The sequence below is a fragment of the Pan paniscus genome, chromosome 11 (assembly GCF_029289425.2).
Source record: "Pan paniscus chromosome 11, NHGRI_mPanPan1-v2.0_pri, whole genome shotgun sequence".
NCBI classification, from domain to species: Eukaryota; Metazoa; Chordata; class Mammalia; order Primates; family Hominidae; genus Pan; species Pan paniscus.
The window spans coordinates 102,407,821-102,551,999 of NC_073260.2; the positions used below are offsets into that span (position 1 = coordinate 102,407,821).

Sequence of the window (144,179 nt, forward strand, 5' to 3'; positions counted from 1 at the left end):
TGCAAACCTGATAAAGAAGATAGCATCTTACTTCTAAGCAGTTAAAAAGGCACTCAGCCAAGAAAACCAGAAAGTAAACTGAGGTAAAAAGAAAAATAATGAGTAAAAAGAGAAGAAACTGCAGCAGGACATTTGGGAAGGTGGTTTGAAATGTACTTTCTCATGATTATGTGAGCTCAAACTCTTTTTCATTAGCTTTCTTAGTGTGAGGACTACCTGAAAATATGAGATACTTCACTGATAATCAACCTGTTTGTTGGCTGGAGTTCTGCAGAGCACTTTATCTGACTGACTTATCATAAGGTGTTTGAGAGATCACCTGTTTTTTGATATTTGCATTACCTGACTTTTGAAACCAAGTTCCACACATATCTTTATATTATAATATAGCATTTGTTCCCAAGTACAAGCAGTAGACATGGCAGAAAATTAATTGTACAGAGTTGAACTTATTTTACTGAGAACAGGTAAGGAGTGAATATAAAAGGAGAGAAATATTTTATTATAATGCCCACAACTTTTATGGAACCTTACTTCTTTACATATTTTGATGGGACTAATTCTACATAAGTGTTTTATGCCATTTGTTATCTACAATGCAATATCAGTTTTTCTGCCTGTTCAAGGCTTTATTTTAAATATATGCACATACATATATATTTTATGACCTCAAGGAATTTGAAAGCCTCTCACGTATACCACCTGTTTCCTTTATTACCACTTTAGTTTCAGGACTGACAACCAGGAAAAATAAATAAATCTGGATTAAAATGCAGTGAAATAAGAGTTAAAAATCAGGAGAGGAACCTAAATAACTTTGGAAACAAGTGGAATCTCTAAGATTAAAAGTAAAAGGAACTCTACATAAGCATTGTACTCTAGTTAACAAAGTTATTTCTTGGTTAAAATAACTAGAGTACAAGTTAAAAATTCTGATATTCCAATACCTGTATACTGGAATTGACAGATGGCAGGAGCCAGGATTATCACTGTTGGGATGGGAGTGTACAGATAAACAAGGGGATAAGGCTAAAATGATACATGTGATACTGGATTAGAGGTGGAGACACCAGTATGAACACTCATGTTTAGCTCAAAATTGATACAGATGGCTATGTATAGAAATATATGTGTGTGCATATATATATATTTTTTTCTGTGTGTGTATACACAGCTTAGCATACACACACATAGCATAGTATGGTTCCTTGCTCTGTAAGCTGAGAGGGCCCAGAAGTAACTACATGCTTGTACCAATAAGCATAACCAGTGTCCAGATATTGGTTCCTAATAAAAGGAAACTGACTAAAGGAATCAGGGCACATTGTAGAAATGACTAATCCTAGGACTGGCACAGGAAATAAACAAGATGAGCCTGGAGGATCTTGTAGTGCCAGAAATGAAAAATGTGCTAATAAACACACACACACACACACACACACAAATCCTACATTTGCCAAGGTATGTCAAAGAAATACAGAAGTCAACTGAAAGAGCTCCCAGTGGCCAAATCTGGAACTATGTAAGCAACAAAATAATAAAAAAGTATTAGATTATAACCCAAAGTATAAAATTAATATCTATGAGCTCATACTAAATGACTGAATAAATAAATAAAAAGAGAAGTAGAAAAAATCTCCCATGCAGAAGAATCCCCAAAAGTTTATGCAACAACTTCACCCTCAAGATGGGGAAATAAAACTTCCTATTCCTAAAATGTGGACTGCTCACAGTGACCAATTCTAATAGAAAGGAGTTTTACAAAATGCCTAGTCAATACTCCTTAAAATTGTCAAGGTCATCAAAAACCAAAAAACTATGAGAAAATATAACAAGCCAAGAAAAACGTAAGGAGACATAACAACTAAATGAATGGTTGAATGGTGGTATCTAGGACAAGATACCAGAACAAAAAGTATATTAGGTAAAAACTTAAACAATTCTAATAAAATATGGACTTTAGGTAATGACAATGCATCAATCTTAGTTAATTGATTGTAACGAACATACAATACTAATGAAAGATACTAATGATAAAATGCTAATGAATGATGTTAATGACAGGGAAAAATCACTGTGGAGTTTATGAGAACCCTTTGTACTATCTTCTCAATTTTTCTGTAAGTCCAAAACTATTCTAAGAACAAAGTATGTTTTTAAAAATAGACACTCAAGAGGACTTTCATAAAATATTAATCCTTATAAATTTTTTAAAAATTAAAAATGATAAGATACTTCCTCAGCATGATATATTGGAGAAATTTCTAAACTTAGAAGCTTGGAAAGGAATCACAGAGGAAATTTTACACTGATTAAACAACTTTCAAGTTTCAAAAAAATCTCTCAAATTAAAGGATTAAAAAACTGAGAAAATATAGTCAAAGTAAAAACAATAAGAGTTGGTATTCTGCATCTATATAGAGCCCTTACAAATTTATTTTTTAAAAAAACCCTCTATTTAAAAAGGGGCAAACGTCATAAGAAGGCAGTTGAAGATACAGAAAATTAAAGAACTAAAAAAATGGAAAATCATTTTGTCTAACTGCTACTCAAAGAAATAAATATTAAAGCAAAAAAGAGATACACTAACATTCTATGTCTATTAAAATCCAAAACTGTATACATATAAAATTATACATATATATAGCTGGCTATTACATATATATGGTTATATATGTATAACCATATATATTTAACCATATATATTGTTATAGGAAATAAGACAGTTTCATCAGACAATGCTAGTTAAAGTATCAATGGCTGTATAAACTTTTGGTATATTTTTGTAAAATTCTATTGTGTTCATATGACTCTAATAATCTATCTCACAAACTGGAAAACTGTTTCTATAAAGGGCCAGAGAGCAAATATTTTAGGCTTTGTGAGTCACATAAGCTCTGTAGCCACCCTCAATTCTATTATGGTACAGAGACAGCAGTCATACACAATATGTAAATGAATGCATGTGGCTGTGTTCCACGTGTAGCAGTAGTCCAGATTTGGCCTATAAACCATAGTTTTCCAATCACTGAATAAGGAACAACAAAAGTGAAAGAAAATGAATGGAACAAGATTACATATACCATATGATCTCAACTACATAGAAAGTATTTGTAGAGAAAAATGCCAGCAGAAACAGCATTAAAATGTTGACCAGCTTTTTGTCTGGATAATAGAATAAAGACTTTTTCCCCATTATTCCGGCACTTGCAACTTTTTAATGTTTCAAAAATAAGAAAAAGAAGTCCTAAAGGTAGTTTCTTTGATTTGTTTTTATCAGCAAGCTGGAGATCCCCGGGCCAATTTAAGACTTGAAAGTATTCTTATATGTAATATTTATACACATTCAAGAAAATATCTAAGTTAATCCTCATCCAATTCTCTATAAAAATGGGCTCCTTTCAACATTCAAAAATTACATTTTCAATATTACTTTTTTTTCGTCAATTCAGATTTTGATTCTGTGTCTATTGTTAGTTATTAATGAGATGCTTTACTTCTTCCGGAGCTTCTGATACTTTCCAAAGATCCCCTAAAGCCACTGTATTGGAAAATGTTGCCTGCTTTTCTAAAGCTCTTTTTAATGACTCATATTCTTAATAACCTCTGTTTAAGTGACAAAAGAACCACTGTTGTTAGGAGTGGTGTACAGTGCATTACACAAGTTTACCCTGGCAAGCCGCAGGGGCTAATCTGCAATCCTGTGTCAGCACTTTTCTGCCCCACCAGTATGGACACAGATGGGTGTGCAAACTGCTCGAGGCTTCTCACTGGGCCAATCAAAACATGGAAAACAAAGGTCTTTATCAGCTCAATGCTGGCCACAGTTCCCTACTGGATTGCTAAAAAAAAAAAAAAAAAAAAAAAAAAAAATTGCATTTTTTCCCTTAGCTTTCCATATACAAAATACCTCTCACCTGAGAGAAATCAGATTTCATTCACAGCCTAGGACTTAAGTTTATTATTCCAGTGACAGTATATAATTGCTCCCTTTGGAAAAAGGGAAAATGAAGCCTTTTTCAGTCTTTCTTTAAGAACTTACAAAACAATCCAATAGCTTTCTGAATACACGGGATGCAAACCAAGGACAACTAGTTAGCCTGGAGCTAAAGTACACTGTTGGCCTGACACTACATAAATAAAGGAATATGGAAAACTGAAACCATTATCTGAGACCACTGAGACCATTCCAGGGAGAGAAAGGTGTACTTCTTTTTCTTGAAGCATCTTCTCTGCTTTGCGGTCTCTCAGAGCTCTACCCCTGCCACCTTAAAGGTATTCATCTCCTTTCCTTCCCCTCACCCATTATTCTCTCTCAAAAGACATTTGTGCTATAGAGTTTGCCATTTTCTATAGTTTAGATTTATGAATTTTTATCTATTTCCCTCACTAGAAACATATTCTCCTTGGGGGCAGAGACCACAGTCTGTCTGTTTAATGATGTGCTGTTTTCTACAGTAAATATATGATTAAATACTTGTTGAATGTGCAGATGAATAACAGAATAATTTATTAAAAAGACACTATATTGCTAATCAGATAACGTGTATTCTAGTTCTGCCTTTATTATCAACCATCTAGGTGTATTAGTGAGGTTTCAACTATGCTAATGCTGGGTAACCACCACCCCAAATCTTGGTAACTGACATCAGCAAGCATTCACTTCAGGTTTGCTGTGATCCTGCTATGCTAGTTGGCATTCAGCCTTCAAGTTGGGTTCAGGTTGGCTCCATCTGTCTCTTCATTCTGGGACCAACAGCTACTCAGGGAATGTTTTCATGGTGAATGTCAGAAGCACAAAGAAGAAAGCAGAAATATGTGAACTTCTTATAGCCTCAGTTTGGAACTGACACGTTGTCACTTCCACCTGCATTCCACTGGCCTAAGCAAACCACACGGCCAAGCCCAACATCAGGAGGGCAAGGAAGTAAACTTCACCAACAGTGACAAACAATAATCGACCACATTAAACACGTAAAATTCATAAAGTTGCCATTTCTGGAATAAAGAATGACAATTCTAGTCCTGACTCTTAGGGATCTTTTGAAGGTCAAATTGTTCGATGTAAACACTATTATATTAAAATTCAGTTTAACCCAGAGTTAGATATTGCATAGGCACTAGATGATTAAAAATGACCAAGTCATTTTTTTCTTATAAAGTGACTACAATTAAAATACAATATGGTCATTCCTATAATATAATTTGTGTATAAAATATTGTGGGAATAGGTGATAGAGTTAAGTAAATCTGAGTGATAATGGGAAGGCTTTACTAACAAAGTGATGCCACTTTAAAAATAAATAAGAATTGGAGTGGGGCATGGTGGCATGTACCTGTAGTCCCAGCTACTCAGGAGGCTGAGACATGAGGATTGCTTGAGCCAAGGTGTTTGAGGCTGCAGTGAGCTATGATTGTGCCACTGCACTCTAGCCTGGACAATAAAAAGAGACCCTGTCTCTAAAAAAAAAATTAAAAATAAATAAATAAAAATTAAGGATGCGAACAGTGAAGTGAAAGAAAGTATGAAGAGAGGAGACTTTCTCTCTCTCAGTAATATTTTCTTTTTAGGGTGAAAAGGAGGGATTTGAAGCAAATATGGCAAAAAGTTGTAATCTGATGAATGTAGATTTTAGAAGAATACATGTCATATTATTTTCTGCGTTTGCTTGAAATATTTCATAATCAATCAAAAAAGTTATGGGGAAGGGGTGGGTGTGGGTGAAGATCAAAAAACTATCAGGTACTATGTTTAAAAACTTTTTTCTTATTTTAAAAGAGGTCCCTGGAGACCAAAAAAAAAAGAGGAGGCTATTCTGGGTTGAAAGAGTACAAGTGGTAGAAAAAGCATTTTGGTTTTCATCGATTGTAGTGTGTGAGACAAAACGGTGGAAAAGAATACGACAAGAGGAATGGGAAGGGGTAGTTTTCATTTTCTACGGCTGCCCTAATGAGTACCACACACTGGGTGGCTTTAAACAGAAATTTATTATATCACAGTTCTGGAGGCTAAAATTCTGAGGTCAAGGTGTGGCAGTGGTGGTTCCTTTGGAAGGCCCTAAGGAAGAATCTGTTCCATGCCATCTCCCAGCTTGTGATGACAGGCATCATGCCCTAGCATTTCCTAGATAATAGATACATCACTTCAATCTTTGTCTCCATCGTCACATAATATTCTCCTTCTGCAGCTCTGTATCTGTCTTTTTTCTTTTTGTTTTCTTTTTCTCTTTCTTTCTTTCTCCTTTCTTTCTTTTTTTGACAGGGTCTTGCTCTTTTGCCCAGGCTGGATTGCAGTGGTGACATCACTGGTCACTGCAACCTTGACCTGCTGGGCTTAGGCAATCCTCCCACCTCAGCCACCTCAGTAGCTGGGACTACAGGCATGCACCACAACACCTGGCTAGTTTTATTTTTTGTGAAGATGGGGTCTTGCTATGTTGCCCATGCTTGTCTCAAACTCCTAAGCTCAAGTGATCCTCCAACTTTAACCTCCCAAAGTGCTAGGGTTACAGGCATGAACCACTATGCCTAGCTTTTTTTTCTTTTTCTTTTCCTTTGAGACAAATTCTCACTCTGTCGTCCAGTCTGGAGTGCAGTAGCATGACCATGACTCACTGCAGCCATCTTTGCGTCTTTATACAGCCATCTTCCCACTGTGTTCAAATTTCCTCTTCTTGTAAAGACACCAGTCGTGTTAGATAAATGGCCCATGCTATTCCAGTATGACCTCATCTTCATTTAACTAATGTCATCTGCAATGACTCTGTTTCCAAATAAGACCACATTCTGAGCTACTGGGGATTAGGACTCAACTGATGTTTTGGTTTGGTGGGGGACATCATTCAATCCAAAGAGTGGTAAGGATATCATTACTATTGTTTGGCTATTAACAAATTTTCAAACTAAAAATTCAAAGGAAGAGCATAATATACTGTTAACCATTTGAAAGACCTCCTCAGGGCACCTGTAACTTAGCTCACTCTGTGGAAGAAAGGAAATCCTAAGAAGGATGATGCTTTATGTTTCTTCCATCTTGTCATTCATATGCATCCCAGGTTCACTCACATTATGCTCTGTTTCAAACCAGCCCACCCTCGGTGACTCACTACCCTGCTCCACTGTCATTTGCCAACCAGTTTCTTCATCCAAAGGCAAAACTCTCTGGCTATTACCACCACTCTCTTGAACTGCAATGCTTTGCCCTGAAGCTACATTTTTTAACCCTGGACTCCCCAGAACTAATATCACCACCATGATCTAGCACTAATGGTCTGCCTCATGTTTCCATCTCTAAGAAGATTTCATTAGTAAACCCTTCACAATGCACGGAGTACTTAAGCAGAATTTTAAGTCCCTGTAATCTATTTTCCAGTTTACAGCTATAAAAACGCTGAATAATTTCATATCTGTTCTACAGAGTACTTGGTCCATCCCTTACTCTAGCTAAGTGGCTTTTCCCCTCCCATTGCTTGATCTGGCTCTTACCAATTTCTCTATGCCCCAAGTCACACCCTCTCTTTTCTGCTTGCTAGCATCTAAATCCACTTCCTTCCGAGCCTTGAACATACAAGGCCTTTCTCCCCTCCAAGCCTTTCCACTTGGCCTAGACTTTGGAGTGTCCTCCTTCCAGCTCCTCACGTATCTGCTCATTCTCAAACTTAATTCTCATTCTCAAACATCACTTCTTTGGATAGGCTTTCCCTGATCATTCTATCTAAAACACCCTCCCCTAGATTATCTGATTTATTGCCCTTTTTATTTCCTTCTAGTGCTATTTGTTCACTTCTTTATTTACTGGTCCACGATACATCTCCTTTATAAAAACAGATAATATGTCCATTGAGTTCACCAATAGTTCATGCTCCTAATACAGTGCCTGGCACATATAGGTGCCTAATAAATATGAATTGATGAAAAAATAAATCTGTGGGCTCAGGCCTTCTAAAAATTTTCACAAGTTTGGACTCAAAGCAGGAAATGTAGAAGTACTTGCCTTGGCCACCAGTTAGTGCTAGTGCCCTAGGAGATCCCTGGTTCTGTTACCCAGATTCTTGGCCTGGGTTAGACTTTGTTCTAAAGCCTCTTACCTTGGGCTCTTGAAACAGATCCAAAGTTCTGGTTTCCAAACTTTGCTTACAAGAAACATGGACCTAGAATATCAACTGGTCTCCTCCTTGGCTCTTCCTGAACTTGACCACTTGTATATTGAGTTTTATAATATCTGCTGCTCCTACTTAATTAACAACCACAGAATTAATCACAGACTTTCCAGAATCTTTGTTTGACTCAATTCCTGTCCTCCCTATCTCTTGTCTCTATCTTCTCACTCTAAATTTTCCTTCTGCTTCTACCCCTATCTTGGCATAACTGTAAGTATTAGGTTGGTGCACAAGTAATTGTGGCTTTTGCCGTTGAAAGCACAATTACTTGTGCACCAACTTAATATAAAAGGGTGGTTAACATGTATACATCTTTAAAAGCTAATCATTCCAATTCACAATAGACTCTTATTGGTGGTTTGTGGAAAACTCCAAGTATATCTGTCTCATTGAATACAATAAACCTCCATGTCAATGATTAAGATTTATGCATTTATCAACTTCAATACAGATAGGAGCTAAATCTACACTGTTTCAGCCATGGGTACTTTTGAACAATGTTCAACATACAATTGAGGCCATTTACGACACTGACAATGGGTATGCCTTAAAGACTCTCTTCTTGTTCACCTAGTTCTATCACTTTCCTTACATTCCAGTGTCCATAATGCATTTAAGAAAAGCTATTGTGGGTTGCCTGGATATTTTCCAAGCTCTGGATACCATGGTTAGTCACATGGAATGCGGAATGGGCTAGACATCTTGGAACTGCTCTTGTTAAATTAGTGTAAGAGACTGACCCAATTGCTTTAATAATCATTATTTATTTAACAAGTTCCTGTGAAGAAAGCTATGCAGTTGTCTTGTAAAGTAGCTTCTTAAAAGGTTTTTATTTTTGTCTGGATATGATAAAGATCATTACATGGTATGTCTAACTGATGACTTAGTGCTCTTCTAGTACATAGACACTTCTATGGGAAAAAGAACTAGACAATAAGTAGTAATGACTTAATACATGCTATGTTTCCAATTCAATTTGCTTTGATAATAATCAGATAATCCCCAGGAACACAAATATTTATCTACAGTGATTGGACAATCTGTTAAAATTGGCATTCTCAGTCCATCCAAACATTCATTTGTCCTTTATACGACCCACATATTGTCAAGAGGTTAAAAATGTTGAAAAATTCCTGTGGCGTCCTTAGTTTTTGTCCTATCTGGCAGAGAAACATCAGGATCCTTAATTTTCTTTTCAACATAGCATGCTATTTATTCACAAGCAATGCTTCTCTGTCTTAATCAACAAAATAGGAAACAGATTTTTAAATTCTAAAAGCATTATAAATTCATAACATTTTTCCTTTGAAGTAAAATGTTTTATATAATTTCAATGAATTATGAAAAGAATTCATATGATCAGAAGGCTTAAAAATTAAAAATATAATAACTTGTCCTCTGTGGGAAAGACCAAGATTTTAAAGGTAAACAGGTATTATTAGAGAGTTTGGTAAAGTAATTTTAAAATATAGTAGTTTTTATATTCTAGAATATATTTCAAAATATGAATCAACCCTAAATATAATTATATATGACAGTTCCTATTTAGGCATTTTTTAAAGTATTACATTTTACCTTGGTCTCAAGTTTCCTGGTACCAAGGTAAAATATACTTTAAGAAAAGATAAGTTATCTATTCCAATAAAACCATAGTAGGCAAAGCCTTTATCAAATGTGTCAAGTACCTGTTAAATTTTAAATTATCATAGGACTAACTATAGAGGACACCTTCATACTTTCAAGTAGTATGCTGCTGCTCCTACTTAATTAACAACCATAAATAAAACCATAGTAGACAAAGCCTTTATCAAATGCGTCAAGCACATGTTAAATTTTAAATTATCATAGGACTAATTATAGAAAACAGCTTCATACTTTCAAGGTTAATATCTTTATATACACACCTAATGTGCTTTCCAACAAGACTTTAAAAATGCAGATTCACTATTAGTAATACATGACAATTAATATTAGTCACCAAAATCAAAAGCATAGGTGGGTTTCACTTCTTTCCATCAGTGTCAAGTCTTCAGAAAAAAAAGTGCAACATGAAGGAAATTTCTCAGATCATTATCATTGGAAAAGGAAGTTAGAACTCAGCTCTAATCCGGGAGATGGGAGCCCTTAAAACAGTGTATTGGATAGAATCTTATTAAATTGTATAATAAACATGTTGCTACTAAAGGGCAAAGCAACAGACCACCACTTCTCCTAAAGTGATTTGAAGCCTAAAGTGGATGTCTGAATTACCACCTTTATTTACCTAGTCCACTACCTTTATCTACCTAGTCCACCCTTCTTCTCTTCACACAATTTTCCATCTCCTTTGCCCCCCACAACCTGGTCTTGCCCAGTGAGCCCATCCTGATTAACCCAAACCAGCACTACAGCTTCACTCTCACACTGTTCCTCTACTCAAGGATATTTTGCCTTGGGTCTATGTTCAGCAGTTGTCTCTCTCTCTTTGCGTGTGTGTGAGTGTGTGTGTGTGTGTGTGGGTGGGTGTGTGTGTGTAAGTTCTGCAGTCATTCATGCTGTGCTCAAATCCAAGCTCTGCTTTTACTACCATGAAGCAGGTTAACTAACCTCATCAAGCCTCAATGCCCCCATCTGTAAAATGGGAATTATAACTGAATTTACCTAATAGGGATATTGTGAGGAGAAAATGAAGCAAGGCAGGTAAAGCACTCAATACAGTGCTAGTAGATAGTGAACACACAATAAGTATCACTAATTATTATTTTTGTTTATATGTATTATTTCACCAACAGAGAGGCACTTCTGTTTAGTACAAAGGCAATATATTTTATATTATTTTTTATCATTCTGCAAGTATGATGACTGCACTGTTTGAACTAAAATCAGGACAAATGACCTGGCAAATCACAGGCATTTACATGGCAAAGAAACAGAAGCACTGAAATAAAAAACAGTGCCAGGTAATCAGGATGGGAAAATCACTGTGCTTTGCTTTTCTAATAGAGTGAGTTTTCAGATAAGAGTATGCCAGAAACCTGGCATACAAGTTAAGGGGCAGGATTCTGAATTTATGGACAAGTTCAGACAAGTATTTTCTCTTCCTGTGTGGGATGCATGAATACAGGCACCTGTGCAGTATACTAGGTTAGTGCTCTTAAGGAAAACCTCATCTTTTTTTTTTTTTTTTTTTTTTTTTTTTTTTTTTTTTTGAGATGGAGCTTCACTCTTGTTGCCCAGGCTAGAATGCAGTGGCGCAATCTCAGTTCACTTCAACCTCCAGCTCCCAGATTCAAGCAATTCTCTTGCCTCAGCCTCCCGAGTAGCTGGATTTACAGGTGCCGCCACCACGCCCAACTAATTTTTGTAGAGATGGGGTTTCACCTTATTGGCCAAGCTGGTCTCAAACTCCTGACCTCAGATGATCCACCCACCTTGGTTTCCCAAAGTGCTGGGATCATAGGCGTGAGCCACCGCACCCGGCTGGAAAACCTTATATTTACTTCCCAAAATTTGTTCTGAGAATATCAATAAAGTCAAAAACCTTCCCCATCCTGGGTAGGAGGAGCCAGAAGACAGATCAGGCGGGTAACAGACTTACTGTCATGGGAAAACTAAAGCTGGAGGTGAGCTGTTGACAGGGCAAGAACGCTTATTGACAAAGAAAATGGGCCGGAAAGGTTATGGTGTTCTAATGTCTTCATTAGACAGAACTGATGAGTGCTTTCAAGTCTGTTAACAGGATTATTTTGGAAAATTCCAGCTTAACTCTTAGAATTTCATCTGCTTAACTGCAACTTTGTCAATATTGTACATTTTTGTTTATATTAAGTAAGGACTAAAACCTTTTGAAACCCTGCCAATAAGTAATATGAAAGACAGAGAGGTGGCTGAAGGTTGGTAGAACAAGAAAACAGCTCCAACAGGATCTGTTCACGATAGAATGGCTCCTTTAAAGAGAATAGCCAGAATAGACACACCTCTAGACAAATGTAAGTACAATACATTCCAAAGTCAAATACAAATGCTTTTTATTATCTTACATCTTTTATAATCCATGCCCCTGTTCCAAAGAATTTATGTGGATAATTGAAAAATAACAAATTTCTTTCCTTGAACCTCTGTTTCTCACAGAGCTGTAATACCTAGGCCAGATGCTCCATGTGGCAAAGGACAACTGTGGCTCTCAGGTAATCCAGTGGTCTTATCCTTATGGTTATTCCCTTTTACTGCCCTTCCCTACATTGAATGGAACCAATACACATTCACTCATGGGAATAGAATGGCTCCCAATAGTTGTTTATTTTCATGCTCCTAATCTTCACAGTCTTCACACTCTTCCACTGACTTTGCTTTATTTCCAAGGTGAAATATTTATATACCTACTTTATCTTATTTTAATAACTGATTTATTGTTGTGTCTCATATTGTGTTTTTAAAAATGTCACTGCTGACAACCCTTTAGATTTTGTATTGGAAGAAAAAAACAACCATCTTATACTGATGTAGAACTACAGCCTAAAAGGTAAAAATCATGTGGCCCATTATGTACTCACCACCAAATACATACAAACTATACTTTATGTCAACATTAGACAGAACATAAAATCAGAAATTATTGAAGCCAGATTTAATTATTCAGTTGTTCATTATACTATTTTCTCTACTTAATGTATGCTTGAAATTTTCCATCATAAAAAATTAAGAAAAAAAAGTGCTCTGGCCGGGCGTGGTGGCTCACGCCTGTAATCCCAGCACTTCAGGAGGCCAAGGTGGGCGGATCACGAGGTCAGGAGTTCGAGACCAGCCTGACCAACATGGTGAAACCCCATCTCTACTAAAAATACAAAAATTAGCCGGCCATGGTGGCATGCACCTGTAATCCCAGAGGCTGAGGCAGGAGAATGGCTTGAACCTGGGAGGCGGAGGTTGCAGTGAGCCGAGATCATGCCATTGCACTCCAGCCTGGGTGATAGAGCTAGACTCCATCTCAAAAATAAATAAATAAATAAATAAATAAATAAATAAGTGCTCTAGGTGATATATTTTGATTTTAGATAACACCAGAGAGCATCTTAGGCATATTAGAGCTTCAGGGTTCCTCTCTTCAACCTTGGGAAGCTCATGGGAGGAAGAAGGTGTTTGTTTTTAGTATGAGTTACATCAGAGAGAAAGTGCCCAATTTTCTCATACGGGTGGTCCAGACATGAAATGCAATACATTCGATTTTTCTTTTATTTTCTCTCTCTCTTTTTTTTTTTTTTTTTATTGAGATGGGGTCTGTCTATCACCCAGGCTGGAGTGCAGTTGTGTGCTCATAACTCACTGCAGCCTTGAACTTCTGGGCTCAAGTGATCCTCTGGCCTCAACCTCCCAAGCAGCTGGGATTGCAGGTGCAAGCCACTATGCCTAGTACATTTATTTTTTAAACTAGATGGATGCAGGGTAATGAAAAGTATGGAGGCTTTGGTGTTGGACAGACTAAATTCAAATCCTGCTGTCTGCACCACTGGAGGTAAATTACTAATTCATCCATCTTTTTATCCATTGTAAAGTTAATATCAGCTTCACAAAGTTATTATAAGTAATGTGCATAATGATAAATCTTGAAACTAGTAGATGCTCAATTCATGCGGACTTCCTTCCTGTCACAGTTTTAGTTGCTAATCACATAACATTAAGAAACCCCAAAGACTTTCTAGATATAACTCTGGAAGCTTTTTTAGTTCCCCGCCAGTAACAGCTTGGCATATCTAAAGCTACTTTACATTATTAATAGGACTATTAATAGATAAGAAACATGTCTTTAGACAGATTAGCTACTAGATAGTACAGTATACTAGGAAAGACAATAAACTCTTTGTTATGAATGTGAATTCTCATCTCTACTCTCTCATTAAGAAACTGTTGCCTTGGCCGGGCGCGGTGGCTCACGCCTGTTATCCCAGCACTTTGGGAGGCCAAGGCGGGCGGATCACGAGGTCAGGAGATCCAGACCATCCTGGCTAACACGGTGAAACCCCGTCTCTACTAAAAATACAAAAAATTAGCCAGGCGTAGTGGCGGGCGCCTGCAGTCCCAGCTACTCGGGAGGCTGAGGCAGGAGAATGGCTTAAACCCGGGAGGCGGAGCTTGCAGTGAGCCGAGATGGCGCCACTGCACTCCAGCCTGGGCGGCAGAGCCAGACTCCGTCTCAAAAAAAAAAAAAAAAAGAAAAGAAAAAAGAAAAAGAAGAAGCTGTTGCCTTTAAAAGGGACATCTAATCATTTTATGTTTATGAAGAAGAAATCTTTCTGAAGTAATTTTAAATTCTTTACTTTCTAAAACAGAGAATGATAAACATAGAGGTTGACTAAGATATATGAAAGTAACAATATGATATGTCACTATATCAAATGGAGACGGATCAGTTTGGTTTACGTCAGATATGAAAACTATCCTTATTAGATTTTGACAATATAAAATACTATACAAATAGAAGGTTTTGATTCTGAATCAAATGGCCTTAGCCAGAGCTCACTGAAAATAGTTGTGTTGTATGATTATTATTGTTTTTATTATGATGAAAGCAAGGATTGTGAATTTAATGCAACAAGTAGCTGCAAATTAATTGAAGCCCAGCATACAGTGTGTGATCTCAGGTGTCAGAGACACTAGACACGTGGCTGGCCCTGCCCTTAACCATAGCCTTTGCAAGTTATTTCACATTTCAGAACCCCAGTTGCCTCATCTATAAAATAAGACATCTCTATCTCTCAAACTTGTTTAAAAATTAAATGACAATATGCTGGTAAAATATTCCTGGCATTTAGTAAGTGCTTAAGAATCAATTTTCTGCATGAATTTCCACTTTTAGAATATCTTACCAGCTTTTTATGAATAATGCTGATTTTTCTTCAGTTAAAATTCAAATTTTTACTTCTCATGTTTATGAGTTACACATCATTGTCTGTGTATGTGTATGTGATCACACATTTATATTCAAAAAACAACAACAACAGCAGTCAAATCTTAACAAAATAGCAAGAGGATGGTGTTGAATATGGCTAAATAGTCTGTATGGATGCAACATGAGACGCAGGAATAGCCTAAAAGGCTTCAAGGACTGTATAAGTCTTAGGAGGACACTGATTGTTGTTGTTTTTTTTTTCCATCAAAAGCCACAAATGTGGCTCTAAAGCATTTCCCATTATACCCTGAGTTACAAACAACTTGTGCAGGCACATTGGCTGAGGCAATTTGGAAATCACTCTTGAATAACAGAGGAATCACACCTCTGGAATATTTCTAGAGAATTCAAAGCTAAGAAGATAGATAGCCTGCACAATACATATACATACAGTTTAGAGTCTGCACTTGAGATGCTAGACTTTGAACAATTGCAGAAGGAGACAGAATTCTCTTTAAGTGGAAAATCAGCTTTAATTTAAGAAAGGGACCAATAAAACCTGGACAATGCAGGATGTGACCCAGTGCTCTGACACTGACACAGACAAACAGGTGACTCAACACCCGAATGATAGAAAGAAACAAAAACACAAAGTGAACAACCTAGATCGAGCACTTCCCCAGACCACATTTATCATAATACTAATGGGTTGGAGTAAAGTACAGGCTGCTGTTACTATCTAAAGCATCCTTTGGCTTTGTTACATGCAAATTACATGTGCAGCTACACATTTTTTTCATTGTTTATACTGAGTTTTTCTCAAAGATGACCTGCAGTTTTGTCTAACGTTATACCAAACAATATTTACAGAGAAACAACACCAATAACAGAAGATGCCGAGAGTAGGCCTTAATCCTATTTGAGACACCACCTCTTATGCATATACTCCAAGTATTGACTCTAGCTATTGCAATTTTCAGGACTCTCACTACGAGATGGAATTTAGAACACTTGTGGATGTTGACTTTCTTTATTTAGAGGCTCAATATAATTGGTGCTCCCAGAGCAGAAGAAATACATGGGCTTTATTTGTTTAGTAAGAAAAAAATTGTTACTGTCCCCATGCCAAATTGAAAGAACAAATTACCTGCCTTTATACTTTATCTGTCTCATAATTCTTCCTCAATGTTCAACCCCTTATTTTTCTTCTTCCCTTGTATTCTCACAGTTACTTTTCCCAAAAGTTATTCTTCTTTTCCTCACCTTATGTCAACAAGGAAATCATTTAACTGATGAGACTACTTGCCCAGTTTACATTTCTTTTCTAAAGACAGACTTTCCCCCACAATGAAATCCCTGCCAGGAAGACAACTCCACAACTACCACCACCACTCCATCACCCCCACCTTCTTATCCTTGGAGTGAGAAAACCCAGACATTTATCTGGAGTTAAAAGTGTCCTTGCCTGAGAAAGTATGAACCTCCGAGACAAGAGAGGAAATGCTGTAGACAATAGCAGAAGCTGCAAAATCCACAAATGCTAAACTTCACACCACACCCATTGGTGGAATCTGTTACCAGCAACACTCATTGCTGTAAGCACCATTATTTATTAGGGATAAAAAAGAAAAATTATCCGTTTTTAAAGTCAGCTCAGCTCCAATTATGATACATATGAAAGTAGAATATCTTTGCTTTTCTGAGCTAGAAACTAGACAGGGAAGCCCTTCGCTTTCTAAACTTTCTCTTCTCATGTACCCTAAGCACAATTTCTCTCCTGAAACCCCAAGATTAACTGGAGTAATTCCAGACCAAACTGTGAACTAATAACAGCAGGGAACACGATGATAAACAGAAGGAACACTGCTTGGAAATTTTATCAAAATTCTCTAATAATTATATCTACAAATGAAATCTTAGTGTTTAGTCTTATAATTAGAAAAGGAAGCCTGACTAAACAACAGGAAGTGTTCAACATCTAACCTAGGTAAAATAATGAAAAGAATAAAGAAGAATAAGGAAAAAGAACAATGAAAGTACCAGGCATACTCCACATCCTCTGGAGATCCCTGCTTCCCTACTTGTCTCCCCATAAGTGAAGCTTATCTCCCCATTAGTGAAGTGAAGCTTATCTCCACATAAGCTTCTCTCCCCATGAGTGAAGCTGCTCTCTCAGGCTCTTCTTCCTCCTTTCCATGGCATCTCTCAACTCAGTCCAGTAACCATACATCTGCCTCTCTCCACCTCATGTCTAACGATGCCGTAGCCATATGGTCTGCCACTTTCCCAAACATAATTCACCACTGGAATATATAGGGCTCTGTGGTCACAGGCTCTGCAGCCTATGGGCCAAACTAATGTCCCTCCCTGTCACTTTGGAACCTGGTCCATTGCTTTATGCTTCTAGTTGTTTGGAAGACAAAGTCAAATCTCAACTTTACTCATTATTCGTAACATAACATTACTCAACTCTCTTGGCTTCAGTCTTCATCTATAAAATGGGCTAGACTGAGCCATCTTAGATAGTTTTCAGGTTTAGAAATACTTCATATACAACACCTAGAGCAAGGCTTAGAGCATATTAGGTACTTCATAAGGAGTTAGTAGCAACAGCAGTAGCAGTATAACAGCAACAGTAATAATGACAATACTAGTAAATTAGAAGTAAACAATCTCATGTTATGAAATAAGTACTAACTTCATTAATAAAAAGTTGATCATTTATTGCAAATATATATTGATCCAATATAATGCATAGGTATCAGAGATGTTTTAATATTATATCTAGTCTGTACACACATCTCATAAGTTAGTATGATCAGCATTTTCCAGATGAGGGGAATGAGACATGGAAGGATTAAATAATTCTCACAGGGCTTACCAGTTGTAGCATCCTTACCCTTTTTATGCACCCAGTTGTCTGACCCTGGAACCCACACTCTTATTTCACCACTCTACTTTTCTTACATTGAGAAATTTGCATTCACTTCAATACTAGAGAAGTAGACAAAGGGCTTCTGCTACTGAAAGCCAACTCAATTCAGTCTGAAGTGAGTTCTACAATTAGAGTTTTCATGGTTCAACATCTCATCAATGAATCCACAATCTTTCCCTTCTAGTAATCACCCTCGTTAAGTCAAAGTTCGTATTTGGGACCCTCCTGTCTCCCTTCCTCACTCTCATCCCTGTCTTCCTTTTATCCTGCCCAGAGATCCTCAGTGGACACAGGTACAACACTGATTGCCCTCAAAGTTCCCCTCCAAAAACACAAAAATGCTCACCCAAACCATCCTTCTCTGTTAAACAATGACCATCTTTTCCTCGTTAAAGCTCTTGTAAGCTCACTATCGTTCTAATTCACCAGCTGTGAGAAAGGGAAGCAATTTAATGAATAATCCATCCTCAAAAATTACTAAGAGGCAGTGCATCTAGGCATACTTACCTTGCTTTTAAAGAAAACATTTAGGCCGGGCACAGTGGCTCATGCCTGTAATACCAGCACTTTGGGAGGCGAAGGCAGGTGGATCACAAGGTCAGGAGTTTAAGACCAGCCTGGCCAAAATGGTGAAACACCATCTCTACCAAAACTACAAAAATTAGCTGGGCGTGGTGGCAGGTGCCTGCAATCCCAGCTACTTGGGAGGCTGAGGCAGGAGAATCGCTTGAACCTGGGTAGCAGAGGTTGCAGTGAGCCGAGATCACGCCACTGCACTCCAGCCTGGGCGACAGAGTGACACTACATCTAAAAAAAGAAAAGAAAGAGAAAAAAGAAAACATTTAGCTCCAACTGGCTGCTAATTGGTCATATGTCAAACAACAAAAAAGTATCTTGTTATGTTTTTAAGTAAAAGAGATCAAACAATGTAAAAGATTTGATGCATCATGTCATTCTTCTAGTCTTAATACTTCACCTACAGATAAGCTTATGACACCTCCCCACCTTCTGTTTTAATCACTGTTCTCGATACTCCTTAGAATTCACTCACTTCTCACACTTGTAATCCCAGCACTTTGGGACGCCGAGGCGGGCTGATCACGAGGTCAGGAGATCCAGACCATCCTGGCTAACACGGTGAAACCCCGTCTCTACTAAAAATACAAAAAATTAGCCGGGTGCAGTGGCGGGCGCCTGTAGTCCCAGCTACTCGGGAGGCTGAGGCAGGAGAATGGCGTGAACTCGGGAGGCGGAGCTTGCAGTGAGCCGAGATAGCGCCACTGCAGTCGGCCTGGGCGAGCGAGACTCCGTCTCAAAAAGAAAAAAAAAAGAATTCACTTACTCCATCCCCATTCAAGTATACCCAAAGAGAAAAAGAAAAAGCTTAGTTCACCTCTTTCGAAAGATAAGCAAACTTTGCTCTCAACTAAACCTTGGCCAATGCATTCCCCCTTGTATATTTTAATCGTTTTTATTGTTTTTATTATTTTGAAAAGAATACATATACATGACAAAAAATAAACCTACAAAAGAATATATAATAAAAAATTATTTTCTCACCTATAATAGACCTCTCATTTTATTCTCCAGAGGAAACGACTATCACATTTTCTTATGTACCCTTTCACATATTCATCATGAATATGCACATAGATGTATGGTTGCCCTGGAAAAACAGAGGTTGGAACTTCAAGGGTTCACTTATAGGTGGCTTTTCTTCCGCCTTTGCCACCCTTGAGACAGTAAGACCAACCCCTCCTTTTCCAGTGTTAATCAACTGTTTATGTTGTTGATAAGGCTTCCAGTCAACAGTAGGCTATTAGTAAAGTTTTGGGGGAGTCAAAAGTTATATGCAATTCTTGACTGCGCAGGAAGCTGGTGCCCCTACCTGCTGCATTATTCAAGGATCAACTGTAAGTAGTTTTTTCTGAATTTTCTTTGGCTATAGTATGAAAGAGAACTATAAACAATTTTATATCTAGATTTTTCATTTAACAATATGTCTGGCAGATCTTGGAATATCTGCTTATATCAACTATTTTATTTTTTCAGTTGTTATATATTATTCTTTTTTTAGATATACTGTAATTTGTTGAACAATTTCCCTATTGATGAACATTTGGTTTGTTTTTAGTATTTTTATAGCACAATACCACAGTGAACATAATTGTGCATACATGTTTGTATATATTTGTGAACATAGCTGTAAAACAAAGGGCTCATAATTGCTGAATAAAACAGAAAGTGTGTTTTGATTTTTGACATTCTCAACTTATCTTCCAAAAAGTTTGTCCAATTTACATTTCCCTCACTACTGTATAAATGTGACTGCTTCTGCATACTTTCGTCAACACAGTATTTACCATATATCTTGCTTACCTCTGCGAGTGGCTGCTTTTGAACTGTTGATCATATGGTTAGTATGAGGAATGACAGTAGGGTAGTGACCATAAATTTGGAATGAAATGATAGCCTAAGAAGTGTCATACACAAGTTGGAATATGAAGCAGAGTTAGTTTATTTGTATTTTATAAATATTTCAATAATTCGACATTTAAACATCTCCTCAAAATAGCATGAAGGTCATTCTTTATTGGATATTACCAATATTCCAAATATCTTTGCAGCTCTACTTCGGGTATGATCTTCAGTCAGCAGCCCATTCTTTTTTTACTTCTTCAGTAGTAACAGTGTCTTTTAATGATAGATTTGATTTTCCTGATAGCCAAAGGCATTTATAGCCAAGTCGTCTAACAAATAAAATTGGTTATCAAGCAAGATAAAATGGTTTTGGTTAAAAATGAGACGTATCTTAAAATGATGTGAGCATATGTGTGTGTGCACGCGTGTACATGCATACACGTACATGTGAGAGAGAAACAGAGAGAGAGACTGAGAGAGAAACTAGGTCTGAATAATATTTTCCGTGAAGAGTTTAAATATGTTTTATGCTAGTGTGTGTGAAGAGTTTCCCAAGGTCACAGCCCTGAAGGACAATTCTCATTTGCATGTAGACATTGTGGTGTGTTTGCTTTAAAAGATTGATTGTTTTATAGCTATAACTCATAAAGCCTGTGGTCATAAAACACCTCACCCTATCTTGAAGGCAGGCCACACTTGTGTAAATAATGGTATCACATTCTAACTTAGCTGAGACCACTTCTGGCCCTGACATGGCTAGACTCCACTCTGTTCCCAAGTAGCCAGGACTACCTCTAGTTCCACATAATAAATATGAATGATAGCTCAACTAGAAAAACAAGAGAAAAGTTAGTTTTTTAAAAAATAGAGGTTAAGTGATGAGAAATTACTAAAAAAAATTTAAAGACATAAATAAGCTTAATATTTGTTTGTTATAAAAGGCGTTACAATTAAAGAGAGAGAGAGAAGGAGAAACAACTCTGTCTTGATTCTGCATCGCTGCTTACCAGAATGACCACACCCTGACTTGTCCCACAGCCCTGTCTGGCCTCAGTTCAGTTCCAACTAACTTAACTGTCCTCTTTGTCACTTTCCAGTGACACTCCACAAATTGGCTGTTGTTAGTTTAGAAGCTTCTAATCTCTTGAAACTTTGTATTCTGTACCTACTACCTCTACATTTTGTCTACCCATCCCTTTCTTAATGCCCTTAAAATGTGGGATTGTGGTTTGCTGAAAAAAGACCAGACTTTACATCAAATAGAAATGGATTAAAATCTTGGCTTTTAGTTGTGACTTCAGAAAGTGTAATGAATCTTCCTAACCTTTTACAAATTAAAAAAATATATATTGCCGATTGTTCTAAATTGTTTGAGTAATATATGTTCATAAATAAACTGAAAAAAGATTATACAAGGCAAATGTTCATCAGTTTGGTGTATTTGTCTATGCATATGATACCTGTATAAGTTTCACAAAATGAGAACTAATACAATATTTATTGCCTGCAATTTGCTTTGTTTTTATTTATATTTTCAGTAAATGGTTATTCAGCATCTGCTTACACATCTATCTATAGAGAACAAGAGCTACATAATTGCAAAAATAGTCCTTTCCCTTGTCATTGTTTACGCTCATTGTAGTTGATTTTAGAATGTCTTCTCCATTTGTTTTAAATCTTCCTCACTCTATTTGCATCCATTTGTCCTATTTCTGTCCCCTGGAACAACACAGATAAATCTAATCCCTTTACCACATAACAGCCTTTAAACAAGAAAAGTAAGCCCTCACTTCTCTCTGACTGTCTTCTTCTTCAAGTTAAACAATGTCAGGGTTTTTTTAATCCATCTTCTCATTCATCATTACTTCTGGATCACTGGCCATTCTAATAGCAGCACCTGCCAGCTCTTTGGCCTCTCTTACCCCTTGAGACCTCCCTCAGTTCCATCCCTCACCTCTTTTGGTGCAAACTCATTTCTCCCCAACTTCTACTGAAGTTTTTATTCTGTTTTCATTTCTCTCCTCAGCTACACTAGCATTTCCTCTAAGACCTGAAACAAGACAAGGATGCCCACTCTTAACATTCTTATTCAACACAGTATTGGAAGTCCTAGCCCAAGCAACTAGGCAAGACAAAGAAATAAAGGACATCCAAATTGGAAAGGAGGAAGTCAAATTGTTCCTGTTTGCAGATGACATGATTTTATATACAGAAATATCTAATGACTCTACCAAAAAACTCAGAGCTAATAACAAATTCTGTAAAGTTGCAGAATACAATATCAATATACAAAAATCAGTAGTATTTCTATACATGAACAATGAACTAGCTGAAAAAGCAATCAAGAAGGCAATCCCATTTACAATAGCTACGAAAACAATAAAATACCAAGGAATAAATGTAACCAAGGAGGTGAAAGACCTCTGCAACTAAAACTACAAAATACTGATGAAAGAAATGGAAAAGGACATAAACAAATGGAAAGATATCTGCTGCCCAAAGCAACCTATAGATTCAGTGCAATCCCTATCAAAATACTAATGACGTTCTTCAAAGAAATAGAAAAAAAAATTCTAAAATTTATATGGAACCACAAAAGACCCCAAACAGCCAAAGCAATCCTAAGCAAAAAGAACAAAGCTGGAGTTATCACACTACCAGACATCAAAGTATACTACAAAGCTATAGTAAACAAAATAGCATGGTACTGGTGTAAAAACAGACACATAGATCAATAGAACAGAATAGAGAACTCAGAAATTAATCCACATATCTACAACCACCTGATTTTTAACAAAGATATCAAGAACACTCAGTGGGTAAAGGACAGTCTCCTCAATGAATGGTGCTGGGAAAACTGGATATCTATATGCAGAAGAATTAAACTAGATTCCCATTTCTCACCCTATATAAATATCATTGCAAAATGGATCAAAAACATAAATGTAAGACATGAAAAATAGAATTACTAGAAGAAAACATAGAAGAAATGCTTCAGGACCTCGGTCTGGGCAAAAATTTTCTGAATAATACCTTAAAAACATAGGCAACACAAACAAAATACACAAATGGGATTATATCAATCCAAAAAGCTTTTGTACAGCAAAGGAAGTAATCAACAGAGTGAATATACAAACTACAGAATGGAAGAAAATATTTGCAAACTACTCATCTGACAAGAGATTAATATCTAGAATATATAACGTACTCAAACATCTCAACAGTAAAAACAATCTAATTAAAGAGTAGGAAAATGATCTGAACAGACATTTCTCAAAAGAACACATACAAATGGCCAATAAATATATGAAAAAATGCTCAACATCCCTAATCATCAGGGAGATGTGAATTGAAGCCGCAATGAGGTATCATCTCACCCTAGTTAGGATGACTATTGTCAAAAAGACAAAAAAAAAAAATAACAAATGCTGGCAGGGATTTGGAGAAAAGGGAATTCTTATACACTGTTGGTGGGAACGTAAACTAGTACAACCACTATGGAGGACAGAATGGAGGTTCCTCAAAAAACTACGAATAGAACTATGGTATGATCGAGCAATCCCATTACTAGCAATTTATCCAAAGGAAAGAAAATCATTATATCAAAGAGACATCTACAGACCATGTTTATTGCAGTACTATTCACAATAGCCAAGTTATAGAATCAACCCAGGCATCCAAAAACAAAGGAATGGACAAAGAAAATATGGTGTATATACACAATGAAATACTATTAAGCCATAAAAAGCAATAAAATCCTGGATGGATGCTCTTGGAGGACATTGTGTTAAGTGAAATAAGCCAGGAACAGAAATTTCCTACTAAACACCGCATGTTCTCCCTCATATACAGAAGCTGAAAAAGTTGATTTCATAGAAGTAAAAAGTAGAACAGAGGATACTAGAAGCTAAGAAAAGTAGGGGGAAGGGAGGGATAGGGAGAGAATTGTTAAAGGATACAAAATTATAGCTACATAGAAAGAATAAGTTCTGGTGTTCTATACCCACTATAGGATGACTGGGTATGCGAATTACCCTGATCTGATCACTATACATTATATATATCAAAGCGCCACTATGTACCCTATGAATTTTGTACAGTTTTTTTTTTTTAGTTTTAAAAGAATAAAAATAACTTTGAGCAAAGCATCAGGATCCTTAAAAGAGGATATATCTTGTGTTTCTTTTTGAGCAACCTCTACCCATCTACCCATCACCCTTGCCATTATCAAGCTAATCTATCTCCAAGTTAGTTTGGTTGAGGTAAGTGGCTATTTCCTCTTTTTTTAAAACCAGTACATTTTATGTGCATTGTTTTGATCTTTAAAACATTAGTGATTATGTGTTATGAGGTGAAAAAGTATTATAACATGAAAAGAGCTGTTTTTATTGTCTGAGCCCAGTTTTATTTTGTAAATTTGTATGTATATAGCATAGTTGTTAAAATCATTACTCTAAGGTTAGACTGCTTAAGTTCAAATCCCAGCCAATTACCAGCTGTACAACTTCTTTATGCTTCTGTCTCTTCATATGTAACATGGGGATAATAGCAACCACCTTAAAAGTTTGTTATGAGGATTACATGAGTTACCAGTAACACATGTAAAATGCCTAGACAGCATCTGGCACTAAGTAAGCATTATGTGTTCGCTATGGTGATGATAATGATGATGATGATGGTGATGATGATGACGATGATGATAATGATGGATATAATGATGATGGAGATGATAATGATGACAACACAGGAAAATATACCAGAAAGACATATGCCAATATGTTATTACTGGATAATTTTTATTTTCTTCATTTTGTTTATCCACATGTTTACCTTTCTTGTGACTTTTTAATATTTTTGAAACAAGGTTTTTTTTTAAAAAAAAACCATTAGTAGAGAGATATAGGTTCCAGTCCTGGTTCTGCCACAGTTTTGATCTATATGCTTGGGCAAATCACTTTTCATCTTTCTGTATTTCAATTTCCTAACCTGTAAAAGGAGAAAAAAAAAGGTAGAAGTGCTTACAATAGTGACAGTAATACCATATAATCCTGGAGCCCCTGACATTTTACAAAGCACTTACTTATGCAGTAGCTCACAAGGAAACACACATTAGTATCTCCCATGCTCTCAGCCTCATTTAAAAATTATTTAATCTGATTTGCAAAAACAGCTGACCAGTGTGCTGCAAAGCATAAATGTTGACTCTGGCCGTAGCCTCCATGTAGCAGAAAGCTGCAAAGGCCTCAATAGCTTATGCATCCCACAATGTTCAACTTGCTGTCTGTAAGATACTGGGAAAGAATAAAATGAAGGCAATCATATTTATGAAACATCTATAATATAGATCATTATAGTGTATACAATCGTTACAACTCATTGAATCTTCACAACAACCTAAGTGGAAGGTTTATTTCCCATATTTCAGACATAACTTTCTCATAAAGGTTTAATATCAGTGCCCAAGATCACACAGCTACTAACTTCAAACAAGGATTTATATGAAAGTCTAGCTGAACCCAAGCTCAAGTTCATGCTAAAGTTCTATGCCACCTCACTGAAATTTGACAGCCACTGGGTTTGGGATGTTGGTTATTGTTTTAACTTGACTGCTAAGCCTCAAGCCCACTGAAGAACTCTGCTAGATAAATGGTACCAAGAACCTAATGCAGTGAGGGAAAGTATTTTACTACAAACAACTAGCCTATAGATGGCGACAGCTTTCAACCCTTTTGGACCCAGACTGGCACTCATCATGAAAGCTTTAATCCAAAAATGTCACTGTATGTCAAATGCGCCCTGAAATAGCCAGACCTCCCAAGTCTATCAGGTAGTGACTGAGACAGCTATTGAGCAATGATAATTCTTCCACACCTACAGTACAATAGAGAACAAACACTTCTGAAGGATGGTCATTGTTCCATACAATAAATATTGGCAGTGAATAAGCTCATGACCCTTTTTTTCTTCCTTGTTCTTCCTCATTTCTCTTTCACCAACACACTTCTTTGCTCGCCTAACTTGATGAATTATAGCCCCGAGAGCACGTAAGAGTGAAGTCAGCATAATATACATTGCTAAAAAGTTCCGAATCAGTCAAATGGAACTTGACTGCCTCTTCAAAGGAAGTAGCATAAAAAGGAAAGAGCAATGAATTTACTGTGTTTGCCTAACTCCATTAAATTGGAATGCTTGGCCTTGAATAAGCAAAATCATAATTACATGTTAAGATATATCTGTGTTATCTTCATGTCATCTTAATGAATGCTTACTAGATGCCAGGCACAGTGTACTATATATTATTGCACTTGGGCCTCACAATAATCCTACAAGACAGGCACAGTTATTATACCCATATTGAATGAGGAAACTGAGGCACAAAATTCTACATAACTTTCCTAATGTCACAGAGCAAAAACAAATGAAAAATGATAGCATAGTGATTCATACTCCAGCAGCCTGACTCCAATGCCTACCTTTTCTTAAAGCAAGATCCCGATTGCCTAAGGACAATGGTCAGATAGGCAGGTATGCACCCCTAAATAAGAACTTTCTTCTTTAATCATTTTCATGATAACTCCCCATCCATTCAACAATCCTATATTCAGCAGTTCGTGTGATGAAAATGGACAAAAGGATTAGAGCATGCTACAAAGCAAAGGCCACTGTGAAATTCACATACATGTGAATTTCAGCAGCAGAGTCACTCACCTATTGGATCACAGACCATACTTGCACTGGAATTGCTCTGAGCTAACTTATGGTGAATCTACTTGAGGGATTAAGTTTTATTCTTCTTATTACTTGTACTCCAAGTCTGGACTGTGAGACACATAGCTGTTAAAAAAAGAAAGGTAAAGGGAAAACCATCAGCCTGTGGAACAGCTGTCACTGATTTGTTGCAGGGAAAAAAGTTCATAAACCTTTTAACTCCACAGAAGTTCTTCTCTCTCCATAGTTACCCTTCCCAAAGCCAAGGACTGAGAAGGAATGATGACAGGAAAACAGGTTCCTTGTTGTCTCGAGTGGCTTATTGACATCTTTGAGATTTTTCAGACTAAGTGACACCCATTTAGCTGGCTATGCCCTTCATAGCAATAATTTTCTTCAGGTACTTTCTCCCTGTAGAGAGGGAGTGGAGTGGGGTGGGGCAGGGAACATACCATAATATGAGTCTCTCTCTCTCTGTGTGTCTCTCTTTCTCTCTCTCTCTCCCCATTTTCACTTTCAGTACATGTTAGCATAAGAGTGAGCCTATTCGCACAGCTAATTGAAGGTGACTATGTGGTGCAACTAAAAGGCAATGTGGAGAGAATGGCTCATGACAAGGGAGCTAGCAGAGCCCCACCCTGGGCAACTCTCTCCTTTGTTAGAAACATCTGCCAAGATGGCATGTGATCATCTGAAGACAGCACAGTCCTAGGAGTCAGAAAGTCAGGATCCAAGTGCTACCCATCCTGCAGTTTTAGGCAAGTTCCTTTCCCTGCTGAGACTCCAATTGCCTCACTGTTACAGGACGTAAAATCTCATTAGATTGGCAGGAGGAACTAATGAAATCACACACAGGCAGATACATTCTGTAAACTCCAGAGGCCTGTGCCAAATGCTGGTTGTGAGTTTATTTTTCAAAGGTTTGAACTTGCCTCTCACTCTAACCGGGAGCTTGTCCTTGATCCTTGAACCTCTTCCCAGGCCTGGGAGAGGTAAAAACCTGATATTGCCTTGGGTGTGACCCCAGTCAGTCTTGCTAATAAACATTCCTTCCTGTTTCTCCACAGTGACAAAGGAGGAGGGCAGCAAGGTCCGAGGAGAGCGGCAGGGGCCACAGCAAGTGCGGACCTCAGCAGGGGATAGCAAGAGTTTGCTCAAGCTGAGTCAGCCCCCTGTTTTTTCCTATTTAAATGATTCACTTGCTAAGGCAAACCAGTCCGAGATGTATGAATCCTCCTCTCCTCTCCCATGAGCTTCCAAATGAGTTGCTGCTTTTTGTTTTTGTTTTTCCTATTTTCCTTCTCTTTCCTTGGAAACATGATTTCAGGGTTTTCAATTTCAGGTTAAGACTCCCCCCCACCACCCTTCATTTAAGTGCCCTGGGAGGAGGGGTTGTCATATCAAAGAAACACTATGCTGATATTCTTTACTTTGAATCTATTTAAATGGCCATGTTAAATAGTTGTTTATATTCCTTAAGCTTCCTTATTGATTTTGCACACAAGTAGGTTAAATTAAAAATAAACAAAATTTCATAGCATATAATAAACTGAGAAGTCTGAGCTCTTTAGAAATTAAGCTCTAAATATGTGAATTTCCTATATCTTAAATATAGTAAACACCCAAGACTTTTTCAAGTCTTTTGAATGGGAATTTCTTCTGCATGCATAAGATGCATAACATTTTTCTTCATAATAAAATAACAGCTTTTTGTTCATTATTAGAATTCATTCCCCTTACATTCTTTCAACACTCCCAGCTTCCATTTGATCTTCCTCCCATATTTATGTGAGGTCAAGTTTACTTGAGGCCTTTCTTCCATGTTCTGCTTAATCTTCATGTACATCTGTAGTCATAATATTCCTTTTAGCCAAGTTATTCAGGAAGAATGGTTTTACTATTTGGTTACATCTGGACAGTTATGACATTCCCCAGTTTAAAACTCCCCAGTAACATCTCACTGTCATTAGAATGTTAACCAAATGTCTTTCCATGACCTATAGGACCTTTTATGGCCTCAGCACTGCCTATTTCTCCAATCAGCCTCCCTTTCATCCCCTGTGGTCCCACATTGGCTTTGTCTCTGTCCCTCCAATGGGCCAAGTTGTCTCAAGTTCTCTGTATTTGCCATTGCTGCTTCCCTCATTTTCATCTCACTGTTTCCTCCTCCTCATTTAGGACTTGGGTCAAATGTCACCTCCTCAGAGAGGCTATCCCTGTCTTCCACATCAAGCCGGCTATATTTTCCTTCCTGCTCGATTTTCATCCCAGTAGTTATAGCACTATCTGAATACTTTTATTTGTTTTCTTATTTACTAGTTTGTATGTACATTCATACTCTGTCAGGTCTGTTGTGCATTGTGAGGGAAAGGCTTTATCTGTTAATTAATGTATCACAGTTTCCAGAACAGTTGTGGCACATAAGACCATTCAGTAAATACTAGTTGAAGAAATAAACCCTGGCTCATCTCCATACCTACTCAAACTTATATCCGTTTGATATACACCGTTTGAGTATATCAAACAGATATACATATCATGGGGAGTACAGACTACCTCATGTCTCATCACACATTGCATAATCTAGTCCAAATTATCAATTATAAAAGTATCCTCAGATGTTTGTCAAAACAGTAAGAAGTTGATCATGTCCAATGTCATTTGATCCAATTTTGGAAAGAGATAAAGAAGCTAAGAGAATGTTGAGCACACACTCTAATTTATTGGGCAGCTCTTTTCATACTTTTTCAACAAGACATAACTAATAGCTGAAAATAGTAAATAATCATGCTTAGCCGAAGGGATCTGAACAGGAGTAAAAAGTGGTCCCAAGGGCTAAGTATCTTTGAGTTCTCATGATTCACTTATAAAATTCAGATGAATATGAATTTTTCATCCTAATTCATTACATATGTCAGTTTTATTTAATATAAAAGAAAATTTCCCCAAATTGTTACAGATAAAATATGTCCTCCAGCACAATATGCCCTGTTTACCCTAGAAAACCACCAATAATCCCCAAGTCCATGTGATCCAAGCTGATAATCATGTAGAAATGATTCTGGAAGAACCTTAATGGGAGCACAGGTCCCACCCACCCCTTGCTGCCCCATGTACTTGTTCCCATCTTCACCCAAGAGAGGAAACACTCTGGAACTAGGGCAGCATAAGTGAAGCAGAGTGAAAAGGAATGTGAAGTTTTGAGAAGAAAGAAAAGGCTAAAGTGTCTATCTTTCCACATTGCTTTTTTCAGGTTTCTCTTCGGAATCACCTCCCTGTTGTCTTTCCTTCCATGTACTTGGTGATGTAAAAGGTTTAAGTCTCCCTTGCTTCTGAGAGGGGAGACCCTCGAGTGATCACATATTGCAGTTTTCTCAGAACCATCCTAGTTTATGCATGCGTCCTGGCATAAGTGTTAGTACCCTGTTTTCATTTGTACAAAATATGCTCACTAAGGGACACCTTCCCCACTCTTCCCTCCTTGAAAGTATAAGATGAACCAAACTAAAGAGGTCATGCACAACATAATGTAAATCTTCTTCAGCCTAACTTTAAGCCACCAAGGAAGAGGAGTCCTTGTGACTCAGACACAAAAGCATTTGGAGTCCAAACATTGGTACATACTAATGAAGTTTCCTTTGTCTGACATATCTCTACAGTTGGGAATCTATAATTACCATTTGGTGCTTATTGAAGATGGGGGGTTCAGGATTCAGGCCATCTTGCAAATATTACAATAACATTTCTAAAGAAAAGACAGAAGGGGCAACCAGGATAGTAAGGGAGAATTTGGTTAACTGAAAATCATCAGGCCATGAGTTAAAGTATTTTAAAATAAAGTATGATAAATGAAAGTATTTAGTCAGTAATGCAGCATAAATTTGAATGATTAGCTCTTTCAATGACATGGCTCTTGAAAGCAGGAAAGAAAAAACCATTATCTCATGAATTCACACACAGAAAATTGTTTGCTCTGATAGTAATTATGACAGCTATTGCAAGGATAATGATAGACTGATGGTCTTAGCCGCTGCCTCTGAAATTCATCACCAAGTTTGTACTGAGTCCACGTTTTCTATGGCTGCTCCCAGCCAATTACTAAGCACAGCAGATGTACTAAAGCAAGTCCGTTCCTGAAAGATGCAGTACTCTTCTGGTGGGCAGCTTTGCCTTAAATACTCCCAATCAGCTTTGTCAAAACGTTCTTAGAATTGAAATCTTAAGGTTTTTCTTCTTTGCCTTCCTCTCCTTTCTCCTTCATGGGGATGAGTCTTACATAGTAGCCAGACAGTCTGCCCAGGCTCCTCTAGGTACCTCTCCATTTTCTCCCACAAGGTTTACCTCGGCGAATCTCTTGCACATCTAATTTCATCTTAACATCTTTCTCTCAGAGGACCTGAACTAACACAGTGATTCAAGTAGAGATATATTTAAGGGACAGGAAGAATCAGGACTTTTAATGTATTTAGGATGATTTGATCCAAGACCAAGAGGGAAAGTCACAGGTGACTGTAAGAGAAGTTTGACCAGGTATAAGAGGGAACTTTCTGAGAACAACTAGGTCATGACAGAAGTGGCTGTGACAGTGGGAGAGGAGGTTGGAGTAATCAAGGTCTGAAGTTGTTCATTTGCATACCTCATGCTACATAAGTTCCAAAGGCCAATTAGAGAATCTGAAAAGGTTCCATTGTTTTTGGTACCATGTATAGTTCAGTTGATATATGTGGTTGGATCCTTTTAAAAGGACTCGATGTATTTTCATTTGGACTCTATAGAGTCTTTTTAAGAGAATTTTATAAATTTTTATTTGGCCTTAGGGGCATGTGGCTTGCAATTTTTACATTTGTGATTACAAGGTCTTGCATAATTAGAAAAAGTAAAATAGAAAGTTGACAATTTGTATCAGATATTGAAATTTTCAGCCAATAGGAACACATTTATTATAAAAGCAATAACTTACATTTTTATATTCCTTCACCATCTTCAAGTGTGTAGAGCTTCGTATCCCCAATGAGATACAGTAATGTTTGTATAACTGGAGTTACACATTGTTTGACATGCTATTACATTTGATCTTACGTCTATGTTAAGATCCTGTGAGGCAAGCAGGGCAAAGAGCATTAAAACTCACTTTTGCAAATAGTGAGACTGAGGCTTGGGAGATTTAGCAAATATATACTAGAGTCCAAGCAAGAAACCAGGCTGCAGCAGGCAGAATTTCTAGGAATGACCCCGAAGATTTTATACCCTAGTCTCTGCAATGTGCGAAGGTGATTGGCTATGTTATATAGCACAGTTGACCTTTAAGTAAAAGATTATCCAGACGGATGTAATCTAATCCCATAAACTCTTAAAAGCCTCTTCTGCTGGTGGCAGAAGAGAAAAGAAGTTACAGAGCTGTGACAGAAAGGGAAGTCAGAGATTTTCAAAGAATGAGAAGGATTTGACAGGCCATTGCTGGCCTGAAGATGGAGGGGATCATATGGATGGCTTGATAAGGAAATAAATTATGCCAGCAGCCTGAGAGTTTAAAAGGGACACAGGCTCCAGCTTGGGAGAACTGCAGCTCCCATTGATATTTGATTTTGACCTGTGAGATTCTAAGCAGAGAACCCAGCAGAGCCACGCAGTGCCTGGAGGTCTGACACACAGGAACTGCGAGATAATACATGGGCATTATTTCAAACCTCTAAGTTTGTGGTGACTTGTTATAATGCAATAGAAAACTAATACGTCAGTTTTCTCACTTCATCACTATTTTTATCACATCACCCCTCCTCTTAACCAAACAGCAAGCCGTAAACTGAAGCACAGTACCAACCTTCTAGTTTTGCCGATGTGACTTTGTCTAGAATTTTAGCTTTCTTAGCACAATTTATTTTAGGCCTTACCTCATTTTCTTTTGTTCTGAACTTGTGGACTTTTATTCATTTTTTTAAGAAGACAGGGCTCTCATTTTCTCACATTGATTGCTTTTTGGAAAATATTTCAGGTAAATTATACATAGTTCAAGAAGAAATTATTATAAGATTAAATTTTGCTATAATAGTTTGGAAACACTTTAGAACTCTCTTTATAATATACCAAAAATGTCATGGGGATTATTTGAGCAATATAGTGAAAAATTATTGTTTTATCTGCCTATTCTACTACCTTCTATAAATTGCACTTCCTTTGTTTTGAGAATGGTCTTCTCCCAGTCAAACCAAGTGATTCCAAGAAAATATCCATGTTTTTATATAGTCAGCCACACATAATAGTATATTGGTCCAGAGATGGGCAACATCTCCAATCTGAGACAATCAGACTTTTCCCAGGTAATTTTTGACTTTTCAACAGAAAAACCGTAAGTTAATCTATCACCAGTGGTGGATGTTGTAGAACGTAGAACTCGGGAAGTGCTAGCAGCAATGTTTCTTGCCATGTGAGAGAAGCCAATCTACAGTGAAAGAGAAGAAAGTCAAGCCAGGGAGAAAAGCCTGAGCAAAAGTTGGAGAGAGATCCCTCGCAGAGGTTGAACCCCTTGTTTTGGTTGTTCTACAGTCCAGCTCTATGCTGTCCTTCAAAATGGTTTGATTGTTCAGTCCTTTCTGGAATTCCATTAACCAGTATGTTTCTTCTCTTACCTTGGTAGTTCAAGATGAGTTTCAGCCACTTACAACCAACAGAGATATGACTCATACAAGAGAAAAATTTTACTTTGTTTTCCTTTGAAAATACTTACTGTGGTGGGAAAAACCTCTAGCCAAGAAACTCACCCAAGTTTCTCCAGGACGCTTGTGATTTAGCTGGACTTCCATTTTTATTCCTTTCATGTCAAAATCAGAGCTTTAACACTAACTGCCATAGTTACTGGGTTGTTTTGCTCACTGCCACACCAAACACTCCTTCCAAAATTGTTTGTTCATACAAACACTTTAAAATTTTTAATGCTATCTTGATTATAGCAGCCCATAATTTGTCAGTGTCACATCATAAACATTTACTGGGCGCTTGTCTCACTTATTATCTACTTTTGAATTTCTTTAATTGGCACTGAAATTAAATGCATTTATAAGTGTTAGGTATTGCGAAAGAGATTTGGTAGGCTACAGAGAGAGAAAAAAAATCTATTTCACTGTAAAAACCTGTCTTTCTATTTCTACTCATATTCCTAAAGGAAAAATGTTACATCAAATATATATGGATAATATGAAATGTACAGTTTTCACATTTTGACATCTGATCACTTGTAAGAAAGAGATAGTAGTGCCAAGTAAGAACTCATTCTCTTGTAATTAGCTAATACTTCACAAATAGAATCATAATATATGCTTTGGGTGATTTTTTAAAAATGGAAGGCATTAGTCAGACTGAGCTTTGTTGAATCCCTGCTCTTTAGGAAGTTATTTTAAATTCTCCAGACCTTCCTTTTTAAAATAAGGATTCATAGAGTATTGTGGTTAAGGATGAAAACTATGGTAACAGACTGCTGAATTCAGACTTTGGCCTCACCACCAACTCACTCTGACATTAAACAAGTTGCTTGGTGACTCTAGGCCTCAGTTTTCTAGTACATCTTAAGAAGAACAGACAGACAGATACATACATATACATGCCAGGTAGTATAAGAATGTTCAAAGCCACATTGTTCATAACAGCAAAAAAATAAAATAAATAAATAAAATGGGAACAACGCAAATATCCAACAATGGTAGAATAAATTGTAGCAAAGTCATCCAATAGAATATTTTTCAGCAACGGCAATGAATAAACTATAGCTACACACATCAATATTGATGAATCTCAAAATAAAATGTTCATAGATTAATCAAGTCTTAGAAAATTCATACTATAGGATTACATTTACATCAAATTTAAAAACAAGTGTAACTAAGCCACGTATTACCTAGGGATACATACACAGATGGCAAAGCTAAAGAAAACAAGTTAATGTTTGGCACAAAATTTGGATAGTGATCACTTTCAAGAGCAGGAGGCAGATGAGATTGGGGAGGAAATACAGGGCATCTAAAGACAGGTAAAATGGTATTTTTTAAAAATGAGAGATGAGTATAGGGTTTTTGAATTTTAATTATTCTATAAACTCTAGATACATGGTTTACGCACTTATACACAATGATCTCAAGACACAAAAAATAATCATAGTAACTACAACATTTTGAGAAAACTAAACAATATCCTACATGTTTAGTGACAGTGTCTAGCATATACTAAGCTCTCATTAAAAGATGGGATCCATAGTGATGATGTTATGACATGCAGATATTTGTACCACTTGCAAAAAGAAAATACCAAAAAGTACTGTATCTTCATCTGTGTACACTGTTGTATTCCAAGACTTCTGGGAATGTATGTTAAATCCACAGTCCTATTAGAAATGTCAACTTAATGGTTTTCAAACTTTACTCATCCAAGTGATAGTACCAGAAGAGATACCTAGATTTTCAATCACAGCTAAGAATTCTACCTGGTTAAATAACAGGCACCCAGTGGATGTTCATACTGACAAATATGAGATGTTTAGTTGCTGATATCAGAGAATTCAGTTCAGCCTTTAAGGAAAAGTATGATCAACTAGTTACTATATCTTAGAAGAGAGAATAATAGTGGATTAAATATCTATTTCAAGCTATCCTAACTAGGGTCTATTCATAAAATAATAGAATTGTAAAATTAGTAAATCACCTTAACCATCACCTCATACAACTACTTATTTACAGCTAAAGAAGCTAACATTCAGGGAAGTCAATTGACTTCTAGGTAACAGTTGAGTTTGTTGCAGTGTTAAGGCTAGAATACAAGTTAGGATGGAAGCTGCAGAAAGGATCCTATTGTTGGTGTTTATCAGACCAAATAGAAGGAAAGATGGGAGGTCATTGGGAGAGCAAGGGAAAATGAGTGTGATTAGGCATGGAAAATCTTGCACCAGCTCCCTTCAAAGGGACCATAGCAGTTGCAATCCACTATAGGTTCCCCACAATAAAGCCTGATAAATTACTATTTGGGTAATACTTTTGAATGATCTCTTTTAAGGCCAAATTCCTGGAAAAAAGACACAGCTAATACTAAATGGCAGATGACATCTCATATGTAATTTCAGAGAACTCAGCCTCTATCACACTCTTACCTCCATCACCAGCATCAAATACATTTGATGGGCATGCAATAAAATACTTGCTCTTACTCATTCAGCTCTTGAACCATGTTTCTCCCTAGCCAGTCACCAATCTAAGGCAGAGTTTGTCATTATTCCTTCAATAAGTACACGCAGGAAACTTATTAGGGTTAAAAGCTCTGTACTAGGCACTAGGAATTTGATGAAAACTGTTTAAACAAACTCTATTTACTCTATCCAGTCAGGGGAGACAGCGATTTATTCCAAAGAAAAAATAGACCAACAAGAAGTAACTCTGTACAGACGAATCCCCTCAACCCTTATGTGGCAAGGACAATTAAACAAAAGCTCGTAAAGAAGCTTTGCTTGCTTCAGGACCTTATCAGCTTGAGCCAGCTGATAGGGAAAGTAGGTATTATGGCTGAACTCTTGAACCAGGAAAGGACCAGTCCAAAGTTTCTGTCAGGTGACATGACCTGCAAAACACTTTCATTCCTTGGCTTATCTTTATGACTGAAGAATGATCGCCTCTTATTTGCTGTAATGCTTAGAAAATGTTAAATTGCTGAAAGTGTCCCGAGAGAATTTTTCTTCTGGGGAAAAAAATAATCTCATAAATTCAAGGTTAAATAAAGGAAGAGCAGCTTAGATTATCAAACTATGTTTTCATCTTTCAGTTTTGGGGGTTTTTTTATTTTGTTTTGTTTTGTTTTTGGTTTGGTCTGATGTTCAAAGGTTTGGTAGCCTTTGTAACAAGCAAAACGGCTTTTGAACAAAAACTAAACCCTTGTTTAACCTTTATATTCTAATCTGTTGTTGCTCCGTGGTGTTTGTAGTAGTCCAAAACAAGAAAGTATGACCTCATCAGTTATTCACTCACTGCTATTTACCAATTTAGTGAGTTTCATTGGAAATGGACAATTAAATACAATCCATTTGGGAGACTTTTTAAATTGTGAAACTGCTCAAATTTGTTTCTTTGTAAATGGAAAGGATGAGTTGTACACCACGTATTTTTCTAAAGGAATAATTCAGTGTGCAAAGCCAAGTTTAAGCCTCCATGTTTGTTAAGGGGAGCTAGGTTTGAGATCCTCAAGTAGGACTGTGACCAAACCGTATGATTTTGCACTGGTGTAGCTTAACTACCTTATAACTTAAATACTGGTACAGCTGAAGGCAGAGTCGTAACCATTTATTGTCTATGGCCATACCACCCTGAACATGCCCGATCTCACCAGTAACTATTTATTGAATGACCAAGCAATGTGCATAGACAAGTGTTCAAACCGTTAGAGTAATACTCCCTTCTCGACTGATTTATTGTCAGAAATACTGAGTTAAACGGAGTACCCAGTCTACCTAAAACAATCAATACACAAAAACTGTTCAATCAAATGCCAATCTCCAGAGCCCATTCGGAGAAGAACTGACTTATTCAAAATGGAGCATCAGAATACAGTAAAGTTACTTTTCAGAGATTAATTCTATTATAAAGAAAACAAAGTAGGAGAGATAGAAGGCCCAAACAAATATATAACAAAAAATACATCTATCAGACAAAGTCACAGCAACTTCTTTTTAATCTCAGAAATTATTTCAGTTTAAGAAAACATAGTCAGAAAAACTAGGATTTGGGGTTGTATGTTGGGTTCTTCATTTTAGTTAACTTTCCCATTGACGGCTGGTTTGTTTCTTAGACCTTGACGCAACAATTCATTGAAGTTCTTTATCTGAGATGTAGAATGCCTTACCTAATACATTCCTTCTCTGTCCTTCTAAGCACATATTGTCCCTCCACAGGAAGTTCACCTAAAACTAAGTGATACAGTCAACAAGTACCTCATATGGAGATTCCCCCTGGCTGCCTGAAGGCTACATCATGACACCAATCTCTTATCCTTTTGGAAGACTACAATGACCAGTCAGTCATTCTCTACAAGACCAGAAAATTGTATTTATGGTTGCAGTGCTGGGTGGAGAAAGTCAGGACAGGAGAAAGCAGCTTTAGGTCATCCGCTCCAAGGCCCCTGATGTGGAAGGAACAATCACCTAGTACATACAAATGATCATTGCAATCCCCAGTACAAGGACTCGGGGTGTGGGAAAGGAAGCTCAGCTTGGAATTTGAAAGCTAGAATTGCAAGGTAAGAGATCTGAGAGTTTCAAGTGGGGAGGGTTTCCAGCATTTCAGAGGAGGCTGCTTTGTTTGTTTTTAGTCTAGACTGAGAGTGCAAAGGCTTAGGAAATATGCTTTAGGTTTGAAGACACCCTGGGGTTGTTTTCTTTCTCCACTTAGAGCCCTGGGTAATAACGCACATGCCAGTGCCTGCACTCAGAGTTGACTAACGGCTACCAATGTTACCTCTCTTTCTCTCCACACCCAATCAGTAATGAAGGATGATTGCCACTAGTTTCTTAGAACCACTTTCACATCACCCACACTACTGATGTCTTCAATATTTCAGATGTCTCAGTATTTCTCAACTGAATTAGAGCAACCATCTTCTAACTGATCTCCCTGCTGCCAGCATCTGATCTGCCCTCCATACTGCCTTCTAAAGAGCAAATTTGACCACAAGACTTCCCTTTTTAAAAAGTTTTAGTGGCATCTGATAGTCTTTACCATGAAATGCAGTCTATCCTAGTACAGTTTCTGATAAGACAATTACCTTGGTTCGAATCCTGTCTTTGCTACTTATCAACTTGGGAAAGTTTCTTAACCTGTTTGATCTTACATTTCCTCATTTATAAAACGAGATAACATTAGTCCTGCTTCATAGCTTTGTTGTTAAGATCCAATTAGATACTCCTTTTAAAGAGTTTAGCACTGTATTTAGTTTTCAGTAACTTTTGGTTATTATTACTATTATTATTTTACCACCTTACTATTAATAGCTAAAAAAGCTTTCCCACAAACTGGCCCCTTCTCCTTCCCCAGTTATGTACCTTACTACTGGTTCATCAATAATCACAGCTTTTATATATGAAGTGCCTACTTTGTGCCAGTCCCTTATGCCAAGGCATTTACATATATTATTTAATCTTTAACAACTCTCCAAATTAGTACTAGTACCTTCATTTTACAAATAAGAAAGCTGAGAATTAAGAGTCAAACAACTTGGGCTGGGCACGGTAGCGCATGCCTATAATCTGAGCACTTTGGGAAGCCAAGGTGGGCAGATCACCTGAGGTCAGGAGTTCCAGACCAGCCTGGTCAACATGGTGAAATCCCGTCTCTACTAAAAATACAAAAATTAAGCCGGGCACAGTGGCTCATGCCTGTAATCCCAGCACTTTGAGAGGCTGAGGCGGGCGGATCATGAGGTCAAGAGTTTGAGACCAACTTGGCCAACATGGTGAAACCCCATCTTTACTAAGAATACAAAAATTAGCCTGGCATGGTGGCGTGTGCCTGTACTCCCAGCTACTCGGGAGGCTGAGGCAGGAGAATGGCTTGAACCCAGGAGGTGGAAGTTGCAGTGAGCCGAGTTCATGCCACTGCACTCCAGCCTGGGTGACAGAGCGAGACACGGTCTCGAAAAAGAAAAAAAGTACAAAAATTATCCAGATGTGGTGGCAGGTGCCTGTAATCCCAGCTACTCGGGAGGCTAAGGCATGAGAATCGCTTGTATCCGGGAGGCAGAGGTTGCAGTGAGCCAAGATCGTGCCATTGCACTCCAGCCTGGGCGACACAGCTGGAGTCACCCAGGCTGACTCCATCTCAAAAAACAAGAGTCAAACAACTTAACCAAAGTAACCCAGTTAGTAAGTAATAAAGCCCATAGTTGAAATCAAAGCACATCATGCTCCTAATCTGTTTTTTATGACTACACTATGCTGTCTTTATCACACTTGATTTTCAAAAAATTGCCACAACAGTATTTCTGGGCCCACATGCTTTTTCAGGACATTGGCACTTCTCCATTCAGAGGTGAAATTTATGCTCCCTGCTGAACCTGGACAGGATCTTATAACCACCTCAACACAAGAGAGACTAGTGATTTCCAAGGCTTGGTCACAAAAGGCAATATAGCATCTGCCTAATTCTCTCTTTTCAGACATACACTTTCAAAGGACTAAGCTGCCCTGTCAGAAGTTCTGCTACCTGAAGCTCCCATGCTTGAGAGACCTTGTGAAAATATCATGCAAAAATAGAGATTCATGAAGAGCTCCAGCTGCCCAGCCCCCCTTCATGCAATCACGCAGTCCCAGCAGACACTGCATGGAAGAAAGGTGAGCTATCCCAGCCAAGTGCTGCACAACTTGCAAATTCATGAGCTAAATAAATGATCATGTTTATTTAAGTCACTAAATTTTAGGGTGATTTGTTATGCAGTAATAGAAAACCAGAATATGCACTGAAACCTCCAACACTAATCACTTTCATTTCCGCTGATGATATACCCTCCATGGTCTTCATATGTGAAGCTGCCTCTGCCTACAAGTCATCATGAGCCCACAATATCCCAGCCAGTATACACATACCCTCATTTAATGAGTTACTTTGCTTTCAAGAGTCAGTGTAGCTGTTGCAGTTTCAATCATCTTTCTTCAAATTGGTGAGTAGGTGGTTACGGACCCAAGCTTCTAGTCAGAATACCTAAGGCTGAGTATTTTTTTGTTCACTCCTTCCAGGCTGTGAGACTTAACCTCTATAGACCCCTATTTCCTCCTAAAGAGAGTAATTATAAAACTTCTATCTTAGATGTACTGTGGAGATTAATTTATAGCTCCTAGCAAAGTCCCTGGTATTTAATATTCAGTGGTATTCAATATATGTTGCTCTTATTAGAGCACTATTATATTGCATCACAAGTGTCTATTTATTCTTCCATTTTCTCCTCTAAACTGTCAGTCATTTGAGAACAATAACAGTGGTTCTTCAATGCCTGGCACCTAGGATATGCAAAACACAATTTTTATTAAATAAGTAAATGAACAAAAAACAAACAAATGGTAAATGGATGAATAAATGAATGAGTGAATGAATGAATGAATGAAAGAGTAGGTAAATATAATCTGGCTTCCCTTTAACTTCTTATACTCAGAATGTTGGAGAGGTACGGTGGTAGAGATTTCCGGTCCTGTGGGAAGTAGTCTTAGTGGCTGGCTGCATGCTTTTCTTCATGTCAGGTCCAATTTTTCTCTTTTCCTAGTGGTCCTACAGTACCACAAACATTATTTCTGAGTCTCCCTCATCCCCAAAACCATGTAGAGAGCATCCTCACTTGGGCAAGTGAAATGTTTTGATCCTGACAATCCAAACCAGATGGCAGGATTGTAAGAAAAGTCACTTCCATAATCTCACATGGCCTCTAGCTACAGGTTTCCTTTCTGCTTCTAACCATTTTATAGCACGCCATCTAGGTGCCTGACCTTGCCAAGTAAAATCCAGTTAATCTTTACAATGTCATTCCTCTTTATGGCCTCCATGATATGGCAATGCCATATGGTGGCAATGCTATGGAAGGGACTCTGCTCTTACCTGATAAGCAAGTTTGCATTGCACTAAGCAAATAATTTGCCTTCTGCCTCATGTATATTTCCCTACTAATATCTGCTTAATGAAAAAATTGAGAGAAATTATTAAAGAGTAGCACAATATTGACTAATAAGAAAGATGAGAAGATTCTACATTTTATTTTTATTTCACAATAGAATTTATGTATATGTATATTTATAGATAAAATTCTGATAAGAAAAGCTCACAAGCTACAGATATGCTGGCTGAGTTGCAATAACCATCACTGGAACGCAGTGCTATTCCAGTACATCAGTGTTATGTCAGGACATTTTTATTTCAATAGCCAGAAAACCCCAATGTGCCTGTTAGTGTTTGGTATGTCCCCTTGCCTCAGCATTTAAAAAGCCTAAAATATTTTTTAAAGGAGTACAATACAGGGGGTTGGCTGTCTACTCACATAAATTGTTTTAAAAGCAAATGTGGAGTTTATCTTATTGCTGTTATTATTATAGGCTCTATGCTTTTTATAACTTTAATCTTATAAATTTAATTATTTCTACATTCTTTCTCAGGAGGAGTTGTTTGAAGTCTATAGAATGCTGAGGTTTAGAAAGATTTCTGAGGTGTGGCATCACATCTTCTGATTGGGCAGCATTCTCGAACGATGTGGGCCTTTGCTGCTGACTCACCAGAGGGCAGCAACTTCGAAGCTTGATGTCAGCATGCAGGAATGCCAGGCACTTCTCTCTGGCAACCCCCAGCTGTAGCCCAGAGTTAAGCAAAGCTTTTTGGGTTAGCCTCTGACCAACCCCCTGGCTGGACTTCTCAATGCCCTGGTAGCCAAGCTCCAGAAAAGAAAATCCAGATCTTAGCAGGGCAACACTAAACTCTTCCAGCTATATATCAGTGGTGATAATGACATAATTGCCCAGTCATAGTTGGGATATGTGGGAAAGTGGGTATGGTTTTCTGGGCACCCCTCCCCTCTCTTCACGCACCACACACACACACACACACACACACACACACACACACACATCTGTTATAGAATGAAAACCCCAGAATGCAGAAAGTAACCTGTGAATAGTCACTAGTAAGATTTCTAGTTTTCTGGATAGATTGTGTTTGTTTGTACTCCTGGTTATTTGACCTTCCTCAATTTTCCCACATTTCTGACTGGCCCAACTGAAGCCTCAGATGAGAGCAAGGACCATCTCTGAGGTCCATTCCACCTTAATAGTCTATAATCTCACGAATTTAGCTAAATGGGCACTTTCTGAGAGGACTGGCTTTCTAATGCTGATAAAGCAGGGCAGAGTTGCTGGCCACACCCTTGCTAGGCCCAGATCTATGAGCACCTATTTTTGTATGCTATCTAGTTTCACATCTCTCCTGCTCTCTGCACCATGCCCTCACTTAGCAGAAAAGAAAATCTTAACTCTAAAGTAATTAGAATGTTCATATTTGCAAAATCTTTTAGATTGTTTTTGGGTTTTAGGTGAGTGTCTTATAAGAAACAGCCTAAAGGAGAGACTAAGGGAGCAGAGTAGAAGGCCATACGAAAATAGAGGCAGAAATTGGAGTGATACAGCCACAAGCCACAAAACACCTGAAGCCACCAGAAGGTGGAAGAGGCAAGGAACAGATTCTCCCCAAGAGCCTCTGCTGAGAGCATGGCCCTACCAGCAGAGGCTCTTGGACAGACTAAAATCAGAAGTCTTGATTTTAGACTTTCTGCCTCCAAACTGTAAATACATTTCTGTTGTTATAAAGCCATCAAGTTTGTGATAGTTATGGCAACCATAGAAAACTTACACAATCCCTTACACAGAATCATGTAGGTAATGTAATGAGCAAGCCATCTAGCAGGGAAATTCTGGTTTTAGTATCCTAGATAATTTTTCAGTACTAAAACTGATCGTTTCAAAGCCGGGGAAAAAAACAGAAAGTGAGAGTGGCCTATAGTAAAAACAAGAGCAAATGTGCAATTCAAAGGAATGCCTATCATTCAGATGCATCTCAGTTACCATGAGCCCAATATGGCCAAATCTTCCCATTTTTATCAAATTTTTATCTTAAATTCCCTGCATTTTAAGTGTTGGTTTAAAAACCAAACAGGCAAACAGCACTCTGTGGGCACAACAAAATGTGTCTGAGAGGTGAGTTATGACCATATGCAGTTGGTTGCAGTCTCTGGAGCTAACGGATCCTTCCAACAGTATTTAAGGTATGTGCCATAGACAGTTCATGACCGAACCAAGAACATGGCCATGTTGTCCTCCTTCAAAACCCAGTCTGCTAGCCCAAGCCACTTACATGCAAGCTCTCCCCATCCTTGGTATAGTCAGAGATAAATATTTTGTTGAAGCCTGAGATAGTGTATCAGCCTCTTGCTTCTAGGCCTCTCTTCTTAGTTTTTCTATGGTAGTTTGATTTGCACTCTTGTACATGTAGAATCTAGAAGCCGTGTGTGTGTGTGTGTGTGTGTGTGTGTGTGTGTGTGTGTGTGTGTGTGTGTGTATGTGTGTTGAAGAGGGTTAGGGTTGCAATGAAACGTGTGATTATTTTAGAAGGAAAAATAAAAGAAAACAAATTATTCACCAGAGAAAGCTGAAAATCAAAAACCATTTTTCTGTTCTTATTTTGCCACAAAGCATTAATAGATATTTTACTAAAGAGAATGATATTTAGGTCAGGTAACAAGATATAAAACTGAGACATTACTTAAAATTGACATAACATCCATAATTTAATTTATTAAAAGTTGTTACTTCTGTGGCCATTAATCACATTTCTAGAGCTACCTATCTTTCAGTTTCAGACTGAGTATCTTATAAAAGCATTATAAAGTAAAACAATTCAACTAGATTGACTTTTTCAGTCTGCTTATGGTGGTTAAGAAGATTGTTATGAGCATTGAAAGTAATACACAGATTTATAACTCTTGGTTGAGTCTGCAGTGAGGAGGGAAAGTTGTAATTAATATTTATAATTGATACTTGTGTTATCATGGAAATACATACTCTGAAAGTAAGAAGCGCAGTCTGTTGAAGGGTGTCTGTGAAAGGTAGAGGAATTTTAAAGATTTTCATAAATACAGAAATAAATGCATCTCTTTACTGGTGGATCATTATCCTCAGTCAAATTAAAGTTAAAAATACAAAGAATCCTAACAAGTCAAGAATAGGAAAGTAAGCAACCCCGTTTTAAATCGGGCAAAATATCCAAATAGACATTTCATCACAGAAGACATGTGAATGGTTAATAAGCACTTGAAAGATGTCCGACATCATTGGTCATTAGGGGAATGGAAGTACTACTGAACTATCAGCAAGAACTACTGTACTACTGTACTACTTCACACCCACTAGGCTTAAGTCTGTCAAAAAGACAGGCAATAATAAGTGTAAGCAAAGATGTGGAGAAGTGGGAACCTCCATACATTGTTGGTAGAAGTGTAAACCGTTACAGCCACTTTGGAAAAGAGTTTCTTAAAAAGTCAAACGTTAATTTTCCATACAACAACCTACTTCTAGGTGTCTACCCAAGGAAATGAAAAAATACTTCCACACAAAGACTTCAACATAAATGTTTATAACAGCATTATTCATAAGAGTCAAAAAGCAAAAACGGCTGCAATGTTCTTCAACTGATGAACAGAAAAACAAAATGTGGTATATACATAAAATAGAGTATTTTGTAGACACAAATAAAAAGGAATGAAGTATCATACTGACATTTGCAACATTTATAAACCAGAAAACATTATCCTAAGGGAAAGAAGCTAGACACAGAACACCACCTTTTGTATGATTCCATTTGTATGAAATATCCAAAAATAGGCAAAGCTATTTAAAAAACATGGAAGATTATGGTTGCCTGGGGATGGAGATGGGAATGGAGATTAAATAAATGAGCATGAAGGATCTCATTAGGATGATAAAAATGTGCTATAACCATTGTAGGAATGGTTACACTACTCAATGACTCTACTAAACATCACTGAATTCATGCACTTAAAATGGGTGAAATTATAGTGTGGAAGTTATACCTCAATAAAGTTGTTTTAAGAAATTAGAGGAATAATTAAAAGAATAAAATATAGTCAATAAAATACTATCGCCTTTATCCCATAACCAATCTGTCAACAAATGTGTCAATGGTCCTTTCTAAATATCTCTTACTTTTTATCTTTTTACATATTTCAAGTGCATAATACAACTAGTTCAAACTATTAAATGTGCAAAATAGAACACAATGAAAAATTTTCCTACCACTGTTCTCCTTCAGCCACCCAATGCCCCCCACTAAAAGCCACCGGTGTTATTAGTTTCTTGTGTATCATTCTAGAGACGCTTTATGCATCCACATTAACTTTATGAATACATACATGTGCATCTATACATGCACACCTTTTTTCCACAACTTGTGGCATACTGAATATGTACTGCACATTCCTTTTTTTTTACTTAATAATTAATACCACATCAGGATCTAAATGTGGCTCAAATCTTTTCCCTCTTTACCACCCCACCACCTCGGTATTTCTTGCCTGGACTATTGTATTTCATCTAATTTGAGATGCTATCAGTTATATGACACACTATTATTTGAGGGCCCTTAGGAGACAAAATAATGCTGCCAATTAAATTATAACATGCCATTGATTGTAAGATTCATTCCAATTTCAGAAAGAAATGACAAGTTAAAAAAGTACGTATATGTGCATCTAAAAACAAGAAAATATGTAATTAGAACAGTCTCCCAAACAGTTTCTTGCTATCAAACCCAGCTCCCCGTCAATTCATTGTCTCTTATCCTGCCAAAGTAATTTTTCTAAGTTTTAGATGGAATCTTTTTATTCCTCTACTTAAAATTTTGTAGGCTCCCATTGCTACAAGATGAAGTCCAAATAACTGAATGTGGCATTCAAGTCTCTTCCCATTTCCGGCCTCCTTTCTCTCTACTACCCTATGCTCTAGACATGCTCAGCTATTGGCTATTCCTCAAAAATGGAGTGTTCTTTCAAAACTGTGCTTTTGTACATGTTGTTCCCTCTCCCTGGAATACACTTGACCCCCTTTCCTCCTGGCTAAATACCATTTGTCCTTCAAGACTCATCTCTGGGAAAACTGCCATGAACTTTCCCAGTTCAATTAAATGTCCTTTCTGTACTAACACCCTCATTGTGCTTAATTCCATCAAAAGCACTTCTTGCCTAGTATTAGGCTTCTTTATTTCCTTGACTGTCTTCACTACTCTTATTTTTCTTGCATTACAAAAGATTGCCACAGTGCCCTGAACACGGTAAGCATTCAGTAAGCATTTATTGGATGAATGTGTACTTTGGACCCTAGATGTAATCAACACATCTGCAGTAATGGAGGTGTGGTCAGCACAGTGTAGGGGAAAGTACACGGGATCTGAAGTCAGAAGATGCCAGTTCTGGGCTCTGACATTTCTAACTCTCTGATCTTAGTTTGGCCAGTTAATGTTTCTAAGACTTGGTTTCCTCATCTAAGAACATAAACCTAAAAGGGCTTGCTGAAGGGACTCAATGAGAGAAAGTGTCTGAAGTAACTGATACAGAGTTGGTGTTTCAAACAGGACATCTTTTGTTAGAGTGACTGGAACATCCTGTGCTATAGAATGCATTTGATGTACCCTGAAAGCAAACATGCTACTGACATGTGGTTACAAGTGGACTTTGTTTTTCATTTTTTATTTTATTTTATTTTTATAAAGGTGATACATATCGTGTTGTTTCAGAAAGCATGGTGATAAGAAAAAAAAAAACAATTCTTGCCCATGGCATTTCCCATAACCCCTATAAGTAATAGTTTCTTTTAGATATTTCCTGTGTTTTCTTTTTAAAATAAATGCTAACATATAAAGATATATTATAGTCCCCTCTTTTTTACTATATATAAATACATGTGATATATTTACTATAAATATATATACACATATAAAGGTATACACACACATATATAAATACACACATATATAATATAAATACACACATATATAAATACACACACACACACACACACACACAGAGAGAGAGAGAGAGAGAGAAAGATATTCCATCTACATTATCAACATTCTGTTCTGAGTGCTGGTGTTTTTTCACTAAATATTTAAATGGACTTTATGAGCCTCTAAATTTGCCCAGAATGATTCTAATCAAGGAGACAAGTATGTGGAAGGAGGGATTTTATTTATTGCTTCACATCACAACTCTGAACTATCAGCAAGACGTAAAAGCTTTGACTCATAGCCTCAAGTCTTTCTAAAGGGAACCACAAAGAAACTGCATGACTACAACAGTGAAAAACTAAGTTTGCCTTTTATATCAGGCCAGGGTCAAAGAAATTGCAACAGGGCTGAAAGGGCTGTGAAGATGTTATCTCCTTATACTGCCTTGAGATTAGAGGAATGCAGCAGAAAGCACAAACATGCAGACTAGTAAGTCTTTAGCACTACCTGCTACCTGCTTTTTATCACATGAATGGCATGTTTTCCAGCGAGCCTTCACCTTTAAAGAACAATATTATTCTTAGAATTGTAAACAAGTTCCCTTTTAGGGTTGTGGCTCAGGTACAGAATAGGATTTGCACTTTTTAAAGCTATGTCTGTATGGAAAGCAAAAGCTAGTGGTATAAGGAGGTGATGTGGGCTTTGTAAGTAGTTATTATTCTTTCAACTTTGTTAATCACAGCAAATGATAAAGTTATAAGCACAAACGTTTGGCAAAATGTAGGCATTAGAATAACAGACCTTCATTTCATTGACAAGTTTAATTATGGCCCAAGTTGCTCTTATCCTCTTTCCCTTTTTCTGATATTTTTACTCACCTAAGTCACGGGTCTGAGTTCTTAAACTCTCATATGAATGGCCCCAGTTTAATCACTGTGCTCCTCATTCCCAAATTCCTGCCACTTCCTCAACTGAAGTTCTCCACCTGGGTAGGGAAACAGACTAGTTAGGGGAAATCCAATGGGCTCATCAGCACAGGCAGCAAGTTCACCATCTCATGCTGTAAATTACCATCACCTTGACCCAATTTGTCACGCGCACACAGTGCAGAAAATTTATCAGAAAGATTAAGAATGGGCTGGTGAAGAGGACAAAAGAAACTCCCTGATGGCCTTTGGTATGAATGGAAGACAGGTCTGCATCTGACCACATAAGCCCAGAGAAGTGGGAGCCTGAGCTGGTTTTCTACACCATAGAGGACACAACACTGCAAATCCAGCAGGCAAAGAAAAATAAGGGCAGGGATCTCTGGGAACCAGCAAGCAAAGGCACAGAATCCAGCAAGGTGAGGCGGGTGGGGAGGGTTACGAAGGCAAGCAGATGATGCCTGAGTCTAATAGACTGATGAGTGAGCTGGAGAAGGCCAGGTGGAGGAGGAGAGAGGGAACAAAACATGCTGAGGCACTAAATCTCTGAGTCTTGATATAACATAGGGCATTTTAATAACTCCACATAGTTCCGTGTGATTGGAGATGGAATGCCAGTGGGACAGGGCCAGGGTCATGGTGAAAAATTGGAGAGGTGGCCAGAGACAAATAACAAAGGACCTTGAGAGGTCATACTATATATCTTGTATTTTAACCAGAAGGCACTACTGGGAGCTACTGCAGGATTTTAAGCAGGGAATAACAAGATCAGATTTAAGTTGTAGAAAAGTCACTCTCATACCTATGTAGATCATGGATTTGAGCACTGTGTCCATAGCACCTTCCATACCATAGTGCGTTAGGCATCTGTGTGTCTCCACACTAAGCTGTAACCTCAATGAGGGGAGGGAGCATGTCTGTTTCTCATTATTATATCTCTGGTACCTAGAACAATGCCAAGTTCATAGTCAGGAATGAACGAATGGTGTCCAATCTCATTCATCTTTTTCTCTCTAATGCTCACACAGTACTTACTGCAATGTAGGTAATAGATAAAGGTCTGCTGAATAAATGAATAAATGCTAACTTCTGCCTCACTCTCCAGTTCCATCTCTCAACATTACCCAACATTTGTCCTATAACAATAAAATTGTATAGCTTTCCCAGATGCACTGTATTGTTTGCCTTACATGTGCTATTCCCTCTGATTAGAATTCCCTACCCCTATCTCCTATCTATCTAGTGAATTTCAATTATGTCTCAACACTCAGCTTAGATTTGACCCAGAGGGGAGAAGCTTTTTGTAATACCAGTACCTCCCACCACCATGCTGACCCACAAAAGGCTCCTCTTCATCTACTTGCTGCTTGGTTCTGGCTGTGTACTTTATCATTTATATGGTTTTTATTACATTCATCACTTTGCACTATAATTTATTTGTGTATAGCTCTAGATTTTGAGCTTCTAGAAGGCAAAGACTGTCCTATTTTGCTTCCTCAACACAGTTCCCAGCCTAAGCCTCAATCATAAAGAAGATTCAAATAATGTCTTTGTGGAATTTAATTGTCAATTTCTTGAAGTTAATTATATTCCATCACCTCTGAATTTGATTCATGGTTTAATCTTCAATATATAAATCAGTTTTTTCTTTTCATATTCTAAAGTCATCTCAGGCTACCATTAGCAAGAATGCTTGGAGTTGGAAAATATTTCTTTGGTTCACATAATCTATTGCCTTTGTGATTTCCTATCTGTCCTCTCAACTTTCGTGTCTGAGTCTCATAAAATAGCCCATTCATCTTTCGTTTTATTTGCCTTTCACAGTCCTTATCCAAACTATCTTGTCAGAAGCTTAAAGGGGTCACAACTGTACATAGCATTCTAGGGACAAACACAAGCTTCCTATCATTGTACAAATGAAGAGTAATGTGTTTTTGTCTCATTTTCAAAATTTTTCCAGTGACAATCATGATTTTGTTGGCTTTTGAATTAGAAACAATAGTTTGAATCAGAATCTTTGCAATAACTGGTCAGTCTCCTTTTCATAAACAAGAGCTCAATGTGCAGTGCAGAGGTCTCTTTTCCCTTAAGTATCTCTTTTCCTTAGTGTGATCATGGGCACTCTCCACTATTTGCAAGAGTTTCTTCCAACTCTGGTTACCAGGATCCGTCCTACATGACACAGTGTGCAACTCACTCCCTCCAACTAAAATATATGAAAAAAACTAGAAATTGATTCTCTTTCAGTTTTTTCTAAAATTAATCATTTTACATTTTGTATCTAATTTCCACCCTCAAGGTAAAATAATTATCATTAGCATGTGCAGAGTGCTAGATTTGTGAAACACTGTTTTAAGTCATTTATACTATGTAAATGACACAGTCATTTTAATCCTCACAAAATCTCTCTGATAGCCACAATATTTTATCCCTATTTTACAAATGAATAAACTGAGGCACAGAGCAATTGAGTAATTTGCCATAAGTCACAAAACTAGCATGTGGCAGAATGGAAATTTTAACCCATATAGCCTGACTCTGCATAAAGCTGGAGTTTGGTGGAGACAGAAGGAAAGAGAAAAGAGAGTTTTATCTGAGCCTTTCCAATATCAGTGTCACTTAGGGTGGGTATCTAAACTTGCTGAGCCTCAATGTTGACATCTGTAATGTAAAGATAGAAATAGACACCTCATGGTTTGTTGACTGTAGTAAATATAACCTCACATGTAAAGTATCTGGCTGACTAAAAGTGCATAACAAATGTTGCTTCTTACCCTATTTTTAGGTCATGACAACCACTTTAAAGTCACTATTGAAAACCATAAAGTTTCCCTTCCCAGCCCTATCCTGTACTAACTGCATGAACTGAAGCTCCTGTTTCCTTTCTTGTAATCTGGCAGTCATAAAACCCATTACGAGGATTAAATGAGATCATGTTTGAAAGGCAATTAGCACAGTGCCTGGCATATGGTAAATGCTCAATAAATGGCAGCAACTATAGCAGTAGTGATGATAAGGAAGAGGACAGGATTAGGAAGGATTATGTTGATAATGTCTTCAGCTTGATTCTCCCTTCTTACCTAAAAAAAACTACCATCTGTCCTCTAGAGCTATAAGAAATGCAAATGCTGTTCACAGTTAACTTCTTCAGGGAGGGAAACGACTTGAATCCTCAGAGACTAACTCTCTAGGACAACAGTTTTAACCTTCTAGCACATAAAATAATCTGTGGCATTTAATAAGATGTCAAATAGCAGGGAACCATTCAGAAATTCTGGCCAATAGAAAAGTTCTATGGCCTAGAAACCCAGACATTTAGAGTCTGAACCAGCTCTTGGCAATTTTGAGTTGGTAGCTCTGGGACCACACTAAAAACACTGCCCTAGGATTAAATCAGTGTATTTATTTCTTTAAACCAACATCATTTTTAAGAATCTAAATGGGATTTTCAGTAAGATTTAAGACTAACTTTTGTTTTAAGAGGGATTATTTATAAGGAAACATTTATCATCATTCACCAACTTAAAGTATTTGCAAATATAACACACTTTATTGACAATAAAATCAATAACAAAATAGACACTCCTTTGACAAATGCATGTGTGTGTTCACATGACAGCCTTAAAAGAACTTTTAGTCTATTTTTATTATCCCATACAATCTAGTCTTAGATTTCAGTCCCTGCTAGAATATATATAGTCACATCAAATATATACCAATTGTTACATAAAGGATGATGGGTTGATGTTTTCTGTAAACCACAAAGGGCTAATCATGTTTCATTTAAACTACATTTCTCACACATTCATCAGAAATGTTTTAATGCACTTCAGAAAGTTCACCCAATGAACACCTCCAATATTAGTAAAAAAAAAATTAAAAATGTATGCATGGAGAGTATCACTTCATAGATTCAGAAGTTGAGGAAGGGAGAGTTTACATTTTCAGAGCCCACAAAGAAAGTAAGCATTATAATTTAATTGTCATCAAACTGATTCTGTGCTCAAATCCCTGGAACACGTTTGCCATCAACTAAATTTAGTCAATCTTTGTTTGCTTTGGAAAAATAAATTTTGAATAAACAGAATTTTCATATTTCATTTGTGGCTACTACTACAGTTTCATGATATTATTAAGAAATTAAATCTGAAGCTGGCGTGGTAGCTCACGCCTGTAATCCCCGCACTTTAGGAGGCCGAGGTGGATGGATCAACTGAGGTCAGGAGTTAGAGGCCAGCCTGGACAACATGGCAAAACCAAAAAAAGAACACAAAACAAAACAAAAAATACCACAAAAATTAACCAGATGTGGTGGCCTGCACCCGTAGTCCCACCTACTTGGGAGGTGGAGGCTGCAGTGAGCTGAGATCATGCCACTGCACTCCAGCCTGGGCAACAGAATGAGACTCTGTCTCAAAAAAAAAAAAAAAAAAAGAAATTAAATCTGAAATCCTTCTAGAGACAAATTTAAGCTCACAAGCCACTGCGGCAGATAACTTCTTCTTTACTGACCTGAAATAAAGACATTTGATACTTGAGACACTTGATAACTTTTAGATGTCTCTAGCCAAGCCATGAGTAAACTAAAAACTAAAGGAAACTGGTGGGTGTTTTGTAATACAAAACAAGTAACTTCACTTGCAGATACCGAACATCTAAGCTTTTATGAAGTTTTTCTAACATTTTTCTAACATTTTTTATGTAAATAATTGTATCAGGTGAATATCACCAATTCAAGATTTTTTTCTCTTCAACATTACGTTGATCAAGTACTTTTAAGTCAAACATTCCTTTCAATGGTTGGAAGCAACATGTTAGAATTTAGTCATTTATAGGGGGGTGGAGCCAAGATGGCCGAATAGGAACAGCTCCAGTCTACAGCTCCCAGTGTGAGCGACGCAGAAGATGGGTGATTTCTGCATTTCCAACTAAGGTACCAGGTTCATCTCACTTGGGAATGTTGGAAAGTGGGTGCAGGACAGAGGGTGCAGTGCACCGAGGGTGAGCCAAAGCAGGGCGAGGCATTGCCTCACCCGGGAAGCGCAAGGGATCAGGGAATTCCCTTTCCTAGTCAAAGAAAGGGGTGACAGACAGCACCTGGAAAATTGGGTCACTCCCACACTAATACTGTGCTTTTCCAGTGGTCTTAGCAAACAGCAAACCAGGAGATTATATCCCACACATAGCTTGGAGGGTCCCACGCCCATGGACCCTAGCTTATTGCTAACACAGCAGTCTGAGATCGAACTGCAAGGCAGCAGCGAGGCTAGGGGAGGGGTGCCCGCCATTGCTGAGGCTTCAGTAGGTAAACAAAGCGGCCAGGAAGCTCGAACTGGGTGAAGCCCACTGCAGCTCAAGGAGGCCTGCCTGCCTCTGTAGACTCCACCTCTGGGGGCAGGGCATTGCCAAACAAAAGGCAGCAGAATCCTCTGCAGACTTAAATGTCCCTGTCTGACAGCTTTGAAGAGAGTAGTGGTTCTCCCAGCACGCAGTTGGAGATCTGAGAACAGACAGACTGCCTCCTCAAGTGGGTCGCTGACCCCCAAGTAGCCTAACTGGGAGGCACCCCCCAGTAGGGCAGACTGACACCTCACACAGCCAGGTACTCGTCTGAGACAAAACTTCCAGAGGAATGACCAGGCAGCAATATTTGCTGTTCAACAATATCCGCTGTTCTGCAGCCTCCGCTCCTGATACCCAGGCAAACAGCATCTGGAGTGGACCTCCAGCAAACTCCAACAGACCTGCAGCTGAGGGTCCTGACTGGTAGAAGGAAAACTAACAAGCAGAAAGGACATCCACACCAAAACCCCATCTGTACGTCACCATCATCAAACACCAAAGGTAGATAAAACCACAAAGATGCGAAAAAACAGAGCAGAAAAACTGGAAACTCTAAAAATCAGAGTGCCTCTCCTCCTCCAAAGGAATGCAGCTCCTCACCAGCAGTGGAACAAAGCTGGATGGAGAATGACTTTGACGAGTTGAGAGAAGAAGGCTTCAGATGATCAAACTACTCCAAGCTAAAGGAGGAAGTTCGAACCCATGGCAAAGAAGTTAAAAACCTTGAAAACAAATTAGACGAATGGCTAACTAGAATAACCAACGCAGAGAAGGCTTTAAAGGACCTGACGGAGCTGAAAACCAAGGCACGAGAACTACATGACGAATGCACAAGCCTCAGTAGCCGATTCGATCAACTGGAAGAAAGGGTATCAGTGATGGAAGATCAAATGAATGAAATGAAGCAAGAAGTTTAGAGGAAAAAGAATAAAAAGAAACAAACAAAGCCTCCAAGAAATATGGGACTATGTGAAAAGACCAAATCTACGTCTGATTGGAGTACCTGAAAGTGATGGGCAGAATGGAACCAAGTTGGAAAACACTCTGCAGGATATTATCCAGGAGAACTTCCCCAATCTAGCAAGGCAGGCCAACATTCAAATTCAGGAAATACAGAGAACGCCACAAAGATATTCCTCGAGAAGAGCAACTCCAAGACACATAATTGTCAGATTCACCAAAGTTGAAATGAAGGAAAAAATGTTAAGGGCAGCCAGAGAGAAAGGTCGGGTTACCCACAAAGGGAAGCCCATCAGACTAACAGCTGATCTCTTGGTAGAAACTCTACAAGCCAGAAGAGAGTGGGGGCCAATATTCAACATTCTTAAAGAAAAGAATTTTCAACCCAGAATTTCATATCCAGCCAAACTAAGCTTCATAAGTGAAGGAGAAATAAAATACTTCACAGAAAAGCAAATGCTGAGAGATTTTGTCACCACCAGGCCTGCCCTAAAAGAGCTCCTGAAGAAAGCACTGAACATGGAAAGCAACAACCACTACCAGCCACTGCAAAAACATGCCAAATTGTAAAGACCATCAAGGCTAGGAAGAAACTTCATCAACTAATGAGCAAAATAACCAGCTAACATCATAATGACAGGATCAAATTCACACATAACATATTAACCTTAAATGTAAATGGGCTAAATGCTCCACTTAAAAGACACAGACTGGCAAATTGGATAAAGAGCCAAGACCCATCAGTGTGCTGTATTCAGGAATCCCATCTCATGTGCAGAAACACACATAGGCTCAAAATAAAGGGATGGAGGAAGATCTACCAAGCAAATGGAAAACAAAAAAAGGCAGGGGTTGCAATCCTAGTCTCTGATAAAACAGACTTTAAACCAACAAAATCAAAAGAGACAAAGAAGGCCACTACATAATGGTAAGGGATCAATTCAACAAGAAGAGCTAACTCTCCTAAATCTGTATGCACCCAATACAGGAGCACCCAGATTCATAAAGCAAGTCCTTAGAAACCTACAAGGAGACTTAGACTCCCACACAATAATAATGGGAGACTTTAACACCCCACTGTCAACATTAGACAGATCAACGAGACAGAAAGTTAACAAGGATATCCAGGAATTGAAGTCAGCTCTGCACCAAGCGGACCTAATAAACATCTACAGAACTCTCCACCCCAAAACAACAGAATATACATTCTTCTCAGAACCACACTGCACTTATTCCAAAATTGACCACATAGTTGGAAGTAAAGCACTCCTCAGCAAATGTAAAAGAACAGAAATTATAACAAACTGTCTCTCAGACCACAGTGCAATCAAACTAGAACTCAAGATTAAGAAACCCACTCAAAACCGCTCACCTACATGGAAACTGAACTACCTGCTCCTGAATGACTACCAGGTACATAACAAAATGAAGGCAGAAATAAAGATGTTTTTTGAAACCAAAGACAACAAAGACACAACATACCAGAATCTCTGGGACACATTCAAAGCACTGTGTAGAGGGAAATTTATAGCACTAAATGCCCACAAGAGAAAGCAGCAAAAATCTAAAATTGACACCCTAACATCACAATTAAAAGAACTATAGAAGCAAGAGCAAACAGATTCAAAAGCTAGCAGAAGGCAAGAAACAACTAAGATCAGAGCAGAACTGAAGGAAATAGAGACACAAAAAACCCTCCAGAAAATCAATGAATCCAGGAGCTGGTTTTTTGAAAAGATCAACAAAATTGATAGACCACTAGCAAGATTAATAAAGAAGAAAAGAGAGAAGAATCAAATAGACACAATAAAAAATTAAAAGGGGATATCACCACCAATCCCACAGAAATACAAACTACCATCAGAGAATACTATAAACACCTCTACGCAAATAAACTAGAAAATCTAGAAGAAATGGATAAATTCCTCAACACATACATCCTCTCAAGACTAAACCATGAAGAAGTTGAATCTCTGAATAAACCAATAACAGGCTCTAAAATTGAGGCAATAATTAATAGCTTACCAACCAAAAAAAGTCCAGGACCAGATGGATTCACAGCCAATTTCTAACAGAGGTACAAAGAGGAGCTGGTACCATTCCTTCTGAAACTATTCCATTCAATAGAAACAGAGGGAATTCTCCCTAACTCATTTTATGAGGCCAGAATCATCCTGATACCAAAGCCTGGCAGAGACACAACAAAAAAAAAGAGAATCTTAGACCAATATCCCTGATGAACATCGATGCAAAAATCTTCAATAAAATACTGGCAAACTGAATCCAGTAGCACACCAAAAGGCTTATCCACCATGATCAAGTGGGCTTCATCCCTGGGATGCAAGGCTTGTTCAACATACGCAAATCAATAAACATAATCCAGCATATAAACAGAACCAACAACAAAAACCATATGATAATCTCAATGGATGCAGAAAAGGCCTTTGACAAAATTCAACAACCTTCATGCTAAAAACTCTCAATAAATTAGGTATTGATGGGATGTATCTCAAAATAATAAGAGCTATCTATAACAAAACCACAGCCAATATCATACTGAATGGGCAAAAACTGGAAGCATTCCCTTTGAAAACTGGCACAAGACAGGGATGCCCTCTCTCACCACTCCTATTCAACATAGTGTTGGAAGTTCTGGCCAGGGCAATCAGGCAGGAGAAGGAAATAAATAGTATTCAATTAGGAAAAGAGGAAGTCAAATTGTCCCTGTTTGCAGATGACATGATTGTATATCTAGAAAACCCCATCATCTCAGCCAAAATCTCCTCAAGCTGATAAGCAACTTCAGCAAAGTCTCAGGATAAAAAATCAATGTGCGAAAATCACAAGCATTCTTATACACCAATAACAGACAGAGAGCCAAATCATGAGTGAACTCCCATTCACAATTCCTTCAAAGAGAATAAAATACCTAGAAATCCAACTTGCAAGGGATGTGAAGGACCTCTTCAAGGAGAACTACAAACCACTGCTCAATGAAATAAAAGAGGATACAAACAAATGGAAGAACATTCCATGCTCATGGGTAGGAAGAATCAATAACATGAAAATGGCCATACTGCCCACAGTAATTTATAGATTCAATGCCATCCCCATCAAGCTACCAATGACTTTCTTCACAGAACTGGAAAAAACTACTTTAAAGTTCATATGGAACGAAAAAAGAGCCCGCATTGCCAAGTCAATCCTAAGCCAAAAGAACAAAGCTGGAGGCATCACGCTACCTGACTTCAAACTATACTACAAAACTACAGTAAACAAAACAGCATGGTACTGGTACCAAAACAGAGATATAGACCAATGGAACAGAACAAAGCCCTCAGAAATAATGCCACATATCTACAACAATCTGATCTTTGACAAACCTGATAAAAACAAGCAATGGGGAAAGGATTCCCTATTTAATAAATGGTGCTGGGAAAACTGGCTAGCCATATGTAGAAAGCTGAAACTGGATCCTTTCCTTACACCTTATACAAAAATTAGTTCAAGATGGATTAAAGACTTAAATGTTAGACCTAAAACTATAAAAACCCTAGACAAAAACCTAGGCAATACCATTCAGGACATAGGCATGGGCAAGGACTTCATGTCTAAAACACCAAAAGCAATGGCAACAAAAGCCAAAATTGACAAATGGGATCTAATTAAACTAAAGAACTTCTGCACAGCAAAAGAAACTACCATCAGAGTGAACAGCCAACCTACAGAATGGGAGAAAATATTTGCAATCTACTCATCCAACAAAGGGCTAATATCCAGAATCTACAATGAATTCAAACAAATTTACAAGAAAAACAAACAGCCCCATCAAAAAGTGGGCGAAGGATATGAACAGACAGTTCTCAAAAGAAGACATTTATGCAGCCAAAAGACACATGAAAAAATGCTCATCATCACTGGCCATCAGAGAAATGCAAATCAAAACCACAATGAGATACCATCTGACACCAGTTAGAATGGCAATCATTAAAAAGTCAAGAAACAACAGGTGCTGGAGAGGATGTGGAGAAATAGGAACACTTTTACACTGCTGGTGGGACTGTAAACTAGTTCAACCATTGTGGAAATCTGTGTGATGATTCCTCAGGGATCTAGAACTAGAAATACCATTTGACCCAGCCATCCCATTACTGGGTATATACCCAAAGGATTATAAATCATGCTGCTATAAATACACATGCACACGTATGTTTATTGTGGCACTATTGACCATAGCAAAGACTTGGAACCAAGCCAAATGTCCAACAATGATAGAGTGGATTAAGAAAATGTGGCACATATACACCATGGAATACTATGCAGCCATAAAAAAGGATGAGTTCATGTCCTTTGTGGGGACATGGATGAAGCTGGAAATCATCATTCTCAGCAAACTATCACAAGGACAAAAAACCAAACACCGCATGTTCTCACTCATACGTGGGAATTGAACAATGAGAACAAATGGACACAGGAAGGGGAACATCACACACCAGGGCCTGTTGTGGGGTGGGGGGAGGGGGGAGGGATAGCATTAGGAGAGATACCTAATATTAAATGACGAGTTACTGGGTGCAGCACACCAACATGGCACATGTATACATATGTAACAAAACTGCACATTGTGCACACGTACCCTAAAACTTAAAGTATAATTAAAAAAAAGAATTTAGTAATTTATAAATGTTTGAAATTAATCATTGGCTCAATCTAATACCAAATTAAAAAGAAAAGTAAGACGTCTGCTGGGGGGCAAAGTAGCTCATGCCTATAACTCCAGCACTTTGGGAGGCTGAGGTAGGAGGATCACTGGAGCCCAGGAGTTCAAGACCAGCCTCAGCAACATGGAGAAAACTTGTCCCTACAAAATAAGGGGAAAAAAAGGAAAAGAAAGAAATTAGCCAGGCATGGTGGCATGTGCCTATAGTCCCAGTTACTTGGGAGGCAGAGGTGGGAAGATCACTTGAATCTGGGTAGATCAAGGCTGCAGTGAGCTGTGATTGAGCCACTCCGCTCCAGCCTGGGTGACAGAGTGAGACCCTTTAAAAAAAAAAAAAGTTTAGTAAGTTTTTGTGGTTCTTAATATAAAGCAAGTAACTTCACTTGAAGATAATGAACATCTTACCTATGAAATTTTTCTAATTTTTTTAACATTTGTTATGTAAATAATTGTATCAGATAAATATCATCAATTCAAGATTTTGTCTTCAACATTACTTTGATCAAGTATCCACTGAAATTTGCTCCAAATACTATTCTGGGTCTTATTACATAGTTAATGTGTTAGTCCTACAGTTGAATTTTTAACTATTATCTTTTGAAATTAGAGATTGAAGTGATCTACCTAATCTTGTTGCTCATCCTGTGCCTTTTAAAGGAAAAATTATTTGGCTAGAAAAATGTCAGGGGGTGTTTTTAAAACTCATGGACCCTCATAAATTAGAATCATGTGATATTTTTGCACAGTTGACAATGTGAAAAACAAATGCCAAGTCTTTGGGTTTCTCTTTGGCTGGACAAGCAGGTGTGTGGTATGCTGCTGATGCTGATCCATCCAGACACTCAAGTTCAGACAAAGGCAATCCAAAGTTCCCAGTCACTTCTGTTTATTTTAGCAAAGGGACTCATGTGAACTCCACCCAGGCCTGGGAGTCTGCTTACCCAGGAATAATTTTTACTAGGTACATACAGTGGTGTTTCAAAGTTCATAAGGTTGACTTTATAGGGTTGGGTGATTTTCTTTTATAGAGCCTGACCTCATTTCTTGACGCCTCCTGGAAGGCAATATCACTGTAACTTATGTCTATTTAAAGTAGCTATTGAGAGGACAGTAATTCTCCACTTTGGTGTATTTAAATTAACATACCACTCTTACTAATTGATAGAAATATTCAAAACCATGTTTTGCACTTAACCGCAGTTGGGAGTGAAGTGAATCACACGGTAACTTGTTAGAGAACACATGTAAAATATACAGAATGCTGGTTCTTAGCCTAGGGCCTGTGAACCTACTGACCTTCTGTGGCAATTCTGTGTGTGTGTGTGTGTGTGTGTGCTTGCACATTTGTGTATGTGTGCAATTGTGCATTCTCCTGAGTAGAAGAACCATGGTTTTCCAGAAATTCTCAATGGGGCACATGATTCCAAAAAGGTAAATACCACTGACATGGAGAGAATAATAAATTATTACTTGTCCTTGCTTCAATATCAAGTATAATAAAACATTGCAACATTCGCTTCTTACGACCTTTCATAATCCCAGCAATCGAAGGCTGATTGCTCTTTAAGCCCTTCTCTTCTCCTCAGGGTTTCCTGGAGCTTCACTCCAGTATGTATTGTTTGGGATGCCAGGCCTAAGTCACCTCCAAGGGGAAACAGAGCACACCAGATGATTTTAGAAGTCACAGCATGACATTTAGATAAATTCATATATTAACAGATATCCTCCTTTCTTTTAGTTCTTCTGATTGTGGCAAGGAAATAGTCTCAGTCAGTGGAAGGATTATTTTACCACTTCTATAACACTCCCTAGTCTCTCCTTTCAACAGAGACAGCAAGCCACAAGCTCAGAGTCTTCATAGGAAACTATATCTGGCAAATATTTAATAACATTATTTCACTCATGGCATTTCTTTTTATGACAATCTTCTATTTAAGGCAAATGATATCGGTTTTCAATTTATAGTTAGTGAAAAAGTTTCTCTTCAAAATAAATGGATGTAATTTTTTAAAGGAGAGACAACTTAAGGAAAAATATTTCTATTAGTGCAGATGATACAAGGATATGACAAAATCAAAGAAGTGGTATGCAAATGACAGAAATTAGGTAAACATCAGACTAAACAATTGCTAATCAAGTCATGCTTTTATTTTCAAAAGATTGACAGTCTATTCAATTTATTTAGGACAAATATTATAATCAGCAATAGAAATTTCCACTAGGCATTTCTGAAAAATAAGCATAAACTGTGAGAGATGCATTTAGCATTGATTAGTTAGGATGTTTTCAGGTACTTGTAATAGAAAACACAACTAAAAGCATCTTTAAAAAACTAAGGATTATTTCCTGATGGTTCCAGGGTAGATTCAGTCAATGGTTCAATGTCATCAGGGATCCAGTTTCTTGCTATACTGTCCTCTGCCACCGGTAGCATGTAATTGTGTCCTCAGACTTGTCCCCTCATGGTCTGAAGATGGCTTCCATAGCACCAACTCTTCACCCAACAGTGACCAGAGTCAAGAAAGTATAAACCACAACTTTTTGGTCCCCTTCAAGGGGAAAGTTTACCCTTACCTCAAAGTTTCCCATATTTGCCCTCCCATTTCATAAGCAAAGTTGCACCTCTTCTCCATATCTAAATCAAACATTTCCAAGAAAAAGGGGAGTTACCACCATGGCCTTAGGCTACTCCTGATTCACTACAGGGGCTCAGGAGGGGCCAAAGATCATGTGACTAGTAACTGACCAATAATGGGGTTCTCTTGGCAAGGAAGTATGAAGAAAACTTCCCTGCGTAGGCAATTCACATGGCTTGCCATAGCGTGCATTAACATAGGTTGTAACAATTCTGGGGGGGCACAGAGAGGCTGATAATTAATGTTGGAAAAAATATTATTCAGAATCACAAATAAGTAATACAAATCTGGGCCATATTGATAAAATACACACAGTAGATACAGTTTGGAAACTAATCATTTAAGGTTCCAGATAAAATATGATCTCAAAATAAATAAATGGATAGATAAATAAATAATCTCTGGGGTTCAAAAAATATTGATTGGCTGGTAATCATTCTCCCCTATCCCAGCTGCCTCAGACCCTATGAGCAGGAGAAAGATAAGATAGGGCAAACCAGGACAATAAAGATGTGGGTTACTGTTATTGTTTTTAAGAATTTCATATTTTCTAAAAGCTTCAGAGAAGTCATGGGAAAAAAAGAAGAATATTATTGAACTCTAGTAGACATTTTCACTTTTTAACTTTCAACTTACATGTGAGATAAGTGAGGGGCATCTTCATCTCAAGTGTGCTTGGGACTTGTAAATGTTTTAATCTGGCCCTGACGGGTAAATTTCTCTCCAAAAAAAACTGAGGTTAGATATAAACTTCCAACTCACCTTTCTCAAGTTACTTGTGTTTTAAATACTTTTAATTATTCTACTTTTTAAGCATAATTCTTGGCTTTATTCTCTACTCCAAAAGGAGCAGAATAAAATAAATGGCTGAGTAGGATCTGAACTGAGATATGAGAAGAGAGGAAGGGCCATTAAACAAACACTGATCAAGTTCCTTGGGGCTATCAAGTTCTTTGTATCTATTCTGATTTTCATCTCAGTAATAACTCTACCACATTGAGATTTTTATTCCAATTTTAAATATGTAGAATTAAGGGATAGAGTAGGAGAGTGATTTGATAAAGTTTATAAATCTAGCAATAGCAGAATGAAGATTTAAATTCTGGAAGTTTGAATCTTCTGACCCTCAAGGTTCATCTTCTTTCTATTGAACTATCCTGCCTCTCGAGGGTTTGTGTTGCCAAATACTTAAGGACAAAATCAAGAGATTGTGAAATTGAATCAAAGAAATGGGCTACGAGATGCAAAGAAACAGAAAAACAAGTCAAAACCTAATCCAGGCAACAAACAGACATTTGGCACAGGAGACCTGGACACTTGTCTAGACATGGTCAGAGAAAGGAGGGAGGTCAAGGATCAGTAGTGACTCCAAGATACCCTGAGATATAAAGAGAGGGACTTTTTTTTTTTTGAGACGGAGTCTCGCTCTGTCGCCCCGGCTGGAGTGCAGTGGCACGATCTCGGCTCACTGCAAGCTGCTCCTCCAGGATTCACGCCATTCTCCTGCCTCAGCTTCCCGAGTACCTGGGACTACAGGGGCCCGCCACCACACCTGGCTAATTTTTTGTATTTTTTAGTAGAGACGGGGTTTCACCGTGTTAGCCAGGGTGGTCTTGATCTCCTGACCTCGTGATCCGCCCGCCTCGGCCTCCCAAAGTGCTGGGAATTACAGGCGTGAGCCACCGCGCCCGGCCAGAGAGGGAACTTTTATATATTCCTTGGTGTGGGGCCAGAACAAGATGTAGGTGTGGCTAGGTCCTTGGGATAAACAGGCACACCTGAGGAATAAGGAATGCACTTGGCAGGGTGGGGTTGGGATAAGCATACCTTGAGGGTGAGCTTGCTTTTTCCCAGTTAGGTGAGATTTCCTTTACCTCATACAAATTAATCTGTGGGCAAACTAGCTACCTAACTCTTAATTAACTGATAAACTTTTTTCTCCTTGATCATAACCCAAGTATTGGAAATGTATAAAGAAGTTCTTTATAGATAGAAGTTCTTTTTGTCATGCATTTTAGTAACCACAGTTTATTGGGGATTATCAAAGCTATGAGAATGTTACCATATTTGAGTTCTCTGTGGAAAAATGTTCACTCTACTAACATTTCTCCTGTTCTCATACCAAAACACTGTGCTGGGGTTGCCTGAGTTGTCGTCTGGGTGTTCGTGTTATCTTAGATATCTGTCACTTATGGAGATTAAGTATCATATTACAGCTGCTGGCTCAGATGATTCCACAATTTCAGCTGTATGACTCAGCTTGTGGAAAAGAATGCAATTTCTTTAGTGTATCAGTTTTAACCAGCCAGTCTTCATAATGAATGCCCTGTGCATTTTTCACAGCCCTACTCATTCTTACAGTGCTACCAAGAAGACATGGCAAATGTCTGTATTTACCTAAACCTAAAGATAAACAATGTTACTGCTGAGACATATTTTCAATCTGGGATTACCAAGAACCCATTTTAGTTTCAACCCAAAGTTGGATATGCCCCACAAAACAATTTGGGAGGTCAAATCATGCAACAGAACTCCCAGAGACAAAAACCAATATCACACCCCTGCCCACCCCCTTTCTCTGAGAGTAAAAAAAATGTAGCCTACCCACATGCTGTTAGACAAAGGCTGAAAGGTTCTTTGATCAGGCCAATACTCTGCTCCCTGGGAAGTACACAAACTCTTCTATTAAATATAATTTACTACATGGCCAATTTCTCAAGAGAAATTCAACTGCGTTTTAAATAAAGTTTTCTGTATTTAAACATAATATAAAATTAACCTGCAAAATTTAATAGTGGTAGATTATATTGCTTCTTTTACAAAGGTAATATAGAAGTTGTCATGCCTGACCTAGGAACAGCCCTTTTGTGAAATAGCCCTAAAGCTCTAAGCCTACAGTCAGAAAGAGACTTGGGCTCAAATTCTGGCTCAATTATTTGACTATATTACCTTGGGTGTGTTACATAACCTGCCTAAATCTCTTCATCTAAAACACAGGAAAAATAAATTTTACTTTAACAATTGTTGGTGTGAATCCAATGAAATGGTGCAAGTAACTACTTACAACAATGCATGAATCTTAAGGAACTGTTAAGAAAGGTAATGTAAATTTTAAAAGCAAAAGTTTCAATCAATGGTCAGAAAGAGATTTAAGATCACAAAGATGTAAAGTGATTAATTATTGAGGGAAAACTGATGTTTTAAGTATTTTGAAAATTCCATGTAATATATAGCGCCATCACCACCCAAACACCAGTGTCCTCCATATCTAAATCTACAGCCTTGACCTCTGTTCTAAGCGTTAGACTCTAATATCCAACTAAATCCACAGGACCAGTCCATCTCAACACATCCAAAACTGAACTCAACATCTTACCTACCCTCCAAAAACTTCACTGAGTCACAAAATTCAGAAACCTGGATGCCACCCTAAAATCTTTTCTTTCTCTCATGCTCCACCCCAAACATCTAACTATAGGCTGATCGAGCTGTGGTTCTTGAACCTGGCAGAGCTTCAGCATCACCTAGGGTGCTTTATAAGAATACCAAGTTGTATTCCAGAGATTCTGATTCAGAATATTCAAGGTATGCCATGGGAATCTTCATTCAAAAATAAAAACAAAACCTCCATGAGAACTGGCTACTCACTGAGATTTGGGAGCCACTGTTGTAGTATACCTTCTTACCATATCTCATATCTGTACCTTCCTCTCTGTCCCAGCGGCAGCATTCTTACCTCTGACCCTCCTGTCTCTCTTGAATGAAATCATTCCATAAGTGGGCACTCTGCATCCCCTACACTCCATCCCATTAATTCATCCTTCCCAGTGCTTCCAGATCCATTTATCTAAACCCAGCCTTCAGAGAAAAATACATCTAAATTCAAATCCCTGCTTTGCTCATTACCAGGTCTATAGCCTTGAGCAAGTTAGTTCATCTCTGTATGATGCAATTTTCTCATGAGAAAAATGGGAATCTATTAAATGTGATTTAGATGGGATAACATATGTATAGTTCTTAGTACAGGGCATGGCATATAACAAGCTATTAGTGTTATTATCATTATTGTTTTTGTTATTATGACACAAATCTAATCATGTAATTCATGTTACATGTCCTCTTCCTGCTACCAGCCTTCTTTTCTGTGACAGAACCCCAGGATTAGGCCTTCTTGATTCCAATTGGCTTTCTCAAGCCTGAACCTCTAATGATCACTGTCATGAGCCATCTTCTAATATTGCACCTGTCTTTCCAGATTTCTTTCCATGGCTTACACCTGATTATATGGCTTAGTCAAATGGAAATAGTCTAATTTGGTTTATCCCCTGCCCATGTCTGACTTACCTAACTACCAGCAAGCTAGAGTCGGGTATCCTCACTCTACATGAAGTTGGTAAACACAATCCTCTACATGTTTTCTATAGTTCCCAATTTACTACAGGTATAAAATATACATAATTATATGCTCCTCCTTAAAAATAAAGTTCTGACTAATTCCTAGCCAGTACTTAAAGCTTAAGCTCCGATAGCAGTAAAGTACTGGCTACGAATTAGTCAGAACATCAAAATCATGATACTTTTATCTATTCCTTCATTCAACAAATTTTGGAGTGCAGTGGGATTAAGATATAATGGACTCAGTTCCAAGTCTGGCTCTGTAGCTTTCCACATGTGTGATCTTGGGCAAGTTACCTAATGTCACTGGGCCTCTATATCATGATCAATAAAAGGAGGAAATAACATTTTCTGATGAAATTGATGTGAATAGTGAGCCACTAGCACACTTCATGCCTTGTACAAGAAATCAAAACACAGTTATGCTGCTACTGTTATATAAAGAGCAATAATGAGGGTGATGACAATGTCATAACATATCACTGCTTTCAAGACCCGCTATAACTAGCAGACCAGCAGAAAGAGAAAAGTACAACCAGACCAACAGGCGCAAAATTATAAAAATCAACTCTGCAGTAAGACTGGCCTGTAAGGGAAGTGATTAATCTTGTGAATTAAAATGTTAGGGAAAACAAGTGAACTGGGGACCAGTTTAAAGAGATGTCATTTTCTTAAGTATAGGTAGGTCTGGAGGATGAGACCAACAAGAGGTCAATACCTTTATCAGGGAGTAAAACTTGGGTTTCAGAAAGGTGCATGGTGGTTGAAGCAAGACCCCAGCCACAGGCTGGGGGTATATGAAGGAAAGAGGAGACAGAGTAAAAAAAACTCCTGGGAAAATACATTTGTAGAACACAACAACCCCAAAAATGATGATGATAGCCAACTTTCACTGAGTGTCCATTATGGATTGGGTGCCATGTTCTTCCTTTCTACATTTTCCCTATTTTTCATAACACTGTAAAAGATTGGGTGCCAGATGGGGAAACTGAGTCAGAGGGAAAAGTGTCAGAGATTTTTTCAAGATTACACAACTAATAGACAAGCTTCCTAGGCAGGAGTCTAATCATGAAAGCACTTGAAGGGGGAGTTTCCGCTCACTGATCATGGGCCTGTCCCAGGGGCTGTGTTGAATTAATTTGCATGCTGTGCTCAGACCCACAACTTGTTCCCATTTCTGTAATCCCTAAAATCTCTTTTCCTGGGATCAGGCCAGGCAGGGCCAAGTCTCTGGAGTAGAGAAGAACTTAGGTGACTCAAGTGTCAACTTTGGGTTGGTAATACCTAGCCTAAACAACTCTATATTTCCAAATCAGACAAGAGTTCACTCATAAATCTACTACACTCTGTCCATCACTTCAAAGTAAATAACCTCCCCAAGAATCGATTCTAGAGAGTTAATTCAAAATACTCAAGACACATTGCCTGATTAGTTATAATGTAAAAAAAAAAAAAAAAAAAAAAAGCTAAAGAACAAAATATCTGATAACATGGGAATGAATAAGTAACTTGGGGCACAACCCCATAAAAACAGTCATTAAAAACTTGTATGACAAAATGTACATGACAACTTCAAAACAACATCAAATAGACTTATGATATAAGCTACAGTTTTAAAAGGAGTCAAAATTATATTGCCATATGGACATAATTATATTTTTATTTAAAGCATAGAAAAGAACTAAAAGAAAAAAATGTACTGCAGTATGAACAAGGGTTGACTCTAGGTAGTCGGAGTGGAGATTAAACTCTTTATTTTTCTACTAGCTGACATTTTATGATATTTTTAAGAAGCATAGGCTAATTCTCATGCAAAAAAACACAAAATATTTCAAATAAAAAGAACTAGCTTCCTAAAAAGTCATAGTACTTTTGGAATAGTTTCTGAGTCTGGCTCAGCCCACCCTCCTATTTTCTTTGTCATGTAGCTATAATTCCATGACCCAGCAGTCTGGTGGCCTGTGGTCATCAGAACTATCAAGTAATTTCCCTTAAGTTTTAAAGGTTTTGCCATTTTCTCCACTACCTTACAAAAAGCCTTCAACAGGTTTTTGGCTCTGCAAACTGTCAGAAATACAGTCTTCCTTCCAACAGCCCATTTCCATAGAGTGATGTGGTAAAACACAGGACCACACAGGCAAAGCCTGGTTTTAATTGTTAAACATTTCCCATTGTGTTTGATTTTCTTCTCCCTGATGGGCTCCACTAGAACTCATCTGTAAAGCTCTCCTTAAAGACTCTCAACCCAAATAGGGCTGCCCCCGCTGCCCCTCCACAGTGTATTCTGAACAGAAGTAGCTAGGTCACAAGCTCACATCAGCCAATGATAGCTCAGAATCTTTAGCTCAGAAGGAAACGATGCCAGCTTGATCATAGTGAACACGGAAAATATCAAAGGACCCTTGTTACTCTCTTCTAGTGGTCGGTACATTTCTAAGTTTCTGTTCCAAAATACTTTGGCAGCCATTTTACTCCAGGGAGCCAGGGAGGGGAAAGTCTGTTCTTGCAACATTACCAAACAGCTTGGGGAAAACCCAATCCTTTCACACATAAACAGGGCTGGCTACATCTGACTGCACAGAGCCAGCCAAACTGGGATTCCTTAACAGCTCACGCCTTTGGTGATTATTCATTCAGTACCATCTGAGATTTAGTCAAGAGCACAAGACACCCCAAAAGGCTTCATTGAGACTGGTGTGGGACACACCTGGTTTTTCTCACCTCCTGTCTGGCCTCCTTTGATGAACAGGCAGATTCTGTAAAATTCGTTTTCATAAGGCATTGCTGCTCTGTATGACTCTACCGAAACCACACCAAAGGCATGGGGGAAGAGATATCTGGATTACTAGAAAGACACTTTGACAAACAGTAGGTTTTCAAAGAAGTGTGACAAATGCAATGTGAGGCTAGATGAACACAAGAAGATTAAGAAGAAAACAAGCTATGCCGGTGAAGAAGGGACATGTGCATCCGAGGTGAATGTCGATCAAGGATGGTGAAGGAATCAAGAGAAGAGTAAGAAAATCTGGAGTAAAGTCCTATTCTGAAAAAAAGGAAACGCTCGCTTTTTACCTCACTTTTGGTCTGTATCTCGGAGTGCAGACATTATTGAGGAGCCCCAAACATTCCGATAAGCCTCAATTCACTTTTCCACAAGTTGTTCCCTCACCCAGGACAGGACCCAGCACACCCTTCAGCTTTTCTTTTTTTTTTCTTTCCCTTTTTTTTTTAGATGGTGTTTTGCTCTGTCACACTCTGTCTTGCTCTGTCACCCAAGCTGGAGTACAGAGGCACAGTCTCGGCTTACTGTAACCTCCACTTCCTGCATTCAAGCAAGTCTCCTGCCTCAGCCTCCCGAGTAGCCGGAACTACAGGCAACTGCCACCACACCCAACTAATTTTTGTATTTATTTTTAGTAGAGATGGGTTTTCACCATGTTGGCCAGGCTGGTCTCGAACTCCTGACCTCAGGTGATCCACCCGCCTCGGCTTCCCAAAGTGCTGGGATTACAGGCGTGAGCCACTGCACCCGGCCACTTTTCAGCCTTTCTATCCTTTCCAGCCTCCAATGAAATCAAATGATCTCCAATATTCATGTTTTTCATTGGTTTCTTTTTAATTGTGATAAACTGAATTAGAACTGAGGAAAATATAAATGAAATATAAGGCCAACTAGAAAAATATTTTCCAGATATTGACAACGGCTTTGGGGTGAGTTGTCCCCATCTCTCTGATAAGGCTTCCATAATGGTGACGTTTTTCAGTTCTCTGGGGGATCCAAACAAACTCAGTAAAAGTGAGCGCCGTTTAGTAATGCTCCTCATTTTACCAGACAATGGGGAAACCCAAAAGAAGATCATACATGGCTCCTCTCTTAAGCAAATAAGAGTTTCAAAACTCTGCATACCCAAACCTCAGCTAAGATTATAGAAGATCTCAGAGCTGATTTACAGAGTGAGAAGATGTATATTTTACTCCTAATGAAGAAGATGTTGAAGGGAAATCAGTTATTTTGAAAACCTTTCAGACACTCTAAGAATTTGTTGCTCAAAACATAATCCATAGAAACTTACTAGAAATGTAAAATCTTGGACCCTACTCCAGACCTGCTGAATCAGAATTTAGCATTTTAACAAGATCTCCTGCAGATCTGTTGTTTGTTTGCTAAAGCTTGAGACACACTTCCCTAAGATTTCTCAAGCCTTTTTATTCCTCTTGTTCAAATTGAATGCAACACTGCTTAAAATGTTGGAAAGAGTAAGTAAAGGCCTAACTGCCTCAAATAGTATAGACACAGAATCAATGGCATTTGTTATTTTTATTTTTTTGGTCAAAAACAAGTGAGAAACATTTCAGAAAGCGCAACAAAACTAGTCAAATAAGTACAGGAAGAGGGAAAATGGGGGTTTTAGCTACTGATAAGTTTGATACGAGTCAAGTAACAGTGGTTACCAAAATCTGAAAAAAAAAAATTGAAAGCAAGCAAATACAAAACTAGCAACTGCATTAATAGAAGGATAGCATCTAGTCTAGATCAAAAAAGATGACTGCCCTATTCTATCTTATGCTAGTCAAGTTATATCGTAAGTACAATCAGTTCAAGACATTATAAGAAATATAGACACAAACAAAATATATTCAATAGAAAGGGACCAGGATAGTAAAGTTGAAGTCATGTTTGAGGGAGAAAAAAAGTTTCAGGGCTTGGAGATGGTAAAACAAAATATTTGGTGAAAAAAAACTTAAAAATATGAAGCAGTGTCATGTGGGGAAAAATAACGGTCTATGGTAAGCATTTGAGAATCATTGGTCAAGATATCTGAGGACCATTCAAGCCACAGAGATCTATTGTTTATAGATTTTATTGAACTTTCAATACATCATCTGTAAAACCCAACAAGATAGAGAAGCAGGTATCATTCTCCTCAAATTACAGTAGAGACAAATATAATACAGCTAATCAGTGATGGATCCTGGTATAGAATGAAGCTATCTGTGTTTTTGTCCAATGTCCTTTTATCACCCAGCTTTGTAGGAAATTCCTAGCTCCGTAATCATCCTGGAAGAAAAGGAGCTAAACGTGACCAAGAAAAATTATTTTGATTTTTTTTCTTCTTTCCTGTGATCCAAAAGGGTTGTCACTAGCCTCAGGTGACTATTCTGCTCCTGAACCATGGCTAATGGAACCAAAGAACTGAAATTTTATTTTCATTTACCCTAATTGTTTATATTAAACTGATAAACTGATATTTAATTCAGTTATTGGAAAACTTTAAGTATGTTGAGAGCAACTTGGATACATGTATCTACTTTTTCAACTGCAAATGTTATAAAATCTGAATATTACTTCCATTGGCAATTTAATGTCCTAAATGGCATGTACTATAACATATACCCCAAATTTTCAATATTTACATGAAAAAAGTGCAAAACATTTCAATATTTTTACATTCATTGTATGTTAAAATACTTTAAATATATTGAGTTAAATGAAGTATATTATTTAAATTATATTAAGTAAAATATGCCAGATACAAAAAGAAAACTATTGCATTATTTTACATATATGTAGAATTTTTTTAAAAGTCAAATATACAGAAATAGAGAATAAAATAGTGATTACCAGAGGTAGGGTGGGTGGAGGAAATGGGGAGATGTACCTCAAAGGATACAAAGTAGCAAATATGTAAGATGAACAAGTCTGAAGATCTAATGCCCAACCTACCAACTATAGTTAATATTAGTGCATTGTAAGCCAGGCATGAGGGCTCATGCCTGTAATCCCAGCACTTTGGGAGGCTGAGGTGGGCAGATCACTTAAGCCCAAGGAGTTCGAGATCAACCTGAGCAACATGGTGAAACCCTGTCTCTACAAAAATTAGCCAAATGTGGTGGCCCGTGCCTGTAGTCCCAGCTACTCCCAAGGCTCAGATGAGAGGATCGCTTGAGCCTGGGAGGTGGAGGTTGCAGTGAGCCAAGATCGCGCCACTGCACTCCAGCCTGGGTGACAGAGTGAGACCTTGTCTCAAAAAAATAAATTTAAAAAATAATAAAAATGGTGTATTGTGTTCAGGATTTTTGCTAAATTAGTAAATTATAGCTGCTCTTGCAATGAGGGGTTTGGAGAGGGAAGGGAAGCAGGTAACTATGTGAGATGATGGAGATGTTAATTTGTTTCATTGTAATAACCATTTTACTCATAGCACCATGTTGTATACCTTAAAATATATTTTTAAAATTAAACTAAATTAATTTTACCTGTTTCTTTTTACTTTTGTAATGTGGCTATTAAAAATAAGTAGTTATATATTTTGATCAGACAACCCTGTTCTTTCCTATTTTGAGAGATTATATTATTTTTATTTCTTTGTTTATGTTAAACTCAGGCCAGGTGTGGTGGCTAACACCTGTAATCCCACACTTTGGGAGGCCCAGGCGGGTGGATCACCTGAGGTCAGGAGTTCAAGACCAGCCGGGCCAACATGGTGAAACCCTGTCTCTACTAAAAATACAAAAATTAAGATGGGCATGGTGGCAGGTGCCTGTAATCCAACTACTTGGGAGGTTGAGACAGGAGAATTGCTTGAACCCAAGAGGCAGAGGTTGGAGTGAGCTGAAATCGTGGCATTGCACTCCAGCCTGGATGACAAGAGCAAGACTCCATTAAAAAAAATTAAAAAAAATAAAAAAAAAACCTCTCCAATCTGAGGATGCCAGTACTTGACTTTCCTATCAATCATACCTGACTTTAAAAGGACAGACATAAACTCTTCCAAAAAGAGCAAGATCACCACTGCTTCCTGCCCTCACCCTTCTTCGTACTGTAGTACAAAGATTTGAGCACAGCCCCCATTCTTAGAAATATATAGTTTCTCTGCTCTAACAGTCCCAGAAAATAAAGGGGTTCATTTCTGGGATGTATTAAATACAAACGGTCATTTCTTCTCATCCCTGCTTCATTTCACGTGAACGGCTGTCCCTTAGGTGTCCCACCTCCTTTGCTGTTGCACCCATAAATGCAACTGATCACAGAGGCACCATCACCCTGTTCCTTTCTTCTTTTGCAGAGGAAATCATAAATGTCAAGTTACATGCACTTGAAAGCCCATGTCAGGAAAGAAGTCACAGATAGACTGGCGCTTCCCATCCCCACCAAATTAAGACCCAGAGCTCACAATTTGGGGGTTGTGGTTTTAAGAAACAAACTTGGCATATGTCATTCTTCTCCTCCTTTTCTCCACAGGATAATTCCTGTTCATCCTTTGAAGCCCAGTTAAGAATTTCTTTTTACAGGAAACCTTCCTACATCCCAATCGCTGAGTCTCAAAGTCCTCTCTGCTTTGGTCGTATACTATGACTCTTTCTTTCATATTCATCACCACTCTTTAAGTTAAAGGTCTCCTACAATCTCCTGAGGTATGATTCCTCATCATTGCCTGACTTTCTTAAGGTAAAGGCCAACAGGCAAAGACATCCTGACTCTTGAGAGAATTCAACTAGTTAATTGGCCTGGGGATAGGCAGGGAGCTAGCCTAGAGTCTATAACATTGCAGTGCTTTCTAAACCTCAACTACTCACATGTCGCCTTCACGTATTTTGTCATGCCTGAGTTTCCCCAGAAGTCTTATTAATATTTCTCTTTAAATCAACTCACTTTTTTAAGTAAATGTATTTAAAAAAGAAACTGTATATTGCTACCATGAATGGAAAACATTTTTCTCATATGAATTAAAAATACATAACAATCACAATAAAAACATTTGTCTATGTACCACCTAAAATTCTCTCTTCCACCACCAATGGTATACTCATTCATTACTTGGAGAAACAATAGCCTAGAATGTCAGTAGCAGACCAGTTGGAAGTCTAAAGTGTGGACCAGAGCCTATGAAAGCCTTCATGACAAGCTGGTCTGTCTGGCTTAAGAGAAACCAGATAGAGCTTTCCAGGACAAAGGCTTTCACTTAACCATAGTCCACAGATATGCATCTCACTTGCCTGGAATCAGTGCCCAGGAGAGGTAGTGGGTGGGGAAGAACAGGAATCTAGTAAAGTGCAAGAAAAGCATAATAGTCCCAAGAAAGTCGCTCCCCAGCCCACTCTACTCTCAGCTTCCAGCTCTCAGCAGTGGAATCCACATGAGCAGTGTACTGTGATTGTCAGCTTGGATAAAGATTTTCAACAAGGAAACAAAAGGAAACAAATATGTGAAGTCTGAAGTTTACTTGGATATATACATTTATGTAAATGTGTTATGTATTCGAGAGTGACCAGATGCATCTCTGAAGTACTCCCTACATCCCCCTATGTCCTCTTCATCAAAGACTTTATGTGGTGATAGTTTTATAATCCCCCTAAAACCAAGTCCTGCAGATAAAATAAATTGGGCTTGACTTTTTCTTCTAGTCAAGGGACTAGACTACTAGGGACTAGTAGGACCTCTTTCTTATTTGGGACTACTAGTTTTACCAAAACAATATAGTTGCTCATTGTCCATGCATTTGAAAAGAAGCAAAACTCCTTCCTTTGGAAATGTGATCTTAAAATTATAGGACCTCAAATTTTATTGAAATCCTCTAGGTGCCAAGCACAGTGGTTCACACCTGTAATCCTTCTCATTTGGGAGGCCAAGGTGAGCAGATCACTTGAGCCTAGGAGTTCGAGACCAGCCTGGGCAACATGGCAAAACCCCATTTCTACAAAAATACAAAAATTAGCCAGGTGTGGTGGCACACACCTGTAGTCCCAACTACTAGGGAGGCTGAGGTGGGAGAATCACCTGAATCTGGGAGCCAGAGGTTGCAGTAAGCTGTGATCATAACACTGTTCTCCAGCCTGGGAGACAGAGCAAGATCCTGTCTCAAAAAAAAAAAAAAAATTATCTAGGTATGCACAGTGACTTTAGATCTAGACTGCATTGTATTTTTATTTACATGATCTTATTTCAACCAACTCTCAAATAGAAATAGTAAGAACAGTCAAAGGAACACTGGTTTTAAAATAAATCTAAACTAAAATAAACAGATACTGCCTAATTTATCCATAGGGATTTAGGCAGTTAGGGTAGTAAATAGAGTTCCTAGTAGCTAAATGGGTCAAAACAGCAGGCAGTTTCTTCATATCAAATAAAACTAAGGGTGCTGCAAAACAGGTTATTTTGGAGGGCAGATTTCCACGAACTGTCAATCACTCTCAGTTAACAGAAAACTACACCCATATATTCTTAGAAATTTCTCTGTCTCACCTCACTCATAGTGCTAGGGTGGTAATGTTTCTCTTTGAGGTGGTGTATATTAAATACACATGGCTTGGTGTGAAAATGCTAGGGGATTTTTGCTAATTTTGCATACTTCCCAGCCTAGATGCACACTGCTTTTAGAAATATTTTGCAGGGGTCAGTTATGGTTGGACACATGCTCAGATAATCTTTTTGAATCGTGAAAATATTGCTCTAAACAGTAACAGTTCTTTACAGAGAAGGAATTATTTTCTTGGTAGAAAAATATTGACAATAGCCATCTATTTTCAAGAGTATACCTATTCCTTTTTATTCTTTAGCCTGAAACATTAGACAAATATTGGTTTCCTAGGTCCCTTTATAAAAGTATGAAGGCAGTATTATTCTCATAGAAATTAATAAGAGAAAATAATATTTTAATATGTGACAGGGGCCAATATGGATATAAAACAATTTTCACTGTGCAAAAAAGGAATGGTCTGTAATATTAACTTTCAACATCAATTGTGCCATAATAGCATGAACTTTCACACTCATGATTTCTACTCTCATAAACGCTTTCATACTTATCTCCTTTCAATTTCTACGAAATGAGAAAGGAATATTATTCCTGATTTAACCATGAAGAAATAGAAGTCTGGAGAGCTTAAATATTTCCCCAAAGACACAAAGTTAAGACAGTAGTCAACCAGGGACAAATTCTACCACTTATTCTTCTAGTCAACTGAAATTCTAAATCTGTGCTGCATCTTCACACTGTACATCAACTCACAAGTTAGGCTGTCTTGTGCTCCTAGCATTTTGCTTCTTTGGAGTCTAATATGTCACTAAAACATGGTCCAAGGAAAACCTGACTGGGACTATATTATCTAATAACATTTATTCTGGCTGTGCTATAAATAACCACCATGTTGTACAACCCTTGGAGGGAGATATCACTATTCCCCTTTGACTGATGACAAAACTAACTAAGGCTTAGAAAGCTTAAGCTACATGTGCAGGCGCACACAGGCAAAAATTATTAGAGATGAAATGGAACCTGGCTCTAGTAAACTGCATAACTAGTGTCTCTGTCTGTCCCCTGGACTCTTCAAATGAGATTGAAAAGCTCCAGGGTCATTTTCCAGCAATGGAACTACTCAAATGTAGACAAGCTAAGAAATAGGCCAGATCTGGTCTTTATATAAACTAGAAACTTACTTTGGTGAATCAAATTAATTGCTTCATTATAAAAAAATTATCTAAAAGAACCTATCAAGGAATTAAGTGCTTATGATAATGTCATTTAGAGAAAATTGCCAGCAAATTTTTATTTCCCTCAGAGGCAAGTACTCTAAATGGGCCCAAGTTACCCACAGTGATGGTACAGAACTTCTCAAGGCCTATGATCCAAATGCAATGACATTTAGGCATGAATGTGCTTTTGTAGGCATATTTAGTTCTTAATCCACCTGCACTGCTCAGGACTTTCCTCTGTCCCTTCTTCTGACTGCTGAACACTTATGGTATTGCCTCTCAGAATGATGCAAAGTGGCAGTCTAAAACTCTTTGTAATTCTGCTCTTATTTGAAGATTCCACATGTCCTAGATTAAAAGGCATTGTTTAATGCTTTGGAACTACAAACAATATCAAACTGCACTGTGGAATACAAAAGTAAGTAAGTAATACTGACTAGAAGTAACTATTCACTTTTACATCACCTAGCTCATAGTTGGTGTTCAGTAAATATTTGTGAAGTTGAACTCATTAATATAAAAAATAATTCAAAAGGAAGATTTTCTCAGGATACATAGCAGTATATAAAATCCACAATGGATACTTGAAAATTGAGTGTACTTCTATTTAGAATCATAGAAGTTGAAGAAGATTTAGAGATACTCATATCCAATGAAAACAGTCCCAGAAAGAAATACCCAGGGTCACAAAAATAATTAGTGGCAAAAGTGAACTATGAACACAGAATGCCAGATTCTTGATTCAATGCAATTCTCTTTTGACAGCACTACCACTTAGAAATGTCATCTTTAAACTAAACTCAATCACGCTATCAAATATATAGTTGCTGCAAAATAGATTTCTAGGTACTCGTATACTTAGGCCCTCACATGTAGATGCTTTAAAAATTTGCAGTGAGCCAAGATCGTGCCACTGCACTCCAGCCTGGTCAACAGAGCAAGACTCCATCTCTAAAAAAAAAAAAAAAAAAAGCTAGATATTTCTAAGCCTGGCCTCTGAGTCATTAGATCTGGGTCCTAGTATCAGTTTTTAACCAGCCATTTGGTGGCAAGTCACTTTGTCATACTAGATATTAGTCTCCTAAGTTGTAAAATGAAGAGGCCAGATGTATCTCCTAAGTTGCAATTGAATTTTTTAAAAACTGACTTAAGCAAATAATTCAAACTAACATCTCTTGTAACTGAAGAGTACAGAAATAGACGTTTCAGATGTGGCTTAATCCAGTGGCTTGAATCACATCACCAGGACCTAATCTTCCCCCACTGGTCCACTGTGTCCCTGTACCTTGCTTCCAAGGCCCATGTATCACAAGATAACTGACAGCTACTCTAGGCTTACATCTTCCCAAATTCAAATCCTTTGGGTCAGGCAAAATCAATAACTATGCTGAACAAAATGCCTCTTAGGTCACTTACATTTGCATTAATTGATTCTATCAGCTTCTGTTAATGTCTATCTTAATTTATAAAATATATGAACTGTTTTGAGGAATCTTAGTATCTTGCTGTGCACCAGAGGCAGGCATTTGTTACACTACTGTCATGGCTGGGACCGGTAACTAGCACTTCACCATGTGCCAACATTTCAGCTCTGCCTGATGGTAGTTTCCTTCATGTACAATGTTGTCATATGTCACTTGGCCTTTGTACACACTCCTTCTTCTGCCCAGGACGCCCTATCCTTCCTTGTCTCTTTGTAAAATGCTTACTTATTTGCCCAAGCATCACTTTCCCTGGGAAATCTTCCCTGATCATTGCCCTTCCCTGAGGTGAAATTGACCACTCAATTGTACTTAGACCTTCCTATCTTGACTGGACTATGTGTCACTTGATATTCATTGTTTACATGTCCTTTCCAAGGACTACTGACATTTGGAGGGAAAAAACCATTTTATTAATTTATAATAAAATTATATATTATTTATCTGTGTTTTCCCAGGACCAAATACAGTGTCTGAAACAGCAGTCATTCAATAAACTTGACTGAATCGAATCAATCAATTAACCAATTAACTCTAATTCCTCCAAACTGGAACATTACTGACTCCTGTTCTGTCATCTAAAACACAATTTAAAATAATGCATCTTTCTGTCAACTCCACTCCAACCACTTGGCAATAATAAATGGTTTTATAGTCATATTTTCATGAAGTTGAGCTGATCTTGCTTTCTAACCATTGTGAGGATAGTGTTCATTTGGTTTTCATAAAATGAGTGAGATTTACCACCATTAAATCTGAGGCACCTAAGTATTAGATAACGCACATTCCCAAAAAATAGAAAGAATCACTTGAACCTGGGAGGCGGAGGTAGCAGTGAGCCAAGATTGTGCACTGCACTCCAGTCTGGGCGGCAGAGCGAACTCCGCAAAAAGAAAAAACAAAAAAAGGAATAGAACAGTGGTTACCAGAGACTGGGGAAGCAAGAAGGAAGGGGAAGAAGATGGGGAGAGGTTGGTCGACAGGTACAAAGTTACAATTCAATAGGAGGAATAAATTCTAGCATTCTATTGCACAGTAGAGAGACTATGATTAACAGTAAGGTATTGATATTATAAAAGAGCTAGAAGAGAGGCTTTTGAATGTTCTCATCAAAAAGGAATAATAAATGCATGAAGTGATGAGTACACTAAATATACCTTAATTGGATTATTATACAACATAAAAATGTATCGAACCATCAAATTGTATCCCATAATTATGTATAACTATAATGTCTATTAAATAAACAAATAAAAAGCAAAAAAGAAAGACTGTTTCTCAATAATTATACATCATATATCTCTCAGTGAATCATTTTCCTAGGAGTTTTTTCACAGGAATAATGAAATACTTTTAATAGAGTTTGTTGAGTGCACAATTTTGTCACTAATCTATATTCCTCAGCTATAGTGGTTAATTCGAGAAAAAAATTTCTATGTACTTTGTGAATTTGTTAGCTAATCATAATATTCCTGCTACTCCTCCATTACCCATGGGTTTTGCTACTCCTCTATTACCCAAGGGTTTGCCAGAGGTTACTATGCCAGAGGAGTGCCAGGTGCAAAACTTTACTTAGGGAGCTGCAAGACAGGGGCCCAGGAATGAAATTATCGCTCTGTATGACCTACCCATTTCCCACGCATTATTTTCACACAGGAAAAGTAATAATGTAAAAGAGGCATCTGAAAAAGCCTAGAAAAGGGAAAGAAAGCTAACATGCAATGACAGGGGACTAACCATTGCCCTTATCTTGGTTATAAGAGTGTGCAAATGAGTTTCTGATGGCATCTATAGCTGCCAGGAAGGACGAGTCCCCAAAGCATAGGTCCCTGGGGTAATTCCCATGATTCACTGTAGGCTAGGGGCCCTGATTGCCTGTACTGTTTGTTGACTTGGATGTGGCTACTACTTGTTAAAGCCCATTGAACAGGTTGACCATCAGTTTACTGTCAGTCTTATTTAAGACCAAGGAAATTAGTGGAAGATACTATCCAAGCTTGATTATGTTTCATTTGCTTGATTCAATGTTTATGACTTGGGAAAAACAAACAAACAAATAGATTCAGAAAGCACATATCCACGTTTACTAAAGGAGCTCGTTCAGTAATGCAATGCTGATCTTATTATCATTGAAAAGCCACTTAAAGACCACACACTACATCACTGGAAAAGAGTTCAATAGAGGCCTCCTACGAGTAACACCCTTACACTTCTGCTACGGAAACTACACCTTTTAGATTCCTTCTGTAAACCACGCTCTCTGTCAAACTCGGGCTTGGTACATAGTGTCTCATCTGCCGGTACACTCTTCTCCGCCTGACTCCCTGATCCTTCAATTTCCCCTAATCAAATCTTATTTTTCTTTCAGTTCCAAATTCCCCAGTGATATTTCCCACGATCTCCTAGATTAGATTATATTCCCTTGCATTCTGAGTTCTCCTTCCCTAACACTTATCAGACTGGACATTATATGTTCAATGTTTGCCTTCCCAGATTGATTGTAAAGTCCTTGAGGTCCAGGACCTTTTCTGTCTTGTTCATAGTTGTGAACAAAGATGTATGTATGTGGAGTTGTCTGATTAAACTTGGAGAGAATGAAAAGAAAGCTTTCTTCATGCTTATACAAGTAGTGGAAAAGGGAGATCTCTGAGAAAGAGAAAAAAGTGAGGACAAAACTAACATTTAAGTGTAGAGTAAGCCCCTCTTATGTGTCAGATATTGAACTATGAAGCTTGGGGGCTACACAGACCAAAAAGTCATGGTTTTTGCTCAATAAACTATTGTTGTTATCTTGAGTCAGAAAACAAAAGATTGATGAAACAGGATATTTGCATTCCTGAAATAGGGAGAAGAGAATGAGAGAAAGACAATTTTAAGAGAAAAGGCAAATTTGGAAAGCTTTTACAATTTCATTGATTCCTTTGCCTTCCTCACCTGAACCCTAATGTACAGATTGCCTTCAAATTTGTGTTTTGCTGAATTGGAACATAAAGCTACCACTTAAGATTTATGAAAACACTTTAGGCTCTTTGCTTCTACGTTATCGTTTTCAAAAAACAAAAGAGTTTAATCAACAAGCATTTATGAAACCCCTGCTATGTGGCCAGCTCTGTGCTAACCACTGTAGGCTGTATACTTTGAAAGAGATGTTTTATTTTGCCTTCATATTTCAACTCTCCACATCCTTCCTAGACATGTAGCTACACGTGTGTGTGTGTGCGCGCGTGTGTGTGTGCACGTGTGTGTGTGCACGTGTGTGTGTGTGTTCTTTTAATTTTTCTTTAAATCAGCACTCTGTAATGACAATAACACATTTTGGTGCTAAGTTAGGTGAGGAAGCTGAAACAGTTGCTTACATGACTCAACCCTGCTCTTGTTCTATGAAGCTTCATTTATTTGACATCCTATCCTCATTCTGAACACACAGCCTTGGCAGCACTAAGTACTAAAGATAACAGTGATTAAGTCCAGTCTTCTGAATAAAAGATACAACATTCTGATCTGCTCTTTTATAAGAAAAATCATGCTTAGTCTCCATCTGAATACTAGAGATTGTGCAGTGGTTTTTTTGTTTATTATTATACTTTAAGTTCTAGGGTACATGTGCACAATGTGCAGGTTTATTACATATGTATACATGTGCCATGTTGGTGTGCTGCACCCATTAACTCGTCATTTACATTAGGTATTTTTCCTAATGCTATCCCTCCCTCCTCTCCCCACCCCACAACAGGCCCTGGTGTGTGATGTTCCCCACCCTGTGTCCAAGTGTTCTCATTGTTCAATTCCCACCTATGAGTGAGAACATCAGTGTTTGGTTTTCTGTCCTTGCGATAGTTTGCTCAGAATGATGGTTTCCAGCTTCATCCGTGTCCCTACAAAAGACAAGAACTCATCCTTTTTTATGGCTGCATAGTATTCCATGGTGTATATATGCCACATTTTCTTAATCCAGTCTATCACTGATGGACATTTGGGTTGGTTCCAAGTCTTTGCTATTGTGAATACATTTTCTGCCTTAGTAACGCTGCTTTCCCAGCTTCTGAGAATTTCTAAGACCCGATGGTAACTCTATGCTAAAATTAAAATACAAATGTTCTTTTTAAAACTGCACAATCTCTTTGCTATTGTATGTTTATTGAGGCACTATTGACAATAGCAAAGAGACTGTGCAGTTTTGAAAAGGACATTCGTATTTTAATTTTAGCATAGAGTTACCATCGGGTCTTAGAAATTCTCAGAAGCTAGGAAAGCAGCATTACTAAGGCCGAAAATGTAATGTGAACAAGAGTTTTTGGCTTAGTGCAGTGGCTCATGTCTGTAATCCCAGCACTTTGGAAGGCTGAGGCAGGTGGATCTCTGGAGGCCATGAATTTGAGATGAGCCTGGGCAACAGTGAGACCCTCTATCTACAAAAAAAAAAATTAAAAAACTAACCATGCATGGTGGTGCACCTGTAGTCCCAGCTGCTCAGGTTTGAGCCTGGGAGTTCAAGGTCACAGTGAGCTGTAATCATGCCAATACACTCCAGCCTGGGTGACAGAGTGAGACCTGTCTTAAAAATTAAAAAAAAAATAGAATTTTTAAAAATCTAATGTTTACCTAGAAGATTTCAGCTCTTCATCACCCACATTGTCCTCACTCTAGACATGTAAAAGAAACTTGCAGGTGATTCAAATGGATATAATCAGACAGAGGGAGATAATTCAATATGAGCTATTACAGAAAGAAGGCACTAAGGTTAATCAGCCTTCCAGGGGAACATGAAGGCTTAAACAAAATCAATGCTATTTCAAAGAACTTCTGTGTCCAGGGAGTGCTCCTGAGGCAGAGTTTCTACCTGAAGCCAAAAGGTCACATTTATGCTCAGAACAAAGAGCTAAGGGTACAAAAAGATGCTGAATAGAAAAAGAATACATCACAGTATGTTGTAAATCAAGTGAGTAAAAAGAACATATAGCATAGATTTGTTTTCCCCAAGACTGACTCACATTTTCTAAAAATAATGTGTGCACCTCTTAATAGCTGACCTGGAGTGTTGTACTGCACTGAATAATTGAGGTAGGTGTAGCTCATTACTCCAAGGGATGTGGTTTCTGCAGAAAAGCAGTCTCCATGTCCCAGGCCTTGAAAGGAAAAAAATCACTGTCAGTAGAAAAGTGATAATAGAACAAAGCTACTGAACCTGCTTGGGAGCTACCTTAACAAAAAGTTCGTTCAATAGCAGAAGCTTCCTTTCCCCTTCCAAGAAATTGTAACGTCTCAAGTACAGTCTCAGTTACATTTCAAAGGAAGTAGGAGGTATTAATACATCTTGGTTAGAATCATATTTGCCTATCTTCATGAAAGTCTAGAAGACTCTAGACAATGTAAAACTGCAATTCTCAAAGTCTAGCGGTTACTTTATTGTCGAGTCAAGGGGGACCTGGAAAACTAGACCAGGCTGGCAATCTTTGCTTAGGGCATGTCAGTCCACTGCATCTCACAAATGAGCCAGGAGCTGAAGATGTCCTTAAGACTGGAAAGAGGAACCTGGTGGGTGGCCTAGATGGGTGTCTGGGCTTTGTAATAGAAAAACACAGAGATGGAACTTCTGGACGGGAGAAGCGCTGAGGGAGGTACTCAAACTCCAGGGAAGAATGCCAGTCCACATCAAAACTACATAATCACTAGAGAGAATCAGCCCAGGTGCCAGCTTACCACTATAAATAGAGTCTTGGCTTTGTTAAAGGGTAGCCCTAATTATCCTAGGGAATGTGTTACAGATACAGTGAAGAGTACAAAGAGAAATACATCAAAGATGTGGGTAACAATAAAACCTAGCATATATATCGTAATTCAGAGTTGTTAAAGTGCTTTCCCACAAACAATTGCATTAAATCCTCACAACTCCAAAGATGGGAGAAATGCAGATGTTTTATTAACATTATTGTTATGCCCACCTTTTAGGTTTGTCGTTAGGCTAGAAATGAGATGTTAAATGAAAACCATTGTGTGTTTGGCCACTCAGCTCATCATGAGTCCACCCCAGGGAGAACAGGCCAGATGCCTCCACCGTGCACATAGGAGGCAGCCCATGTTCAGATCCTCAAGACCCCAGGCTCCACACAGTGAACCCACCCACACACGACTGGGACAAATCCTACTTCAGACCCTCAGACCCTCAGATATCTCCGTCTCTAACTGATTCACTCCATCTTTGGAATATTTGTGGTCAATTAATTCCAATTAAGGTTTCCATTCCTATAATCCTCATATGCTGAAAGAAAGTCAATTCGCCTCCCCTCATTCTTAACCCTTTATTGACCTTCCTCCCTTTGGCCTCTCCTCTTTTCACACCACTATGCCTTCTGAAATCTTCTTCCTTTATGTGAAAGACCCTATCCCCAATAAGCTCAACATTTTCTCTCCACAATATGCTGTGTATTTCATCTGACACAGAGCTAAGGTAGGAATGACAATTTATTGGCTCCTTAATGCCACTTTAGGACCACCACACTTCCACCTTGGTACTCATGCCATCTGACTATACCAGTGTGTATACTTCTATGTTTGTGTCATTAGAAATACCTCCTGATCACATTCTTCAAGACACAATAGAACTCTTCTCCCCCCAACTCCAATTTCTGTCATCATGCTAGAAAACCCAGTGTCTTAGTGGGCAATCCACCCAACACCCTCAATCTGTTCCTAGACCTTAAATACTCAATAACAAATCTCCTACTAAACTTATACCCCCTGCCACTTCCAGGGATACATCCTGTGTACCTCCAGTGTCTTCTCCAAGGTGGCCACAGACAACGTCACCAGTGGTTTTGTGGCAAAATAAAAAGCCTCCATCACCTATGGGAATAATAAAAAAATACATCCTGAGCTTCGCTGCCACCAAAAATAGCTCCACACCCAATATCATAACTGCAAATAACACCCTCTCTGCCCCAGCTGCCTGTCCTCCAGTGCTCACAAAACCCTCACTTGCACACGTCTGCTCTCCAAACTCTTTGAGTCCTCCAGCTCTGGGGTCTTCGTTTCCTCACAGGCCACTAGCCTTTACCAAAATGGACAGTTGAAGTTGAAGAAAGAGTTGAAGAAACAGTAGTTGTCATCTGAACTGGTCACTCATCAGCAACCTCAAATCCCTTCATGTCTTTCTCACTATTGCACACACCTGGCAAACTCCTAACACAGGATCAATGCAATCTTGGTACCTACAAGGCTAAATACTCCTAAACACATTATTACAATAATTTGGATTATTATCACAACAAACTTATGGTCTCTGATGTTAAGTCCTCAATTAATCTCTTCAATTTTTTTACTTGATCAATTCTATCTCCTACTCTTGTAGGTATTTTAAACCTCTATATTTCTATTAAGGAATCCCACCAACACCTGCTTTCCTTACTTTAAGCAGGCAACATAATTTTCTTCTTCATTAAAAAATTGGTGTCTCAAGAGGTAAGAGTAAAATCAGGGGAATGTGGTGTCACAAAACTGAACTTTTTGTGAAGAATCCTCCATCCCCTCTATGAGGACACTAAATAGCAAAGTTCTCAGAGCTACCCTAGGCTTTCTTCTTTTCTCATCTTTACAGGTGTGCCTCATCTGCTCCTATAGCTTCAGTTATCCTCTTGACGTAAAGGCCTTTGGAATCTCTATTATCGTTCACATCTCTCTCCTAAGCACCATGAAAACTTCAACTGAACATTTACACTTATGCATCCAGAAAAGTGCCTTGAAACCATATATCCAAAATTTATGTCTCTCTCTCTCTCTATATATATATATATATGTGTGTGTGTGTGTGTGTGTCTGTCTTTCACACACACACACGTCACTTTTCTTATCTCCTCAAAGGCATCACCACCTACTTGTTTGAGACAGAAACAAAGGTAGTCAACCTTGCCCCCTCCCTCTGCTTCGCCCAATTCATCAACAATATCTACTAATATTATCTCTAATCCTTCTCTCAAGCCCAATTTTTAACCCTGTTCAAATAAGGAAACTAAAGCTGAGAAAGGTTTAAAAAAAAACTACACAATATTACCCAACTGGTAGGTGGTGGAGCCAACCCAGACACCCCTCAGCCTCCAAAACCCATGCATGAGATGACAGAATATCACCTCACTTAGGGGAAATTTTAGAGCCAACGATATCTCCAAGAAACACAGAGACTACCTCAGAACTCCAGAGAAAGACTCTTGGAATCATGTAAGGAAATGTCTTCCTCATGTAGCCCCATTAAGGGCTGCCAAGTCACAAGTGACACAGCCCACAGCCCTGGCTCTAAAAGAAAAGAGAATAATGTTTCCAGCAGAGCTAGCCCAAAACATAACACCAACCTAAATTTTCCTCAGATAAAACACAAACTATACCTCCATATCAAGCTGTGCCCAGAAATGAGGTATTAGTGCCAGGGACCTGTATGCTGTAAAGATTTCCTTTTCAAGAATGTAGTATCTTCAATTGTATACATAAAGACCCTTTTGAAAACTATTAACTTTCTGTAAGCTAAACAAAAATAAATTCATTCATCATGCTAACAATAGCATGGTGCATTTTTATTGTCCAGAGGTTATGGAGGCTTCACTTGAACTAGCTCTAGAACTGATAGGGAGCCAGCAGAGATATAGAAATATCATGGTCCTCTGCAAACACTGGCCCAGTTCCACCTGTATCTTCCCTTCACAGACCCATTTCACTCACAACGTCAGTAACAGATGTCTAGAGACTCTAAAAAATTGTTCCAAAATTTGTTACCTTGTGAAAAGATTATCTTCTTTTAATTTATGAGTTCTTTGTAGGCTTCTGTTTAAATTACGAATGTGTCATATCTGATAATATGAGGATAAAAATAATAGCTAGTATTTTTTAGTATTTAATGTCAGGCACAAGCCTAGATATTTTACATACATATATAAGTGTATATATAGATATATATATGTACAAATTTAATCTTCACAACAAAAGTAAAATCAGGTGCTATTATTCCCTCCCCCCTTTTATAAAGAAGAAAACTCAGGCATATAGAGGAGAAATACCTTAACCATTACCACACACCTTATAAGGGCTGGGACAAATAAACACAAGTAATTTTCAAATATATTAATAATAATATTCTGAGTATTAATTCCTGTTTCCAAATAGATTACTCTTTTAAACACAGCACTACTACTTACCTAATGAAATTTAGTTGCTATTAATGGATGAATTTTGTATCTAACAGGCTTGATTTTGATTATGCATTTTAAATGTCAGTCAGACACATATTAATAATGATCCATGTTTGTAGCTAATAGGCCCAATATATACTTTTTAAAGATCTTTATATTTTTCTTCATGATGCTCAACCCTCACTTTCTTATAAACACACAATTCGTTCTCAAATTTAAAAGTATAAATGGGAGAAAATTGAATTTATTTGCTTATTGTTCTCCCTTTTGGCTAGTAAAGGAAAAAATGTCTTCAGATTTTGGCTAGTAAAGGAAAAGATGTCATCAGATTCCTGGATTGTTGTTCTCAGAGTTCCAGAAATGGGAGGCCTGGGGAAGGAGTTCCAGACTGAGAACTTCCAGCTGTGATGGTCATGGTTGCTGTTTGCCAAATATTTCAGTTCTCCCCCAATGTTGGCTTGGTGGGGCCATCTAGCTGGTTCTGGCCAATCAGTTGCAAGAAAAAGAAATGTCCTTCACTTCCAGACCAGATATTAATTATCAGTACAAGATTCTCAAAAGTTTGTTTTTTTAAAAAAACTTGTGGTATAGTGATATGGTTTGCCTGTGTCCCTACCAAATCTCAACTTGAATTGTATCTCCCAGAATTCCCACGTTTTGTGGGAGGGACCCAGGGTGAGGTAACTGAATCCCGAGGGCTGATCTTTCTCGTGCTATTCTCCTGATAGTGAAGTAAGTCTCACGAGATCTGATGGGTTTATCAGGGGTTTCCACTTTTGCTTCCTCCTCATTTTACTCTTGCCACTGCCACATGAGAAGTGCCTTTCACCTCCTCCCATGATTCTAAGGCCTCTCCAGCCATGTGGAACTAACTGTAAGTCCAATGAAACCTCTTTTTTTCCTAGTTTCAGGTATGTCTTTATCAGCAGCATGAAAACAGACTAATACAGTAAATTGGTACCAGTAGAGTGGGGCTTTGCTGAATAGATACCCAAAAATGTGGAAGTGACTTTGGAACTGGGTAACAGGCAGGGACTGGAACAGTTTGAAAGGCTCAGAAGAAGAAAGGAAAATGTGGGAATGCTTAGAATTTCCTAGAGATCTGTTTAATGGCTTTGTCCAAAATGCCAACTGCGATATGGACAATAAAATCCAGGCTGAGGTGGTCTCAGATGGAGATGAGGAATTTGTTGGGAACTGGAGCAAAGGTGACTCTTGTTAGGTTTTAGCAAAGAGACTGGTGGCATTTTGCCTCTGCCCTAGAGATTTGTGGAACTTTGAACTTGAGAGAGATGATTTAGGGTATTTGGCGGAAGAAATTTCTAAGCAGCAAAGCATTCAAGATGTGACTTGGGTACTGTTAAAGGCATTCAGTTTTAAAAGGGAAACAGAGTTCAGAAAATTTGCAGCCTGACTATGCAATAGAAAAGAAAAACCCATTTTCTGGGAAGAAATTCAAGCTAGCTGCAGAAATTTGCATAAGTAGCATGGGGCCTAATGTTAATCCCCGAGACCATGGGGAAAATGTCTCCAGGCCTTGTCAGAGACCTTCATGGCAGCCCCTCCCATCACAGGCCCAGAGGCCCAAGAGGAAAAAGTGGTTTCATGGACTGGACCCAGGGTCCCTGTGCCATGGGCAGCCTAGGGATTTAGTGCCCTGTGTCCCAGCTGCTCCAGCTGTGGCTGAAAGAGGCCAATGTATAGCTCAGGCTGTGGCTTCAGAGGGTGGAAGCCCCAAGCCTTGGCAGCTTCCACGTGGTGTTGACCCTGTGGGTGCCCAGAAGTCAAGAATTGAGGTTTGGAAACCTCCACTTAGATTTCAGAAGATGTATGGAAATGCCTGAATGCCCAGGCAAAAGTTTGCTGCTGGGGCGGGGCTCTCATGGAGAACCTCTGCTAGGGCAGTGCAGAAGAGAAATGTGGGGTTAGAGCCCCCACACACAGTCCCTAGGCACTGCCTAGTGGAGCTGTGAGAAGAGGGCCACCGTCCTTCAGACCTCAGAGTGGTAGATCCACCAATAGCTTACACTATTCATCTGGAAAAGCCACAGACACTCAACACCAGCCGGTGAAAACAGATTGGAGAGAGGCTGTACCCTGCAAAGCCACAGGGACGGAGCTGCCCAAGACCATGGCAACCCACCTCCTGCATCAGCATAACCTGGATATGAGACCTGGAGTCACATGAGATCATTTTGGAGCTTCAAAGTTTGACTGCCTCGCTGGATTTTGGACTTGCATGGGCCCTGTAACCCTTTTGCTTCGGCCAATTTCTCCCATGTGGAACAGCTGTATTTACCCAATACTGGTACCACCATTGTATCTAGGAAGTAACTAGCTTGCTTTGATTTTACAGGCTCATAGGCAGAAGGGACTAGCCTTGTCTCCGATGAGAATTTGGACTGTGGACTTTTGGATTAATGCTGAAATGAGTTAAGACTTTGGGTGACTATTGGGAAGGCATGGTTGGTTTTGAAATGTGAGGACATGAGATTTGGAGGGGCCAGGGGTGAAATAACGTGGTTTGGCTGCATCCCCACCAAATCTCAACTTGAATTATTTCTCCCAGAATTCCCACATGTTGAGGGAGGGACCCAGAGGGAGGTAAATTATGGGGGCCAGTCTTTCCCATGCTATTCTCTTGATAGTGGAATAAGTCTCATGAGATCTGATGGGTTTATCAGAGGTTTCCGCTTTTGCTTCTTCCTCATTTTTCTCTTGCTGCCACCATGTAAGAAGTGCCTTTCGCCTCCCACCATGATTCTGAGGCCTCCTCAGCCATGCGGAACTGTAAGTCTAGTTAAACTTCTTTTTGTTCCCAATTTTGGGTCTTTATCAGCAGGATTAAAACAGATTAATACATATAGTGACCAAAAAGTGGCCGTTCCATCAGTCCAAGTTCCTAAGTGACTTCAGTGAGCAGATCCCCTGCAGATGATAGATGGATATGTGCCATGAGTAAGAATAATTCTGTATATTTTAAGCCAATGAGATTTTGAGGTTGTTTGTTACCACAGCATAATTGGGCTTATCGTGACTGATTCAACCTCTTTCTGTTTACATTTGGGCTTATATGATAGGCTCATTGTCAAACGTAGAAAGAAGCAAAGATTCAAACGGCAACAGAATATTGTTCTTCTGCTAGAAAATGTTTCTAATAATTCCATTTGTCCTGTGTTAGGTCTATGTTTTTCCCTGGTGTGTCCTTCATGCTTTGGATATCAGTGAAGGCGTTCATTGGAGAGACTGAGAAGAAATGAATGTAAGGGAAAAAAGTAAATAAATGGAAATTTGTCAGTACCCGCCAAAATGAACTTATCTTGAAAATTACATAAGAATAGACCATGAAGCAAAGGAGAGGCAATCTATTTTCAGTACTGGTTTTCACTGGGTTTGTTTGTTTTGTTTCATTTTTGAGATGGAGTTTCGCTCTTGCTACCCAGGCTGAAGTGCAATGGCGCAATCTCGGCTCACTGTAGCCTCTGCCTCTCGGATTCAAGCAAATCTCCTGCCTCAGCCTCCCCAGTAGCTGGGATTACAGGTGCCCACCACCACACCTGGCTAATTTTTTATATTTTTAGTAGAGACAGGGTTTCACCATGTTGGCAAGGCTGGTTGCAAACTCCTGACCTCAGGTGATCCACCCACCTTGGCCTCTCAAACTGCTAGAAATATAGGCATGAGCCACCTTGCCCAGCCTATCACTGGGTTGCTTTTTTTTTTTTTCCCAAGACAGGGTCTCACTCTATTGCCCAGGCTGGAGTGCAGTGGCACTATCTCAGCTCACTGCAACCTCCACCTCGCAGGCTCAAGCAATCCTCCACCTCTGCCTCCTGAGTAGCTGAGACTCCAGGTGCCCACCACCACACCTGGCTAATTTTTGTATTTTGTAGAGATGGGGTTTACACCATGTTGCCCAAGCTGGCCTCGAACTCCTGAGCTCAAGCAATCAGCCCACCTTGGCCTCCCAAAGTGCTGGGATTACAGGTGTGAGCCACCACACCTGGCCAATACTATATCACTTTCTACAACTATATCTTTATGTCTTCCTGAGTGTGGCCAGCAGAAATATCCTTTTGACTAGATGCTGCATCTACCTTTATTCTTTGGCTTAAAATATTTAATTAATTTTGATTAAAAATATGAGCTTTGGAAGATCACAATCATAATTGTTATGTTCACTATATAATAGATATACAGGAACATGTACTTGTGTATCTAATCCATAGCATCTGAGTCTGTAAGCCAAGAGAATGTGAAGGCCTTTTGGAAGATGGAACGAAATTATAACATACTGAAGAATACATAGCTCTGCTGAACAACTTATGAGTTAACTTTTGGAAAGAAATCAAGAGACAATCCCTGTAAAATTAATATTTTAAAAATAATATTTATTTTTATCAAAATAATTCACATACACTCAGAGGCAAATATTACTATCTTATAACAAAAACAGCAGTTACCTATTTGGGGTCGGGTAAAGGTAAACTCAGAATAATATGTTATTATATGGCAAGAGTAAGAAAAATGACTAAATCTAGATTAATCCCTAGTTTTAAGGACTAAGCTACTAGGTGAATGTCAGGTTCATTAATTAAGATGGGGAAGACTGGTAAGAGCAGGATTTCCAGGAGGGAGGGAAAGCAAAGAATCAAGAATTCTAAATTGGACATAGAGATTTAGACATCAAAAGTGAAGATGTTGAGTAGACAGCTTTATATACAATCCGGAGTTGAGGAGATGGGTCATGGGTAAAATTACTGGTTTAGAGGTCACTTGGATGTAGATGATATTTAAAGATATTTAAATGATAGCAACTTAAGAGAAGAGAGGTTAAGAAAACTGAAGCTGACATCACTTAACATGTAGCATTCAGGCCAAGGAAGAGAAGCCAGAAAAGAAGACCGAGAAACTGTGGCCAAGAAGATTGGCAGAAAGCCAGGAGAGGTGGTGACTCTGGAGTAAGCAGGGGTTCAAAAAGGAGAAAACAGTCACCTGTGTCCATGCGGCTCACTGTTCACTATATAAACTTAGCCGTCCTTTATTTTCCTGCCTCTAATCTATGTGGCAATTTTCACAGTTCCCCTCCAATTTCTCACCACTGTGCTTTTGCTCCTATTATTCTTCTGCATTGGAATAACTCCTCACCTGTCAAAATTCTCTCTATCCGCCGGGCATGGTGTCTCACACCTGTAATCCCAGCACTTTGGGAGGCCAAGGCAGGCGAATCACGAGGTCGGGAGTTCAAGACCAGTCTGGCCAACATGGTGAAACCCCGTCTCTACTGAAAAAAAAAAAAAAAAAAATATATATATATATATATACACACACACACACACATATATAAATTAGCTGGATGTGGTGGCAGGAGCCTCTAATCCGAGCTACTCAGGAGGCTGAGGCAGGAGAGTCAATTGAACCCGGGAGGTGAGATTGCACCACTGCACTCCAGCCCGGATGACACTGCAAGACTCCATCTCAAAAAAAAAAAAGAAAAAAAAATCTATGTAACCTTCAAGACCCATCAAGAATGCTATCAACTTTGTAACGTATTTCCTAGCTCCACTAATAAAATACGCTTTCTTCCTCCATACTATCTGATAGCCCGTTGCATGCCAAATTTTATTCTGATTTGTACTATAATTGTTTGTATTCTTTATTCATCCTCCCTATATGCCAATATAGGCCCCCCAAACCTCTCATAATGTAGCTGAATGTCTGGTATGCAGTAGGTCCTCAATAAAAATTTTCACTAAATCAAATCCAAAAATATAAAACCCAAGCCAGGAAAAGTATCTTCAAAGGACAGCCTCTTTTTTCCCTTTAGATTTCTGTCTGCCAGCACGTGGATCATCTGCACCCAAGCCCAAGAATTATTTACTCATATTCCTGGCCCTCTATAAAAAATAGTGGAAAAGATCAATCACAGAAAACCAAGGTTTTTTTAAATTTATATTTTTTAAAAAGACTGTGGCAAAAAACCAAAAAACAACCAACCTACCTACAGAAGAATGCTGGCAAAACTACTTATCCTGCCTTGGCTGAGTATGTCCTGAGCTAATGGCTATTTTAAAAACCATTTAAACTAATTTTTCTCCCAGATCTTCATTAAAAAAATGGCAAGTTGCAAAAGCCCAAAGGATAAAACAACTTTTGTTATCCCTGAACCTAAAACTAAGCTACAAAGACTGTCCTAATCCAAGCCTTGGTTTAAAAGTCAAAAGCAGAATATTAAAAATTGCTAAGAGAGTAGATCATAAATGTTCTCACCACAAAAATATGGCATGCATATGAGATGACAGATATCTTAGTTTGATTTAACCATTTCACAATGTATACATATATCAAAACATTCCACTGTACACAATAAATATATAGAATTTTTATTTGTTAACTATACCTTAATAAAAATAAATTTTTAAAAAATAAAGTGGCAGAGGCATCTGATAAATAACAAATATGAATTTAATAATTTTAAAAATCAGGCAGGCCGGGCGTGGTGGCTCATGCCTGTAAATCCCAGCACTTTGGGAGGCCAAGGCAGGCAGATCACTTGAGGTCAGGAGTTCGAGACCAGCCTGGCCAACATGGTGAAACCCCATCTCTACTAAAAATACAAAAGTGAGCCAGGCATGGTGGCAGGTGCCTGTAATCCCAGCTCCTTGGGAGGCAGAGGCAGGAGAATTGCTTGAACCCGGGAGGCAGAAGTTACAGTGAGCTGAGACAGAGTGAGACTCTGTCTCAAGAAAAAAACACCAGCAACAACAAATAAAGTAAAATAAATAAAAATAAAAAGGCATAGAAAATAAAAAAATAAAATAAATAAAAATTTAAAAAATAAACAAATAATAAAAAAAAAAAATAAAAAAAGCTGAAAGAACACACGTTTTCACATAGGAAGGATATGGATTTGATTTTCAGTCCTATCATTTGATATTTTTGTAATCCTAAACAAATTTGTCGGCATTTTTGAGCCTCAGTTTTCTCACTAGAAAAATAAAAATAAGAATAAATCTCTTAAATAATGACTGAAATACTATGAAAAGAAGTGCCTGACACAAGGTATGCTCATAATCAGTTATAATTATTAGTATTGTCACAAATCCTAAGAAATTGTTTGTGGCCTTTCAAGTATTGCCTGGTGATTATTTATAGTCTGATTTAATAATAGATACCACTAACTGAGCACCTCCTATGTGTCTTATGTGTTTTAGATTTGTAGACAAATGTAGTGACTAAGAGCATGCACTCTGGCGTCAAACTGCAGAGATTCACATTCCAGCTCCATCATATGGTAGCTGTGCGACCTTGAGAAAGTTACTTAACTTCACGTCTTATGTCTGGATTCTTCATCTGTAAAATAGAAATGATAATAGTACCTATCTCACAGGATTGTTGTGAGGATTAAATGAGATAGTGTGTATAAATTGTTTATCACCAGCTTATAGTATGTGCACAAGAAATGCTAGCTAAGGTTATTATTATAATTTCCGTTTTACAGATTAGGACCCTAAGCCCTAAAGAGGGTCAGTAACTTATCCCAGGTCACACAGTTAGTTATGAGTTAACTTTTTTTTTTTAATTTAAGGCTGCCTTATTGCAAAGCCTGTGCTTTTTTGCTAAACCATCTCTTTTTCTGTTACGTATGTCCTAATCCTTATTTTTTCCTTCGATGGCTGTAACAATTAGCTAGTGACGGTCTACAAGACATCAAGGAGGACCTAAGGAATAAAATACAGCAATCAGGTCTAAAACAAATATATGTTGCTATTTCTTCTTTGTATGCACCATAGTAGTATACTGTATTTCCATTAGAAGTTAGGTTAATAAGAAAATTTTTGAATGTTCTTGCTCCAAACATCAGCATATACTTGCATTCTCTTACACTGGGAAGAAAGAAAGTGGTAGAAAGAAGTCATCTGGAAGGTAGCTCTGGCTACGAGTTGGAGGAAAAGGGAAGAGAGAGAAAAACAAGTTATCAGTGGTACACATAGTCAGGGCCAAAACTTTATAAACCAAACAGAATTTCCACAGACCTAATGATCACTGAGAATTATCTGCCAAGCTGCTAGGTGAAACATGCTGAAAAACAGCCTGGGCCTATGGCAAACATGTTCAGCTTTATGATTTTCTTCATCCCCTCTTCTGACTTGCACAATGTTGCCCCCAACTGTCTTCTAAAACTAATCACTCTTTCACGGTCAATGGAAACTTAGAAACCTAGATTCTCAAACTTTTGCTTAAAAAGCCCAGGTCTTTCTAGACATCTGTAGATAGACAAATGACCTAGTGATAAAGAATATACATTCTGTTCAGGTCCATACTCCAGCTCCGTCCCATATTAATTGTGTGATAATCCAAACTGGTTGTTTTGTGCTAAGATTCCTACTTCCTGCACTTTCAGATTCACATACTCAGAGCTAGAAAACTTTTGAGAGTACAAGGTGATAACTACTGCAAATTCACAGAATATTACATAAGTATAAATAGTCAACCTAACCTCCCTCTTCCTCTAAGATTTTCTCACAAAACTAAAAAGTTTGGAAACTCCTTTTCTTAATGCTGGCGCCAGTTCAGCCACACTCTAGAAGGTATTGGTTTCATGAACTACAATGTGGAATCATCAAAATAAAGGGGCAGGATGAGAAAAAATGACAGCATGGGGCTTTGTGGTGTATAGATTTAGTTGCTCATACAAGAACCTGGGAGGGGGAACCCCCCAAAAGATTAGTCACTTCATTTTATGTTGCAGAACTCAATTCAGGTTAACAAAGTGTTGCCAACAAAGGAGATGAGAGAATGGCAGTATTCACTTGCTCTGGACTGAATAAACAAATGCGGGATTTGTGGGCTGACTAATGTCCTGGGATAAACCAGGCAGTCAGCCAAATTCTACGAGTTTTGATGAAAAGACAGCAAGCCCACACTTTTCTTCATGAAGAGTGCTCTGTGGGAGTATTGATGTCCACATGGGCAGCCTGGGTCTTCAACTTGCCTTAAAGATTCGCCCTTATCCAGCCACAGGAAATTCTCAATGCTTCTGTAATTGAAAACCTAGATCAAATGACAGAAGCTAAATTCCTTCTTCTTGAGAAGTGTTATCTGTCATGCATCTCTTTGTAGAAACGTGTTATCATTGTCCTTTTTTAAGCACTACATTACTCTGAAAATATACAGTTAGGTCACTAAAATGTGACTCCAGCTTTTCATTCATTCATTTCATTCACTGAATGCCTACTATGCTCCAGGGACCATGTAGGGCTTTGTATATAGAACACTTAATGAGTCAGACATTGAAGCCCCCCATCCAGCCTCGAAATTCCAAGGGCACTGAAAAAAGTAAAATAGTGCTTATAATTTCATTGGGGGAAACTATTAAAATTTGAAATATTTTGGTGAGAGAGGCAATAAGTTTTTCAATTAAGGTCTTAATACAAGGTTGTAGGGAAGTCAGAAATGAGAATGTGGAGTTTCCTTTAATCTGGCCACCAGGATCCCCCACCATGATGTGAGGACCACAGTCATGATTTAACCTCAGGCTAAACTGGATTTTATTACAAACTGTGCAGCTAGTGAAATGTCAAGGGTTGTTTCACAGGATCTTAACTAACACAAGAAAAACTTCCTAGCAGCAGCTGATGCAAACTCCTTTAAATGTATACGTCTAGTTTATCTATCCAGATAATAAATACACGTGGTATATGCAGGCTGAAAACAAAATCCCTGGAGTGTTTCGATGTGAGTATAATATACCTAGAAGCAAAAACTTCACTGATATAAAGGATGCATTTTATGAGTCTCCACAAAAATCTCCAACTTTTTATGAAATGTAAAGCCTTCTTAAGTAGTGTTTACTACATAGAGCTTTCATAGTTCCTATATGAATACCTACTCTCCATGATTTATCAGCCTTCTAGAGTCCCAGTAGGATGCTGCCAAATTGCAAATTTGGAGAATTAGTTTTAAGAAACATTGTATATAACTGCCTTTGGAAGAAAATTCAGGTAGATTAGCAAAGATTTTAAGCAAGTCCTTTCACAAAAACCTGCAGAATTTCAAGGAGTCTGGGGTTTATGAAATCATCAAATCAATACCAAGTTTAACACATTTATGTTATTCTTATAAGCATAACTCTTTGGGAATAAAGGTATTACAAAAACAAGATTTGGAAAAGGAGGCTAGCTCTTGTTTAATTACTGTGAAGAGCAGAGAATTGAAAGAAAAACTACACACTAGTTGGAAAAGTGCTACTCGGGTTTAAAAAATAGAAAAAGAAAATCTGAGATTGGGATTGGACGATAAGCAGGTAGCAGAAGCAACAAAATGTCTCTTTCATTTTCAGCTCAGGGGGCCCCTTAAAGGAGCAGGCTGAAATGTACAGCCCACAAACCAGAGGAAGGCCTGCACAGGAAGTAGAGTGGAAATTACAGTTGAATGGACTCTGAAACAGGATGAAGCCAGTCCATGTGAGGTTCATGAAAACCAAGTAGACAATATGAACATCCAAGTGTTTCCTTGTGTCATTAACTCAATATTACATTCTGATTTCAAACACCATGGAACCACAGTGAAAAAGCTGCAAAAACGGTAGCCGTTTTTTCAAAACTTCTTTCTGCTGTTTGCTTGTCAGAGCCGATCAGACTCTTCCTTGAGCACTTTGCAGGTCACACACTGGATCCCACTGAGGTGAACTATTTGAAGGGTGATATCAGATTTCCCAGCAAAATTAGATAAGCAGATTGACATGGCAAGAAGCATGAGTTAGCATAAGGAGCTTCCCTAGACAGTGCCAGCGAATTAGGTGCCAAAAGCCTGAGGTGGTTATTAGAAAATGATTACCACCTCCAATTGTCTTAGTACAGACTTTTCACCGCCAGAAAACTGCTACAGAAGAAGCTAGCCAAAGCAATCACTGCTCCCCTAGGAAGCATTCACTGGGAGCTCTTGCTAACATCCCCACTGTTTGAAAGTGGCTAGACAGGACAGTGACAGCAATTCCTGTTGTCAATTAACGAGAAATTGCCCAACGGGATTTTAACTGTTAACTGGATTTCAGCCATGCTGCTCCCAAATACTCCTTTCCTTTGGTTACCTTTCAGCTGGGACTTCCTTGGCAGCCAAAGAAGTATTTCACTTCCACAGTCATCACAGCAGTACAGAGGAAGAAAAACTGAAAAGGGGTCAGGACTCCCTGGCTCTATACGTAATCAATTGCAAGGCCTCTGGCCAAGCCAGGCTGCTTTTCTGTCTTCCCTTCTCCTTTAATCATAAAATAGGATAATATAAAACCTACTTCACAGGATTATAGAAAAGGTCATAGGAAAGAACAGATGAGCTAAGTGCTATAGAAGGTACATACACATTTATGTACTTAAGTCTATGTGTGTGCATGTATGTGTACAGTATATACATTCAACTTTTTAATGTTTCCCAATTGCATAAAAGAGAAATACAGACTTAGCAATCAACTGGTTAAGTGATATGGACAATCTGGATATTTTAGAATGAAAATTCACCCCTTGGTTTGAGGACAAAAAGGCAATGTCTAAATTGTTCAGACCATTTTTAATTCTGCAAGTCCTAGCCACGGAGTCTACACAAGACTAAATTTTATGATTGCTAGGAAGCCAGAAAAAAAATATTTTAAGGAAAAATAATAATAGCTACTAATTATTAAATGTTTACTATATGCTGGCCAATCTATGAAACGCTTTACAGATATTATTTTGCTTCCTCTTAGTTACAATCTTGTAAAGTATCTATTTAACAATACTATACATGATGCCTTAAGTGTATAAACAAATTTATTGTTGGAATTGAGATTCAGACTCAGGTCTGTCTTACTTCAGGGCCCTTGATCTTAATGTGAGTCATCCTAGCTCTCTGAAGAATGCCATTTTTCTCATCTGCCCTACTCTAGGATTTAGCATTTCCTTTTGCTGTTAAAAGTTGGCCCATGTGCCCTGGCTGGTGTGTGGGCCAGTCCCTGTGGGGCCCCTTGTGTAAGAGCAGAGGTACTGGAGGGTGACATAGAGGATGCAGTGTGCAGAAAGAGTCCTAAAAGCAGAGGACAAAAGAAGCTTCACAAGGAAAGCACCTTTGGGACTTATACCCAGATTTAAAGGGCTGCATTTCTTTGATAAATGTCACAGAGGCTTGTGTTTAGACAGAGTAGGAAAGAACTCTTCCCATACTCTCCAGCCATTCCACTTAGACTAAAACTCTTCTTTAGATGTTTGGGAACAGCTGTTTGGCAACTTTTATTCAATTAGGGTTCATATCTAAAAGGTCGTTTCATATCCCCTACCTGTTACCTCTGATGGTTCCTTTGGAGTTAGATACATTCCAAATAGATCTCCCCGGTTTTCTTCTAGAAAGCAGTACTGACTCGGGAAAGGATTCCAGCACACCTAACAGTGATGCTTGAACCCTAGAAGAACCACATAGTGTATTAGCCTAGTCATTAGATATTATTTAGAAACACCACTGGAAAATATTTAAATAATAGAATTTTAGAATTAAGATTGATACTAATAGGTAAAAAGTGAATATTTGTTGAGCTCTTAAAGAATGGCAAGCATAGTACTATACCTCTTACATGGATTATTTCACTTGTCTCACACTATCCCTAAGAGGCAAGAACTGTTATGATTTCCATTTTCAAATCAGAAGACTAAGTTTGCCATTAAATATTTCTCATTGTCAAAACAGCCACCAACATGACAAGGAAGAGTAGACCTCAGGCAAGAGTAATGCAAAATTTTCACAGAGCCATCCCTCCTTAACCTCCCCACTTCTCCTGTGTTCTCCCAAATGTCTTATTCCATCATCCAAGGTGGTTACAAATTTCATTCATTTGTTGTACTTTTCCCCTGACATGGATTGGATTGGTGACTGGTTATCTCCCATGAAACTCGAAAAACAAGAAATTAAGACCTTAAAAGAAGAAATGAGAGATATTTAACTCTAAAAGACCTGAGAATGAACTATGACTCCAAGAAAAGTATGTACATATATGTATGAAACTGATTGCAAAATGAAAAAATCCAGTGGAGACCTCTTATCTGCCAGACTAACCCCATGAACAGCCTCTTCCATGCAATTCAATGGAAATTATTCCGCGGGAGTTATATGAAAGACAAGAATAAAAAGTTTTGTTGAGAAATGCAGGATTGGGAGAGTTAGGCCAGCATGATGAGGAGCTTTGTTTGGTATGAGCACTTTAACCAGATCTCTCCCTTTCAGAGCCTGCCCCAGCTGAGATATTTCATACCAGCATCCACCTTAGAGGCACACACTTCTGCTGAGTGCATGGGCAATGGGATTAGGACGGAAAGATATTTACAGGATGACAGTGTTGAAAAGTTGTTGAAATCCAGCTCTAAAATATGCCAATTATTTATGTCATATTTTGGGTTTCCAACTCAATATTTTCTCATCCAGGTCAGGCGCACTGACTCACGCCTGTAATCCCAGCACTTTGAGAGGCTGAGGCAGGTGGATACCTTGAGCCTAGGAGCTCGAGACTAGCCTAGGCAACATGTTGAAAACCCATCTCTACAAAAAAAAAAAAAACAAAAATTAGCCACGCATGGGAGTGCACACCAAATAGTCCCAGCTACTCAGAAGACTGAGGCAGGAGGACAACTATAGCCCAAGAGGTTGACGCTGCAATGAACCATGATTGTGCCACTGCATTACAGCCTGGGCAACAGAATGATTCCCTGTCAAAAAAAAAAAAAAAAAGAAAGAAAAAAAAAGTTTTCTCATCAACAGTGTCTAACCACAGCAAAGCTGGATTGCAAAACCTCCTTAAAGGGAAAATATTTAGAAAAGAGTTATTTGGTTCTATATTCTTTGTATATAGTTAGCTAAGTTTTGTTATGTATATGTGTAACATCTTCATAAAATGACAGATGGAATTTTGTACAGTATAAATGAGCTATAAGAATCATAATAAACAATAACTAATATATTTCAGCATTTGTAATGTACTATAATGTTATAGATTACTCGCTTCATAATTTTTGCTTGACTAATCCATCACAAGTGCTAAGTTCTTCAGCTCATTAGTTCTTGGAAGCATGGAGTTACCACTAGTAGTGAAAGGGTGCCTCTTTAATGCTCAGGTTGAAATTAAATCACAGAAATAGTTGCTTCTTTCTCACCAAATCAGCAGCATCTGGTCTTTCCCTCTGAAACTTGTGAGGATGAAATATTTATATCAGCATATAAATGGATGCAAATAATGAGTGTCTCCTTTATACATTTTGCTGCAACAATATACCCATACATAGTTTTAAGGCTTGGGAAAAGCTATTGGGTACAGACAAAATAAAGAGGAGAAAAGAAAAAGGAAGGGAAAGGAGGTGAGAAGAGCAGAGCAATGCTTGAGCAAAGGAGGGAGATGAAAGACTATTTGTTTCATGTCTATTATTGTCATGAGTTTACCTGTATCACATGGATTTAATCTTTATTACTATTCCAGACGTAATTTAGATCACCCTCATTTTCAGAAAAATAAACTAGGGCTCAAAGAAATGAAGTAGGCTACATTACTAAAAAGTGCTAATCACAGGATTTGATCCTAGGTCTCTGTGATTTAAAGAATCTCCATTCTCTTTCACTGTATCTCATTACCTCTCTTTCCAAGAGAATTCTCCTTTGATGTGTGTTTTTCAATTCTTTAAGCACAGATAACATATATCTGGTGGCCAGAAAACAGAAGTCTTTTCTTTGATCTCTGCTGTTGAATCACAATGAGGCTTATTCTTCTCATCAAAAGGGACACTGGATGTAGGAGAAAAAAGAGGCAAACGTTAATTAATCCTTTGGTTGGTCTATGACCTAAACACAGCAGATATTTCCTAATCCCTCTTCATAAACACTTTTATCATCTTGGATAGTGTATGAAGCAGAGAAATACATTGAATATGGTATACCTATACTCAATAAATAGAACACAATAATAGTTCCACCTTTCAATTCTAGTACAGATGCCAATGCCTGATTTAAACATATGCCCCAGATCCTCCTGCCTTTTTTCTCTCTTCAAACAACTATCTATACACAGTCAAGACTCTATGACAACCTTAGCAGTTCCTCGACAGGGCAGGCAGGTAGTCCAGTGGTTAAGTAAATGAGCTCAAATTCTGGCTTCATCATTGATGTGGTCTTTGACAGGAAAATTATTTAACTTCTCTCTTTCTGTGGTTTCTCAATATCTGAAATAGTGATTTATTATGATGATTTATTTCATGAAGTTGCTATTAAAATCAAACAAAATGATATGCATAAACTTCCTAGCATAGTGCCTAAGACATAATGGGAGTTGCTGCATTTTTCTTGAATTATTGCTAGATACAGCCCTCTACTTTGTGAAGTAGACAAATTACAGTACTTTGAGGTAGCTAGGGAATCATTTGGATGGCTTCCATTTGCTACAGAGAAATTTATTTGGAGGAAAAGAAGCTGAAGGGTTTCTCAAGAGACCTCAACTATTCAGGTTGTCCCAAATTTTCTTCTTCTAAGTCCAGTGCAAACAAAATTTCTGCCTATTTAATGTTTAATATTTAATATAGCAAGTGAATTCATTTTAGGTCCAATCTGTGTAGTATAGTATTGTATTATTATAGGTACATATAAAATATTGTTTAATAAATACACCTTCTGATTTATGAGCATTTTGAAGAGCTTGGACCACAATCTTGAACAATTTACTTTATGATGGAATTTTATAGTGCTATATCTTCACTTTTATAGCATACTGCTAAGTCTATATGTATAAACATAGTTTTTGGTGAAGAATATGACCCCCAAGGTTAACTTTAGACTTTAAGTGATCTACTTTTTGACCTTCATTGTGGCAAAAAGCATGAGCAGCCTATGCATTCCACCACTTCCTCCATCAGCACCACAGCTGCCACCAGTACAACTACTGTTCTCCCAGCCTGTTTTGCTTCCTAAGCATTGATGTTTAGAAAAAAAAAATTGACTAGTTTAGTGAAGCTAAACTATTTGTACATTTGCTGAGATAATACTATGCATTTCCATTAATAATGAATACTTGTGCCAAAAGCAAACTATAAGGGTTATAGTGATGATGTGTTGGATGAGAAAACCAGAGGATTCAAATTCTACTTTCACCAGTAATTAGCAGTGTGGAGTTGAGTAAATAAACCTCCCTAAGTCTCAGTTTCTACATCTACTAAATCTAAACAAATTCAAAACAGTGATTATTTCATTAGATTAGATATTTTGATTAGTCTTAAATGTCTAATATATAATAAACACTCAACAGGTAGTAGCTATTCTATGTTAGAATACAAGCAATTCATTTTTACCTTATCATGATACTCATATTTCCCCTTCTCCTATTTTTCCTTTATCCTCTTAATCCTATTGCTTCTGTTTATAAAATCAAATCCTTTGCATAGGGAGACCACATATTAAAAGAAAATAAATATACACACACACACACACAAACACACACAAATAAATAATATTTTTCCAAAAGAAAAATACTTCTCCTCAAAGAAAAAAGTTACAAAATAAGTATTGATCATGTGAAATGTATACATGGTGGAAATAGATCATTTAGCACTTCATAACTTGAATATAGAGTAGTATTCTTACGAGAGAGTCAAAAAGGTTGTGTCAGCATCCTAGTGAAACATATTCAGGCACCTTTTGCCTTCTAACTTCTTTCCCAGCCAAGATGACAAATGTGGGTTAAACATTTCCTCTCTTACTGACTCATTTGGCAGAAAAAGAAGTCCAGATACCAAAAGGAATAGAAAAAAAAATGGTGGGGATACAGGCACAGGAAGGAGGGGGAGGGAGGAGAAGCAAGTCATACTTCATCAAGCTATGCAAAACCAATGCAGAGGATTAAAAGAAGGATGCATTGACTTTCACAGGTAAAAACCAGGTTCTGGAAATATAACAATTTTTAATGTGAACTTCACACCAAAGAATATTAATAACTAAAGTGTTTTTTACAGAATCACTGTACTATAATTCAGTTATTTACAGGATAATAACAAAAATATATATGAACTTACGCAGGAAAGCCAAAGATCAAATCTCCAGAGCATTCACACTCATGTATACTAACAGACCCAAAGTTACACTTTGATTGAACTACTGTGAAAAATAATCAGAGTAATTGTTTGATAACTTAATTATAGGATATTCTACTCTGTTTCTAGGCATTTTACAATCTTTAACTAATTTGTCCCATAATAATTGCTAAAAGTAATTATGTTAATCTGCCACCATCACATCCAAATTTTCCTAAAATAGTCAGGTGTGAAATCTGAGCTGACTAAAAATAAAGTACAAATACTAAAACATCTTGTCGTGTTAGTTATAGCTGATCTAGGCAAAAAAAAGCTTGACTTCCACTGTTCCTTCTTTCCTGCCCTTTTGCCTAATATTTATCTGATATTCATGCCTAAAATTTGTTGTGAAGAAAAAATAAGATAAAATTAAATGACATACGTAAAGTCCTCAATAAATAATAGCTCTTATTACCATTGCTATGGTTACTATCACTATTTCTGTATTTTCTTTTGCCATTCCTCATGTTTGAATATGAATCTCATGGATAGAGTTTCCCAAAGCATGATATGTGTAGTACTACTAAAGGCAAGATTTTGGGTGCAGACAAAAAAATAATTTGGTGGTAACATATTTATATTAAAGTACATTTAAAAATTTTTAACTAGCACATCAACCTAGTGATGTAACAGCTACTGTTATTATTAAACAAATTTAATTAAGTTGAAAATCATAGTATATTTTCAGAAGCATAATAGTATAGGTGGTATGTGAATAGCATAATCATGAAGATGGTTCATAAATAACTAAAGTTTGGAAAACAATGAAATAAAGCGTAAACAACTGCTTTCACAACCTAAGGAGTGGGGAAGTAGAGTCACATTTTGAAAGAAGCAAATCTTTCACCTGCTAGATTATAAATTCCTGAGGACACATAGTCTTCATCTAGGCAAGTATATTAATATGTGCCCAAGAACTGAACACTGGATATATTTGAAGAAAATCAAAACAGCACATGTGTGTCTGGGTGTGTGTGAATAGATTTTGATGAAGAAAAAAAAAATCTTATAAAGGCAGCGAATGTGGAAAAGCCTTAATTTGTAATTCGTACCTTATTCAACATCATATGTTTCTTACTGTAGAAAAAAATCTATGAATATGAAACAGCCTTTACCAGTGACTAAAATCCATGGAGAAAAAAACTCTCAAATTACTAATAAAAGTGGAAAAGTTTTAGCCAATTATCCTTCACAACATTGGAAAAATCTAAGCACATAGTAGCACTCAATACATGTTTGCTAAATGAATAATTGATATGGCTATTATAACTACAAATAACCTAAAACTTCAAAACCAAATAAAATACAGACCTGATAGCTCCTTAAAATTTGGGGGACGGAGAGAAAAGACGCTAAAAATAAAAACAGATAGAATTACAATTCCTGCATAAACAGTGTTACAATGACAGCCTGTTAACAGGAATATCATAAAACTCTATTGTGAATAGATTTTCCAAACATGTATACATTTCATAGTCATGAAAACACATCACTCAGTCATACATATTAAGGATATAATCGATTAGAAGGGTTTAAGTATAGCCATTCTTGTGTGATTGTGTGACAAGAGTCAGAATTCAAGAAACTTTTGCAGGAACGCAAGGTTTTTTTTGAGAAGTAAACTCAGTGATATCTGTTTTGCTTTCTTTAACATAATAATGCCAAGGTTAATATTATGGACAATTTTTAAAATCTTACTGTTGGGTCTGAGTACTTGTGAAACAACATTCTGAAGACATCCAAAGACAGCATGAATGGAGACCCCCTGGACTGGTGCTTCCATTGGGCCACAGTGGTGGCCATGGGGCAAGGTAGAGTCTGAGTACTTCAGGGAGGGTGGAATTTATTCTTGACTCACAACCACACAGATGAACCAGTCTTCATGCATTCTTTATCTGTTGCAATGCATAAATACATTTCTATGCCATCCTCTTTTAAGAGCATTTTTCACTTTCTGCTTTTTAAAGACAGAAATAATAAGGATTCGGATTACTGAGCTCTGTGAATTGTAATATTTTTCAGAATATTATAATTGTTCATAGACCCTTGAAGGCAGAAAATGTCTAGTTCACTATTATATTTCTAGTGTCCAGTGCCTGAAACATGGTTGGTAAATATTTGTTGAATTAGTTAATAAACGTATGAACAAATGTTTTAGCCCCTAGACAGCTGGTAGAAGAAAGGGTTTAGGAAAGAAAATAGGAAAGAGAACTTCTGAAGCCCAAATTCACATTATTTATTTCTTGGCCTCTTGTGCCTACCAGGCCCAGCAGTGAATGAGCTAGCAGTGATCTCACCCGTAGAACCTGCTGGGCTAGTCCTTCAGCAAGTGAGGTGAGTCTGTCAACTCATGTAAAACATAGTAAACTTGGCTAACATATTCCCAGAACAGTGTGACTGCTCTCACCATCCAAATCTGCCCTGGTAAGCTAGATCTAATTATCCACCATGGAATTTGGCCAATTACACAGAGATTATGGTATGTTGAGAAATATGAACTTTAGCTACCCATAAATACAAGAACAGGAATCAAGGCCACTCCCTATTGCTTCTGGTGATTTCTGAAATTTTTTTCAAAACAGACAAAAGTTGCTTTGGAGTCTGTGAGTTTCCTTCTCAAGTAGACGAAAACATAAGTCAAAATGCTTTAGATTTTTATGTAAAGTATCCTCAAATGTAAAGAAAATAGAGTCTGTAGTGTTTTTCAGTAAGATTTCAACTGAAGTTCAAAGCCCTAAGAAAGTGTTTTCACCTTTCAGTAGTAGATTCAGAGAGCTTAACTCTTTCCATTTACAACAGAAGGTCACCATGCACATTATCACATGTTTTTGCAGTAGAACTAGACAAAGTTTAATGTTCCCTTTTATATGTTTTCCTGGTAAACAAAAATTGTCTCAGGGCTATTATGCATATGTGATATTGTCAAGAAACTTTCTGGGTACTGTGGGGCAAAGTCTTCTCCATAAATAAGCTAGGGTTGATTGGAGTTTTCACTTTGAAAAATATCGCACAGGAGGATCTCAACAGCTAGACAATTTCCACAGTACATTTGATTTTTGTTCATTGTTGTTATACACAACTCTTCAGGATCACACCTACTGAAGAGGTTCAGGTATATCTGTAGCATTTGCTCTTCTCACCACTTCAGATTGTCTATTTTTCTCTCTTTTCTTTTTCTCCCAATATACTTTTCTGTTGCATTAAAGGACACCACTTTCCAACACATTTTCTCTTTATCCCAGTTTTATCTCTTATACCATCAACATTTCTGGTACATTTGTTTTCTGTTTTCATGGAAATTTTTACTTTTGCAGGCAGTTATTTAGTGAGAGAGGGAGTGGTACAAAACCACAGAAGTGACTAAGAAAAGTCAGAGAAATCAAATCTGATTCTACACACAGTGAGCAATAGTATAATGAATGCTGGGTTGAGATGAGAAAGCCTAGAGACACATTCTGGCACCAAAGCTTACTGTGTGGCCTGGGAAGTCAGGGAACCTCTTGAGTATTTCAGTTTCCACATTCATATAATTAAGATGCTAACACTAACTGACAGAAATGTCAATAAGATGAAATCAGACTGCATGGGAGTTTTATGTTACATTAATTTGTAAATTGTATATCTCTGTATTCATGTGAGTGTGGCTATCATGATGTTAGACATCCAGCTACAAAGGAGGCATTCGTGCACACACACAGTCTCCAATCTTCTGTTTACTTTCTGTTTACTCTTGCCTAAAGTGGACTAACTCAGGAATATCAAGGAGTTCATTCCTCAGAAGATGGAATCCATATACATGAACAATCTGACCATCTCTACTGTACCTTGCACAGCTGCTTGGCTTCATAAAACTTCTCCCAGTCTGCTTCACTGACAGCCTGATGTTGGTTATGATCTCCTTCTCAACCCACCACCCACATCTCCACTATAGTCTGGTTGTTTGTGAACACCTGGATTGAACTAGAATTGAGTAGAGTAATGATGTTTTGGAGTCAAATTGATTTGTGTTCAAACACTGGCACTATAATGAAATAGACATGACACCTTGAACTTGTCATTTAATTTCCATGAGGCTCCATTTCCTAATTTGTATATAGATGGCACTAATATCTATACCATAGAATGCTGATAAGGAATAAGCAAGATAATACATGATCACAGGCTCTTGCCTTGATCAACAGTTAGAGTGGTGTGTTAGTCGGCTAGGACTGCTGTACAAAGTGCCACAAACTGAGTGGCCTAAAAAGAGAAATTGTCTCACAGCTCTGGAAGCTAGACGTCTGAGATTAGCAGTTGGCTGGGCCATCCTCTCCCTCAAGGCTACAGGGAAGAATTTATTCAAGGTCTCTTCCCTAGCTTCTGTTAATTTTGTGACTTTTAGCAGCATAATTCCAGTCTTCAGACAGCATTCTCCCAGTGCATGTCTCTATGGCCAAAATTCTCCTTTTTATAAGGACACCATGATTAGGAGCTTCTCCTATGTCAGTAAGATCGCATCTTAACTAATTATATTTGCAATGACCCTGTTTCCAAATAAGGTCACATTCTGAAGCACTAGGAGTTAGGACTTCAGCATAGTCATTTCAGGGGAACACAATTCAGCCCATAACAAATGGAATGAAAAAATTTTGAGGGCCTGAAGATTTGGCAAAGTTTATTTAGGAGCTGAGAGGTCAGAAAAACCGTGCAGTGTGCCATAGCTAATTGCTCAGCCACTTCTTACTATAATCTGTTTTTTTAAGAGACTATATAAATTATCCAAATATCTACTATAAGCTGCCATTCTACTTTGATTGTGGTAATCTGTATTTTCTCATTCCAAAAATGGAGAAAATAATGCTGGCCTCTACCTCCTAGAAGCTTACAGTCAAAATATTACAACAACAATGCTATCCACACAGATGTTAAAACACAGAGTAAACAGATGTTGCGCAATTAAGACACAGCTAAAACAGGGGCCGAGTATTTATATATGGAGAATTGACTCTTGTTGCCACAGGAAGGTGAAGGACAAGAGCGAAAAGAAAAATTATACCGGTTTCATAAAGACAGGACTATTGAGGGATTTGAGGTGGTCCTTGCAGGGACAGAACATGGGAAGCTCACAGGAAATTAAACCAGTAAGTTGACATGGCTTCCCATGACTGAGATATTAATGATTCTAGTTCCACCGAGCAACAAAGTCTAAAGATTTGGATCCCTTTTTAATGATTCTTGGCCTTAAAAAAATAGATGTCATTTTAAGTTTTTGTCATTTTGAATATTTTTAAGGTACTGTTCCCTAGAGTTATTTAGTAAAGAAATTTCTAAATCCCTAAACCCATTTTCTAAAATTCTAAACCCATTAAGAATAAATATTGACAAGGAAAAAATTTCCATGTCCTAATTGGAAATTTTCTCAGATAAATGAAAGTTAGGATCTCTTCCAGAGTAAGTTCCACTCCAACATAATCAAGTCAACAATGAAATTACTATTTCTAGAATACTTACTATGCATACACTATACCAGATATTGCTTGTAGTACAAAAGGAGATAAGTAATTGTTTTTTAACTTTAAAAATAATTGAAACAAAGGAATACATATGCATACTTTGTCTTTACCAAATAATGGATTTTTTTCTAGACATTATCTCCATCATTAAAAATGCATCAGCATTGTTGGTCTCTATCATTAACCTATTATCCTGTGGGTTCCTTGACAGAAGAAATTACATTTTGTCCATATCCAACTTGTTTCTTAAACATTAAAAAAGAAAAAGTAAAAGGACTGAATTAGTACAAAAGAATAAAGTTTTATTATAGTGCAAGAGCTCAAAGTAATATCCATCCCAAGTATGGATATTTAGAGTTGTTCAGATATTTGTGCTATACTCTCTTAAAAGTAAAAGATTTTTAAAAGAGGCAGCTGAGCAATTAAAGTAAGATGCACTTTGTGGTTTCTTTGAGCTCATAAATCTTGAACAGATTTATCAAATCCGCGCTGGCAAAATAGTTAAGCTTGGTAGATAATTATTTTTGAATAATTAAATGAGTAAATAATTAAATAAATTAATGAATTATACTAAAGAAATTGGAGAAAAGTTGAATTTCACCTCTCTCCTCTAGGTGGCAAACTCATACCTCCTACAGTGTTTCACATTTCCTGTCTCCTACAACTGACATATGAAAATTGCACTGAAAAAAAAATCCATAATTTTATGTCTGTTGTAGTGTAGAAGTAAGCAAATGTAAAAGTATTTTCTCCCAAAAGTGCTTCCTTCAGTTTTGTATCTTTAAGCTTCCTGTCAAGAACATTGTTTATAGCAAGTCATTATGAAATATGATTGTGTAAGTACTATAAAGAAATAAAATTGTGCAAGAGGCTTTTCAAAGCACTTGTGCAAGACTGCTTTGAGTACCTTCAGATTTTCATTGCCTACTCTTAGGAAAACATTATTTTCCCTAACTTTTATTATTATTCTCTAGGATATTCATTTTCCCCTAAATATGAAAACTAAGCCCCAGATATATTTTTTTCCAGATTCACTGTGACCATAACAGATAAAATTGAATAAAAGCTTAATGTGTTATCCTCTAAATTGAATATAGAACCAAATGAGGTAAATTAATCCAAATACCTTGCTTTAATTTCCATTCACACCAAAATATGAGTTCCCTGAATGAATTAAATTATGCCCCCCAATCTCCACTTCCCTTTGTGGTGACATAGTCTGTATTTTCTTATACAGGAAATATGACTGGAAAATGTCTTGAAGTGTCATGAAAGCTGAAGAGGAAAGTTAAAATTAATCTAAGAGCACACCAAACAGGAACAGCAAGTATTGAAGATGCCTGCCTGCCCTGTTTCCAAAAGTAAGAGGAGATAAGTAAAAAGAACAATGACATGTTATAGCCCAAGAGCTAAAATTAAATGCATATAAACAATTCTTGTGGAAACTAGAAGCCGATGTAGATTACGCAAACCAGGTAGAGTCTTGCCAGAACATGCCAGGAGAGAGTCACCCAGCATTGAGACATGGCTAGAGATAGAAGTGAGGTTAACACTGGGAAACTACAGAGGATTCTGCACTTGGATGGCAGCTGTTAAATTCTACATTAATACTGAATAGTATGTACTTTAAACCCCATTTTTCTTCTTTATCCCACTGAAGAAGCTGAAAGTTAGTTGTTCAGATACAGGGATCCAAATGAGAATTGCTAGTTTATGTATGATTTCTCTAACACACATTTCTTGAACAACCACTTTAGGCCAGGCCCCATAATAGAACCCAGAGTAGAATCCTTGAATAACACAAATATGAATAAGGCATGCATGATCCTTGCCATCAGCGTAGTGACGAAACCAGACATGTACACAAACAATTATATGAGGGTGGTAAAGGGAGAAGGGGAGAAAGAATGCACAGAGCCAAACTGGTACATTGATGTCAGGGTGTGGAAGAGACACCTTTCAATCCCATTCTACATCTGGATTAATGGCAACTTGTTTGACCAGAATCTAACCACAGTATTAGTTTTGGTGGATTTTGAGTTACACCTACACAGCTGGGCCTCTAATGCAGCTAAGTAATGGAAAGAGGCACAAAGTAGATATGATCATCAATAATACCTCTCCAAAGGCATTTTAGCCTTGTTTCAAGAGATTGTTCTCAAAGGTTTGCATGAAGGCAGAGGAGTTACACAAGAAAACACCACCTGTTAAATGGACAGATGACTCCTAACTTTGACATTAGAAGGCAAACATAAATCTTTTTAAGTAAACTAATAAGCTAAAAATATATTAATAGGGGAATACAAATAAATTATAGAATATCTCACAATTTTAAAAGAATGAGGTAGCTCTAGCATGGAAGTATAAAAATATGCATACAAGTGAAAAAAGCAGGATGAAACAATTTAGGCTGTAGACTAACTTTGTTATTTGATGCAACTTACACATTGTTGTTATACCTCTAGAATTAAAATGACAATTTTTAAAATAATTTTGGGGGGCCTAGATTTGCTATTTAACCTATCAAAAAATTGTGTCTTACAGTATTATTCAAATGTAGTGTGTAAAGACTTATACTATTGGTCCTAAGCACTACTGGTTGTTTTAGGCTTTTTCTCTTTCTCTGTAGCTACTTTGCAAGCATTATCTTCATGTTTACAGCATTCAATCTAATTAGCCCATGCACAATATAATTTCAATTCAAAAGGAGAAAAGTGAATTTTGACCCACGTTTTATTATTAAATGGATTCCCTGCCCTGTATCAGCCTAAGGTAGATCTGTTATCATTTGTCTTTATTCTTCATGATAAGAAAGGAGAGAGAAAAAGAAAGGTGAAAAACGGGGCTCAAGAAAATAGAGGAGGGAAGGACTGATCATCCCTTCCAATAGTGGAAACTGAAAGTTGTCTGTTAACTGTAGCCCTTACATCTGTGGCTAAGCCAACACCTCAGGCCCTGCCCTGTGGCATCTCCTTCACTGTGATTGATGCAATTCTCCTTTAGTCAAAAAATTCTCTTTAATTCAGTACATGTCTACAATGATTCAGGATCCTCAGATGTCATCATGGCCTCTTCTCCTTCTAGAAAAATCTATAATGATAAAAAGCCACACAGTCTGACTTCTATCAGGCAAACTTATCTCTGGAAACACCACAGAAAGAAAGCCAGTGTGGCATGCACAGGATGTGGCATAAACAGCCCAATAGCTCAAACCAGCCAGTGACCTTTCACAAAGAAGACAAAGGCAAATACTCGGAGAAGCAGCCACTATATTGGTGCCAACATTCCACAAGTAGAACAGATGCATCCAACCCCTCCTGGAACCACAGACCAAGCTAGACACACCTAGACTTTCCCACTCACAGGGCCACCAGGGCTAGTCTGAATTCAAATCAATAGAAGCTTATTGCCATGGGGATAGGTGAGACCCATGTTTGACGCCAATCAACATATTCACGATTACCCAACAAGGAAAATAAACAAACACATGCACCCATATCTATGTAATTCTTTTCAAAAGAACTTGAAGTAGAGCAATAAGAACTGAGAGAGAATGGTATTAGTTCTATCTTAGTTCTTGTTGCTCTACTTCAAGTTCTTTTCAAAAGAATTAGTTTCATAATTATGAAATAAGCACCAACAAGAACTAGAATTTCAGTGATGAACCAGCAAAACAGTTCCAGCTGCCCTCAGCAGCACTTATTTTCTCTAAATACCTTAGTTAGACAACAACCTAAAAAAAATAAAATAAATGTTTAAAATAATACAGTAACGATAAGAATCATTATAGTCACCATTTATTAGGCATCTATTAGATGCCAGATATTTTGGTATATTTAGCTACATAGCTTACTCTTCATAGTAGTCTTGTGAAGCAGGTTTTATTATCCTCATTTTACATATGAGAAAACTACATCAAATCTAAATTAAATAACTTTCCTAAAACTACCCAACTAGAATGGCACAGCCATAATCAAACTCTAGTTGAACTCCTTTCACTATACCACAGGTTAGCAAATTATGACCCTTATGTCAAATCAGTCTTGCTGCCTAATTTTATTTTTAAAAGTCTTATTGGAACATAGATACTCCTTCATTCATGTATTGTCTATGGGTGAGTCTTTATTACAACAGCAGAGATGAGTAGTTGTGACAGAAACTCGATGGCCCTCAAAAGCGAAACAAGCTACTATCAGGACCTCTATAGAAAAAGTTTGCCAACCTCTACACTGTAGTATGCCTTAAGAATTTTTAGAAGATTGAGTATGATAAACACTTTCAAAGAATGATGAAATTCTGAGAAATGGGAGTTAATTGTCATCAATTTCTTTGTTAACAGCTACCCTAAGACATTCTGTCCAAAACCAAGTTGGAGAAAGGATAGTTGCGTTTCAGAATACAAGAATTTGAATTTTATTGACTACTTCATGTCTTCCCCAATCCTAACTCGGGCTTCTTTTCACCTCAGTTTCTCCCAGGATATCTCACCAAAGTAAACACCTAAGGCAGAAAGTCAGGGAGGAAAACAATGAAAAAGTAGTGCTATAGCTTCACAAAACTTTTAATTCCATTTTCATTTCCACCACCTATCATAGAGGCACCCCAAAAAAAGACATGCCAAATTTCAGGGTTTAATTAGTTTAGGCAAGCCTGGGTGGGTGAATTTATAGACCAGAATAATAGAATTTTAATATGGAAAGCACATAAAGTAATAACCAATTGAGAACCAGGTAACAACAAAGAAGAACTTTCTCTTATCTATCCCACCACATGTTCAACATGATCTGGCCTAAGGCCACATTGTATCTATTCACCATCTTTCATATATTCATTAACTTCATGTCTTTTATCGAAGTTACACCTTTGATTTTTTAAAAAGCATGGTTTGGGGAATCAAGCATACTTGGGTTCAAACCCCGCTGTAGCCACCTACTACTTGTATAATCTTAAGCAAGTCAGTAAACCACTTTAAGCCTCAGTGCAATATAAATGTAGTTGGTTTTTCATTGAGTATAAAGAAACTGGAATGAGATAGCACATTCAGTGCCAACAAAGCATCTGGCACATAGTAGGCACTCTGTCAATAGATGGCAAACACCAGTGTTATTCTTACAAAACAGGTGAAACTGCATCACCGCAGTCTCTTCTTGGACCAACGTCAGCAGGTGTTGATTGTTGGAGCAAGTGGCATCTCACTACTCAAACTATGGATGATAATCTGCTGACTGCATACTGTATAGGAAAAGCATTTTTACCTGAGAAAGATAACTTTCAACTTTCTAATCTAGCCTTGTACCAGTTGCAAATAATTGTTATTATATGTTATGCTTTATAGACAGCCTTGTTTTTAATTATGAGGTTTTTATTGGAGTGGCAGGTTTCAGGGTAAGTCTGCCATCTGACTTGCCAGTACTTGTTAAAAGTTTTTATAGTGTGACTCATTTACATATGCATGTGTATGTTTAGGTGCTATTATTAAATTTTGCTGGCATACAGTGAGGAAATTATGATTCAAATTCGTCCGTATGTACTCCTCCCCCACCATCTGCTCTGCCCCTCCATTTACCAGAAGGCTAGCTTTAGCTACTTGTGCATGTAAAACAGAAGCAAGCAACACTGTGAAAGTGAAAATCTTTTAGGTAGTGTAGTGCAGCAGTGGTCCCCAACCTTTTTGGCACCAGGGACTGGTTTCGTAAAAGTCAATTCTTCTGCAGGTGGGTGGGGGGTGCTCTGGGTTGAAACTGTTCCACGTCAGATCATCAGCCATTAGTTAGATTCTCATAAGGTGCGCACAACCTAGATCCCTTGCGTGTGCAGTTCACAATAGGGTTTGTGCTCCTATGAGAATCTAATGCCACTGCTGATCTGACAGGAGGTGGAACTCAAGCAGTAATGCTTGCTCACCTGCTGCCCACCTTCTGCTGTGCAGCCTGGTTTCTAACAAGCCACAGACCAGTACAAAATTAAAAACACTGGGCACGAGGAAATAATATTCATGCTTTAAATTGTCTTTTCTATTCACTACACTAGGGCCACAGTCTGTGGCATAGGGGCTGGGGACCCCTGGTGTAGTGAAGAGAAAAGACAATTTAAAGCATGAATATTATTTCCTCATGCCCAGTGTTTTTAATTTTGTAGAGGGAATCCCTGCAGGAAAAATCATCTTCACATCCAAGACAGCAAGTGGTATTGATGACAGATCAGTGCTATAAATTGCCTGTGGAGGAAAAGAGAGAGAGAGAGAAAATGAGTGTACAAACAAAGCTCTTTAAAAGAATAAAGACACTCCCATAAATAAAAAAATGAAAACTCAAAATGGCATGGACAACAATGAATAAACTCCACAGTGATTCAATAATACCAACAGCCAAGCCTTTGTTGAGCACCTTCTACAGATGCACCTCAGGCATGAAGCCCTAGGCAGTGCACTGTGGATACAAAGTATAAATAATGACATTTTGTAGATACAGACATTGCTTTTGTGTTTCCAACTGCTCTATTAATTAAAAGTACAGGAAAAAGTAGAAGGAATGAAGGGAAGGAAGGGAGGAAAAGGGGAAAGGAGAAAAATGGGAGAATAAGAGAGAAAGAAAAGGTGTCCAGTGTTAGAAGTCACAATTCTATCAGAACTCCAAGTGCCTGGGGCTCACAGCCACATGATTCTACCTCCACTGAATCACTTCTGGAATGACTTTTGTAGACTTATGTATAGCTGAATCACAAATGACCATTCTCCCCCGAAAAAAAACCTCATAGCTTAAAACACCTATGAATTCTGAGAATAGCTCTGCTTCACAATCTCTCACAAGACTGCAATCAAGGTGTCTACCAAGGCTGGGGGCCTCATCTGAAATCTCCCTTAGGGAAAGATTTGCTTCCCAGCTAACACAACTGACTGTTGGTAAGATTCATTTCTTTGAGGGATATTGAACTGAGGGCATCTGTTTACTGCTTGCTGTTGGCCAGAGGCTGCCCTCAGGTCCCTGCCATGTGAGCCTCTCTTCTATGGCAGCCTGCTTCATCAAAACCAGCAAGAGAGGAAGTACTCTGGCAAGACGGAGGTCGCAATCTTCTGTAAACTTATCAGAGAGGTGACCTCTACTCTACTACCATATTCTATTGGTAGGAGCAAGTTACTCAAGTGGAGGGGATTACACAAAGCTGTGAATAGTAGAAGGCTGAGAAAACCAAAAGCTATCTTAGGCTAACCTACCGCAACTTGGTGATCTGCTCTCAGTTTCTTTGTTTCCTCTTTTATTTTTTTTTCATATTGACCTATATTCAAATTACCACAAAATAATCAGGTCTAAATACAAAAAATTTTACTTTTAGCTCTAAGTTTCCTTAAAGAATTTGGTATTAATTACAGTAAGAGCACTGGGTTGATCTAAAGAAAGCATGAGTATCAGGACCAATTCTAGCAATTTAATATGAGATTTTATCTATGAACCTGCTTTTCTCATCTTTAAAATGGGTATAGTTATGCCTTCTCTATTCACCTCATATAACTATTATAAAAACTAATGAGAATAATGTATGTTAATGTTTTCCAAAGTGCAGTAACAAGCACTGGAGGTACTTGAGATGATTATGGGTGGTATATGGACTGTAGGTGTAACTCTTTTAAGGTATTTGTTTTAGAGTGTATTAGAAAAACAAAACTTGCACAACAAACCCATGATTTTACAAATTATGTGCTTAAGTGAGACTTCAGTAAAGTTTTTAAAAAGGTGAGTGAATTTGAAGAAAAATGTTAAGAAAATAACATAATAGGTGGTATGAGAATGTGGCATGCATTGTGAAGGTGATATATAAAAATGATTGCATAAAAAATAAAATGCCCCACAAATACATTGAATTCTGTTTATTAATTAACGTTCCATGATGCTGGTTTAAGAAGCTAAACAAACATATTCATTGTTACCATAAGAGCAAACCTAACTACACCTGGTGAAAGAAATGACCCCTTGAAAATCCAATTCTAAATTTTTTTGTCCACAAGAATCCATCCCCTGTTATCAATAAGACAGTTATATCTTTTGTTCCCTGATGTGTTTTTCTTTTCCTAGCAATGTATTAATGATAAGTTCCATTTATTAGGGGATCACTGTATGCTAGAATGTACATATACTATTTCAATTAATACTTACCTCATAAGAAAAACAGTATTATTATATCCTGTAATGAGGAAACTAAATCTTAAAGAGGACTAAAGTCACTTACCTAGTAAGTTGCAGAGCTAGACCTGAATTTACATTCAGGTCTACTTAATTGAAGCCTGAGTAAAATCTACTCTGCCAGTAGTTTTAAAGGGCTGAACTTCCATTCACTGTGTCCATACCTCATCTTTTTCCACCTCTTACAGTTTTACATTGTGTCACTGTAACATTTTTTCTCTGGCATATGGGAAAATTTTTCAACACCAGGGCAAACAAAGAGAATGAGTCATTTATTGCCAAATACCCAGATAGGAAGTACAAACTAAATAGAGTAAAAGAAGCAACCTCTTCCTAGCCCAAACTCTTACACTGACCCCCTAAGGGCAAAGGAACACAGAAAAGATGAAGTTCAGACACTTCCTAAGGTTCCTGGTATTGGCTACATTTTTCACTACTTCCCCTGTATAACCTCCACGCCAATGATAATTCTACAAGCAAAAAGCTGAAATCTACATTACAAAAGAGGAAGTGTATTGTCTATGTACTCTAAACATGTGGTGAGCTGTTTAACTGCAGAGAAGTCTCTCCTCAAGAAAAGACAACATCTCCCTTCTGTTTTTCAGTATGACATGTGAGTTTTGAGTAAAACCAGATATTTCAAGTTATAAACGTAACTGAAATGTGCTTCTCTTCAAGAAGAACTTTTGGCTTTATGTCTTTAGATCTAACAAAATAGACTTAAAATCGATTGTAAGAAAACTTATTAGTAAAGTTATAGCTCACTACAGTGGGAATTAGAATTCAGGAGATTACAGAGAGTGAAATAGTCCCATATAGAAAATATTACTTTCTATACTTAAATTATCCACTATCCATTTTGTAATAGAAAACACATTTTTCCTAATTTAAATCATGTAATATTAATATTACAATACTAACATCTTAGTGATTATAAATACAAGATAAAATAAACTGTCAGAATAAACACATGAAAATGGAAAGTTATAAGAAAATATTTGAAAACAGGTCATCAAAATATTTTCTAATAATGTAAAGATTAAATGTGGAAGAGAACATTTCCCCAAGGCTCTTCTTTTATCACACAGACCTGAAAGATGATGGTTTCCCAAACAGCACTTACAGCAATAGGTGTGGGCCTCAGTGGCACATACCACACCCTAACTACCACAAAGAAAATCATGGGGGCCAGGACGGAGATCAGATGAGAGGAGCTGAGGAATCATCATAGCATGGACACCAATATTCTCTCTTGGAATCCTTTGAAATGTCATGGCAAATAGTCCTGCAAAACATCCAAAAAATCTGGATTTGTCAGACAAGTCTCTATGTGATTAGATTCAGACTAAACATTCCATCAGGAATCCCATTAGATAAACTTCAGACCACACATGATCAGGCTCTCCTATTTGATAAAGATGGTAATAGCTTTCTCTCTCTCAAAGCACATTTTCTCTTTTTAATTAATGAATAAATCTACGGAGTGATATCCTGAGACTATTCTGTTTCTCAACCACTGTCTACCAATGGTTTTGTCACCCTTTGGGGAAGGGGATCAAAATATAGTGATTTTCTAATTCTAAGATTCGTTCTATGTATATTAGCTGCTATTCTTCTAGAAAGAAGACTTTCACTACCATCCCTTGGATTATTTTTTTTTAATTTTTGTATGGTTTAAATTGCATCATCATTCTTTTTGATGTCCAAATTTTCCCAAATTAAGCCAGGTAGAGAAACAAGTTCATTTTCAAAAATATGGAGATGCTAAATTGTATTATACCATAATCAATCTGTGTTTCATAGTAATATGGTGGTATTGTCACTTATATTTATCATTGTTACAATTATACTTTAGTAATTTATTTGTATCATGCCAAGGAAAGGAGTGGATATCCTTAATCAATTCAAATCTATAATGGCAGAGTTTTCTGAAGTGACACTGCATAAATGTTTCACAAACCATACATAAAGATCAGTCACATTGTTTTATAAATGAATCTGATACTTTGCTGTTAAGTTTCAGGTACTATTTTGAAACTACAGTGCCAAATTAAACACCTTAAAATTGCCTTCATATTTTTTTCTTAACTTTTGATTTTAATTTGTTTTGAAACTTTCACTTCAGCACTGCCTAGCTATATAACCACATTAAGTACAAATTTGAGACTAGGGTGTCAACATTAAAATCCTAAAACTGCCATCATGATGATACTGAAGTTTATGATTCTTTTTTTAAACTTTCATTTTAACTATGTCTTGTTTAAAACCCTAGCTAGTATTAGCTACTGAATTTTGAAAATTCATTTAACATGTGAATAGCAAAATTAGAAACCTAACACTGCCTTAATTTTGGTACTAAGTTCTGTATTTTGAAACTTGTATTTTAACTCTGCCAAGGTTTTTCTGAGATGAACAATCAGTTTGCAATCAGTTGATGATTATTGAGATAGTGGTTTTATTATTGATTCACTCATATAACAAAAAATATTTTAAATATTTTTCTATGTTTTATATGTATAAGAAATCAATATTTTATCAGATGGGAGGAGCTGAGGAATCATTATAGCATGGACACCAATATTATTTCTTGGAATCCTGTGAAATATCCTGACAAATAGTCCTGCAGAACGTCCAAAAAATCTGGATTTGTCAGACAAGTCTCTATGTGATTAGATTCAGAGTAATCTAATCTAGATGAGTCTGAATGAAGATATTGATGAAGATATTGATTTCTTAAAAGCCAGATCTTGTATGTTTTATGATATAGTATAAAACATGGAGCATATTCAATAAAACATAGCCTCTTTTATTTTTATTCAATAAAATATAGCCTCTTTTAATTATTCCTTCACATTTCTTTTTTAATTTATTTCATTTATTTTTCCTTTCCTTACAGCATCAATATTATTTCACATTTCTGTTGTGTGATTAACTTTACAAAAGAAATTGCTATCCCTCCTGGAATGTAAGAGCCATGAACAGGAATCTTTTACTCTTTGTCTCGGATGTATTTTAAGGACCAAAAAGAGTGCCTGTGACATAACAGACACTCAATAAATATTTGCTGAATGGCTATTTGATAAATTGGATAAATCAACATAGAACTGTACCCCAAAAAGAGTAACCATGAAAAAAGCAGTCTTCATTCAGAAAGGTCATTATTTTTAGATGTTTTTTCTAATACTAATATTGTTTTGTTCACTTTCTATATTTGGTAAGAATGAATAGAGAAAAAAATTTTCGAGAGACTCTTATCAGCGATATTATGTGATAAACGCCTTCTCCTGGCATTTTTTCTGAGTGCTTTTATCCTGTCCTCTGAGTTTTTTCCAATAGATTCTTCTGCATTTGAATGTGAATTTTATTTATTTCATGAGATATGTTCCTTATATAAAAGCAATCCAGGAAGAGCTGGACCTAGAATTTTTAAAATAAAACAGCTTAACAATGTAAAGAAATGTAAAAAAAAAATCATAATGATTAAATAAATTAAAAGAGGGAGAAGCGGTAGATCAACATGTTATTAATTTTTTTTTTTTTTTTTTTTTTTTTTGCTAGAAAGGTTTAGGGCAGGAGTGGCCAAGATGGCCAACTAGAAGCAGTTAATGTGTGTGACTCTCACAGGGAGGAAAGAAAGGGGTGACTAAATATAGCACCTTCAAATGAAACATTAAGGTACTCTCATTGGAAGTAATCAAGGAAACAACTCGACCCACGGAGACCAGAGCAAATCAAGGCAGGAAGACAGCACACTTGGGAAAGACGTGGAGTCAAGGGAAGCTCCCCTTCCCAGGGAAGTGGTAAGTGAATGCGCAACTCTGGGAACCCACACTGCTCTCACAGATCTTTGCAAACCTCAGATCAGGAGACCCCCTTGTGAACTCACTCCATTAGGGCCTTCACACACAGCCACGTGGAGTCTCAGCAGAGCAGCCACTCAGGCATGCATGGAGACCCAAGAGCTTTAGATACTCCAGCTTTCTGGGTGTCTGGGCAAAAGTAGCTGCGACTTTGGCAAAGCTGGAGGTTAGACCCCCAAACATACCCCAGGAGGTTAGACTCCCATACATACCCCAGAAAAGAGGCTGAATCCAGCGAGATCAGCAGAGAAGGTCTACAGGCCCCACTTCCACAGCGCCTCACAGGATAAGACCCACTGGCTTGGAATTCCAGCTAGCCACCAGTAGCAACATTGTGCCTCCCTGGTACAAAGCTCCCAGGAGGAGGGGCAGGCCCCCATCTCTGCTGTTTGGGCAACTTAGTCATTATGGCCTTTGGGCTTTGGAGAGTCCAAACTAACCAGGGGCAAAAGAGATCCCCCAGCACAGCATAGTTGCTCTATTAAAATGTGGCCAGACTGCTGCTTTAAGTGGGTCCCCGATCCCATTCATCCTTATAGGCGGGACCTCCCAACTGGGGCCTCCAGCCACACCTGCCAGTGTTCTCCAGCTGACAGAGATCTGAAAACTCCCCGGGACAGAGCTCCCAGAGGGAGGGGCAGGCTGCCATCTTTGCTGTTTGGGCAACTTACCCATTCCAGCCTTCAGGCTTTGGAGAGCTTAAGCAGGGGTGGAAGGGGAACCCCAGCACAGAACAGCTGCCCGACAAAAATGTGGCCACACTGCTTTTTTTTTTTTTTAGCAGGTCCCCAATCCCGTTCCTCATCACTGGGTAGAGTCTCCCATCTGGGGTCTCCGGCTACCCCAACTGGTGTTCTCTGACTGACAGAGGTTTCAGACTTCCATGGGACCTTTGTCCCAGGGAGAGGAGCAGCCCACCATATTTGCTGTTAGAACAACTTAGCCATTCCAGCCTTTGGGCTTCAGAGTGTCTGAGGCGATCAGGGGCTAAAGCATACCCCCAGTATGGCACAACTCCTCTATGAAAATGGGGCAAGACTACTTTTGAAAGCAGGTCCCTGATCCTATTCCTCCTGGCTGGGTGAGGTCTCCCAATTAGCGTCTTCAGCCATGTCCTACCAGTGTGTTCGGGCCAGCAACAGGCCTGTATTTCCCAGGGATGGAGCTCCCAGAGAGAAAGGAAGGCCACCATCTTTGCTGTTTCGCAGCTTTCACTGGTGACACCTCCAGGTACTGGAAAATCTAAAGTGATCAGGGACTGGAGCTGGCCCCCAGCATACTACAGCAGCCCTATGGAAAAGTGAACACACTGTTATGTGGGTGCCCATTCCCATATCTCTTCAACGAGCAGGTCCTCCAGGCCTGGACCTCTAGCCACACCCCACCAGAGATATCAAGCCAATAGCAACTCAGCAACTCCCTGGACAGAGCCGCCACGGACAACTGAAAGCCTCTCTGCCACTACCTCTGCAATGGAACTGTCCTTGCTACCCTCTGACTAATAAAGGAGCAAAGACCCTAAGTGTCTCATCCACACCTCCAATAAGCAGAAGTTGACTCAAGGAGAGGAGGCCAGTCCATCTCCCACAGGTCCCACCCCACCCCCCAACTGCTCGTCACCAGACAGAGAGCCCCTGGCTTGGGCCCATAGCACAGACTCTCCATCCTGGGCTGATTGAACTGAATGATTGCTGACCCACATCTCTCTGGGGTGGAGCCCCCAAGAGACAAGCAAAGTGGTAGAGCAGCAAGCCAGCTGATGTGGAGCCCAGAGGGTTTAGTGCAGGAGTGTCTACAGCAGAGCATGGACAGGGATGGCGATCCCTCTAGGCTCAACTTGCTCCCATAATAGACTTTGGCCCTAGGGGAGTTTTCAGACCTGATCTCTGCAGAGTGGTCTTGTACATCAGTCAGGGCTGGTGCAACCTGAGCACTCCTTGGTCTGCTGGCCTCTTCTAGGGCCATCTTGGGTGCTGTGGTGGCCCACAGAATAGCTTCTGCACCAGTGGGCCATGCCTGACCAGTGGAGAACTCCAGCAAGACAGCCCTTACTGCCGCACACCAGCCCGGGTGTTCGCTACCCATACTGCAACTTCCCCTGAGCCCATGGCAACTCCCCACATCACTTTGCAGGCACATGTCTGCACAGGTGGAATTTGCTTTAGTTGCCCCACCAGCATACAGGAGGGAAGTATGCCCCTTGACCTCTGTCAACCACCATTGCAGACAGAACCTTAGCGGCACACAGCCAGCAAGCCCTGCAGCTGCCAGTGCCTCACTCTTGTGGTAATGCTGCATGGAGAACAGAGGATCCTCCCACACCCTGAGCAATCCCTCCTGCTTGCAGGTGACCAAGAAGGCACTCAGATCTGCACTGGTCAGTGCCTCTCACCAAACCAACACCATCACCAGTGCAAAAGCACAGAGAGTCTATAGCAGGAGCCTCCTGTTCCCCACAAAAATGCCTTGCCTTCACTAGCATGGTGAATGCCTGCAGGGAAGCAGGCACCCCCGAATCCGCTAGCACTCAGCTGGAGCTGCCACACCTTGGTCCTCCAGCAAAGTAGACTCCAAACCTCGAGGAACCAGAGAACAAAGTTGGGGCCCAATACAAGTCATCCAGAGTTAGAACATGCAGTCCAGGAGTTGGGAGGTGAACGATGGCCCCCTAAAGTCTTCCAGATACAAAGCTAGTTGGTTGAATTGACCTTATAACACAATTGAACCCTCAAGGTCATCAAATAGGATAAAAGAAAAAATAATCCAAATGTCAGCAACCTCAAAGATTGAAGGTAGATAAGCCCACAAAGATAAGAAATAATCAGCACAAGAACACTGAAAACTCAAAAAGCAAGAGTACCTTCTTTCCTCCAAAGGACCACATCACCTCTCTGGCAAGGGTTCAGTACCAGGCTGAGGCTGAGATGGCTGAAATGATAGAAGCAGAATTCAGAATATGGATAGGAATGAAGTTCGCAGAGTTATAGGAGTATGTTGTAACGAAATGCAAAGGAACTAAAAATTCTAATAATGCATTGGAGGAGCTTACAGATAAAAAAGCTAGAATACAGAAGAATGTAACTGACTTGATAGAGCTAAAAACATGCCACAAAAATGTGTAGGTTTGCTTTTGATACAGACTCTCAACTCACCCAGGCTGGAGTGCAGTGGCACGATCTCAGCTCACCGCAACCTTCATCTCCCAGGTTCAAGCAATTCTCCTGCCTCAGTCTCCCCAGTAGCTGAGATTATAAGCATGTTCCCCCATGCCCAGCTATGATTTTTTTTTTTTGGTATTTTTAGTAGAGGTGGGGTTTCACCACATTATCCAGGCTGGTCTCAAACTCCTGACCTCAAATGATCCACCCGCCTCAGCCTCCCAAAGTGCTGGAATTACAGGTGTGAGCCACCACTCCCAACCCCCAAAATTTCATAATGCAATCACAAGTATTAATGACAGAATAGACTAAGTGAAGGAGAGAATTTCCAAGCTTGAAGACTACCTTTCCAAAATTAGACAAGCAGACAAGAATAGAGAAAAAAGAATAAAAATGAATAAACAAAACCTCCTAGAAATATAGGATTATATAGAGACCACATCTACAATTCGTTAGTTTACCTGAAAAAAATGGAAGATAGTGGAACCAACTTGGAAAACATATTTTAAAATATCATCCATGAGAACTTCCCCATCCTAGCCAGAGAGGCCAACATTCAAGTTCAGGAAATGCAGAGAACCCCAGTAAGATACCCCATAATAAGTTCATCCCCAAGACACATAATCATCATATTCTCTAAGGTCAAAATGAAAGAACAAATGTTAAAGGCAGCCAGAGAGAAAGCCCAGGTTACAAAGGGAACCCCATCAGACTAACAACAGACCTCTCAGCTGAAACCCTACAAGCCAGAAGTGATTGGAGGCCAATATTCAACGTTTTTAAAGAAAAGAAACTCCAACCCACAATTTTATATCTGGTCAAACTAAGTTTCATAAGAGAAGGAAAAATAAGATCCTTTGCAGACAAGCAAATGCTGAAGGAATTAGTTACCACCAGACCTGCCTTACAAGAGCTCCTGAAGGAAGCACTGAATGTGGAAAGGAAAGACCATTACCAGTCACTATAAAAACACACTGAAGTACACAAATTTGTAACACTATAAAGCAACCACAAAAACAAGTCTGCAAAGCAACCAGCTAGCATTATGATGACAGGATCATAACCTTAAATGTAAATGGGCTAAATGCACCAATTAGAAGACAGAGCGGCAAGCCGAGTAAAGAGCCAAGACCCATCGGTATGCTGTCTTCAAGAGATCCATCTTACATGCAATGAGATAGGCTCAAAATAAAAGGATGGAGAAAAATACATCAAGCAAATGCAAATCAGAAAAAAGCAGGGTTCCAATCGTAGTTTCTGATAAAACAGACTTTAAACCAACAAGAACAAAAAAGACAAAGAAACGCATTACATAATGGTAAAGGGTTCAATTCAACGAGAAAATCTAACTATCCTAAATATATATGCACCCAACACAGGAACACCCAGATTCATAATCATGTTCTTACAGACCTTCAAAGAGACTGACTCCCACACAATAATAGTGGGAGACTTTAACACCCCAGTGACAATATTAGACAGATCACCAAGACAGAAAATTAACAAAGATATTCAGGACCTGAACTCAACACTGGATCAAATGAACCTGATAGATATATACAAAACTCTCCAGTGAAAAACAACAGAATCTACATTCTTCTCATTACCACATGGCACATACTCTAAAATTGATCACATAATTGGAAGTAAAACACTCCTCAGCAAATGCAAAAGAACTGAAATCATAACAAACTGTCTCCCAGACCACAGCACAATTAAATTAGAGATGAATACTAAGAAATTCACTCAAAACCATACAATTACACGGAAAGTGAAACGCCTGCTCCTGAATGACTTTTGGGTAAACAATCAAATTAAGGCAGAAATCAAGAAGTTCTTTGAAACTAATGCTTGCAGCATTAGTTTCTATTCAACACTTCTATTCAACATAGTATTGAATATTCTGGCAAGGGCAATCAGGGAAGAGAAAGAAATAAAGGCATCCAAATAAGAAGAGAGGAAGTCAAACTATCTTTGTTTGCAGGTGACATGATCTTATATCTAGAAGACCCCATTGTCTCAGCCCAAAAGCTTCTTAAGCTGATAAACAACTTCAGCAAAGTCTCAGGATACAAAAAAAAATCTCTACAAGGAGAACTATAAACTACTGCTCAAGGAAATCAGAGATAACATAAACAAATGGAAAAGCATTCTATGCTCATGTATAGGAAGAATCAGTATCATGAAAATGGCCATACTGGCCAAAGCAATTTATAGATTCAGTGCTATACCTATGAAACTACCATTGAATCTCTTCATAGAACTAGAAAAAACTATTTTAAAAGTCATATGGAACCAAAAAAGTGCCCTAATTTTCCAAACCAATCATAAGCAGAAAGAACAAAGCTGGAGGCATCACATTACCTGACTTCAAACTATACTACAGGGCTACAGCAACCAAAACAACATGGCACTGGTAAAAATAAATGAATACATGAATAAATAAATAAATAAAAGTTAAGAAAATTTAAAAAAAGCAGACACAGACTAATGGAACAGAACAAAGAACCCAGAAATGAGACTACACACCTCCAACTATCTGATCTTCAACAAACCTGACAAAAACAAGCAATGGAGAACAGATTCCCTATTCAATAAATGGTGCTGGGATAACTGGCTAGCCATATGCAGAAGATTAAATCTGGACCCCTTCCTTACACCATATACAAAAATTAACTCAAGATAGAGTAAAGACTTAAATGTAAAACCCAAAACTATCAAAACCCTGGAAGACAGTCTAGGCAGTACCATTCAGAACGTAGGCACAGGCAAAGATTTCATGAGGAAGACACAGAGCAATTGCATCAAAAGAAAAAATTGACAAATGGAATCTAATTAAACTAAAAAGCTTCTGCACAGTAAAAGAAACTATCAACAGAGTAAACAGACAACCTACAGAATGGGAGAACATTTCTTTAAACTATGCATCTGACAAAGGTCTAATATCTAGCATCTATAAAGACCTTAAACAAATCTACAAGAATAAAACACCCCTATTAAAAAATGGGCAAAGGACATGAACAGACACTGTTCAAAAGAAGACATACATGTGGCTAACAATCATATGAAGACAAGCTCAACATCACTGATCATTAGAAAAATGCAAATCAAAACCACAATGAGATACTATCTCACACAAGTCAGAATGGCTATTATTAAAAAGTCAAAAAAAATAACAGATGCTGTTGAGGTAGTGGAGAAAAAGGAACACTTAGACTCTGTTGGTGGGAGTGTAAATTGGTTCAACCATTGTGGGGGACTGTGTGATGATTCCTCAAAGACCTAAAGACAGAAATACCATTCAACCCAGCAATCCTATTACTGGGTATATACCCAAAGGAATATAAATCATTCTATTATGAAGACACTTGCATGTGTATGTTTATTGCCATAGTATTCACAATAGCCAAAAAAAAATTGAATCAACATAAATGCCCATCAGTGATAGACTGGATAAAGAAAATGTGGTACATATACACCATGGAATACTATGCAGCCATAAAAAAAGAACAATAGCATGTCCTTTTGCAGGGACACGGATGGAGCTGGAAGCCATTATCCTTAGCAAACTAATGCAGGAACAGAAAACCAAATACCACATGTTCTCACTTATAAGTGGAAGATAAATGATGAGAACACATGAACACACAGAGGGGAACAACACACACCGGGGCCTATCAGAAGGTGGAAGATGGGTGGAGGGAGAAAATAAGGAAAAATAACTAACTAACGAGTACTAGACTTAATACCTGGGTGATGAAACAATCTGTACAACAAACCCTCATGACAGAAGTTTAACCTATGTAACAAACCTGCACATGTACCCCTGAACTTAAAAGTTTTTTTTAAAGGGTTTGGAATTAATTCCTAGGATTAAATATTATTCTTTATACTCTACTATTCTTTTTCTGAAGAAAAGTAAATCTTTCTTCTATATTCAAATGTCTGCTAATTTTCTATACTCAAATGTCTGCATTTCAGTATAGAGAAAATTGCATTACTACAGCTGTTAATGTAAATTAGTCTAAATTAGGGATACACACTCCTCCCTGAGCTCTAGACCTCTCTCTATAACTTTCATTGGATATCTCCACCTTGATAGTTCACCATGTCTCAAGTTCAGTTTTGCTGAACCTGAACTCATAATCTTCACCTTAAACTGCATCCTCATCCAGCATTCCCTACCTTGGTGACCATGATCACCAACCTCTCTCATTGTAAAAACCTGCCTAACACCTTCCCTTCCCTCAACTTCCATCTCCAGTTCATTGCTAAGTGCTGTTGTTATTATTTAAATATGTCTTAAAGCAGTCTACTTCTCTCCATCTTGGCTCAGGCACTTTAGTCCAAGCTACCATAACCTATCCTCTGAACTACTGGCCCACAGAATCCACTCTTGCCTCTCCCCTAAACCATTCTCCAAAATGCATTCCAAGTATTTTTTAAATTTAACTGAAAATCTGATCACATCATGTGTCTTTATAAACACATCAATGGCTTATCCTTAAGATAAAGACGAAAGTCCTAACATGGCCTACACAGCTCTACAACATTTTTCCATGCTTATTTCTCAGCTAGCTACAATGTCTTCCTCCATCCCTATGCTCCAGTCACAATTCCTTCAATGTGTCCCTGCTTTGTCCCACCTCAGAGCTTGCCACATGCAGTTTCTTCTGACTCACATCCCCTTCCTTGGAATGACTGCCTCTCTTTTGATTAGTTAATTTTCTATAATACTGCAGACCTCAACTCAAACATCTCTTGATTCCCTCAACCACCAGACCAGATCAGCTCTCTCACTATGCACTTACCATGTTTTGAAATTAATACTCTCTGAATTGTTTATCACCTGTACCTAGAATATAGTGTATGATATTTATTGGGGGGGCTCAATATTTTGAGTGGATGAGTAAATATATTACAGATAGCTAATTATTCAAGATTTCATGTTCACATTATGCTAAAAATGTAGATGAAGTAAAAGTAGATTGAAATAGGAGGATATAAACATGTTGGCGCTCTTTACATCACATACATGGATTATGTTTTTCTTTGTTTGTTTTTAGATGAAGTCTTGCGCTGTCACCCAGGCTGGACTGCAGTGCCCTGAGTGCACAGGCAACCTCTGCCTCCCAGGTTCAAGCGATTCTCCTCCCTCAGCCTCCTGAGTAGCTGGGATTACAGGCGCCCACCACCAAGCCCAGCTAATTTTTGTATTTTTAGTAGAGACGGGGTTTCGCCATGTTGGCCATGCTGGTCTGAACTGCTGACCTCAGGTGATCCGCCCGCCTCGGCCTCCCAAAGTGCTGGGATTACAGGCGTGAGCCACCACGCCCAGCCCATGGCATATGTTATCAGTAATATGTAAGTATGGCTTCAGTCAAGGCAAGGAAGTTGAAAGTAACAATTAAAAAAAAAAAAAAGTCATCAGGATCCAAAGCTGTGGAGAAAACTCAACCTCTGCCTCCTGGGTTCAAGCAATTCTCCTGCCTCAGCCTCCCCAGTAGCTGGGATTACAGGTGCCTGACACCACCCCCAACTAATTTTTGTATTTTTAGTAGAGACAGGGTTTCACCATGTTGGTCAGGCTGGTCTTGAACTCCTGACCTCAGGTGATCCACCCACCTCAGCCTCCCAAAGTGCTGGGATTACAGGCGTGAGCCACTTTTAGAAAATGTTTTCATCTATCTCAATACCTCACTACCCCTCCTGATATTCCATCTATAATAGCAACAGTTGTGAAATGCACTAGATTTTAACATTAACACTAGATCCATTAAAAACAGAGCAGAAGAGAGTCTGGATACACAAATTTCACAATTATTGGCTCCCATCAACATACCTAACTCAAGCATAAAGTTGTTTCAGCAGTAGCTTAAGTTTGGTTACTAATGCAACACCTCTTTGCATGCAATGGCCCATTAAACTATCTTCAACTTTAAAAGGTTCCTTTGTTTTTAAATGCTTATAATAAACAAATATATACCAATACCTTGGCAGAATTCGTTAACTTAATAACTTCAATACGTTGTTCATATAAAAATTTCTGGTAAATGAGAACTGTACATTACTGATGTGACAAGGTACACAAGCCAATGTTGACATAATGTGTTCAAAATGGGGTGTCTGCTGTAACTGAACTAAATATAATAACTTTATTCAAGAATGATTTTCAATGATAGGACAAAACTTGATAAAATGAATAAATAAACAATTATATGCCAGAGTTCAGTAAACCCTGTGTGTACACCTGAAAAAGCTCAAACTTGCCTAGCACATATAGAGTCCGAATTCAGTTGGGTTTGTGTGAAAGGGGTAGGTTGAGCCCTAAAAAAGAGGTAGATAACCCATATAGGCAGACTTCCTTATTTTATTTATTTTTTTCTGCTTCAGCCTCCCGAGTAGCTGGGACTACAGGTGTGTGCCACCACGTCCGGCTAATTTTGTTTGGTTTTAGTAGAGATGGGGTTTCACCATATTGGCCAGGCTGGTCTCGAACTCCTGACCTTGTGATCTGCCCGCCTCGCCCTCCCAAAGTGCTGGGATTACAGGCGTGAGCCACTGCACCTGGCCGACTTCCTTATTTTAAATGCCATTTCCCACTAAAAATAAAACCAGTAATCTTTGAAAAAAAGTTAATATTATGTATAGGACTGGAAGTATATAAGATAAAACTGGAATATATTGTCATACCAGAAATCAAAGATTTTGTCAAAGACTAATAGTTCCATGTCAAAAAGACTCAGTAATCAATTTGCAGAGGCTCCCACTGGCCAAAGATAGAGCTTGATCATCAACAGGAATAATAACTATAATGGGTTAAAACATAGCAATTATGTTTAAATCTATAGGTTTATAGTAATAATGTTACAATCATTAGTCACCTTTGAAAGATGCTACGACTCTTTAATCCATCTTGAATTAATTTTTGTATAAGGTGTAAGGAAGGGATCCAGTTTCAGCTTTCTACATATGGCTAGCCAGTTTTCCCAGCACCATTTATTAAATAGGGAATCCTTTCCCCATTGCTTGTTTTTCTCAGGTTTGTCAAAGATCAGATAGTTGTAGATATGCGGCGTTATTTCTGAGGGCTCTGTTCTGTTCCATTGATCTATATCTCTGTTTTGGTACCAGTAGCATGCTGTTTTGGTTACTGTAGCCTTGTAGTATAGTTTGAAGTCAGGTTGCATGATGCCTCCAGCTTTGCTCTTTTGGCTAACGATTGACTTGGCGATGCGGGCTCCTTTTTGGTTCCATATGAACTTTAAAGTAGTTTTTTCCAATTCTGTGAAGGAAGTCATTGGTAGCTTGATGGGGATGGCATTGAATCTATAAATTACCTTGGGCAGTACGGCCATTTCCACGATATTGATTCTTCCTACCCATGAGCATGGAATGTTCTTCCATTTGTTTGTATCCTCTTTTATTTCATTGAGCAGTGGTTTGTAGTTCTCCTTGAAGAGGTCCTTCACGTCCCTTGTATTAGACCTAAAACCATAAAAACCCTAGAAGAAAACCTAGGCATTACCATTCAGGACATAGGCATGGGCAAGGACTTCATGTCTAAAACACCAAAAGCAATGGCAACAAAAGCCAAAATTGACAAATGGGATCTAATTAAACTAAAGAGCTTCTGCACAGCAAAAGAAACTATCATCAGAGTGAACAGGCAACCTACAAAATGGGAGAAAATTTTCGCAACCTACTCATCTGACAAAGGGCTGATATCCAGAATCTACAATGAACTCAAACAAATTTACAAGAAAAAAACAAACAACCCCATCAAAAAGTGGGCAAAGGATATGAACAGACACTTCTCAAAAGAAGACATTTATGCAGCCAAAAGACACATGAAAAAATGCTCATCATCACTGGCCATCAGAGAAATGCAAATCAAAACCACAATGAGATACCATCTCACACCAGTTAGAATGGCAATCATTAAACAGTCAGGAAACTAATGCTAGATGACGAGTTAGTGGGTGCAGCACACCAGCATGGCACATGTATACATATGTAACTAACCTGCACATTGTGCACATGTACCCCAAAACTTAAAGTATAATAATAATAAAAATGAATAAATAAATAAATAAATAAATAAACATAAATGGGGGATTAAATTCATGTTAATGAATTGAAGATTCAATATTTTTAGATGACAGTCTTCCCCAAATTGATCTATAAATTCCACACAATCCCAATTAAAATTCAAAGAAGATTATTTGGCAAGATAATTTTTAAATTTATATTAAAAAGTAAAGGATTCAGAATGACCAAACAATTTCGAAAAGGGAGGATGAATTTGGAGGGGTTACATTACCTGATTTAAAAACTTCCTATAAAGCTACCTTAATCAAGACAGTGTAGAACTGACTAAAGAATGGACTTTTTCATAGGAAAATGAATCTTAATAAAGAGTCTAGAAATAGAAAAAAAAAGTCAGGAAACAACAGGTGCTGGAGAGGATGTGGAGAAATAGGAACACTTTTACGCTGTTGGTGGGACTGTAAACTAGTTCAACCATTGTGGAAGTCAGTGTGGCGATTCCTCAGGGATCTAGAACTAGAAATACCATTTGACCCAGCAATCCCATTACTGGGTATATACCCAAAGGACTATAAGTCATGCTGCTATAAAGGCACATGCACACGTATGTTTATTGCGGCACTATTGACAATAGCAAAGACTTGGAACCAACCCAAATGTCCAACGATGATAGACTGGATTAAGAAAATGTGGCACATATACACCACGGAATACTATGCAGTCATAAAAATGATGAGTTCATGTCCTTTGTAGGGACATGGATGAAATTGGAAATCATTATTCTCAGTAAACTATCGCAAGGACAAAAAACCAAACACCGCCATGTTCTCACTCATAGATGGGAATTGAACAATGAGAACACATGGACACAGGAAGGGGAACATCACACTCTGGGGATTGTTGTGGGGTGGGGGGAGGGGGGAGGGATAGCATTAGGAGATATATCCAATGCTAAATGACGAGTTAATGGGTGCAGCACACCAGCATGGCACATGTATACATATGTAACTAACCTGCACATTGTGCACATGTACCCTAAAACTTAAAGTATAATAATAATAATAAAAAAAAGAAAGATGCTAGGACTCAACTCATTCTTTTGAAAATTTATAAATACATTTCAAAATCTAGTGGTTTATCCTGTCTTTCTTACATATACCTGAAAGCAATGAAGTAGATAATGAAGAGAACTTTCTATATAGAAATATTCCAGGCCAGGCACAGTGGCTTATGTCTGTAATCCCAACACTTTGGGAGGCTGAAGCAGGAGGAGCTTAGGAGGCTGAGCCCAGGAGTTAGAGACCAGCCTGGGCAAAAAAGCAAGACCCTCATCTCTACAAAAAATTTAAAAATTAGCCAGGTGATGTGTGCCTGTAGTCCTAGCTATTGGGGAAGCTGAGGTGGGAGGATCACTTGAGCCTGGGAGTTGCAGGTTGCAGTGAGCTATGATCACACCACTGCACTCCAGCCTGGGTGACAGTGCAAGACTCTGTCTCAAATAATAAATAAATAAATAAATAAATAATTTAAAAAGACATTCCAGCTAGTAAATGAAGGAATAGTAAAATTAGAATATCACCATTTTGCCATCCCCAAGAAAATAATAATCTATGAAATAATTATCCATGGCTGCTAGAATCATAGAAAGAGACAACCATATTATGTGTCTCTTGGTGAAAGTACGTAACCCCACTTATTAAATACTTTTGCCCAAATATCAAACCTGAATCACATACAGACTCTAGGCCTAAATAATAAATTATGAGAAATACAAATGACAAAGAAAAATGTTGAGTGTCATTATAAAGAAGCATTCAGCAAAATCCAAGCTTTAGAAAACTACAGATAAAGCCAATTTCTGCAATAGATAAATTGAAAGAAAAAAAAAGGCAAAAGGGGGAAACTGTAGATAAGAGGAAACAAGAGGTCAGGTGCAGTGGTTCACTCTTGCAATCCAGCACTTTGGGAGGCCGAGGTGAAAGAATTGTGTGAGCCCAGGAGTTCGGGACCAGCCTGGGCCAGATGGCAAGACTTCATCTCTTCAAAAAAGCAAAAATATTAGCCAGTCATGGTGGCCAACACCTGTAGTCCCAGCTACTCTGGAGGATGAGGCAGCAGCATCCCTTAAGCCCAGGAATTCGAGGCAGCAGTGACCCTTGCTCACAGCATTGCACTCCAGCCTGGTCGACAAGGTGAATGAAACCTGTCCCTTATAAGAAAAAAAAGAGAGAGAGAGATACAAGAGACTGTAGCAATTTCAACCAATTTCAATATCCTAGCCTTATTTTAATCCTTATTCAAATGAATAAATTATTAATAACAGTTTAAAAAGAAATGAAAAGTAAAATGTGTAAAAATTAAGATGCTGTTGTTATGGGTTAAATTCTGTCACCTCTAAATTTTTATATTAAAGTCCTAAGCCCAATACCTCACAATTTGACCATATTTGGAAATAGAGCCCTTAAAGAAGTGACTAAGTTAAAATAAGGCCATTGGGGTGGGCCCTAATCCAATCTGACTGGTGTCCTCAAAAGAGGAGGAAATTTGGACACACACAAGAGATCCAGGGGCACGTGTGCACAGAGGGATGACTATGTGAAGAGGCAGCAGTAGGATGGCCACGTGCAAGTCAAGAAGAGAGGCCTCAGGAGAAGTTAAAACTCTGAGAAAATAAATATTTGTTGTTTAAGCTACTCAGTCTGTGGTATTCTGTTATGGCAGCCCTAGCAAACTAATACGGATACTAAAATGATGAACAAGTCCACCATTTAATTAATCTTGAAAAACACATGGGAATATAGAAGTGGATATACTGTGGATCACGGAGCAATAAACCCAACTCATAAAATGGAGAAAATCAAACCTCCTGGTGGGAAGGTGTGTCATAAAAAATTTGAAAAAGCCCCAGAAGTGATTATGAATTTCCTTCTCTTCTCACTTATAAACACTATCTTAGTCCTAATCATATGCAAAAGTGTGCATAAATGAGGGCAAGGTTAGGTCGCTGTTTCTCTTGGCCAGTCAACCAGTTCTATTCATACTTTTTTTTTTTTCCAGTCAATGAAAGGGACACTTTATTGAGACTCCAGGGCCATGGGGCCTGGGCAGGAGGCTGCCCTCCGAGGAAGGAAGAGCCTTATTTGACCTTCTTGGGGCGCAGGTTGTTGGTGTGGCCACAATTCTTCTTGCGGCAATTGACAGCATAGGGGTGCAGGAGAGCATAGCGCTTATGGCAGATCATCTTGTTTCAGTTGTATTTCTAGGCGAGCTGGAAGAGTGAAGGCTCAATAATGCCACCTCGCAGGTGCAGCACCAGGTGCGGGGTGGGCTGTTTCTGGACGTTGTAGTCTGAGAGAGTGCGGCCATCCTCCAGCTGTTTGCTAGCAAATATCAGACGCTGCTTGTCAGGGGGGATACCCTCCTTGTCTTGAATTTTCGCACTGACATTCTCAATGGTGTCACTGGGCTCGACCTCAAGGGTGATGGTCTTGCCCGTGAGGGTCTTCACAAAGATCTGCATCTCTGTGTCTGCAGCTCGGCTGCCTCGCTGAAGAAAAAGAGGATGGCAGATCTATTCATACTTCTATATCAAGGTCATATACAGACAATTTCACCAACTAGAATATAAAAATATTATTACTAGTGATCTGAGTTATGTGCAACATTGGAATGGATACCACTCATTCCCTTCTACTGACCTCCAAAATTCTATGCCAATTTACCATTAACTTTCTCTTTCTTTCTTCTCAATTATAAATTCTCCACCTTATTAAAAGACATGGCTCTGACAATTCCAAGTTTCAGCTGCCCACTATGTTCCCATCCACTTCATCTTTTAAATGTGTTTAAAGCATTAACAACAGATTGTGTTTCACCCTAGAGACAGCTGGGTTTCAAGGAGAGGTAAAATGTTTCATAATCTCACTCTATTGTCCAAGACAAATGTGCTATTGTATTACATGTGAAATGTCATCTTTGAAGTCTGGTAAGGGTGTGCTGTGAGGTGAGCCATCTGGAAAACACAGTGTAGACTGAAAAATAATTATAAGCCAGTTTATTACTTTTTTCCAGTTAAGCCTACCATGACAGCTGCTAAAAAAAACACTATGTAGTATAAAGGGTAAAAAGACTCTGAAGTCGCAAAAGTTATACCCACCTCCAACAATGATTAGCTAGTATACAAGTCACTCAAATTCTCTGATCCTTTTGGCTTGTCTGTAAAATTGAAATATGGACACATGCCACAGAGGAGTTTTATGAGTATTAAATGAAACAACAGCTGTAAAGCACTTGGTACAGAGTACACAATAAGTTTGATTTCTCTTCTCGTCTTCTAAATATAGACTATATAATATTCTTTATACAGAGAATATTAGATAAAATCCAATCATATTTGAAAACCAGGTTGAGCAGGTTGGTTTTTCAAAGAAATTCATTGAGCTTCCATAATGTCCTTTCTATTTGACGGGAGAAAAGGGGCTTTGGAAGATCAAGTGTGAAGCTTTAGAATTCTGTCTGGAGCTGGTTAGGACCACCCAGGCCTGAGTATAAGCAAAGCGCTGTCCGTGGTGCTAGTAAGCGCGAATGCCCCCGGCAACATTTTCCCTACCCAAAGTTGTTTTTCATTCAGTCAACTTGCTTCGCGAAGCTCACACATCTGCCTCGTGCAAGATTCTCAGTCATTCTACTTAGTCATTGGTTCTTTCCCTATCACCATTCTTTATGTCCCCCTCAAAGAAAAACATTATCTTCCATTTCCTTATCAACTCCAAACAGCTTTCATTTTTCTGACATATTTACTACCTAAGAAAATGGCTCAGGAATTGGGTCAGACTATCTTGTCCTAACTTTTCTGATAAGTTTCAGAGAAACTCAAAGGTCAAAGCAAGAGCATAAGAGTAAAAGGTAGAGAAATTAAGAAACTGAAGACTAGGAAATGGGGGTTGGATGGGAAAGAAAAAGAAATTGTTATTAATGCTACCCGGTTCCCTTCCCTGTCCAGGTGGATTTCAGCTCTGTTGAGGCTCTGTCAGTAGATTTTCAGCCCCAACCACCACTTCCATGGTGGTGGCACTTCCACTGCCTTTAAAAGAAAGAGCTTTTTTTAATTCTACAGGGATTTGGGGGATGAGGAGTCAGAGCTAAGGTATCCTAAAAAAAAATGTGAAGACTCTCATTTTGCAATACACAAGCAATTGCCCTCCTGTTAAGACTTTGTCTTCCTCAGCACTCCGAACCAAAATGATTCTGTAAACAAAAATTGTTCACTTTTAGGAGAGGTCCACTTATGCAGTTCCTCACCAAAGTTTTTAGGCAACAAATCCATAACTTGCGGTTCTCTTCCTATCCAATGTAGCATCCGCTGAAATGTTTTAAATATTTTAAGTAATAAATGTTGATTCAAACTCACCTAGGAAGATTAGGAAGGGAAAAAAAAGCACTTGGCATTTAAATCTTCAGAACAGAATTTAATGACAGGTTCAGCCTGTTTAATGACAAGCCCAGCACCACACCCCTCTCTTATGATGTTTCATTATTACTGCATAAATTTCCTTTATTACTCATGATAAATAAAAATAAGATACCTGACAAAGTGGGTTTAAATAGGTAAGAGTGCAAACAAAGATTTACTGTACAAATATGATGAAACTGGGATCTCAGATTCTTAAAGTATAATTTTTTTTGTCTTATGTGTGCCAGGTTGCCACTCTCAATCTCGAACTAGTTTTTTTCTCTTTTAAGGGTTGTATCCATAATGCAAAAATGGAAAGAATTAAAAAGCACACGCAAAACATGATTCTCGGGATTTTTCTCTATTTTTATGGTTGACTAATTCAAACAGAAAGACACATCCAAGAGAAAATTGCTAAGTTTGATACAAGTTATGAAACTTGTGAAGCCCAAGTACTGCCTGGGGATGAATTTAACTTGTATGACAGGTGCAGAGCTGTCGCTTTCAGACATCTTAAGAAAGACGGAGTTATTTTGAATGCCTTTCTCTCGGTCACAAGGGAGCCACCAACGTCTCCACAGTGAAACCAACTGGCTGGCTGAAGGAACAGAAATCCTCTGCTCCGCCTACTGGGGATTAGGAGCTGAGGGCAGTGGTGAACATTCCCAAAATATTAGCCTTGGCTTTACTGGACATCCAGCGAGCAGTGCAGCCAGCATTCCTGGCGGCTCCCTGGCCCAGTCTCTGGCGCATGCGTCCTAGCATCTTTGGGCAGGCTTCCCCGCCCTCGTGACGCGTCGGCCCGGGCCTGGCCTCCCGGCGATCACAGCGGACAGGGGGCGGAGCCTAAGGGGGTGGGGAGACGCCGGCCCCTTGGCCCAGCTGAAAACGGAATTCTTTGCCGGCTGGCTCCCCACTCTGCCAGAGCGAGGCGGGGCAGTGAGGACTCCGCGACGCGTCCGCACCCTGCGGCCAGAGCGGCTTTGAGCTCGGCTGCGTCCGCGCTAGGCGCTTTTTCCCAGAAGCAATCCAGGCGCGCCCGCTGGTTCTTGAGCGCCAGGAAAAGCCCGGAGCTAACGACCGGCCGCTCGGCCACTGCACGGGGCCCCAAGCCGCAGAAGGACGACGGGAGGGTAATGAATCTGAGCCCAGCTCTCCTAGGAAGGAGAGAGTGCGCCGGAGCAGCGTGGGAAAGAAGGGAAGAGTGTCGTTAAGTTTACGGCCAACGGTGGATTATCCGGGCCGCTGCGCGTCTGGGGGCTGCGGAATGCGCGAGGAGAACAAGGGCATGCCCAGTGGGGGCGGCAGCGATGAGGGTCTGGCCAGCGCCGCGGCGCGGGGACTAGTGGAGAAGGTGCGACAGCTCCTGGAAGCCGGCGCGGATCCCAACGGAGTCAACCGCTTCGGGAGGCGCGCGATCCAGGTAGCTGGGGCCCCAGGGCCTCGCCGGCAGGGGGCGCGCGAACGCGGGGCGCGGCCTCGGCGGATCGGGGCTGGAACCTAGATCGCCGATGTAGATTTGTACAGGAGTCTCTGTTGGCCGGAGGTGTGCATTCCACGCGTAAAACAGGCTTTTACCCAGCAAAAATCCTAAAGAGAGACATTGAAAAACCCACTGTTTAAGCTTTTTTTAGTGGTTTTTGTTCTGCCATCTCATGATCAGAGATGCAAGGAATAGACTGAATTGGGGAGAAAAGGAGAAAAGGAAAGCTTTTTTAGGGAAGAAGATTATCTTGTCTGTCTGCTTTCAACGATAAAGATAAGTAAACTATAAGTTACACATTCTAGATTGGATTTAAGGAATTCTACAAAATCATAGTACATGGAAAAAATCAATGTAAACTTCTAAGCTACTATATGAAATCTGTTGTATTGTTTTCTCATAGAGGTTAATTGAGAATGAGACAGGATTCCTCAACCACAGTACTTAGTTCCTTTTATGTTAGCAGTGTCTTATGAGTGATGCATAAGAGAAAAAATATATAGTTCTATAGGTTTCTCATTCTTTAATTATCATACTCAGTGCCCAGATTACAAAAATATTCCTGCAGCAACTGTTAGGTCCTTTTTGAATGGCAAAGGATCTTCATAAATAATGCATCTTTATCTTCATTGTTAAAATACACTTATTCAATGTTTAAGTACGAATCCTGCTTTAATTAATACTGATATTTTTTATTTCTTTTACAATCTAGGACAACTCTTTTGTACTTTACCGTTGGCTAGTGGTCATATTCAGTACTCACCTCACTATCACCCTCTAAAACTAAGCTAATATTAAGGGATCTTGTTAATAGTATAGATTTTAAAGAAGTGTTCATTTCTTTTGAATTCTTAGAATAATGGTATAACAAATGAGGGATTTTTAAAGGAGCAAAAATATTGTAAAGTGCGTCTTAAAAACTTAAAATTTTATTAATAATTATAAAAACAAGTTATATATGTAATTCACCATTTTCTGAAATACTAACAGCAGCTATTTTCCCCTTTTTTTCTATGTAAAATATCCTTACATCACTAGTAGATATAACTTATCACGGTTTTTAAGAGATGAAATGAACATTTCTAATATTAATGAAACAAGCCAACAAAACATGAGAAGTATACTGCCTTTCAGTTAAATGGTATATTTTAAAGTGCATAAACCCATAACAACTCGATTTGAGACATTTAGTTACCAAAAATTGTCTTATAATTGACTTTAAATATGACAGCAAATGTTTTCATAATGTTCATGTACACAAATGGCTGCTACAGGATTACTCCTGCAAAACATCATTTTTTCTAAGTTATGCATCATCCTGATTGACTGCTAACATCCAAGCTCTATTTATTTATTTATTTATTTAATTTTTTTGAGATGAGGCCTCACTCTGTCGGACAGGCTGGAGTGCAGTGGCACAATCTCAGCTCACTGCAACCTCTTCCAGGATGCAAGCGATTCTCCTGCCTCAGCCTCCTGAGTTGCTGGGACTACAGGCACGCCCCACCATGCCCAGCTAATTTTTTATTTTTTGTAGTAGAGACGGGATTTCACCATGTTGGCCAGGCTGGTCTCGAACTCCTGACCTCAGGTGATCTGCCTGCTATGGCCTCCCAAAGTGCTGGGATTACAGGCATAAGCCACTGGGCCTGGCCCAAGCTCTTTTTATATAGCAAAATATTTACTGTTTAACATTTTAAAATCTTAGCTATTATAAAATCCTGTAGTATACAAATATAGTTAGTTTTATGTTACATTAAAAATATTATAGTCTAAATTTAAAATGATGAACTGTTAAGGAAAAATCATTTATTATAATTTTATAAGATTTTGCATGATTTAATTTACTTTTCCCTTCTAATCTCCAACTTTGGCTCAAATTATCACACTACAAGCCAGTTATGAGCTCAGACACATGACAAACAAAAGCCTTCCGCACGGGATTTGCTATGAGAACTAAATAAATTAAAAAAAGAAAAGAAGAAAACTTAGTTGTTTATTTTCTCCCCTAAACCATTACTCCCAACTTCTAACAAACAGTAGTTGACTACCTAATAAATATTTGTAGACCTGGATTATGGAGGAGGGGTCAGCAAGGCAAATAATTTAAAACTTTAAAAGCCGAATAAATTTAACTCTGCCCATAAATCATTTAACAAAATAGATTCCCATGTTCCAATGGAAATCAAGAGTTGTTTTTCCATAATGATGATCATCACTTTACCATCAACTTTCTTGTCTCTGCACGTTTAGAGAATAAAATGGCATTTAATTTGTACTGAGTAGAGTGTAACCTGAAGGTGGGGTGGGAAAGCGGATTGCATCAGCAAATGAAGAAACACCAGACATCAGAGACCTGAACACCTCTGCACTGGGTGAAAACTTTACAATTAGGTGTTTCTTTAAATGGCTCCACCTGCCTTGCCCCGGCCGGCATCTCCCATACCTGCCCCCACCCTGGCTCTGACCACTCTGCTCTCTCTGGCAGGTCATGATGATGGGCAGCGCCCGCGTGGCGGAGCTGCTGCTGCTCCACGGCGCGGAGCCCAACTGCGCAGACCCCGCCACTCTCACCCGACCGGTGCATGATGCTGCCCGGGAGGGCTTCCTGGACACGCTGGTGGTGCTGCACCGGGCCGGGGCGCGGCTGGACGTGCGCGATGCCTGGGGTCGTCTGCCGGTTGACTTGGCCGAGGAGCGGGGCCACCGCGACGTTGCAGGGTACCTGCGCACAGCCACGGGGGACTGACGCCAGGTTCCCCAGCCGCCCACAACGACTTTATTTTCTTACCCAATTTCCCACCCCCACCCTCCTAATTCGATGAAGGCTGCCAACGGGGAGCGGCGGAAAGCCTGTAAGCCTGCAAGCCTGTCTGAGACTCACAGGAAGGAGGAGCCGACCGGGAATAACCTTCCATACATTTTTTTCTTTGTCTTATCTGGCCCTCGACACTCACCATGAAGCGAAACACAGAGAAGCGGATTTCCAGGGATATTTAGGAGTGTGTGACATTCCAGGGGTCGTTTGCTTTTCAGGGTTTTCTGAGGGAAAGTGCATATGAAATACTTGACTGGACCTGGTGGCTACGAATATTCCGATGGATGAATCTCCCACTCCAGCGCTGAGTGGGAGAAGGCAGTGATTAGCACTTGGGTGACGGCAGTCGATGCGTTCACTCCAATGTCTGCTGAGGAGTTATGGTGAACCCACAACTTAGGCCCTAGCGGCAGAAAGGAAAACCTGAAGACTGAGGACAAAGTGGACGAGGGCCGAGGTGGGCTTCAGTAAGTCCCCGGCGGCGCTTTAGTTTGAGCGCATGGCAAGTCACATGCGGAAACGACACTCTCTGGAAGCCCTGGAGACCCTCGCCCAACTCCACCAGATAGCAGAGGGGTAAGAGAGGATGTGCAAGCGACGACAGATGCTAAAATCCCTGGATCACGACGCTGCAGAGCACCTTTGCACAGGGTGCTGGCCTTTGCTCTTACTACACTGAGGAGAGATTCCCGCGGGTTCCGCAGGCAGACTACACAGGATGAGGTGGTGGAGTGGAGAGAGAGCAATTGTAACGGTTAACTGTAACGTTTTCTTTCATTCATACACACACACACACACACACACACACACATA

The 144,179-nt window shown here is 38.4% G+C and overlaps 2 protein-coding genes and 1 long non-coding RNA gene across 4 annotated transcripts in view; 1 reads left to right on the forward strand and 2 right to left on the reverse strand.

Annotated features, from left to right (window-relative positions):
• Positions 1-17,982: 17,982 nt before the first annotated feature.
• On the reverse strand, positions 17,983-102,981 carry LOC103783677 (uncharacterized). 2 transcript variants are annotated; one of them, XR_010109160.1, is made up of 9 exons: positions 102,849-102,981; positions 102,398-102,547; positions 100,065-100,187; positions 92,906-93,041; positions 49,378-49,520; positions 48,528-48,634; positions 27,089-27,214; positions 25,461-25,671; positions 17,983-25,366 (listed from the first exon to the last, which is right to left on the reverse strand). It is a non-coding gene; the product is annotated as an uncharacterized LOC103783677 (long non-coding RNA). The 2 variants fall into 2 exon arrangements; XR_010109161.1 differs by lacking the exons at positions 49,378-49,520; positions 92,906-93,041.
• A 33,633-nt stretch (positions 102,982-136,614) lies between these two features.
• Positions 136,615-137,154, reverse strand: LOC129392963 (ubiquitin-like). The gene is given in 1 exon segment (XM_055092083.2): positions 136,615-137,154. A coding segment is annotated over 1 exon segment (384 nt). The 5' UTR covers positions 137,134-137,154; the 3' UTR covers positions 136,615-136,749.
• A 210-nt stretch (positions 137,155-137,364) lies between these two features.
• CDKN2B (cyclin dependent kinase inhibitor 2B) overlaps positions 137,365-144,179 on the forward strand; it is a 9,038-nt gene continuing 2,223 nt past the window's right edge. Inside the window, exons 1-2 of the mRNA XM_003830687.6 lie at positions 137,365-140,488; positions 143,037-144,179. The exon at positions 143,037-144,179 is cut by the window's right edge and continues 2,223 nt beyond it. Of these exons, the coding sequence (XP_003830735.1) occupies positions 140,333-140,488; positions 143,037-143,297 (417 nt within the window). The 5' untranslated portion in view covers positions 137,365-140,332 and the 3' untranslated portion in view covers positions 143,298-144,179. The remainder of the gene's footprint in view (positions 140,489-143,036) is intronic.